Raw genomic sequence first — 121,896 nt, forward strand, 5'->3', positions numbered from 1 at the left:
AAAACGAGAGGCCAGGGGTTCAGGCAAGAGGGAAGACACTCCACAGAGGAGGGTGATTAAGGGATATGCTGCACTTGATAATATGTCTCTTCTCAGCACCCCGAAGAAGTCTTATTAGTGAGAAATCGCCAAGCAGACATCATATATATCCAGGTGTGTGTGTGTGTGTGTGTGTGTGTGTGTGTGTGTGTGTGTGTGTGTGTGTGTGTGTGTGTGTGTGTGTGTGTGTGTGTGTGTCTTTGTATTAAAGCAGTATGTGTGAATGCACACATCTGTGCTTAAATGTCAGTTAAATCAGTAAAAAAAAAATGAGAAAAGAATAATGGAGAAGAAAAGTGTACAATAACTGTAGGCACTTATAACAAAAGCTTTAACTCCTCAATATTCTATTATTCATAATTCATCGTTCTTCAAATAATAGAAACAGTCTTTTTCATGGAAAATGTCCGATCTTTCTCTCTCTAAAACTAATTATATAAGCACAAATTACTTTGGACCAGAAGCGGTTCAGTAGGCTTTGAGGTACTGTTGATTCTTCTGAGAATGCTCAAAGTTGTATCAATGATTGTGCCTTTTTTCCTGTACAACCACGGAAGCCTGAGGGTCCCTTTATGAATGATGCACACTGCTTATTTGTATTCGGTTGAGGGTTCAATCACCAAGCAGGCAATTCGTCTTCAGGGAAAATCATTCATATTAGTGATGTTGCCTTAATACAGCACATTCAGTCATTTCTTTAAAGCTCAGAGAACTGAATTTGCTTCGTAGATGTAAACTCCCTGCAGTGAGAGTTAGAAATGGTTTAATTATTCTCAATGAATGCTTCTCTTCACACATTTGGGGACTAGAGAAAGTGTGTATTCAATCTTTTTTTGAATGAAAGGTGCATTGTTTAGCCATAGAATTTTGCCGACCTATTAAATTGGTTTTGGAACCATTAAAATGTTTGAACATGACTCGTTTTCAAAGAGCGACGAGATGTTTTCAGTTTGTTTCGGTAAGTGGTTGCACACCATCTGCAGCATGATTTCGCTTTATGAATTTTACTGCACTAAAAACAAAAAAAAACAGCCAGTCACTGTGGATCTGGAAAGAAAAAGGCAAATAAACGGATGCTTTCCTCTTATTTGAGAAAACGTCAACTGATGCAGGCTCTTTGAATCCAAAAGGCAAAATAAATCATCCACAGGTCTGTTTTTAGGAGAGCGTGGTCATACTTGGATGAGCAGAAAATGAACACAATTCCATGGATGCCTTCTTTCTAAAATGTTTTTTTTATATTGCTTTGCCCCTTTAAGGTTGAGCGCTTAAAGCATTTTGTCAACAAACTCATCAAAGCAGTGGCAGTGATGACAAACCTTGTGAGAGAGGAATCAGAAGCAAGAAGACTCCACAAAAAGGCGTGCTTCATCTTGAAGACGTTTTCTTTCACTGGGGACACATCGAACAATTCTTCTTGTTGAAGCATCATTTCCCTGGACTGTGTCTATGCACTCAGCTGTTCAGTCCCCAGTTCCTTTGCCCGTGAGCTCCCTCTAGGCAATCCCATGGGACTTTGTACATGCGCATAGAACTGCATGTACACCTGCATGCACAGACACACACAGATCTAAAGCTGCAAAACAGCTGAAAGACTCAAATCTTCAGCCTGCAATTGAACTGGTTGCCTCTTTCAAGAATACATTATAAAAGAAGTATGCTCAGGTACTAATAATGACGCTAAACGAGGCAAGGCCTTCCGACCTTACTTCTTTCCCTAAGTGTGCTCGTCATCTTTTTTCTTCTTCAGTTACTGAGGTACTAATACTAGGGCTGGACGACATGGCAAGAATATTTTATCGTGACAATCTTCAGTGTTTCCCCTACCATTATATCAGGGGGGCGTCCTGCTCCAAGTAAAACAAGCCAAAGTGCTTGTGTCTTGTACCCAACAATGAGCTTGCTGGCTTCACATATTACAAAAGTACAAAGTACACGGACATAAAACTAAGTCATTAATAAATAGATGGAGAAATGCCTGTACTTTCGGGTAAATGTTTATGTTATCCCGTTAACAGGTAACGCTTGCGCGACTCGCCGATTCTTTGCGTTTTGCCAAAAGCCAATCTGCGTGAGATCTCTGTGAGGTCATCTGTTCTGCTGCTGCGTCTCTCAAAACAGAAAACAGAAAATAGAAAACAGATCTCAGCTCAACATTGAGCATGCATTGAGAACGGCCGTATCAAGTCTACAACTATGTTTTAAAAATATTTGTAGAGGAAAGCAGCTTACTGCAGCCACTAATACTGATAAAACTTGATGGCTCAAACATATCTGCACTTCTGTTTTGTAAAAAAATAATTAGCTTATTGTTTTCCACAATAAGCTATTTAGTAGTAACTAAATATTAGTTTTTTTTTTTCTTTATTTACATTGTTCGAAGTGATTGCAATTTATTTATTTTTTGGTCTGGTGGAGCAATCTGGTTTACTTGAAAGTGATTGCAATTTTCTATATTCTATTATTTATAAAAGCACAGATGGAGTCACAAAATGATGTTATTCACTGAAAATGTTCGAGAACTACTGCTTTAAGTGTTTGTGTCCACTCAATATATGATTTCATTACAATGTGGTTCCATTTATAGACAATACATCATCATATTTAATTATCACCCAGCCCTAACTAATACTGTTTCTTGAGAGAGACACAATGACCACAATCAGGACCAAACCCCAGAACCAAATCTGCTAAATTACTCACACATTTCTTGCGTTACACTTTTTAAATTCTAAACCACATTTTGTCCTTTACTCTACAAATAATTCTCTAACATTGGCATAATCTTTAATAAAACCACTAGTGCTGACATGCTAAACAGAATATCAGACTTAACTTTCCGACGGCCCCCGACTATTCACACTCCTCCTCACATGGTCAAACACATGTTGCACAATTTGTATATTTAAACACTTTGACATGTGGATTGATGATACATCTATTTTTACAATTTATGTTGCAAATTAAGGATGCAACTTGTTTTTGTGTTTTAAAAAAAAGGAGCAGCTCCTGTTTCCCATTGCATATAGGAAAAGGATTGTGGAAGCAAACCTTCTTTCTGTATTGATTTATGAGGATGTTATTTATCGACATGCTTCTATCCCTTACCTTAAACATCTAGATGTTGTCTATCACTTTTTTTTTACTATTACTGACGACCCACATGGCACCAATGATCAATGTGTCTTGTATCAGAAGGTTTGCTGGCCCTCCCTCTCCGTCAAGCAAGTTCAGAAACTTTACACATTTATTTAAACAGGGCAATTAAAACCATTTGGTTAGAGGTTACATACTTGATTTCCTTCCTATTCCTACGCCAAGATATTTCAGGAAGTATTTATTTGAAATTTGTCATGCTGTTGTTTACAGTATATTTACTTAGGTTATGTGTTGTTTGTTTCAAGTTTAGTCAAGTCTAGTTACTCATCTTTCTTTACATTTCAGATGACTTCCTGCCGTGTGTGTTTTCGCATCAGATCTGATCGTCTGCCCTCGACTCACTTGTTACCTATACTTGCTTTTGGACTCTCAGCTCAAAGTCTTTTCTTTTCTCTTTTCTGTGTTTGGGTCTAACTATTTTCTACCGGAACTGCGATAACTATATTCCTTTGTTATTACCATTATCATTACTATTCTTTTTTTCCCTCTGCACTCAGATCTTGCTTTTAAATAAGAACGCAAACTCAATGTGATATTTTAAACAAGCTGTGTAGGTTTTGAATATTCTGTATTCTGTCTATTTATGTTGGTAATATAATATTAACAAAAAAGAAAAAAGTCTTCTCACTCCTTGTACCGTCTGTACCGCACCAAGTACCACAGGTTGAAAGATGAGTAGACAGCTAACAGACTTGCTGATGCGTGACACCATATGTGAGGAAAATCGGATAGGGATTTCTTACTTTTCGAGCACAGCATGGTGCAATGACACATTCTCTTTCTCTCCTGGTACATTTTCTGGAGGCATGTGAGCAGGACTTCATAATGCATTGCCCCAAAAGGCACCACCCTCTACATTTACTTAGAAGGCATGCACATGACGGTGTAGACAGAAATAACAGTGTTTTTCTACAATTTTCTGACTTTATCTTGATAAAGGACACATCTGAGACCAAAGAAAAATAAGAGCTCTAATCGACTTTTCTCCAAAAAAAACAGGTACTTCTGTACACTTGAATGGTGAATGTGTGATGTCATTAGCTATTTATGTATACACCAAAGTAGGCAGAAGGCAGCCTCCCACATGGTGAAGTAGTTGATGCTGTCCATGGTGCTGAATGAGAGCCATCTCTCTGAAGCACAAAAGCACCATTCACTCCCAACGGTGAGCTATCTACCGTTAGTCTTCAATAGCATGCCAATTATCTCTCGAACAGATTGTTATTAATTCGGCAGATTTATCTTTAAAGTAGGAGATGTCCATGGAATGTACTTGACAAGTCAATATGTGTACTTGTCAAGCTATACAAAGGATGGTGGGTAGTTAGTTCATATGGAAGAATTGCCCGAAGGTGGGCTCAGATAGCCTCCATGGTTCGGTGAGCCACAGTCTCATGGAAACCAACACAAAAACACACAGCTCTGCTCAGGGTGCTTGTTTCTGTCTTCAATGTTGGCTTATTCTGACTGCAGGCTTCACACTCGGCCCCCACCAGACCCACTATAAAAATTGAAATTGGCTCTGTGCAAATGAAAATGCCGAAGGGAGTCTTGAGTCGAATAAGTGTCAAGGGACATTCATAGTTTGGCACTGACAGCTTGTGTGTTATTGAGAGGTCAGAGCAACTGAGATGGCGGGCAAGTAAGAGGGAGAGAGAGGGAGGTCAGAGAAAGCAGAGAAGACAGTGTGTGTGTGTGTGTGTGTGTGTGTGTGTGTGTGTGTGTGTGTGTGTGTGTGTGTGTGTGTGTCAAAGAGGTCAAAGAAAAGAAGTGAACAAGACAGTAAGAAATAAAGACACATGAGTAAGCCTGAGAAATATATAATTGCCAGAGATAATATGGCGCTTAAACAAACAGTTCTGTCTCATTGTAACCAGTCAAAATTGAGTCTGTAATTAAGTTATTCTAACCAAAATAAAAAGGGGTTTAGGCCTAATACATGCAGCTGACTCAGCAGTTTAGCATATAATATCCATGTGCTTAAGTCTCCACAGGGGTTGGATTTAAAAATAACTGTGACTAGTTTGTTCAAAATGCCATGTTGTGGTGTTTCCCTGTTCCTTTTGATGCAGGATATATGCAATGCAAGAATGTGAATTTAAATCCAACAACTAATCTGAAAATGGCCTATGCAATCATGTTAAAATTGCATAATTATGCAAAATACCTTACTGCTCCCAGATTTGAGCCACTTCGCAAACATTTATATTGCAGATCTGAAGACAGTCTAAAAGTTATAGCTGTTATTGCCATCTGAGTTTTCTGCATGAGAAATCATCCATGGTGTGAAAAGGCTTTTAGTGTGGTAAATCCTTCATCAATGTGCAACTGTACAGTTTGAATTGTGATGCAAAGGTACATCAGAATAGTCACACAAAAAAAGGAACATGAGGAAAGCTACTATTCACATGCAACAGTTTGTATACATGTGTCTTGCGATTTTAAACCCGATTTTCTTTGGGCCACTTGGGGGTAGCTGAAACAAGCTGTGTGAACATAACGTTGAAGTATTGTCACCCTTTAGCTGCGAAATGCTCAACTGTGCAGAAAACTGAAAACCAAAACAATGAGCTGAAACGTGCTGAAATGCTCTAAAGAGCTTATTGGAAATCCGGAGGGAATATTTCCCTGTGAGATCATTACATGAATATGAGTAATTATGTGATCCATTGGTTATGGAATAATGTCTACTAGTAATAATAACTGAAATAAAAATAATTGCAGCCTTATTTCAGTTATACTTTTTTGTAATTTTTTGTTCTTTCAGTTGCTCTATAGCTGTGTGACAGCTAATACTCATGAGATGAGATTTTTTTACGTTGCTCACATCGGAAGCTGAAGTGGTTTGATAATTGGAACACATGGAGACCCGAGTACCAGAACCAGAGTTGTTATAGGAATCCCAGCGGCTATAGAAACCAACACTAAGGGCTGTAATGAAAATGTTCCCTCTTACTTTTACCCCCCCCCCCCCCTTGCCTTTTCTCCTCATCCTGCACCACGGCAACCTTGGGGAGGGAGCTCTTTGACAGCAACCACAGGTTATTACTTTTGTGACCAGGGGCAACCAGACTTCTAGAGAGTTCATTAGCACCTAAAAGAGCAGTTGACTTCTATAACTGTCTGGCAGACTTTCAACTTTAAAAGTGGACAGAATTCAATCAGGTGCTTATCATCCATCAAAACATGAGTTGGTGCAAACTAGGATCAATGTAGTGCCAAAGTGAGGGCTTTGTGAGGACACTGATTGGTGTCACAGTGTGTTTGTGCGCAGAGCTGGGATGGTCACACAGTGCAAATCAATACATACTCAAATCAAGACTGTAAAGATGCATTGTATTCTATCCACGCAAATGTAGATGATAAAGGTCTGGCCATAATGCTTTGCAAAAAATGAATAAAAGAATGTAAAATATGATTATGTAAATTCATGATGTGAAATAACATTTGAATGAAATAAAAATATATTGAAACTATTAAAATTACAAATTTACAAGATGCAGTCATTCTGTTCTGCAGTGAAGAGGGTGACTGAAAAACACAGAGCAACTTACTTTGTGTGATTGTGGAGCTTAACGGCACCTACAGAAAGCCTTTGAATCCTTCTTTTTATCACTCTCTTATGCCATATTCTCCATCTCTCCCTAATTCCGTGAGTCATTTTCTCCTTTTATCTCTCTTTTTCTTGTACTGCATTTCCTTGTGTCTGGCACTACAGATAAGATGCAGGAGATAGGGGGCGTAGATGCTATCAGGAGATTAGTCTGATATGGGGCTAAGATAAAGGAGTAATAGCAGCTACAAAGAGGATGGGAGTGAAAACAAAAGCTATGAAAATTCCCTCCCCTGAAAAATGCCCTTGACCTGTAAGCAAAGTAAGCAGATAGCTAAATCTCCCTCACCGTTAGTGTTCATACAGACAAAAAGGTCCTGACCGGTAAAAAGAAAACTCAAAATGAACTAATTCAGCCTCCCCAAGTGACTGCTGCAACTTTATTTGTGTGCTCACTTCTTTCCTGTTTCCTGAGTGTTAGTGTGTGTGTGCGTGTACCATGGATGTTTAAAGAGAACTGGATTCAGTTTCGGAGGCGGCGCCCCGTCCATTACTAAAAGCTGCTCAGTGACACATGAAGCAAATAAAGTTTGACTTCAGAGTAAAGAATTCAGATGAAAATATGCGACTCTTCCGCCAATATTCCACTCTAGCGTTTCCTTTGACCCCGTATCCCAGCCCCCTCTCTCTCCATTCTGGCTCTCGCTCACAGAGTTATAGACATCTCCTTCCCAGTGTATGTCTATTTGAAAAGGTAATTTTGGGCCATATGGCATCCCGTGACAGACCTCACCTCTTTCTGGGGGACTTGGTGTGTACATGCATGTGTGTGATGAATAAAATGTAATTTCAGACATTTCTAAACGCCTTTCACACAAGCAATCAGACAGAGGCGACGTGACAGAGATTGAATATGAAGGTGGTGAAGTGGGCTGATTTTCAAGAACTCCCATTGTCGCAACATCAAGAATACACTGGAGGCAAAACACGACCGAAGACAGACAGACAGCTGTCAGACAAAAAGCAAATTATGTAAATTTGAATTTGGCCCCAATTATAGCTTTACGCTCAGCAGCAGACTCATGCATTGTATTACTTGTCCAATACTGTCTCCTGAATAAGTTTTTTCACCACAGCCAGTGTCACTTGTGTGAAGCCATTTCACCTTTTTTGTTGGTATGCAGTAAAAGTTGCTGACTAACCAGGTAATATGTGAATGTATTGTTTTAGAGCCTTTAACTCAGGGGTCAGCAACCTTTCGTATCCAAAGAGCCATTTTGACCTTTTTCCACCAAAAAAAAAAATTGTCTGGAGCCGCAAAACTTATTTGATATCACAGCTTCTGAAGTTTTATATATAGTCAAATTATAAAACACAAAAAACTATAGTTTTTTTTTTTTACATTGTATTGCTATTTTACCTGTTTATAAATATCAAACAAAAAAATAGTCATGTGTCGCTACATTAAGGTTAACCCTTGTGTTGTCTTGGGGTCAAAATGACCCGTGTACGAGTGTATATGTATGTGTGTTGATGGGTCATTTTGACCCCAAGACAACACAAGGGTTAATTAAAAACACAACTATACAGACCTTCAGGTCTATCTATATTTGTGGCTCATGTAGTAGAGTGTTTGCCCTGTAACTGCAAAGTAGCAGGTTTGATACCTGTCCTCTCCAGTGAGTTTTACATTTTAAACGCATATCTTTTGCTACGTTTACACTGAGCGTCCTCCTCACTAGAGCACCGCAAACGGAGGACGGGTCCGTTTTTACTAACGGACGCCTCAGTGTCTCATGAGCTGACAGAACCAGCAGCAGTAGTGGAGTTTGGAGACGTGATCCACTTCCTGAAAGTATATCTACTTAACTCAGTTTGCTGCAGGAATCGCTCTTCTGCACTCATCTGCGCGCGAGGGCGGGGCTCTGAATCACGAGTAGCAGCTGCAGGGGCGGAGGCTTGACAGCGACGTGATGCACATTTAGTGAAAGAAATATTTAAACATTAATTTTTATTTTCACTGACCCAATACCACCTAAAACTCCAAGATAAGAGGAATTCCCTTTGAAAGTTTTTCCACTGGGCAAAAATAAATAAATAAAGTTCTCTTTTTTTGTGTGTCAAAGCCTCAGGGAGCCGCAACAGACGGGCTAAAGAGCCGCATGCGGCTCCGGAGCCGTGGGTTGCCGACCCCTGCTTTAACTTAACAGAACATTATAATATTTTAAACAATAACTATTGCTAAAGTCACATCATTTTTCATTATATTTAACTTGAATTGAGAAAACGTAATACATACCACAAATAAAAACATGTATTTCTGTTTACTATTTTGCTATTTATGTTTGTACATCTATAGCAATCTACAACATGTAGATTGCTATATATTTGATAATGTTGAATCAAATCAACCTGCCAATGTATTGGTGATACTCTGTACCAGATAGTTATATTAGATCATTTTCTACATGAACAGTGGACCATGAACTAATGGCAAAAGGAAAATGTACTATTCTTTGTGTTCCATCTCATTTTATTTTGTTACCAATGCTTCGTCGAGCGATGAGACTATGGTGAGTTTACTCAATGCCAGTGGGTCGGCATTTGTTTTTATTTGTCTGCAGAGTCTAAGCTTTTTCCTGTTCCTGTCATTCACAAACACAAGGATTTAACTGCTTTGTTTCGTTCCAATATCTCTCACTTTTATTCTTATTTCAGACATAGGATGGAAAGTCCTTCAGACACTCTCAGCCTTACAAACCTGCTCAATACATCTTAACAAGGAGCTCTGTAAAAACATCTACTTTACCACTCCACTGTACAAAGGCTACAACGATTTGTTAATAAAGAAAAGAACTTACACAAAAACAGCACATAACAATTGACACAGAAAGTCCTTTTTCTCACAGCACAAAGTTTGACTGGTCACCAATGATATCCATAGTTTTTTTCCTCTCTTTCAGATGCCGCTATTGCTCCACAGCGATAACAGATACTCTAAGCACAGACATTTTCTGAATACACGGGAATGTCGAGGTGATCTTCACTGTAAAATAGCAAAGAAACAGACATTTCATCCTGCTGTGTGCTCTGCACCCACAGACCATGTGTGTTCCATGTTTCCTTAACCCTTTCAAACCCATTTCCTGGTGCACTGCAGATCAGTACAGCACAGCTTACAGGAGGCCGCGCAGGGCTGGACACTTAAAATAAACAAATACATCTAATTGAAATTATTGTTGACTGATATTGTGATTTGATTTGAATATTTGAGGGAATTACACTTTTTCCTAATTATTCTTATTTTCATTATAAAAACACTGAAATGATTGTAGTGGTATTTTTGCAGCAAGTATGATGTGTAAGCCATGGCATCTCTGCAGCATGACAATATTTTATTTGAAATGGTATTTTTACACACATTTTGCCTTTAACAAATTTTGCGTCTCCTGAGATTTGAAAATCTCAGTAGGCCTTATGAAGATTTTAATACACATTTGATTAATTGTTCAGCCCTAATGCCAAGACACACACACACACACACACACACACACACACACACACACACACACACACACACACACACACACACAAAGTTGTGAGACGGCACAGCCTCCCTGAATTGCAGTTTGTGTTCTGCCTACTGGAAACATCCAAATGAAATTGGAGATGAATGAAACAACAGTCATAAACATGCCGCAGTTTTTAACATCCCATTATGGGATGCTAGGCAGAGCACTGATTACTGTTTTGTCAGGGAGATGCATTCGGAGCTTGAGTGAAGAGGGAGATTATTTTAGTGTGACAGCAAAACCGTAGAAGAAGAGCCGTGAATTGGATTGCCTCAAAGGCACGTTTTTCTCACCATGAAGAGGCAGCGACTGTTTTAAAAGACAATACAAATGAAGCTCTAGCGTACGTTCAGTCAGGAACACCACACTGTTGCATGCTTAGGCCTGTAGTATATTTCTCATACAGCCTGCCATTCACTCCTCTCGTGCACACTCAGTTATAATCTCCTTGCTTTCACTGTCTCAGGCTTTCAATCACGATATCCACTGTTCTCAGCAGCTGGTCACATGCATTCAATAACAGAGCAACAAACCTACATGTTAGCCAATCATCTTGCTGCTGCCTTAAGTATGTTCATGCTGCTGTTACATCATTGCCCAGACTTTGCAAATTCATCAGATTTAACATTTCATCAGCATCATCAGCCTCCAAGTCTCACCAGTGTCTGGATCCCCAGGGTGATTCATCTTTCTGCTAGTCAGAGCAGATGCCCCCTGATTACAAATATCTCTTAGTGCCAGGACCTTCTCTTAAGACACTGTTATCACATAGTCTGTTATAATATACAATTATATTTTCTTAATTTACTTGTCTCTCCTGAAATATGATTAGTAAGAAGAGGCACTTTCACTGGTTCCTCTAATGAATGCAGGGATACCATATTCCTTTGATTAGGAGGACCAACGTGTATTAGCCACTAATGACACCTCAGCTGGGATTTCCTGTTCTTACACATATACGGTTGACTTGTATGTCCAATGTCTGATCTTGATCCCAATTTTAATAACATGTGAGCCTGAGGTCTGTGCCTGTGTGTGACCGAACACACCATCTATGAGTATAACCATCTGAACCTCATCAGCACTCCTTCCGCTCCAACCACTTTGGCTACATTCCTTATATGCTGCGGTATATTCTTCACTTCCAGCACCGCTGCCTCTTTATTCATCTTATCTCATCTCTTTTCTCACTCCTTCTTGTTCTTCACCTAACACACAAACTCCGAACCTGTCACAAGTACTGGGCTGTTACCTTCAGAAGTGGGGGACCAAAAGCTAAAGTCAAACTTTTCCTATTTCCACAACAGGGAACTGGAAGAAACTGAGAGAGTGAATTAGACACTTAAAGAATGAGCCACACATAGAGACAGACATTTAAATGATCAACATATGAGTCCCAATTTGCACTTGCAAAAAATATGAGTACTTGCATCTGGCAGCTATGAAAAGACTTTTTCCAGGAGAAAATTAGAAAACCTGCATTAATTATCAGTAGTGCAAAGATTTAAAAAGACACAGACCTCATCTAAAACTCATCATAACCAGGTGTGAAAAGCTATTTTTACACTAATTCTGTCAGTAATTACATCAATCTCAGTTTGAGTGTGGCACCTTCTAGCACAGAGATGTGTGCTCAACTTAACTGCCGCTACTAAGCAAAAGATCAATCAATTGACTTCTGATGCGCGTGGGCAACTTTGAGTTGTCATAATTCTGGTTTATGAAGAAAGATACTTTTTAAAAACAGTCTAACTGTTTAATTAATGTCTTAGTGGGTTCCGCTGAGGTAGCAGTTCCTGATCTATCAACTGCTTTGTCTTCTAAATGCCTCCCTCGCCCAATCAGGATACAGATATTGACCAAGATGCGCTGCTTGTTTCACTACTTTCACCACAAAAGAAAGCAAACTATTGAGAGAATAATGAAGGCTGGGTTCAATCCCAGGTCGGGAGCTTGTTGAGTCAAAGTGTCTCGGAGACCCCCGAAACAGCAAAATGTGATATAGCTTCACTTAGGCTATATTCACACTTGCATCCACATTACTCCGGCATTTTAGAATCCCTAAACTGGGGATGTTTAAAATGCTGCTGATGCCGTTTTAGTTTGAAAAAGCCACTATCGAGTTTTTGTCTCGACGGGCAGAAACGGAGATCTTTGAAAATGATGACACAGAAACCCAAGTTCGCTTTTGATTGGGTCTTAGCATTGGCGGGCCGTGCATTTTATACCTAGGCCTGCTGTCTGATATCGTATACGTAAATACAGGCATGACGGGATGCTGTTCGGCGCATACAACTTTGTGATTCTGTTTAGGCCAGAAGAGAAGGCTGAGCAGGCCCTGACGGCCCGCCACTGGGTCTTAGCAGTAGTGACGTTTTCGCCATGCCGCCGGAAGAAAACAAAGATCAGCCTTAATTACCGAGGAACTGCCAGTGGTTAATGGATACAAAATCACAGCCGTTGGTGACCTTGTTGTTTATACTAACAGCTGTTTTCTTGTTTGCGAGCAGCGTGTCCAGTGGCTTTATCGGTCTTAAGGAGGACCAAAAATGGAGGACTCTCCTTTTCTTATCTATGCTCATGCTTATTTCCATACAACTATTGTGAAGTTCACAAAGACACTGTTAACGGGAAAAAAAATGCTGCTCTCCAGAAAAGAAAATGTGTGACACTGAATTAAATAATTCCCTGCAATGGGAAATGTTTGCTAGTACTATGAATCCCACCGGCAGTGACCGCCACAGACTGCAGCTCTATGCAGCGTCAGACCTTAGCTTTCAGTTTTCTTTGTGTGGTTGACTCGCAATGGCTCAAATGTGTGTTGCTTATCTTGGAACGTAGTTCATGTCCCAGCTTTAAAAAAGGTAAAAGTAGACTTTGGTAATCCCTAATAACAGTTACAATCTTACTCTAAAGAAAACACAATCTGGGCCTCAGACGCTGGTCAACGCTGATAAGGGGGGTGGGGGGGACCTTTAAATATTTACCAAGTGGACCCTGGACAAGCTGTTTTATGTTTTATGATGGCAAGATATTTGCTTGAGACAGAGAGCATCAGCAAATGTCAGGGTGAATCATCTTAGGAACATCAATAAAACATAGCAAAGCAATGCTTTAAAAACCTCCATGGTCCTTCCTGTCTGATTCAGTATGTCTCTGGGATGTCCCACTCTAAGTCCACCAATGCACACACACATGAACGAAACGCAAACATTAACATCTGAAAAATAAATACCTGATTTGAGTTCCGAGGATCACACCACATCTCAAACACCTATACAGGGGGGAAAAAAGGAGGAAGGTGTTAGATCCATAATGCACAATCCTGTATGAGAGACAATTTATAGCATCTATTGTACGTAGACACAAATACCACGCGTCAGTAAACTGATGTGCAATCATCTTCTCACTTATTTTTGAATATGGGTGAAATTCCTCATCTCATTCTCAGATAATATTCCTTCAGTCTCCCACGTTTCCTGTCAGTCTCCATTATACTGTTCAGTGATGCATACAGTAGCTGCTCCACAGACAGCCACTGAGTGTCTCTTGCAAAGATAGAGAGTAGCCTCATACTGTAGGAGGTTGTATACTCTAATCTGGTGCATCCTGAGTGATAATGTACTGATACCTCCATGATAACTATCAGCTTGGCCGTACACCTGGCATCATTAGCCTGGTAGGTAAGTCTTTTATCTAATTCAAATGATATTTGTTGATGAACAAATCTGAACCCTTTTAGTGAACTGGACATGAGTGTACCATCGTGCCGTTGTGCAAGTAAACTGCGCCATGTGGGTCTACCTTTATAACTGTTGCAATAGATTGGTAAAGACCTACGTTGTTCATAAAGGCCTAACCTGCATCATCACCCTTTTCTGAATAGAGAAAAAGAGAGGCGTTTTTCTTATTTGTACTGTTTAGTTTTTAGCTTGAATTAATAGAATGTAAGACTGTTTTATATTTGGGTGCAATACATTCAACCTTGATGTTGACCCTGATCTTTGAGCAACAGCATGAACAGAATTTAAATCACTTGTATGCCAGTTGTCAACATGCTACATGCCATTTGGCTTAGCTTCGCACCTAAATTGGAAATAAGGAGAAGCGTACCTACATCAACAGTGAAACAATACACTTTGACAAACCTAATAATTTTCTTTTAAACACACACTAACAAACACAGATATAAACAATCATACAATAGAAAATGCAGCGGTTTCAGCCAGAGGCAGTTAGCTTATATGTTGGAGCTACTTCTTGATCAACAACAGGAAGAGTGCAGCATCTCAGAAATCCTGTCCTCTACAGTCGCAAAGCTTTCTGGCTAGCATTTATAAAGACAAATAAGGGCAGTTTTGGGGATATTGTCAAGCAAATGTCTTTAATTTAAGCGACTAACTGCTTTACCCAGCAAACAACCTTAAACATAAGCTAGGCTGTCCCCGATTCATGGCAAATGCCGGTACACAGAAATACTAGTATTGCATTTATTTAGTCAAACCTGTGGACATAAAACAGGCACGTGCACGTGCTACTAGCACACAGAACCGTATCTGCGAGCAGAAAAGCATCCTGGTAAGGGAGCATTTCTGCTCCTCCTGCATAAATGCCGTCCTGCGACCAAGACGCTGTGACCATAGTTGTTTACGTGATGTGGAGCAAAAGCTCGACCTTCCCAACGCGCTGGCAGCTGCTTAGTGCTCGCCCATTAAGATGTCTTTTGAGACTTTTACTTGGCTGCCGAGTCCTGTCATTTGGTCACTTTGAACACCTACAGCCTCCGGCCTGATCTGTCATGTCGGTCCTGAGATAACACACCACCGTTCAAAGGTTTTCAATACTAAAAATGTTTAAAATGTCAATGTGAGCATGTCTCAGATGCATGCTAACATTAGCATTCAATTAAGAAATAAACACTGTACATTGAGGACTTACAAAGTTCCTCATAATGCATTCATGATTCATGTGACGAGGTGCACATGAATATCAAGTATGATGAATACAAAAAAGTATTATGACATACAAATATCACATGAATCAACTATCATGTTGATGCATTTATGCAATTATCAGTGACCACTGCGACATCAGTCTTCTGCAGATCATTGTAAATAGCTTATAGGTTCAGCAATTATCAAATTGTGTTTCTAATGGAGTGAAATTACCTACAGATAACTAAAAATTCATGCAATTCTATCTGCATGGAGAGACCTCAAGACTTATTCACCTCAGAGTAATCAAACCAATTAAACAGCCATTAGATGAAACTGCAGATCCCATTGAGGATGAAGCAACTTCTACCCACATGCTTCACAAACACCACTGCAGGTTGTTATGGACAGAGAAATAGCAAATGTGCTACATATGCTTTTCCTACAAAGACATGAGCTCAATAATATTCTTGACTCATGAAAATAAATGTGAAATGTCAAGTTGTCATCATAAATCCCTATGTGGACTCAGTCATCTCAATATAAGGAGGATGAAGGCATTTGCTTGCATTAAGGGTGGTTGATGGAGGGTGAATTATAGAGCTTGCTCTTTAAGACAGACCGACTCAAGAAATTCATCAAGGGCCACATAAAAGAATATTATGCACTGTTGGAATGTGTGTGTATGAATATGAGAGAAAGAGACAAACAGCAGAGGAAATTGTAGAGGGGAGATGCTGTATCAGATTTCAAAAGGAGGTGCATACAGCAAAATGTGAGCAACTGTGCGATATAGCTTCAAGAAAACATGTGGGAGTGGATAAACACATGTCTCAGATGCTTCAGCAGACTAAAGTAAAGGCCCCAGTCACAGATTGCTTCCCAAAGCACTCATGTTGCTTCATTTCCTGTTCCATCCGTTAGTAATGAATAGCATTCATCACTGTATGGATGTGTCTGCATACAAGGACGAAAAACAGGAGGGGGAAGACAAAGACAATGGAAGGACAAGTGATTGTCTTTCTCCTCCACACTGACATGCTGTACTAATGAAACTCAATAATTATCGTCAATAGGGCCCTGACATGCAAATCTTCTGATCTCCATAATCACAACCTGATAGTCTTGTACACATGCTGTCAAGAAATGGAGAGTTGTCAAGATTCACCAATCAGCCATATGCACAGATAGGCATGTTCTCTGGAAATGAGTCATAGCGTTAATCATGCTGTGCTGATGTCGTCTGGTGACGGTTTGGAGGATCAAGGCTCTGTGCAGCCATTGTCACTGTCATCGCATGCTGACTATACTTTTGATGCTCCCGAGGACACGATTCTGCTTCGCTGCACCATGCAGTTTCAGCCTGGATTTCCCTGCGAGCTTAACAGGGAGTGAAGCCCTCTCATTGTTTAGCACTTCAAAGGAAACAAGAGAAAAGAGAAGAGAGCAAGAGAGAGGGAGAGAGAAAAGGAAATGATAGGCACAGGGTGAGAGAGGGAACATGAAAAATGAAAAGGCAGAGGGGAAGCAGCAAAAGAATAGAGTAGGGGAGTGGGAGGGGAAATATGAGAGAAATAAGAAGTGAAGCGATGGACAGAGTTTGAATGCAAGGAGTTGCTTTCACAGCCGGCCCTGTCTTATAAAAATGACGTTCCCATACAAAGAAACTGCTTAGTGAATTATGGTGGGAGGGAATCTTATTTTGAAGTAGATTACATAAGCTTTTGACGTTTCACAGATACATTTTCTTTCAATTTAAGCCAAACCATGATGTTTTTTAAATAAATTTAGCAAACATTTTTTATAATTTTTTGTTCCATTCTTTAATCAAAACTGCAACTATTCAGACCGGAAGAAAAATATGTTTCCCTCAAAAGGTAATTGAGAGAGCAGTTTAGTTGTTTGGGAACATAATTCCGTAGGCTAAACTGGCATTTAAACTGGCTGATGTACCCAGTAGACTTGTCTGTCCAAGAAAAAGAGATTAAAGAGACACAGAGCAGTTTTTACATTATACTACATGTATGATATATTTAGAAAGGGCCACTCAAATTAAAACAACTACTTCATATACTACTATCATATTTTTAACATTTTGCCAAATGCCAAATAATAATGACGCAGGTATCCCATTTTGGCCACCTTGCACATAAACTCGCAATATATAAAGTGCACAGTTGAGACCATATATTAGTCTCCATCTACCACTGCAACCACCATAGACATCAAGCAATCTTGTTTTGGGGCCCTCATACCTGAATGACACAATGGGTGGTTTCAGTGCATTACAAAAACAACAAATATGAAGGTTTTGTAAAGTGACAAAACTCAGATGAGAAGGTCGATACCACTCTCATATTTGTCCAATAAATATGAAACTGCAGCCAGGAGACAGTTATCTTAACTTAGCATAAAGACTGAAATCAAGGTTAAATCTGTTTTTGTATGGATAAAACTAAAAATATATAACTATATAAAAAATGTTTAAGGTTGCTGGTAGGGATATTTTCATTCTAGTTACTAGGCTAAGCTATGCTAACTGTAGCTTTGTATTTAACAGACTGATATGAGACAGAGCTATACCTCAGTTGTTCCCAAAATGTCAAACTATTCCTTTAAGACCCTGAATGTTAAGGTTAGGCAACCAAAACACAATAATGTTGTTGTGATTAAGGTTATGAAATGTGAACATTTTGGGCAAGGAAATAAACACTGCATTAATCCACCAGACCAACATCCAAACACATTTCTATTCAAGTTCTGGCATAATGCTAAATATGTGTGCATGTGTAAATTGAACTTCAGTTTTGATGATAAAAAAAACAAACAAGCATGCTTAAGTACAGAAAGAACATTACTTCAGAGAAATGGAGATAATGAAGAATTATGAGGTGCATGAGCGTCCCCACCGCTCCAGCACACTCTTAATAACCTGTCTCAGAGTCTGGCTGTTATGATAATGAGGACATTAGTAAATCCATGTAGCATTAAACAAAGAAATGTACATATGCATATAATCACAATTCAAGAAGGACTTTCACATTTATCCAACCTGAGGTTGTTAGTTTTCTAGTGGGTATGTTTTAATTTCCCTAATGCATTTTCATAAACTCCCTTCATGTTTTATATTAAGAACAATTATTGACATTAATTTATTCTCAGCTGATATTTAAAAGGGCGGATGTATGTTCATGTTGCATTCAGAGAGAGATTTTTATGTCTTGTATTATTTTCAAAAGCTAATATTAAAGAACTCTGCCTTCAATAAGTCTTTAAAATAGGACCTAATATTCATTAAAAAAGGAGGTGAAAAATATATTAGTATGCATATGTATCATTGCACATCTGTCCTCAGAGACAAGAGCTTGTGTGGACTCAAGCGGGAGAGATAAAGAAGCAGCAGAGAACAATGAAACAGTCGATGCCTACAGAATGAAGAAATGCAGCTCAAAAAAACATCCTCAGCAAGAACAAGGTGTGTTTGTTGTCAGCACTGTAATTAAAGTATCTACTGTACTGCTCGAGAGCCCTGCATGAGATTAACAGTGTAGATTCCAAGTTATATGAATCAACATGGTGGTAGCTTGTGTGCTGCATTTCCATGTACCGAGTGATTTTCTCAAATTGTATGGCTCAGTCAACGCATTAATGACATATTTTTTCCCTGTGTTACAAAAGCATTTCACTACCAGCAGTCTGGTGTTGGACCACATTTTTGAAGATCAACAATCTACTCAATCCAATCATGCATATCTCAGTAACAGCACAGCTTGAAAGTTGAAGACTTTGGGCCCTAACACAGGCAACATTATTTTCATAAGTGTAATCTATCAAGCAGTGTCTCATCTCAGGCTCTTAGCCCTAGAAACTCCAAGTGTAGCCTGACAGGGAGGTCTGTGAAAGAAGACCTGTTACCTTAGCAGTACCTTTCTAAAGCTTTAAAAACATTTGCTTTGCTAGATAATTAAGGATGTATTAAGTCTGGGTGATGCAAATTCAATATGTTAGACAGCCAAGCTAGTTGAGCATAGCAATTCAGTAGTGAGCATCCGTTCTTCTTGAAAATACACTGACTAAACTTGACCATAACATCTTCAATTATAGAACCAGCTGATGCTGCACACCTAGCTCGGCACTCGGATTGAACAACATCATGACTGTGTGTGTACTTGTTAACAAAAAAAACAGAAAAAGAGAATTTACTGCAATTATCGTCCAAGAAACATTAGGCCTACTGTTAGTGTTCCAGAAAGGGAAGCCAGTGAGGGATTATTTCCTTGAAACTGCACTAGCAACTCCTACTGGTTGGTTGGAGCACCTTGGTAAAGATGGATGGGTTGGGATATAACAAGAAAATCTGCATGATGCATAGCGTGAAATTAGAAATGCAGCTATTTATTTTTTACTTGCATACTGAAATTGGGATGGCTTGTTTTTTATGTAGTTATGTTACACAACATTACAACCTGATGCAATTCATTAATGCACAACTTCAAAACATGTCGAACTAATGAAGAATCATCTGTGCCAGATAGTTCAACAGCCAATGAGGTTGTTTACTATAGAGTATGATAGCTATTATCGCACATACAAAAAAAAAAAAACTTCAACAACTGTACACAAATGCAGTCACCCTGCATATAGCATGCCATCTGACTTAATGGGATAATTTATCAGCACCGTCAGCACATGGTGCGAAAAGCAGCACCCCTTTATAAATTCATTCAGCATGTGACACTCGTACTGACAGCCCTGGACCTTTGGTGGTAGCCATTAAGCTGAGCTATTCCTTATTATTAACACGTGTCTCTACTGATGTGCTTTAATGGACAGTAAAAGCCATTGAGACGCTCTCTAGTAAAAAAACAGCCACATTCAAACTGCCGCTTTGGAACAGGATGATGGACAGACTCAGTAAATGAGAGGCAGCATGATGAGAGATAGAAATGGAACGAGGTATTTCCATTTAATCCAGGAAATTAAAGAAGATGCCATTAAACCTCCCACAGTCAGTCAGTCAGTACAAAAGTCTAATGCAAAGTATTGAGTTTTATCTTATCTATCTCAGCACACCGATGGTCAATGATGGCTGCTGTCCAAAGTCTAGGAAACACATTTTGAGGGCTCTGGTTCGAGCAGAAGGTCTCCACCACAATGCACTCTAAGCTTTCTATTTAAAGGCCTGTAACAGCTCTGAATTGCCTACAAACTAGAAAAGTTCACACAGGTTGGCTAATGACTCACTTACTGTAAATCTAGAGGCATGTGTGGCCAAAGCCTAGAAGGAAAAAGAGGAGTGGAAGCGGGACTTCATGGGTATTAATTATTTTTCACAAGGAAGTGTGGCTCTTTTTAGGGCTGCAACAACGAATCGATCGATTATCAAAAGTGTTGGCAACGAATTTCATTATCGATTCGTTGTGTCGCGCAATTATTACGCCGGGCAATAAGTCGCAGAGAAAAAAAAAAAAAAAAGAGCGTAGCAGAGCAACTAGCCGGCCAGCGTTTCTGAGATTGGAGTGAGACACGAGAAAAGCTGAGGTCATGATCTTCTCAAAAATAGAAGATCTTTGACGATTCTTGGCCAATCAGCGTCTTCATGTTCCTCAAACTTGTTTTTAATGGAAGCTACTAGTCAGCTTGCTATCACGTTAGCTAACGTGTTTGGGTTGTGTATTGTCGTTAAAGTTACTTTATGTTCCGTTACAGTTCAGTCCTGCTTGTAAAAAAACGTAACGTGATGAAACATGCCGTCACACCCCGGTCTGGTTCAGTTCACGCGGTCACTCGATAACGTTAAACCGGCACACCGGCGGATCTGGCTGCAGGTTTTTAGTAGAATGAAGCAAATCACGTCGTTGGGCTTAGCCAACAACGTGACGTCGTGTTCATAAGAGACCCAGAATGAAAGAGTTTAAGGAAGAGGACGCTCTATATGTAGCAGTACAGCTTCCCTCTGTCCCAGTATTTCATACATATTGATAAAGCAGGGCATGCTAAATGCAGCCTCTGGAGGGATCAATTACAGTAAAAAGGGCTCACATTTGGCAGATGTAAAGTATACATGTGTATGTTTTTAGTGTTAGTCCATTTTATTGTTTTAATTAACAGCTCAGGGATGTTCAAGGAGCAACCTGTTTGTGCACTTTCTGAAGATGTTTTGCACTGTCACTTCTGTTTTTGAATAAAGGGTTGGAAATGAACGCTTTTTTAATTTTTTTTATCCGATTCATTGATTAATCGAAAAAAGAATCAACCGATTAATCGATTATTAAAATAATCGTTAGTTGCAGCCCTAGCTCTTTTACTTGAGCTCTTTTACTTGAACTCTTGCTCGTTTGCTTTCCTTCATCCAGAACACAGATGACCATTGTGAAACGTTGGCAGAAAAACACTGAAAGAAATGGGACTAAGTTGTAAACAAAGAGTTACTTAAAAGATTAATAAGTGCTATACGGTTCCCCTGTTGCTCCTTTGTGGTGTTTATCTTATCTTCCTTTTCCCTTTGATGGACCTCGTCTGTTCTGATTGTTGAAGAGGTCATGAACACTAGGAGCTCGTTACTGTCTCCCTCCCTGCCCCAGCAACACCTTTTGTTTATTCTGATACTGTGTGTTGAGTAGATGGTACAGGTAGTCTTGTGGTTTTGGCTTTGGTTTAATTTCTTCTGGTACAAACTAATTATTTTAAGTTTTGTCAACAGCATGGCTTGGTCAGTCAACTACTATTGGATGGATTGCCATTAAATATTGAAGAGACATGGTCTCCGGAGGATCAAATCTACCGACTTTGACTTTCTCCAGCTTCACCATGAGGTTGACATTTGTGGTGGCGTTTGGAGTGAAATATCTCAACTATTGGATGGATTGCCATGAATTTCTAATAACCTTTGGGAATCCTTCATCTTTACATCCAACGCCATTATCAGGGGAATATTTCACTTATTCGCATGTCTGACCAAAGAACTGCAAAACAATATTTCCATCAGTTTTGGCTGTACTTTGTGTGTAATGCTATGATGGTGAGCATGAATATTGTAATACCTGCCTAACATATCAGCAAGATAGAATTTCTGGTGACACTTTACCATCTTAAATACCACCAACGTATGAATGTATATAGTTTACTTACTTTCTGGGTAAAAAGTAACCAACTCATGTTATGCTTATGTGATTCATTTCAAATAAAATCACAAGATAAACAGTTATTAACATGACTGCCAATTAGTACAAACATTGCCTTCCAATAATATTATTTCATTATGGGAGTGCATTGACTGTCCCTTTCAAATGGAATTCAGATGGAACGGTAATTTGATTTTGCATTTGGGCCATCTGAAATCCATAAGAAAGGAATTTTCACCATTTTAACCAGAGAACAAAGAATATCACTCAATGACATTGATTATGTTAGTAGTAATTATCATTGACCTTTCTTTTCAGGAAATTATAGACCACCACCGTGCTGAAAAAAACGTAATATGCCATTACAAAGCGAACGGCACTGCAAGAAGTCTATATGCCAGTGTCACGATTTTCTGATTACGCCTTGTAGGTTCATGCCAAAACAAGACCTCGGTTTTAGCTGCTATTAAATAAAACATGCAGTTAGATGTTCAAATGGTGCTGTGCCCTACTCTGGTAAACTTCAAAATAAAACATGGGTTTGATGCGTTTGAGCACTACATTGTGTAAAATACAAGTGCTCAATGTAAAATGTCTGGTGTGTCTACAAAAACACTTCAAGGAAAAGAGGAATGCTGGCCATTGATTGCTCATTGAAGCATTGCTGACCTTTCCAAACGTGGCCTAGATTTTTCTCTGCGTTCTGCAAATGAAAATCGATCACAGGAAACTATAAACATAAATAGACCACGGTGATTTCTCTTGCACTGGACTGAGTTTTACCACATGAACTTAAGGTCACAAAGCAAAACATCGATAAGCTCGGGTGACATGTCCAATTTTGCTGGATAACCCATCATACTGCCCAATACGGTAAAACAAAAGCTGCTAAATGGGAAAACATGTAGGGGCATAGGAGCACAGAGAATGGACTATATGCCGGATACAAACTAATTTCTAATTGTACAATTGTAATGGTGTGTACTGGCAATACAGAGTCTCCAGCCTACAGCAACCCCGGAAAAATCCCGGCAGACAAAGTGAATGAATGTGTTGTCATTTTCACACAAAAGAAATGACTAGCACGATCTATGATTTACTTTATATTCCGGGGGTTTGACATGCTCTATTTGGTTACGTAAAGAAAAGAAACATTTAAGTAGTTAACCTTGAACGTGAGAACGAGGGTTTCAATTCAAACTTTATATTAAGCACAACTTCACATTTCGCAGGTAATTTACTTACATTACAAGGTGTGTAATGCTACTGCACAATCCTGCCGAGTGCCACTAAAAACTCTGCCCTGTTTTTTTTCCACATTCAGAAAACCATTAATGAAGCCTCAAGCTGAGTGGAAGCCTCTTTTCCGTCAGCCTTACAAGTGCAAGCTAGTGCAACGTGGCACTTTCTTAAATGTCACTGTCTGTTACTTTGATAAAGGCAACGCTCACTGTATATGCTTTTTATTTTTTGTGGGGTGGGGTGGGAGGGGTTAATGTCATCCCTGGGAACATAACAGTGTGTAATCTCATCTGTCTGAGACGCCTTGATCTGGCAAACCAGGTTGAAGACAAAAAGGGAAGTTAATTGTTCTGGTTGTCTGAAGAAAACTATTTTTCAAAGCATTGTGAGTTTAACTGCATAACTCAACAAATTGTCTGATTAATTAATAAAGACTTTAATAAATCACACTGGCTTCCAACTGCATACAGCCTTCTGCAGTTTCTACCAGCATTCAAGTATGATTGATTCCATCTGCAGTACACTGTATGTACACTGTCATGAGGCCTGTGTGGTCCTTGTGTGACCGTGCTGAAGTCTGTATGCAATCACTTGAGGTTTCGGTTGAGTACTGGCAGGTTGACAGCCTGTAAGCACGAAGACTGCACTGGCTCCAGAATACCTTTTTTCACCTTGAGCCGAGCAGTTTCACTCTGAATATGTTGTACAGCACAAACAAGATGCCTTATTTCTAACAATTTGTTTCAGAAGCATTCAGTGATATAATAATAATACGTTTATGAAACAGCTCTATTTGTCTGAGTGAAAAGTAAGAAGGATGATGGCAGGAAAGTTCAGTTCTAATAGGAGTACAAATCCTCATCTTCATCTAGAGGCGACAATGTCAAGTGGTGATGAGCGAGAGAGAGTGTAATTGGTCGTGAAATTGTCATCGCACCTGCATGATATTCTAACACTGCTCGGGAAAGTGATAACATTCAGGATGGGATGCAAGGTAGCCATTTGCTCCCTCAGCCTGCCCCCTGCATAAATGTCGTCAAACTTGAGGAAATACTTATAAAGGGACCCCTGTTGTGGCTGCTATCAAAATAGTGATTGTGCTTGCCAACTGGCTTTCGGATGCAAATGGAAGTTTTGATGTATAAATAGGCCTTCAGCACCTGGTGTTATCAGAGTTGTCAGGAGAATTAAGAAGGGTAGGGGGGGGGGGGGGGGGGGGGGGGGGTGAACATATAGCCAATGGAAAGTGGAAATGTCACTTTTAAAAGTATACAGAAGAACTACAGTACTGAAGCTTCAATTGACTTCTGCAATAAAAGAGATATAAATCTTCTTGTTCATTGTAGTCCACTGCCATGAGGTTGGTAATGTTCGAAATGACTCATTCACTGATGCATAACTGCAAGAAACAACTGAATTGAAACCATAACAAAACATGACAGAGGTCGTACTGCTTACACATTTTATTCTTTGAACTGCCACTTGTGAAAACCCTCTGAAAAAAATTGTACAGTTGCTACACATTATTTTAGTGTTTCTCTCATTATACAGTTTACAGTTCATTGTACTTACCATTTTTCTCTAATTCCATTGAATAAAATACATCTGAAGTAATTGGAAAACGATCCTGTCTTGATTTGCCTTTTTTGTCTCCTGTCATCCCACATTTTCATTTAAAAAAAATGTTTCATTCGTAATTCAGAGTAATACATACTCAGCGTGAGCTCTCAGCCCCACTGCCTGAGGTAGGATCACATCAGAAATACACAAGATGCAGTTTGAGGGTTATTCAGATGGAAAGAGAGCTGATGTTTAACTAAATCCATTCTTATTGTTATACGCATTTAATTATGTGCCAAGGCTTGAGAGATATCTGCACATCTCTAGTTATTCTGTAGAATCTATTGAATTGCTAACTGGGAGCACACAATGTTAATTTGAAATGCATATATTATTCCTGATGTCATCTACAATGGTCGCTCTGTGCAAATAATGTGTTTCGCTCAAAAGTAATGTGTACTTTGAAAATAAGATTTTTTTTTTATGTTCATGTTTCTGACTTCTGTGAAACAGACTGTTCTGCTAAATTGTATTTCCAATCCCTGTAGCAAGAAAAGTGTTTATCCTCTCATATGGAGGACAATTCACTTATTTCACTGAACCAAAAAGTAATTTGTGTCTATTGAATGTACTGGCACTCAATGGTAAAGTAATGGGCCTTGACCATATGCATTTATATAGTGCTGTCAACCACAAGTGACAAGAAAATAATTCAGCATAGCACCCAAGCCACCCCTGAACAGAGCATGATGTGTAGAAGAGAATGCAAATAGTTTTTTTAATCTATCAGTCTTTCTCTCAGTCATATCCCACATACAACAAAATCATCAAATTCCTCATATTGCATTGTGAAAAGCAAGATGAAGAAGCATTGACATCCAAGGCACGTGGGCCAAAGGTACGCCAAAGGTTAAGAATTTCTGCTAAGCAGAGCGAAGTGTAGAAAAATAGGAACCTTTTTTCAATTTAATTGAGGCTCTCACATTAACTTCAAAGCGACAGACAAGTAATTCCCACTCTTAGCCCGTGTTCATTTTCCCAAGCTAAAACCTTGTCCTCTTCATTAAAAGCCCATTCCTCCTCATCCCCTTGAGCCTGTCATGTTCAAACTGTGTTTTCCGCTCCTTGCTAGGCTGGATTAATACAATATTTGACATAAAATGTCAAAATAAGGGAACAGCAGTGTGGACTAGGGACCACAGTGATTATGGCTCAGAGAGAGAAAAACATAATGAGGTAAAAAAAAAAAAGTCTTCTATTCCCTTAAATACAATGGTACTGTGGTGCTCAAAAGTCAAAATAGATTTGTTCTAGGGGAAACCTTGCAGCCTGCCTTGAAATACCCTGTTGTCGTCATCATTACCATTGTGTTTCTAAAGATTCCAAAGGGTTTCCAAGGAATGCCTCAGTGGGTGTTAATTTTAAATGTGGCCTTGAACAGTAAGTTGTTGTCCTTTCCCTGTTGTCCCTTAATCTATGTGGTGATGGTAAAAAAAAAAAAATCACTTGCATAGCATTGGACACTGCTCAAAGTGGCGATTCTGGCGAGCTGGAAATTGTCCGGCTTGCTACTATAATTAAGATGGAAATGAACAAAACCAACTGTGGAATAGATATATATTCTAAACATTATGATGCTGATGTAATTCATGATGAATTGTAATTCAAATGCAAAAAAAAAGAACGAAATACAGGCTAGGCTGTGTACTGGACAAGCCAAATATTGCTGCATTGCTTGTATGATCAAAAACTAAATCAGTGTAGATTTATGTTATTGCGATGAAGCTGAGATAGCTCAAAAACATTGCACCTCCACAAAACCACCAGTCGACCACCACCTGTCAGATATTGCAACCCACTGACCGAATGTCTCGTATAAGTGCAGGGCAACAGTCAGACACAGCAGTGTAGGATTATTTCAGTCTTCCTCTCCTGGGAATACGCATCTAATTATATGTTCCCCTTTGAGAATCCGTCTGATAGCCGTTTAAAGCTGAAACGCCTGTCATGGACCCCTAATTGACCGGTTGCAACACTTGTGACTCTCTCCAATCAACACTTCCCTAACTGGTTCACAGGCACGAACCTTCAATTGAACAATTCAAAATTATTTGTAAAGGAATGAAAAATCTAGATGCATTTCCCTCGGTTCAGGTACAATTACATTTGCAGCTTCCCAGATACAATCTTGGCTGCAGAATTTCTAGGACCATTTTCAATTAAAAAAATCTTCTATCATTTAGGTCCAGATAGAAACATCAAGCAAAACTGAAATAAAACAGCAGAGTTGTATGGTTTAAGTCAGTGAATTGCAGGTAAAGAACAAGGTGAAGTAGGCTCCTGTTTCAACATATTTAGATGTTCTGGCTTCACTTAAAAGTATGATTGGATCCTTGCCTACTGTCTCTTTCTTAAGAAAGAGAACCAACCTGACGCACTCACACAGATACAGCATATTGCTAAACACACAAAGAATTTATGAATTCAATATAGATTACGCTTTATTCTGAGCAATTATCTTGAAACCTTAAAGTTTATAACTTGAAGTCTTAAACTCGTGTTTACAAGACTGAACCGCTTCTCAAAATCACAGCAGTTAGCTGTAGCGCCTGCTCATTGTTGGGCGACTAATGGATTACACGTTACAGATGAGGATCTACATTGGTTTTGATAAAGTCAAGCTCTACTTCATCTGACCTGATTATCAGTAGACATCGAAACAATGATGTCCCCTTCTTATGATGAATTGGGGAATTCATTTTTAGGCCACACCAGTCACAAATGTGCTTAGATTAATATGCAATCCAAGACTTTGCCTATAGAAGAAGGCCTTGTTGGAAAAAAGGTGGCAGAACGAGAACCGCACACATTCTTTTAAGTTATGACATTTCATAGAAGAATGTGTCCTTTAATCAACCAATCAACAAGCCATATTTCAAGGACCTATGGTGTGGCAGTAAATAGACTCTGAGCGTAGAGGTGTTATTCATTTACGCCTGAAGAGTTTGTTTTGTCACTTGCAGCTGAAAGCAACAACAGGCTAAAGCCTCATAATCACAATAAGTTATTACAGCACTCTTAGCACCATTAGCTGTTAGCCACAGGCTCAGCCGTCGCCATGTTGAGAGCCGTGTGAAAGCACAGTTATGCTCTGAAATTCCTATTGAGCAACTTTAATCGCCATCTTGTACATTTAGATCTTTTTTGTTGCTCTTTTTAAAAAAGGGCAGAACAGAAACTGACTGCTGTATGAAATATATTTATTCTATTTGCCTCACTCCTACACATGCTGCTAAACTGCCAGAAAATACTCAGGTGGACAAAAGTGTGATGTTCAGTGTCTTGGAAGTCAATAAATGAGCTGTGTTTTTGTGGACCTACAATCAAAGTGATAACAATACTGTGATTCTGTAGAATGATTTATGAAGACGAAACTCATAAAAAGAAACATGCTCAGAAGATCTTCTCTGCATGCAGCTAACAGTTGGATATTGTTTTCATGCAGAGTAATACACTAAGCCTCTCCCGCTGGACGATCTTTTGAGACTATTTATGTTGCTGCGTTTAGCAGTTTGTTCAAACAACTAAAAACAATATAGATTCAGTGGGAAAGCAGTACAGAATATGTTTTCTTTTTGCCAAGAAAGGTCTGAAAGCCATTTCATCTAATACCCTTCAGCAGAGTATGTACTTCAGCTACTGTATGAATATTCACTCACTGTTTGAAGGTAAAAGCCACAATCAATTCTGAAATCAAAGGCTTGCTAAATCAACAAAGAAAAAGTGTAACAATGAAAAACGGCTGATGCTGGAATAGATGGAGCGGATGGACGCTCGTCCCAGCCTGCGCTGCATATCACTTGATTAATGGGCTGTCCTAACCATTTGCCCCTGTGGACCATGCATTTGAGCATCAAGCCAGTAAAATTCATGATGGAAATACAGCATTTATAAATGTATTAACGTGAAGAACGTTACAGTCTCCTCATCACACTCTTCAGAGGTGGTTCATGCCAAGTGTGTTTCCATTGCAGTTTGTCACAATTAGCTTTTATTGATAAACCAACTTTAACTAAAGTTTTCGGAACAGGAAATGTTGAAATGTCAATGTTGCCTTCTATTGGCAAAGAAACTAATAGCTGTTGCAGTTTTGCTGCTGGCAATGAATGTAACAGTGGCATTTGTTTTCTTTTCATTAACAGTGTGGGTTTGTGTGTTTGAGGTTTTACATGTTGCCGCTGTACCACCCGCTGAAATCAATTACAAATCAATCTTCATCACACAGACTGTAAATTCATCAGACCATGATTGTAAATCATCAAATTAGGTTTTGAAGATTTCTAATTGATCAACTTTACAACCCAGACATGAAGGGTTTTGACATTTGAAAAGGAATTTGACCATCAGCTAGCCCTTTTATTCTTCAGCATGGGGAAGTAAACATCCATGAGGTATGGATAACAACAAAACAGTTTCAGCTGTTTGTAGGCTTTTTGCTCACTTTATATGATGTAAACTTTACATCTGACTAGCACGAACATAACTTAAACTCTGTATTTTTTTAGGGCTGCAACTAACGATTATTTTAATAATCGATTAACCTGTCGATTATTTTTTGGATGAATCGGATAAACCCTTTATTCAAAAACAGAACTGACAGTACAAATTCACAGTGCAAAAAATCTTCAGTAAGTGCACAAACCGGTTGCAAGCAATTTGACCAATGAGTGACATACGGAAGGATACAATGGGCTGCACTATAACCTTCTGGACCTTCTGTCTGACCTTCTGTTTTTTTGCTCCACTCTGCTCAATTTTGTTTTGTTTTTTTATACTCAAACATCTCCGCGACTTATTGAGTGGTGTAATAGTCGGGCGACACAATGAATCGATAATGAAATTCGTTGCCAACTCTTTTAATAATCGAATTGTATCGATTCGTTATTACAGCCCTAATTTTTCCATATAATCGTTTCCTCTTGAAAAACATGACCCTAATTAATTGGAATATACTGTGATCATACAAGGTCAGAGACCCATTGCATTATGTTTGCATTGCTGAAAGCATTAATGCTGCTACCAAGATAAAACAATAAATAATGTCATTATTACATTCCCCAAAAGTCAGCTGTCTTTCATGTTTTATGAGCCTGCTCATGTGGACACAAATTAGCAATATATATAATATAATTGACATGTTTGGCATGAGAGATACTTGAACTCAAGTTTCAAAAGGGAAAATTGAACATGTCAGCCTGGTTTCTCAATGAACAGACTATTTTTCGGCACAATGGAAAGCAACAAAGATGTTAAAACGGCAGAAATGCTTATGGACATTAATGGATAGTGTGTCAGCTTCAATTTTTTTTCAATATATCTAGACTTTATAGATTAACCAATCCTAGCCAGGATGGAGCCCCCCTAATCACTAATTATTGTCTCCCATCAGGTGAGCCGCTTTTAACAAAAAACATGGAAATTCCATCCCGCACATACCTAATGTATGCAACTCAATTACAGTATGCTGCACAGTCCATGACCGTGCAGGATTCACCTAACATGCTACCTCGGTCTGTATGACGAAAAACTGAGTGTTTCTTTCTGACAATTCCTTGCATGTATTTGACTATCACATTTGGTGGCTTTGACTCCTGCAAATATGACTTCCCTTGGACCTCTCCGACTAAAACCTGCTTAAACCTTGGTGACAATATTAAACATTAGTAGTCATAGCTTTGCTGACGAATTTCAACTTCTCATATCAGTGCCATCTGATCACATGAATCCCATAAACTCACAAATCAACGGCTTGTTTGGCTCTAAAAACTACTTAGAGGATTTTTGACACAGGACTAAGACTAAATACAAAAAAAATGCTCACAAAATGAACAGTACCTTTAGGCTAAAACCCCACAGCTCATTCAGACAAACAGCCGCTCCAACCATGAAAAAGAAAAGAAAAAAAGACTGATATAGATCAGACGTGATATCAGTTTATAAATCTCTTAGGTCACAAAGCACCAATCTCCTTCATCTCCTTCAAGAGCATTTTCAAAGTCCGGTGAGATTGAATTCAGTATTTATACACCTAAAGAATGGAACAGTATGTCCTGCGCTGACTGTAGACTTGCACCAACAATACGTTGACTTAAAAACAATCTTAAAGATCCCTCCTAACATTGTTGTTATACATGTATTCATGTTGTACATTTTGTTCAATGTTTTATTCATTAGTGTACTGCATGTATGTTGTAACTTGTTTGATTGCATGATTTACTTTTATTGTGAAGAGCATGGAAACAGGAAGTGCTTTTACTTTGAAGGCAGAAAGTTGAATGATACGTGCTTGTTGACGCTAACAATGTTGATGTTCGTGTGGAAAATATATACACGTCGGGGCAGTTCACCAGTAAAGTGATTCCGTTCATCCAAGACGTGTCTTGGTCCTCATTAGAAGCTCCACTTCATTACAATGTATTCATACTCTTTGAAGAAGTTTTAAATAGTATCTATTACAACATATTACTCACCAAAAGTTTGGCAAAGACCATTATAGTCTAGTAGTCATCGTAGTCATGAATAAATCAGATTGGCGGTCAATGAACCAGTTGGAGTTGATATTTTTACTACATGTCTCAATTATTTGTCCATATTTAACTTCTCTCATGGTCCGTTCTGTTCATTTAAACTGAGCAGCTGAGTCTCTGTGAAGAGGTTGCTTAAGCAACCACCAGGCCAAGTGTTTCTCCTCAGCTACTTTTGACACTACCTGGAGCAAACTGTACATACTGTAAAAAAAACATAAAAACAATAACTTTAGGTTATCCAGGACTTAACGCATAATCAATTACATGTTTCCCTGAAATTCCATATTGTGCTCGAACAACCTGTGATTGCCTCAGAGCACCATGGTATTGTGTGTATCTTACTATTTTTAGGCTTGAAATAGATATTGAAGGAGAGCTGCGTATGCGATACTCTGTGCGTTTGAGTGTATGTTCAAGAGAGAGAGATAGAGCACGAGAATTTGCAGATGTTTTATTGGTGAGGCGGGGGTGGGGATCTTATATGCTTTCAGGATGCATCCCTCTGAGACTAAAATCCTTCACAGACCTTAGCAGGTTGTCTTGGGTCTTGATGTTTTTTTAATTTGTGTGATATTGCCAACAGTGTAACCTAGATGTTTGGAATTATTGGAAATTCTGAGTTAATAAAACGATAAGATTTCAGCTTCAGCACCATTGCTGGATTCTTCTCTTGGAGCATTGATTGAGTGTATCCTTGAGGTTACAAGCATTCCAAATTTCAAACTGAATGACCAGTTAAAAATAACAGCAACAGATGTAGCAGCGTTAAGTGCAATCTTTGCATTGTATATTGCAACGAGAGGAGTGACTACACAATGGATTTCAATGAAAGTGACTATTAATATTGTTATATTAAGTAAATATGAAAATGACTCTTGTGGAAATTCATCATATGGTTATTGCTTAACCCTGAACATGCATTATCCTGACGTCCCAGACTCTTTCACAAGCGCCATCACCAAGGCCAAGTAAGAAGTGTACCTTATCAAATGTTTTATGTTTGACGTTCTGTGCCGTTTCTCTAAAGGAAATTAAAAATGTTGATTTCCATCAGAACGACTATTTGTAAAGTGAAAGGGGTTGCTTTTAGTGAAAACCACACAGGGAATTGTCTCCCAACCTGGCAGTTCCAGTCGGCTTTAGTGTCTTTCAGTCCGTTTCTATTTTTGACGTTTTTATTCCCTCTCAGCATTTCTTTCAGCAACAAAAGCCTAAAGATTCACCGTAAACTACCTGCCCAACATCTAACGGTACAACGAGTTAGAAAAGCAAACTAACAACTAGCTGGTGAACATAGTAGTCCCGCGGCGCCCATTATCGGACAAGGAAAGAGGAAAATAAGTCAAGTGACGTTTCCTAAAGGATCTCCGGAACCACAACGTTGATTAACTTCATTTAAATTGCTGAAATACAGTAAAGCCTTGTTAGAAGAGTTCTATCCAGAAAAAAAATTAACTTACCGTTAAGTTTATGTAATTACATATGTAATGTTTATGTAATTACATAAACCCCGTAACCACGCGGTCACTGTCGCGTGCGGTCGTAATGTTTCACTAGATCGTTAATAAGTACACTTTACAAAGTCAGATTTCAATAAAAGACACTTCTTCGTAACCCTACGAGCTTTTAGGAGACTAATAATGTATGATAGACCCTTGTGTGTAGTATATTAGTACATGAAAAAATCCAAATGCGGCTAGACTGTTGTTTTTTACTCGCTTCGACTTTTTCACTCTGAAGGCTTCCGTGGTCGTGGGAGGTTTCTTAGAACGCATCACACGTCTTAAGCAGAAATGTATGCAAATTTCAATACCCAGCATGCCACAAACCAATGGTGTTTAGGCATAAGGGTTATAACTTTTACATTTTTGAACCGAACAACACAACTGTTTGACTAAAACTCCTTGGTAACTCCCCAAGGCTTTGTTTTATTGTGAATTATTGGAGAGTAATTATCTTTACAAAGAGGGGTCTTACAACTCGGTAAGTTGTTGTTTAGGCCTTGAAGGCATGCATCTGGAAAAACTCTGGGGCGGCTCGACAAGTATTAGAACTCAATTTGGGTTTATACGACTACTTGAACAGACCTGACTAAGGCCTCTAGAAGGGCTTCTCACCCCCCTCAGAGCTCAAAAGGTTATGTGGGCAAATATTTTCCTCAGTTAGGGCAGACCAAAAAATAATCTACTGTTCTATAAACATCCTCAGATGATAATAAAATATGTCAATTTGTGTTTACAACTCATTGCACTTCTACCAAGTGGCCAAAACTAAAATAAGGTGTATTATAACCGTTGAATCATGTCAATTAAAATGATGATGTGCCTTCCATTACATTTCCAACATGACAGAATATGTTTTACTGTATCATCCTCACATTTTTGTTTACTTCAAAACCTTTTCTGTAACTCCAATACTAGATAGTGAAGACAGACTCAGATGTTGCAAAACCCAAACTTTTTACAGTGCTCACTGTTGTTTTTAATCTTTATTAGTTTTTTATTTTGTTATGAAATAGATTTCACAATATTCTCATGATCAAATAATCTTGAAGTCCTTAAAGATGCAAGGACAGAGAGGGTCCATGCAATCGCCTTGCATAGTAAAGATACAGAATATAATACCATATTCTGCCACACCAGCCACAGATAAATACTCTTGCTCAAGTGTGAAATTAAAACATGGCCACTATTTCATCAGTCCACACTTTCAAATGGTGCAGCCAATGTTAAGTTGAGCTATTATCATAGTATGATAATTCACATCCTTGCTCTCTATTTGCTTTTTGTACAGCAATATATATTTGGAGCTGGGGCAAATATTAATTCATGCTAATAGAAATTCAATCAGCAAACATATGGATGGATACTTACAAACTTCCTTACAAATTATAGATGTAAACAGTCTGCATATCTGCTTCTCTCACACGGTTTCCCCTTCAAAACTTGAGTCGTCAGTGGTTTCTTCAGCAAATATAAAAAATAGTGAATTCCTTCCACGAGCAGATGCTAGAGGGAGATGAAGCTCGATGTTAATTTACTGATGCACTGGTTCATTAGATGGACTTTAACTGAAGGCCAAGTAAACAACAAACAGCTTTCAGCCTCCATCTAATGATCGAGTCAAAGGGCAAAAAGGTCCTAATATCAACTGCATGATGAATGCTCATTGTTAGCTTTTGCAGCTGGTGTAATTGGCAAGTTGGTATTGTAGTTTGACACTCTTATCCAAATGGGCAATTCAATTAAGAGGAAATGTTATTATGCAGCCTCTTTATTACTCAGACACATCTGTTGAGTTGAGGAGGAAATGCATTGGCTTACACAAACATAGCTTGCATGCATGCAGCTAATGAGCACTCTTGTTCCACTGTTGACTACAATTAGAAGCGCAGCATTTCCAAACATAACATAATCACACTTTAAAACTTCCTTTTCTCCCCAAGACGCTGCTGCCCAGTCAGCAGTAGTTGCTGTCGTCCACATTCAGACCGAACTAGAGGGTCAAAGCACACACAGTCGGATCATCTACAGTGGGCTCCCTACTACAATAAGCTCTGCCTGTTGACTAAACCTAAAAGAACAGGATACAAAATGTTTGAGATAAAATTCTTTCATAAACCTGAAGAATAAACAAAACAGTTAATGTTTGAGATAAGGGGGCCATTGTGTTTGAGAGAGACAAGAGAGCAGCGGGGAAAAACAAGAGCATAGGAAAGCACTGACTATATCTGGGATGCTGCATGTATGGTTTTTCACATTCACATCAAGTTCCCTTTCCGTTAATTTTGAGACTATTGGTGTTGCCACGCTGAGATAACTTGTATGAAATAATCTTCTCCCTTCATGCTTCAGTGGGAGTGGGAACTTGGGCAGAGATTTCTGCTCCAGCTGCCAGCCACGGCGGTTAGTCAAGCCCTACCTAATGCGGAGGCTTTGGGCTATAAATTAACACCTCAGAATCAAGCAGATGAAATGTTGTATTCTCCGTTGTATTCTCGATCTATAGGTGATAGCATCCCAGGATAGCATTCTGTTTTGGCAGTCAAACAAGTATGGAAATGTATAAAAATGCCACATTAAGAATGTATCTGTTTTCAATGTAGTGTAATTATTTCAACAGAAGTAAAAGTCAATTAATTCATAAGCATGATAGATTAACTTTTTATAGGCTGTTTAAGCGCCATAATGTCGGCAAATTTGGAAGGTGTAAATAACTAAACAGTGAGGAAAAATAATCAATGCTTAGTCGAGTGCAATCCACTTACTGCAGCCACTTCAGTGTCAACTTCCATGGAAGTCTTTAAAAGTCTATTTCTTTGACTCAGACACATGTCTTTGTTCCTCCCCCGTGGTTTTCTGTTATGCCCATTTCCTTTCTCTCTTTCCCTCCTTAACAAAGAGACTACGGCCTTGTCACTTTACCCTTAAGTGCCCACTACTTTTATTGTGCACAATTCCTCTTGTTACTTCTTTATTTTCCAAAGCAGTGGAGGATCAGTCGCTCTCATTGACCATAAAGACGGCATACTGCAGAGCGTCACAATTTCACAAACTCATAAAAGATAAATCTCTCCATTTGGCTGGCCGTGAATCTTCTAGGGCTGAGTGAACACCCAGTGTGGCGCCTGACGTTAGGGAAGCTGAACCCTTTGAAACTTGGCATCCACCTGCACTGCTTGTAAATGCCAGCCAGGGCACAATTAGAGTGGGGGAAAAAAATGGGCCATGTGGGTTCTGAAGAAGCAGGTTTGATTGTGTTATGTATGCTTCTGATTGCAATTCAACTTTAAAAACAAACACATTTGTATGTGCATGTCGTGGAATTCAAACTAAACTATCATTAAATTACGCCAAAATTATCACTCAATTACTTTTATTTTGTTTCACCGCTATGCAACTCTCACACAGACAGGCTATCGGCCTTTCCTGTGGGGACATATCTTTAACCTTCAGCAAATGAACCTTTAGTTTCTATCCAAGCTGGCTTTCAACCCTCTTGCATACCCCTCAATCATCAGATGCTATCCCACTGAGCGAGCCATGACAATGGGCTGCCTATGGAGCAGGACACAAGCAGAATATCAATGGAGTCTGGCTGGCTTGAGCCACGCTACTCTTCATCTCTCATTTCCCAAATGTGAGCCTCTGGAAAGAAGTGCTCAAAACCTCGACTGATGAAGACATCCCGGAGCAATGCTTTTAAAGCATTCCCTGCAGAGATCCAGGGCACTATACCAAACCTGTGGCTGCTGGGAACTGTAGTACACTGAATAAAATAACGTCATAGTAGACAATGGAGAAATGAGTACCTGGAAAACTCCTAATAGTATATGCATATACTATTATATCAATATATTTAATTCCACTGAATGGATCCACTTAAATGAATGAGATTGATCCGTTGCCCATCCATCTGCAGCAACATACAATCACAGAAATACAGTAAAATTAGGATCAACAATAAGTGTGTGTGCTATTGTCCACCACAAACTTAAACGTGACATATTGCAAAACGAGTAATGCACAGGAGGTCAGTACTAAACAAATTACAATGGCTTTTGTGCGTATACATCTGTCCTTCAGTTGCTTGCTATTGTACAGTGTAGATCGATAGACTGAAGTTCAAGGCATGAGACAATGCATTAATATACTGTGTAATAAAATGATGTTTTCTGTGCCCTCAGTTTGGTCAGGATCAAGTTCAACAACTCAGTGTTTTCGAAGGATTTGCTGCATTTTTTATCCAACTAATTGTTAAATATGTAACGCTCTATCAGTGAGACATTATGCAATGTAGATTTGCCATGCTCTTCAACTCCACACTATATTATGCCAAGAAAGACGTCTCCCTCAGCTTCTGGCGCGGGGAGAGCTAAAAATGACGATCCGAATCAAATGGAGTTCCTTAAATTAGTGGCACTCCGAGGGAATTAAGGGAATTTACACCGAAATCATTCTCGATGCCCCGTTTAAAGTAGAGACATTTTAGGGCAGCCTTTTGACCCTGTTACCAAACAGACAGTACCGCGGACTAAAACGCGAGTCCCTTCAGTATCGATCAGCTCTGAATTGGTGCACACCCAGCAGATAGCCTCCATGCGTATGGAGCAGCGTTGCGACAGAGCGCCTGAGCAGGTTGACGTGTTAAGCGTGTGAAATACTAATGCATGGTCCCTGAAGCCATTCAACGTGAGGGATAACACTCCACTGACACCACGCCTGTCTAATGAATGTAGATTTCGATGCTATTATTCAAAAGATATTGCGATGGCACCTGTGTGCGTAACAGACTCCGATAAAGGATGTATGTTTGGCAAACACCAACTGGGATATGCTCAGAATGGATTTAGCTCTCTGCCTCAATTTGACATAATGTAATTAATCCCAACACCCGAAGAAGAAGAACAATGTTACCTTACCTCACGGACGCTCCTGCTGTATTCCAAGTGCACCAAAGGTCATTGCGCAAATATTCAGAGGACAAGATGTAGGAGTGATGAGAAGTAGGTTACACTGAACAATACCTAATCCAGTTCTTAGTGTCCTTCAGACGTCGACAGCCCTCTAATCTTCAAAGCGCGAGGGGAGCTCAGAGACTCCGTTTATAATCTCACCACTGTCACTTCACTTGCGCAGCCGGGCAGATAAAGTTTTCCGCGGTTATTTCTCTAATGCAGGCGACCCTGCAAACAATAATGTGGACGTTTTTCCGGTGACAAAAAAGTGGGAGAGGTCGCGGCTCGGTCTTCAGCGAGGAAGCCCGTTCACCATTTCGGACAGGTGGCAAATGCAACCACCCGCTGAATAGATTTACACATCACATATAACGGGACGTGAGACGGCCAGAGCCGGAGCCGGTTCTCCGGGCAGATTAAGCCAGTCGTTGAGTCGATTTCCCCTCTCTCCTTCTTTTCTTGCGCTGTGGCGCCACCCAAAGTTGTTCTGAAGAAGGAGTTGTATCCGCACTCAAGGATTCCCAAATGTCATGTCCAGTCCGCTGTAAACGGATTTAGGCCGATTGATGAAATGTTGATTTAGGGACACACTCTCCGAGATTATATTTTGTTGAATAGGTTTATGTCATTTGGTGCAGAAATGTGATTTCTTTCTCACATTGTTATTCTACTCGGAGCATCAAATAAATTAAATATCAGTGAAATAGAACTAAAGCAAATCTCTCTGGAGCCTCACGGAAAACTGGGGGTATGGGCTGAATAATAAACACATCAGAATGTGTGTTATGGCTACAACCAGTTCTTCATATTGCTTAGTATCAGTTTTCCTGGTGTCAGACAGCTAATCACTAAATCATCAGCACGTGCTCCAGACCTCCAGGGTCCGCAGTATTTGCTGCCTTCGGCCATCACGTGACAGTCACGCCCACCTGCGCACCTGTTCTCAATTCCCTAATCTGCTTCCGAGCCTTTAAACTGTGTGCACTCTCCCTCATCTCCAAGCAGGTCATCGCTGTTTCTCCTCACCGCTTGAGGCCACTGGTCTGCCTGTGGTCTGTTTGAATAACCAACACAGTAAATGTCCTGTGAGTTCCAATACAAATACTACCATACAATTTAGTATGCAAGAAAAATACTAAGTGCATGTTTAGCATGTCAGGATATAAGGATATTATTCTACTACTTCTACTATTCTGACCCACAAACCTCTGTGCGGCAAATGCATTAGTAAGAGGAATCCAGTAAGAATCCATCACAAAATAATTAATGTTGACAAAACATCATGTAGAGATTGGGAAGATATTGTTTGACAATAACTACTGATTGATTATAAACTTGAAAAGTCTGATACAAATACAGCAACGTTGTCAACACACAGCTGTGATTTTGGTCAAGAAAAACAAATCTCGTTTTATGAATTTGTCATTGTACAATGAGGCTTCAAAAACATTACATTAATGCTAAAATTACTTATGGGTGACAATGTTATTAAAGTCCTATTTACTGTATATGGTTTGATAACATAGATGGGCGATTGTAAAACCTTAAAGGCTTTAAAATCATAGTGAGCGGCCTGTGTCAAAAGAAGTTGAAGTAATAATAATAATAGTGATAACAATAACAATGTCATGTTATGAGGAAGTATGCATAGTGCTCCATTCAATGCATAGTGCATGCAGCAGTATGTACTTTGTAAGGACAGCTGTAGTATGTACTAAAAGTAAAATGAAAAAGTATGCGGTTTCAGAACGGAGCTTTTTGTTTTAACTTCATCTGCCTGCCACCTTGTCCTGCATTTAATCCCAAACTTCATATTTACATAACATATTTAACACCGTGTTATTACCTTGATACATCATTACTTGAATTCCATAATCAGCAAACGCTTGTTTTTTAAGTCAGGCAAAGAACATTGTGTAAAGCATTGTTTGCGTTAATTAGATATCCCAGCTATAAACATTGCTAAACACAATGGACTCTCATTATTCTCCTTTTTAAAATGTGGTGTTGACAGTACTTTTAGTTATCTCTGGAGTCAAATTGACCACATACAGTAAGTAATGTCACTCTGTAGGATAACATATTGTATATTTCTCTGTTAACGTGTCTTTGGCAAACAAAGGGAATATACAGTATAATTGTCCATATACAGTATAGCATATAAGACGGGACATTTTTCTTCCTTTTCTGGTATAATAAAAAATGTCCATTTCTTTATATTGCCACTTTCATTCATTGTGCGAGCCCACTTTGTGGCAAAGGAAAGGGCGACCACTTTAATACTTTTCAACATGTTGGGTTTTAATAAGGTCAGAAGAATAGTGGAAGAAAAAGGTTGAAGATTATAATTATATATATAGGCTACAGTATTAGGGTTGAGTCTTTACAATGTGGTTGTCCAGCCTGCCTGTTGCTCGTTTGTTGAGAAGGAAGGTTAAATCAGACCCTTCCTATATAACACAGAACCATAGCTGTATATGAACAGTATGACATTGCAACTGATCTCATGTTTGAGTGAGAAAGACTTTGAAGCAACTTTAGTGTGCTGTGTTTGCAATTGTTGACAATCTGCATAATATCTATTCATCAGGCAGGATTGGAAAGATCATTTGCAATTTATCTATTACTTACTGTAAATCTTGCTAAGCAGAGTGAAAACAACCCCAGTGTCAAGCACATTAGATGTAAGTGCTGACTGCACGTAAGCTTGTATGGTATACCTTATCCCACACTGATCCAAAGTAAGCTCTGATCTGCAAACTGCAAACCCCCAACCTGCTGAATGCAAATACATCAGCATTTTGTGAAACAATTATTTCCTTTTCTTTCTGCGAAAGAGAGGAAAATCCTGAATCTAAATTGTTAGATTTGAGATAAGACCGGCGTCAAAGCTCACGGACAAAAGGACAATCACGAGAAGGAAAAATATAGGTTATATTAAAATAAAAGCAAATAATTTATGTTCAATGCAATTTTCAGGTTGCATTCGTCCCATTAACCTCTCTTCATTTACATTCTTCTGAGTGTATGCTACATTTCTGATTGTATGCAAGACTGATCTAATTATTCTACGGTCCTAAGCACTGATCCTGGTGATAATTGTATGACATTACAAGTGTTGAGAGGGCAATCACCAAATGGCCTCTCCACATTTGATCGGACCAGTCGTTCCTGTCTTGTTATAAATAGCCATGTAATGAATTGTGTTGGGAAGATTTGCATTATAAGAGGCTGTATTGTGAACCATATCGCAGCCCAGGGCTTCCAATAATTTGTTAGTACTAATTTTCCAAAATGAAAAGCAATTTCACAAGTTTGATTATGCAAATCAGCTGTTAAATTAGCTTAACATGTATCTTAATTTTAAAAAGCTATAATATAAATCATAATGCCTAATTAAATAAACCACAAAATCCAAATCAACCAATTACCTTTCTTCACAGTATTCTGCACACCAAAACTTTCATTCATAACATAATTATCAATTAAAACTTCAAGGCTTCATTTCCTTCAAATGCAAACCTCAAAAGCAAGCAGTTGAAGAACACAACCCATGATGTGGCATCTGCAACTTACAGAATGAACATCAAACAAAAGTCAATATAGAACATCAAACACTTCATTGAGGCACATAGAGACACCACAGAAGCATGGAACACGAATGGTCTGTCTACTTGAATTTTCAAAACTATTACCAGCATAATGGGACTCAAACAGATAATATTATTTTCTTTTGTCATTTTCAAACTGCAGCATCAATCATGTTCACAGAACAGACTAGAAGAGGAACAATCATGCTTTGAGTATTTATTTTGGCAAAAACAGATAATGTTGGCCAATAACTGTGTCAAATTACTCAGTTTTCATATAAGTAGAACAAAATAAGATGAGTTCTGAGGTCGAAACCAAATGCAGGAAGTCTCTGATATGGAATTATTGTAAAAGCAGAGCAGCACTGTCATATATAATGGTGAATAATGATGTTTTATCGAAGCAAATGTGCTGTGTGAGTTGTTTTGTGAACCCTTGTGAGGTCCAAGCGATTCTCGCTCAATTTAGAGGAACCCTTCAGCAATGGCAACTGTAGGCTGTGTGCCTGAATGTCGCCAGCAAAGACGTGCTTGACGTTATACTACGTCTAAAAGATTTTTGAAGTTTAGGTAGGAAAGTTATTAGGGTTTAAAAGCCATATGTGAATCTGAGACGAGCGTTAAAGCAGTGTATGCTTCTTTACACAAAATAAATGACTAAGCTCAACACCAGTATTGAATGTAATTACTTTATTATGCAACGCAGGCTACTTCTCATGAAAAGGGTCCTTGAGGTGTCCTTTATCGATTTTCGGGTAGGGTGGAATCATTTGTCCATAAACACTGAGCTTAATCATAATAACTCAATCCGTCTGGTCCATTCAGGAGTTCGACCAATGACTGCGGAGAGATGTTTAATCTAATTAAAATCCATTTGTGGTTGTCGGACAGATCCATTAGCCAACAGATTTAAAGGATATAGTATTATTGTTAAAGCACAAACAATAACATATTTTTCAGGGGGAATTAGAGCTAAATGGCTCAACGCGCAGCACAGATCTCCCAGTAAGCTCTCGATGAATAAAACATGTGGATTATATCTAAGCAATGTTGCAGTATTCGTCTGTAAGAAGTCACCACCCTCCCTTGTTATGCAGATAACAATTTCATATTTGGCTCTCCTTTAGTATTCAGCAGCATTTCTTGACAGTTTGAATGATTAATAAGTTGTACATCTGACTTTGTATGCAAAGCTAACGCTGCTCTAATTTATATGAACAATATTACTTTCTCTCATGAGCAAATTGAGACATATTTAGCTTTCACAGTCACACCTCATCTTCTGTAGACTGTTCCCTGTTGGTCTTACGCTTAAATGCAGTCAAAAAATATTGTCTCCAAGTTTGATTAGCGGTAAAAAATGAATGCCAAAACAAATAAATAGTCTATTAATCTTCATGATAGCACATCATTTTTCATGTAGACATCTATTTGTTGATTTTAGAAAATGAAAGGTGATTCTACAAAAACTGCTATTTGCTCAAATGTCAAAAATAAATCACTGACAAAAAAAAAACATAGTACAATTTTGTCCATCGTATTCAATGCTGCAGGTTTCCTTAAGCGTCTTTGGGTATTTAGAAAAGCACTATAAGCACTATAAGATTGAAGTATTATTATTATTATTATTATTAATAAATGTGATTATCTATTTATCAAATCCACATGATATGCTTTCGACCTTGCTGTTCCACCCGTTTAATACAAAGAAGGACAATTTTAATGTTTTTGATCAATGTTTTAGTTTAAGAATAGCTATCACTCTATAAGTTTATATAAAAAAAACAGGCATAAGTTGTCCTGCACGGCTTGTGATCTTTCAGATTTAATGAACATCTTGGACCGTGTGAACATGACACAGTTATTGCAGCACAGAACAAAATGTGAATTTTAGTGAACGTGCCCACTGTGTTAAGCCTGTGATAAAACAATATCCACTGTGTTTTGCCTCTGCCACTAAGAGTCATGTGCTTTGCTTCAATGTCTTCTATCACTATTGCAGGCGTGATACCACTATTTGTCTTCTATAATCAGATAATGAACAATTTAACCTCCCAGGCAGACCTCTCTCTGCTTGGTATGCACAAGGCAGCACACATGTTAGGAGGGATTTTGGAATGAGGATTAAATCAAACAAGAGCCTTTCCAATGACAGGTGGTTGCCAGTCACTGTGTGTCAATGGCAGGTGGTCGTCGGTCATGAATGTGCCAACTGATTTGGTGGCCCACTGCATATTATTTGCTGTCAGGACCAGAGAGGGAGGGCTGACAGCAAAAGCATGGAAGAAGTCATGTGGACAGCTATTATTTTTCATCCAACATTATTTATGTCACATAACCAGCAAAAACTACATCACGGTAAAACAAATTTGTTCATCAAGGGCAAATTAAAATCCATGTAATAGAAGCAATATGTAATGGCCAGTGAATTAGAGGATGACAACAAAATAGAATCGATCTGTTTACTGAAACTGCAGGGAAGAGAGACAGCCAGCTTAAGAGAGACACTCTTGGGTTTATGAACTCAACATATCATATAATGAGGCATTATTTAAACTACCTGCCTATCCCAGAAACAGTCAATAAGAAGTAAATTAAAAAATTCAATATTTGACTTGGAAAGTGTGAGTCATCTCTCTGAAGCAGTGTCGACTCAGGTTCCCTCTTGGATGCCTCTATGGTAGGTACAACATGGTAGTGCACTCTAAGGTGCCCTTCCAGTGGAGAAAACATGACATATCATACAAGTCATATTAATGAATGTGTCTTTTGTAGTTTTCATTTTTATATACCCAGTTAATAAAGCTGTTATCACACCATGTACAATTACAATCAGTCCATATGTAAATAATAAATGTATCAAAACATTTAAAACCCATTAGCCGACATGCAGGACACACATGCTTGATTAGTGTAGTATAGTGTCTTCATGAATATGATCATTTCAATTCATTATATAATAATTGCTTGGTACTGTTTTATAATGTAATAAACACTTATTTATTTTTAATTTGCACATGAACAAAGCCTGGCAGGGTTACTGTTTAGAATAGTGTATTATGTCTGGATGGCTTCTTAAATTGTTTTTATAGGGGCTTTTACAAATTTTACAGTGACTAACAAGTATTTATTAACTGTGAGTACATCACATGTCAAACACATTAATAAACCCCATCATGGCTTGCAACTACACTATAAGATATATTTGGTAAATAAAGGGTTAACATATCGTGCTATGACATTTGATAATATTGTAATTAAGACTGGATTAAGACAGCAGCACAATAATCTTTTACACTGGATGAACTGTGGAGCCATACAGGTTGTCCCTCTGAGAAGAAACAGTGCAATGTCTTGTCAAGAAAAGTGAGCTCATCCTTAATCAGAGTGTTCGTGTTATCCATCTTGTGATAAATTATAAATTATGCAGCGCAGGACATATGATGTGTCAAAGACATGTAATCCATAATTAAAAACGGATTAATAATGACTGAAATGCAAATGTGATTTCCATTCAAGAAATGTAGAATTGTTGGTTTGCATGTTTGAAGCAAACGCGTTAGGGTGTAAGTGGTTTGATTTCTGTTTGTTTAATACATCCTCAAGTGTAATAATTGGGAGGTTACAATTCCCCACATCATGGTGCATGGTACAACACTACATAACTTTGATTATTCTTTCATTAAAGCCGACATGCAGACTTTGTTATGTGAAACTGGAATTTTCCGAGAGAAAATCTAATTTGCAAAGTCAGAGGAGCAGAATTCTTTAATTTTTAATATCATTTATATAACCATTTTTGACAGAGACTGGAAATGAGAAGGGTATGACATGCAACAAAAGTTCCAAGAAATGGAATCAAACCATGGGCATTGTGGTAAAGCGGCATGCGCCATAACTACTCAGCTATGAAGGAACTCCAGAGGAGCAACCTTCTGCTGGCTTCTTACTGTTGATTTTTTTTTCTGGGAAATCTGAATAGAGCCAAAAATACAGAGGCCTGTGACTGACCACCCAGGCTTTGGAGTCAATGGAGGAGTCCGGGGATCTTGATCACTAATATTGTGGCACATTAAAACCTCCGAGGACCCTGACTGTGTGCCCGTAATACATTAGAATGAGTGTGACTCTACTGTTTTACCGGTTAACAACTCCAAGTACTGGGGTCAAACAACTACAAACAAACAAACATGGCTGCATCCATCCTGGACCTGTCCTGAAACAAAAACATAATCACACATTAGAGATTTAAAAACGAAAAAACCTTACCCCAAACTAGATGGAGGAGCTCCAGTAGAAATAGAAGAGACAGATTAGAAAATTAAGCCACTTAAATAGAGCCGAGCCTCTAAGGTGTAGACTGATTACGAATGTCCTTCCGTACTCAGCCTCTTGGCTTCTGAACTAAATCACACACTTAACCACAGCAGGAACAGAGGAAGGGAAGTCACGGCACTCAATCTCTAAATCTGGACACGGCTTTAATCTGTAGAGACCTTGCTTTCATATGTGATTAAAATGTTCAACCTGTTCAAGCTGCCTTTTTTTTTAATTATTTAATTTTTTTTTCAGTTTAGATAAAACATAATGCACACTATATCACTTAACCCTATAAGCTAGGGCAAACCTGACCGACAACGCCTACAAATGTCTTTCAAATCTCTAATGCTTTCTATTCCAATAACTATTCTACTGTTGTAATCACTTCTGCATGCTTTTGTTCTCCACAAGTTTAGAAGTCATTAACCTGGTGGCTGAGATACAGCAGCACTGTGTGTGTGTGTGTGTGTGTGTGTGTGTGTGTGTGTGTGTGTGTGTGTGTGTGTGTGTGTGTGCCGTGAGCCCCATTGTCTCCAGAGAGATTTGATTTATATCCTGCCTCAGTCTGTTGTTTGGCATCTTCTCACTCCCTGCTCCCCTCTGTCCCCCAGAGCAGCAGCGAGCCAGCCCTTCCCTTCACCACACATTATTTCCATGACGGTGCTCTCATGCAGCCACCTTTACCCATTCTTTTTATAAAAACTAGATCATCAACAACAGTAGAAATGTTAAACAGTATCTAAACACAGATTTTATTTCAGCATTTTGAATTTGTACAGAACAAGTAAATGGTCACTAGACTCACTACGATCTATTTTTAGGGTTGGATTTTCATTATAGAATGCGCAAAGAAAAAAAAAGTGTCAAAGTCATTTCTGACTTTGTGCTGAGGCTGACTAATCAGTTTTTTTGTGTGTGTCTCAAACAAATTAATGCGCAGTTCGAACAAGCATCTATGCCAGCTATAAGACAAAAAAATAAGACAATTTGACATTTGTACTATAGTGATGTGGGCACAATGGCCCAGCCTGTAGCCACAAGGATGAATGTCAGTATCACTTTTAAGGAGCTAACGGGGCATAACACGACAACATCATCCACGGGTGTTGCCGAAGTGCTACAGATAAAATATAACTCATGTAAAAGCCGGAGAAATCCAGATAATCTTCAGGGCACTGAGATTGAACAGACATATGGATAGACCACATCAGTGCTTTGGTCCAATGATGAGAACAAATCACCTTAGTGGCTCTGGGCTGTTACTCAAATCAATCCTTTTAAAACAGACAAGGCTCATGAAGACACTTCGAATCTCTCAGCCTCCGCATTTGATGTTGCCACGATGTGGCTGTCTCAATAGTTACAGGTACCATGTAATCATATGAAAATCCACGAAACATTTTTGAAGTGTGTGCACTTAAATAATGGGCAGAAATAGCCAGCAGCAAAGCAGCTGTGTGGCAAGGGATAAGAAGACTTATCTGCATAAGAGCAAATATACTGAAAAAGATCACATTAGCATAGTTTTGCCTGAGAACTAAACTCACGAGGGGAGTCGCTAGCAATGGCACGGAGAGATTAGAAATAAATATGAAAATAAATATGAAAATAAATAAGCGTGCTTGTTCCTTGAGGCTGTCAGCATCACAAAGGTGGTGGCGGCGATGCGGTTTAGTCCCCTGCGGGGCTCACAGCACTATCCGTCTTTTCTGATCCCCAGTGAAACTGCTTATCCCTTCATTTCCTCTTCATTTAATTGGCAGAATGGAGGAGCCGCCTCCTCTTTCCGAACTGGCCTGCAGGTTTATTAGTCCCACCACAGTGGGCCATCTTCTCCAGAATTGTATTACTTTCACTTTGTTGTCAATTCAGGCTGTGAACTTGATGTCTTTGCCCTTTATCTCTCATTTTATTTTACATCCAAACAGATGATTGAATCAAGAGGTAATTAGAAAAAATCACCGTAGGGGGACTCGATATAAAGTTATAGATCAGAGACGCATGAGTTTGTTTGCACACTGTGGAAATCCTGTTTAAATATGTCTCTATATTTTTATAAGAAACAATAAAAAATGTGTATGAAGGTGAATGATAACATGACATTAGTACAATATATTGTATATTTTTGTATCAAATTAGTGCTGGATTGTAATGCATGTTGTGTTATTTGGTTCGAAGTAATTGCCCATGGTGTGTTATTTGACCATGTTGTGTTATTTGCTGAGAAGTAATTGCCGAATGGTTTGTGTAATTACTTAGAGAATTAAAACAAGTTGAAATGTTGTTCATTCTGTACACATTCTTTAATAAGTATATGCTATGATTTAAAGTGCTCTGAATGTCATCCATATTAAAAGGCTCAAAGCTTTTCAATACACTGAATGTGTTTCAAGCACTAATTAAATTCCATCCATAATATCTGCTATCTTTTACTTACAATAACTCAGTCTCTTTCCAACATTTGCACGGATTCATAATGACCACTGCTCATGACTATATAACAGCCCTCTTGAGAACCTGCTTCAGCCCCAGAGTGCCTACTTTATGTGAGGGCTAAAGGCTGTGTGCCTGTTGTGTGTGCCTGTCGTCCATGAAGCACAAAATGATAAACAACATAGCAGAAGGTCATGCAAGGAAGTGTGGGGGCACAATGGGAATGTAAGGGGGGTAGAGAGATTGAGTGTGCCGTGGAAAAGCCATCAACTGCCCCCCCTCCCCCATCCAAACAACCTCCCCTCCCATTTTCAGCTCAGTGCACTCTTTAGCAGAATTATTGATGGTGCTTGTGAGGTACAGAGGACTGGGATGAAGATGTCTCAATGCCTGTGCTGCAAAACAAGAGCTATGGCAAAGGGTGGGACAACTGGGGGAACAACACATACAGTATTTATTGCTCTGTTCAATAAGGGGAAAGAGAGGAAGAAAAATGGAAGTGATCTCAAAAGTGGAGCAACATAGAACTCCTCCTATACTGCTGTTACTGTACTAGGAGTGGTTGAAAAAAAAACTGTCAATAACATAACAAAAATATTGAATTCCAAGAAAAAAAGGTAGTTCTGCTTTGAACCTTTGACTTAAAGAGATATACTAACAACATATTATACATAATTGCACATGTTTTATTATTTGACATTTTTGATTATTAATACTAATGTATTGTTAGCAGCATTTTAAATTAAATTGTAAAGGTGGAGCTAATTTCTTACTATCTGCGTAATAGCGACATCTGTCAAATGAATGTAGTTCAATCAGGAGAGACAAGTCAGATATGGACATTTATCAAAAAGAGAATTGTTTATTGTAACAGGTGATATGTGATGATAAAGTCTCAGAGTCTTTGGCGCTGGGACTCTACTGGGAGATTTGTAATTGAGCACCGTCTGCCCCGATCAGCAACCAGATCAATCCCCCCGTGGAGTCCAGTCACTGGTCTGATGGTGATGCTGATGAGGCTGATAGAATGATGAGTTGATGAAGCGGATGGTTTTGCGAAGACTGGGCAGAGATGGGGAGGTGGAGGGCAACATGAACTGAAGGTAGAGAGACGGTCATATTTAAAAGAGACAGCAGCAAGATGATAGGCTATCAATGTCATTGTTTAATTGTGCTTATTGGAGAGAGGAGACCATCTGATCTAAACAGCTGATATCATGATTGACAGCCCCGAACAATGACAGCAAGGAAATAATGAGTGAGCATGTTTGAGGAGTTATTGGCAGATGTATGAGAAATAAATGGCGGTCTTCCTGACTGAAGTTACGCTGGAGCTTCATAAGTAAAAAGTAGATTTGCTCTTGAGTTCTAGTGGACTATAAATATAAAGCACTGCGGTAAATAAATACTCATGTAAAGGACAATTACTTGTCAAAACAGTAGTACTTAAAGTTGATGCATTTGGCCTCTCAGGAGCAGCGGAAATAAGCTGTAAACACAATATGGTGATATCCTCACACTTTAATGGTACACTTGTTAGCAAGCAGCTGAAAATTACACTAATTACATGTATTCAAAACACTAAAGTTGAAGGCTGCGAAACTAAATAAAAAGAATGCACTGTAAGACATTAAATAACTCAGTAGAGATGTGGGGAAACTACATAGTAGGGGGATAATTATCTGTGGACCGACTCCTTTAACATGTGAGTAGTTATAGGATCCATTGTTAATTTAGAAATATTTTAGTACAGTTCTTGAGTAAATTCCCTCAATACTATATTAGTATACCATAATTGAGAAATGTTTCAATGAAAAACAATATTTCGATTTGTTGGCAAAACATTTACTCAAAGTAAAAGCATGACTGTTTCTTGCAAATGAAAAATTAACTTTTACTTTGTGGTTTTCAGTCAAGATCTGAGGAGAATCTTCACCTTTACGGTTACAGTTTTACAGAACAGAGTGGAAGAAATATGCGGGTGCCAAGCAACACATGGTCTGTGCCACAGGATATCTACCTGTACAGTGTGCAAACTCTATTTACTCCCCAGGAAGCTGGAACGAGCATTTTATATTATATAGAACCTTTCAGTGCCTTATAATAATGGTTCTGATATCATAAGTACTCCTCCAGGTGTTCTACAATGGATATTCATTGGTTATTTCACCTTGGGAAAAGGGTTTATGAGATTGGAAGAGAGAAGTTTTTCTTTTTTAAGATGTCCTGTTTCTTCAGTTTCATCATGCTTACAGTACTTTGCTCGTCTCCTGTTCAAGCCCAGTGCTAACTAATCTGTTTTTTCTCTCTATATTCCCAGGATGTACAGTTTGCCATCATAATACCGCCACATGGAGATAAAAAGGCAGCAAAGTGGTGAAGAGATACAGAGATATACTTTAAGTACACCAAACCAAATGACGTTATGATTGTGATTACCTTCCTCGGAGCTTTTGTTATTGCACCATGATGTGTCTCATGCAAAGAAGACCATGCATTTGTCGTTTTTTTCTTTCTAGAAATGTCCTTGATGACGACTGCTCTTTATTAGAACGAGAGATGTGTCCTCTTCGCTTCAGTCTTTGTTTTCCCTGTGAAATTAACATTCCATACCTCGAGCCCTGCAGGGAGATGACTCTTATGATGACAGTTAATGAAACTCAGTGCTCCGAGATTCATTAATAAAGTCATAAGCTACAGCCCCCCTTCCCCTTTGATGTGCATTCACAGCATTGGAAAGAGGAAAGCATAATTGGAGGCCAACACAAACCCAGTAGCCAGTGTCCCTTTTGATAAATGCCATGTCCACAGAGAACATCCATGTGATCCACATCCATGGGAATGAGATCATCATCAGAAAGTGATTTTTCACCGCATGGTCTTATGATAAAAGCACCGGTTGATTAAAACCTTCTTCCCATGTGGAGGATTAATGAACACATCAGATATATTATAATAATTCTCACCTGTTTTATGTGCTCCGGTTGCTTATATGATAATGCTGCACATGGTTTTTGTGTTAATTCTGATGAACTATCCACTTTTTTTTATCATCACTTTTATATTTCTGTTCAATCATTTCCATCTGTAACCTTTTTTCTTTTCTTTATCTCATCCTTTTTTCCCTTCCATGCATTACAAAATGTATTTTGTTCATCTTATTTTGCTTCTCATGTGTTTCTGACACCCTCTAGAGGAACTGTAGCAACATCACAAGAATAACCTGTTGTTACTGTGGTTTTAGTATGAGTACGTGCCATCCATGTGAATTGCATTACCACAAACTGTATCTTTCAGAATCACAATTGGGGACACTTTGGGATCACATCATCTGCATTCTATTTTGAATACACAAGGCCAAACCAAGCGATTAGTATCCAAACTGTACTGATTATTTTCTGTATCTTCTTACAAAACCTTACATATTGAACAGGTCTGGGCCAAATACCTCAAACACATGTCAGAGAATGTGCAGTTGGACTGGGATTATATTTGGAAAGGCACAACTGGAACCTCGAAAAACCCCAACCATCAGCAGATTCACCTAAACTTTTTACACCGAACCTATTATACACCGAGGGAAAGTTTCTTAATGAAAACAATTACATCATCAATATGTACCCTTTGTACAGAAGAACTTGTAAGCACCTTCATGCACATGTTTTGGTCTTGTAAAGATGTTAATCTTTTTTGGAAAAAGGTTGTAGTTTTTTGACAAAGATCCTGAACTATGTAGTTCCATGCACTCCTGCAGTGCTGCTCCTTAATTACTTTTCCGCACTTCAATTATCACAGCATCAAAACCGTTTAAAATCATTAACCGGCCTGACAGCCGCAAAGAAAATGCTGGCAATGCGTTGGAGTCCACCTCATACCCTTACGAAACCCCAGTGGTTAGCTAGTTATCTTGACGTGGTGAACATGGAACTCTCAATAGCTAGAATGCACGGTGCTAAAGAAAAAACTATTTCATCCTGGTCTACGGCTTTAAGCAAAATCCAACAATGTATGATAATGTATGAGGGGGGAGGGTGTCGCTAATAGTGGGAGGGGGTAATTAACACTGTGTGTATGAATGTATGTATGTATGTATGTATGTATGTATGTATGTATGTATGTATATGTGTATGTGTATGTGTGTATATGTATATATACGTGTGTATGTGTATGTGTGTGTGTGTATATGTGTACATGTATGAGGGTGTGTATCTTCGTATATACATATGTATGTGTATTTGCGGGTATACTTCTATGTATTGTTATTTTTATTTGTATGATTATATGCATGTGTATCTTTTATATACATGTATTGTACACAACTTTTTCTTTATATGCATATCTAGAAAATCAACAAAAAAATTGATCACAAAAAAAGAATCACAATTGGGCTGAACAGAAAGTCAGTAAACGTCAATGTCTCCACAAGTGTGCCATATTTTGCTGCTATTGTGTTATTGCTTCATGCAGATAAATAAGGATAATAAATATACACTTGAAGCACAGCATATATAACTTGTGCTGTATTATATTGTTTGTTGAATTAGATAATTTACTGTGAGGGAAATAAAGTAAAACGTATTACTAAACACATGTTGCATATTGATTCAGTAAACAAGTCAAACATGCACATGCAAACTGAATTTTTTTTCACTGAAGCGGATACAAAGACTTCCTTTCTCGCCATAAAATGACTACAATTTGTGAAACAACATGCTGTGACCGTTTCTGATAAGGGGTGAGTGACATTTGTTGCAACGGAAGTTAAGAGTTCAGCCTGCATGGTTTTTAAGAGTTGGGTGGACAACCGTGCAATTCAGAAATCCTCTCCATCTTTATGATTAATAAATACATAGTGTATCGTGTAGTATGTTACTCCTAAGTCTTATGTTCCCATTGCTCTATACTTTTACATACACATACATCTCCTGAAGTTAGATAAATTAATACAACTGTATTGCAGTCTGACTTTTTTTAAAGCTGTTTTCCCTTTGTTGTTATATAGTCTTTTTCTTTTGCCACAGCAATCAGGAAAAGAGGAATCTTTGCCAGAAATAGGCCCACTGTGGTCTGACTCAGGTCAGCCGCTGTGATCAACCCACTCGTAGTTAAATCATGCACTCTAGTTATTCATACTCTAGTTAAATTTAGAGATATGATGCACACAGATGGTCAGCAGGTTTATCGGAAATACAAAAGTGCACCGTGTTCACACCAAAAGAGTTGCAAATATTCGCAACGCCACTTCGCCTCTATCGCGCCGCCCAGCGAAAAATCAGCTTTTTCGCAACCATTCGCGCTTGTACATTGACTTAACATGTGATCTGGTCGCGCGAATATTTCGCAACTCTTTTGGTGTGAACACGGCATTAGGGTGACACAAGTTTATTTCTGGTGCCATTCAAAAATACTATAATATAATAAAATATAATTACATAAAAACAAAAGTCCAGTAAAGGAAAAGGCTCAATTATAAACACAGCAGAGACAAATATTTACTTTGAAGGTGACTAGATCTGGGCCACATTTACTGTTCGATCATACGGCTGTTCCATCTGAGCTTCGCTTTGTTTCTTTTCCAATGTCCTCTGTTTTAATTTAAAGAGTTGAGCTTTGCTGCAGTGAGTCCAAGATAATTTGTAACTTTGGTATTTTCATCAGAACTATCAAAATACATCTTTATATTCTTTACTATGAAGGTTAGAGACATCAGCCGAGCACAGTTGATGTAACTAAATATACCACACAGAAGAGGAAGCTGGTTGACCACACAGCGCTGTCACACACCCAATCGCACAACTTCCTGCTTGTATGTGTGTGTGTGAGCGTGTGTGTGAGAGAGAGAGAGAGAGAAAGAGAGAGAGAGAGAGAGAGATAGATAGAGAGAGAGAGAGAGAGAGAGAGAGAGAGAGAGAGAGAGAGAGAGAGAGAGAATTGGGAAAGTTTTTGTCAGTCACTGAACAAGTGACGAAAGTTGAAGTACTAAAGATCATGGAGCCACAACAGATCAGAGAGGGATACTTGGTGAAAAAGGTAAGAATAATTACAAGAAAACACGATCCACTGTTGGAACATGTTAATCACAACAAGTCTAACATATATATGACATAAATTGCAGAATGTAGGAGATTTATACGAGGTTTGACAAGTACCACTTTTGAGTTTTTTCACCGAGAGGAGATGGCAGCAGTGGCGAAGAACACTGTCTCAGTTAAAGTCATTTTATGGTTAGCCCAGAAGCAGCCATCACCCTAACTGTGACAGACATGAATAAATAAACATTCAAAAAATGTCTCGACAACCAGTGCTGGTAAAGAGGAATGTTGTTCCGAGTCAAAGCACCGAGAGGAACGGACGTGCGATTCACTCGAAGGTTGCTGCAGAACTACACACTTCTGTGTATAGATGCCACCAAAACTCAAGTTCCTGCTTCTGTCCACAACCCAGAGAGTAAACATGTAATGTGTTTTGTAGGTTGTGTTTGACCATTTAGCAATCATAAAAAAAAGTGTGAAAACCTAAGAATGCAATGACTGGAAATAAACTGTCTTTGCAATCATGAACTATACGAATACTTTGAAATCCACAAACACATGACCAAATTAACTCCAACTGCTGTCAATAACAATGGCAACCAGATAAACAAACAATGTGTTAATACTTAAGCCATTTCCCTCGTAACCAGGAACTAATTCACAAAAAAAAAAGTCTATTGAGTATGTGTTAGTTTCACACTTTCAGTTTGTTTTCTAGATTGAGCCAGGTGTGACCTTTTGTCTTCAACATGCCATTGAGAGGAACATTTATAAACACTATTTGAATGAATTGATTAGGTTGTTCAGTGCTATTGTTCTTTCATTTAGTTTACATTTGGTGTAATTTGGTGTATTTTTTCCTATAATTTGAGGCACTTTGAAAACTCCCTCCTTCCAACATCGTATTTGGCACCAGTTTTTCAGGTTGTACTTTTTCTAATTGAACAAAGGCACTTGAGGCTGTTTGTCGGGTGATGTATTACGTCTCTCAAGTTTGAGAGACTCCCAACTGTAGATTCATTTCTGCATTTTCATGTGTTCCTTCACACTTTCATTTTTTAAGCCTGTATATTCATCTTTCACTTCATGTTACCAAACTTACTGTGTGAAACAAAACACAAAGCAAAATGTATACTTACAAAGAGAAATTCCTGTCAAAATAAAAATGTACTTTTCATGTTACATTCTCTGAACAAAATGTTCACTCTCCTGGCGATCTCAAACTGACAGAGTACTTTAGTGTTAAAAAAGAATAAATATTCTGAAGCTGTCGGTAACAACTACATCCTTGAATACTTTCACACTTCTGCTCGGGCCTGCCTGTTGTCAATGGCCTTATTTATCCTCAGGGCACAGTGCTAAACTCCTGGAAGGCCGTGTGGGCAGTGCTGTCAGAAGATGGGGTGGAATTCTATAAAAAGAAAACCGACCGTTCTCCGAAAGGAATGATCCCTCTAAAAGGAGCCACGTTCATCAGTCCTTGTCAGGATTTCAGCAAGAGGATGGTAAGAAAATGTCAAGTATAGCTGTTGAAAAATCTAAACTAGGCTTGACAGGATTAGATATGTGAAACTTAGTAAATATGATTTGTAACAGAGTTCAAGACGACAATCAATGTGAAGATTGAATTAATTTGAGACCGCTATTATGTCTTTTTAATATATATATATATATATATATATATATATATATATATATATATATATATATATATATATATATATATTAAAAAGACATAATAGCGGTCTCAAATTAATTCAATATATATATATATATATATATATATATATATATATATATATATATATATAGAATATAACAGCGTGACTGACTAATAATGTTCCATTTAGCTGGTTTTCAAGATTACCACGGACAGGAAGCAGGATCACTTCTTCCAGGCCTCACATGTGGAGGAGAGAGAGTTTTGGGTCAAGGACATCAAGAGAGCGATTACCTGCCTTGAGGGGGGAAGAAAGTTTGCTAGGAGGTCCACAAGACGTTCCATTCGCCTGCCTGACAAAATCAACCTGACGTATGTGTTCTGTAAAATCTTCTCGGTGGTGGAAACAATCATTTGAAAAGACAAATAAAACAGATTAATTGTATTATTGTCGAAGTCTCCCCCTTGGTTAGGCTACTCTTGTTCCAGCTGTTGAGCTGTTGAATAGTCTTCAAAATGCTCTCACTGTAACGACTGAAGCAGACATCCAGAGTCTTTGTTCACCACCGATCAGTCTCACAAGTCTGCACACCGGATGTGGAGAAACTGTGGCGCTTGACAGGATTGTCTTTATTGAACAGATAAATGCATGTGCTTAGTGATTGATATAGCAGGACAAGACATGTTGACAATGTCTACATTGTGTTTTCTCAGAGAGCTGTACACTCTGATGAAAGACCAAGACGATGGAGTAAAAGAGTTAAAACTGGAGCAGGAGAAACGAGTCTTCAACCACTGCTTCACCGGTACTGTTGTCTTGGGTCTTTTAATATAACACATGGACATTTTTTTTTTTTTTTTTAACTTTCCAATGGCATTTCCATTTTCGTTCCATTCTTATTTTTTCCCAGGTGCAACGGTGGTAGAGTGGCTGATTTCAAAGGAGAAAGCGAGAAATAGGCCTGAGGCCCTCATGCTAGCAACAGGGCTCCTGAATGAGGGGTTTCTTCAGCCTGCGGGAGACCTGTCAAAGGAGGGAGCAGAGGGTGGAGAGCAAACAGCCTTCTTAGATGACACAACTGCACTGTATTACTTTGTAAGTTTGAAACGTTACTATTGAACGTTTGACATATTTGATTGATAAGTTTGCTGATGATTAAACATGATATCTGTGTTTATGTGCGTTATGACAGGCAGACAGTGGGTTCTTCTGCGAGGGCTACTCCAGTGATGAAGATGCGCTTCTGAAGGAAGAATTCAGAGGAAACATCATAAAACAGGGCTGTTTACTGAAACAGGTGAATCAGAATGCAAGCAAAAGCATCACAGTGATTTTGTTCCGCTGCATGCATTCACGATTCTAATTTACACTGTATTAATAAGAATACGAATATATTCATGAGAAGCCAGGTTCTGTGTCGTGAAGCTGCAAAACAGCACACTTTTTAAATGAGCTTTCACATTCATGCACACATGCAGATGAAAATAACCTGTAGAAAGGGGGAAACATTTTTGTTATTACGATAAGGCAGCTCATTTGTCACATTCACTGTAAGAGGAAGTCTCCTTTTTGCACATTGCCACGTTGGCTGTCTAGTAATGTTGAAACAAATCAGATAAAGCATGTTGCTTTATTTCATCACAGGGACATAAGAGAAGAAACTGGAAGGTGCGAAAGTTTGTACTGAGAGACGACCCTGCTTATATGCATTACTATGATCCTACAAAGGTAGATATACTAACTCGTACAAGCTGAAATAAGAAAGAACAGAACATATGAACGACAGTCTCTTACTTTTCTTTCTGTCAGGGTGATGATCCTCTGGGCTCGATCCATCTCCGTGGGTCTGTAGTTACAGCTGTGGAGTATGTGCCTGATGGTGAGTGGACTGTCACATGAAAGCACATGCCATGTATCATCCCCACTGTGACCAGGACATTTCATTGGTGTTTACTGTCAGTAGTTTCTCATCAACTCATCCTTTTTAACTCCTTTTACTCATCTTTTCCGGTTTTCAGCCAAAAAGTATGACATAGACGGCAACCTCTTTGAGATCATCACCTCAGATGAGACTCATTACTTCCTCCAAGCTGCCGCAGCAGAAGAAAGAAAGGAGTGGATCAATGCAATACAGGCAGTGTCGAAAAGTGGAAAATAATAGGAGCAGTGAGGCAGTCACAGTTGAACCTATTGATTGTAAAATGCCACGTTTGAAATGTCTCTAATTGCATAAAAGTGTGTCAGCAAAGTTTTCATGTGTCAGCAAGCTGAAGTAGTGCTTGGTCCTTCTAGTAACTATCAAGTTTCACTCCTCTATACACTATCAAACTAATGTTGTGATGTTATTGTGCACGTATGAAAATAAATAAAGGTTACAATGGTTCAATCTTTTTTTTATCGGCAATGCCTAATTACATGTTTGTATGCAAATGAGTCACGGTATTATAACGTGTAGCAATGTCTTTAAATCACTAGCTATTTACTTTCCAGCACAGGAAAACCATGGTAATAAGGAGTAATATATAGGTACTTACTATTTATAATACTACATTTTTTTATAATAGTAATTGTGGTGTAATTATGTTTTGTCCTATTATTACCGCAACATATTTGACCCATTATAGTGATATTACATAAATGAAACTTCATAGTCATTGTCAAAAGCAACTACCTGCATAATAGTTTTATATACCCAGTAGTACTCAAACTAGCTATTACTTCTTATTACCTTATGGGGGATATTGTTATATATGTTCAAGTCCCTAAAAAGACAACTCATTGTGGTATCTAAAAGCACACACAACTGCATAACCCTTGCATCTGTCAATCGATGATATATTATAGGCTGTATGCTGAGGTTTATTTGCTAAGTAGGCTAATATTACTATATTTTTCATAGAAGACACTAAGGCAGCTATTTTAGCAGAAGGTTGCAAGTCAGAAACTTAAACACGCTGTTTGAATATAATATCTGCTGAGATGGTTACATGGAAATAGGAGCTCTGTGGTTCTGGTTGAAAGGCTTTCTATTCTGCCCAATGTGGTTTCCTTGTTCTCTTGTCTTTCAAAAGTTTTAGATAGTTCCAGCTATCATACAAACACACTCGGCTCATGAGTCATATGCCGCCTTCACACTTCAGTGTCTGTATCTGTGAGAGAATTTATCAGTGCCAAAAATGACTGGTTCAGTTGCAGCATGACTATATAAAAACATTGAAAACAACTTCTGTCTGTGTGAAGGTTTTTAAAGAATAATGTCCCACTTGTTACAACTTTGGCCCCCTTGACCATCAATTATGTAGTAATATTAGTATACTAGATCTGAGATCTGGGGACTTAAAAAAAGTCTGACAGGGCAAGAAAGAAACCCTCCAGGGTAGCCAAACAGTTGGAGGAAAAAACAATGCTAAATGGTGGAATTATCTCCTAAATCATCACAGTTTACAGATCAATCCCCTTGTTCAACTTTGAGTATGTCTTCTCACTGTAGTTGTTAGCAGTATTTCTGTGGAATTAGTCATATTTATAATATCAGATAAGCCGTGAGATGTATCATCTCATTTACATTAGGAACATTTTGTCACCTATTATCAACAAGCTGTTTACCTCCATCAATACATATTGAATCCTATTGCATAACATCCCTTTACATTTATTGAACTGACACTTTTACCCTTAAAATATGTGGAATTACTTTTGGTAAAAACAAATAATTCTGTAGTGATACATAATTCTACATGGGGAAAGAGTATACTCATTGCTGTTATTTCACTTTAACACTAATTTATTGTTTTTGGACTGTGCAAGCATCCCGGTTACATTTCTGTCTTCTGTTGTATTAGTGTTTATATGAAGACCGAATAGAAGATCAGTTTACCAATGTGACAATGCAATTATTGGCATTCCAAAAACATACATCATTGTGGCTGCCTGCATGTGAGTGTGTGTGTGTTTTACTATTTTAACACAGGAGGGCACTATATATCAACCTAACCTTCCTGTGACTCATTGCAATTGATTTCAATGATTAATGGTAAATTCATCTGGCAAACACACACACACACACACACACACACACACACACACACACACACACACACACACACACACACACACACACACACACGTCTATAATTTATATTTGAAAGATGGAGAAATGACAATTCAATAAAGCTTGATTAAAATTGTAGCTTGTATAATTATGTTCACATCAATCACAATATATAGTTGTTATGAATGTAGGGAAAAAAAATCACTGAATGCTGTTCACCTCCCTGCCTGAGGGGGGAGCTGTGATATGTTTGGCCGTGCTTTGTTCCTGCAGGTGATTGGACGGTGGTATATAAGGGGGAACCTGGGGAGGCCGTCGCTCTCTCCAGCTTCCAACCGGGCCATGCTGCACAAGAGGGAGCCGTGGGGTGGTGGGGTTAGGAGGAGTGTCGGTAGGGGTGAGAAGCCCTTTTTGTTTAGCCGTGTTTTCTCCTATTTTCTGGTAGGGAGATAGGTAAGACACCTGTATTTTCTTTTGTTCCTTTTGTGGTAGGGAAGTTAGATTACGTGCACAGATTGTTTTGTTTGTTATTTTGGGCCAGGCTCACCCTGAAGAATTTATGACACCTGGTGGAAAATAAAAGCATCATTGAACTACTCCTCTGCAGCATTGGTCCTAATTTGGGAGGTGGGGAGACCCATCCGTATGTTGCGCTCAGGCTCCCCTAGGCCGGGCGTAACAATAGTACATGCTATTGTTCCCTGAGTGGGAATCACAGCACATTTAAATAATCAATTAAAGGATCGTACGGTCACAAAAATCAATCAAGTGCGTGAAAATGTAAATGCTTTTGCATGCATGTTCATGCACACTGTTGCAATATTGGCGCTGAGCAAAGTTAAATGACTTGACCGGTCGCACGTTGCAGCGCTTTCCAGTGAGATCCATTAAAGAGCTGTGAACAGATCAAAAACACAAACTAAATGTAACATCGAGCAATCCCTGTCCAAAACTTCAAAACCTCCCTTTCTGATCAAATAGAAAGGGATGTTGCTCCCACCAAACTTACAAAGATAACAAACAAATAATTCAATGCAGACGTCATCCAAGAGTAGTCCCCAGCAGTGGTGATGGTGGCAGATCAAAGAAACAGTCGCTCTTTCATGTGAAACCCTGATCCTGGAGCAAAAAGAAAAGCATCCCAAAGAGTAGGAGACGGAGAGTTTGTATTCTAACGTATAGGCACCAATGTTCTACAACAGATATTATAATGAATTAAATAAAAAGTGATGAATGATTTCTGAACCAATGTGACTGTATCTTGTTTATTTAAAGAAGAATGCAGTGTTCTTCATTGTAATGTTTAACCTCACTAATGAGGAACTTTTGCAATTTAAGTTGATAAAAACTCAATGCAGCTACAATAGAGTTGAATATGTCTAGAATAAAGTAAATATGTGCCAAATACACCAATATGTACCAAGTATGTGTAAGCAGGCTAATCTCCATACAAATTAATTCAATGCATTTTTGAAGTCTGCTAGGAAAGAGGGAGAAGGAGCCAGAACAAAAAATTGGGAAAATATTGTAAATCGACAGACAGGAAAACACTTTTGTATCAAGTCCACGCTTAAGTGGACACTTTGCCAGTACTAGTGTTTCTCTCTTTTGACATTTCAAGCATTATGCCCACACTCCAGCACTCAAAATCTGAGGGGAATTAATGTGAAATGTGTCTTCTTGCAGCATTCATTTATCATGAGCTTTGCTAGGCATTTATTGTTTAACTGTCAATAAGGACAACTTACCATATTCGTGTAGATATTTGTCAACAGAAGCAGGAAGGAGATATGTCAAATAGAACATTTCTATGGAAACATCAAACAAGTGATCACGGAATCGAAGGTTTTACCAGTCATCTCTAAAACGGTTGATCCATTAAGCGACAAGACTTACTGGAAGATAGTGGCACTGCAACTAAACTAAATTGTAGGATGCAGATCACTTTTCTATTGTTCAGTGTACAATTTAAAATACTCTCAGAAGAACGACGAACAACTTTTTAAAGTGTATCTCCCATGTATATGGAATCAGTAACCTTAGGCAGCCTCTGAGTTTGGCCAAATTGTTATTTTGAGAGGCCTTTGTTGACAAGCATGGAGCAAAGCTTATCTCATCTTTGAGTGGAGGCTCACCAAGAAGAGTCTTTTATACATGTCTGCTCTTAAAAAACATGAGTTTTGAGATTTGATCAGTGGCCTGCTGTCAGATTGCAGGTCAGTTTCTGCCCAGACGGAGTCCTTCAAAGCTCCACTGACTAAAAGCCATATCTTCCATCAACTTTTCAACACACACAGACCATGTCTGCAGATTGTACCTATCACCGATGAACAGCATTTACAATTAGTACTGAATGTCCAAACGTTTGTTGTAGCTTCAAAGGTTCTGATGTCTTCAGCCAACACATTAAGATGTTGGGTTTTTCTTCCTCGTGCAAAGATATATTCCAGGTACTTTAGGATTTATTAAGTAACACAAATGATGAAACCTAATCGACAAAAGTGCAAAAGGTCTTTTGTTGGATATAGGTCTAACCCTTCAGGCGCCCTGCTGAAGAGGGGATGAATGGTTTGATGAGTATGAAAATATAGCCTGTGGTTAAAAGTGTCCCGAATCCGCATAGAGCTACAAAATAGTGTGTTTTTGCTGTGGGTTCGGCATTGTGAGCTACATTTTTTCCTTTTGATAATAACAGGGAGAGACAAGGCAGGGCGGTTAAATCAGAGGGAGATGTGAGGGAGGGAGCATCTGGAGCAGTTTTTAAAAGGAAACAAGATAAGCCCACTCTAAAGATCTGGTTGTGACGCAGGCTTGGTCAATATTTTGGTCAATATTTTGGGGCAACTCTAGCTAAGGGGGATGAGTGCATGTTTCTTTTCTCTGTTTCTTTCTTTCTTTAATATTACAAATTCAAGACTGACAATTGCTAATGTGTTGCTTGTATTATCTACATCTTAGCTGATGCACACATGTGCATTTATTGAATGGTTATAAGTACAATTGACAGGGATAACTCATCCAAATCAATGGACCCGGTAAGACTATTTTAGGAATTATAGGCATGCCAGGCCAGCATGATTGGATAAATAATTTTCTCTAAAATTATAAGATACTCTTATGCAGCAACAACTGTCTGCAACAAAATAATAACAGAATCATTTCTCATGATGGATGACTGAATTTCCTAAAAGCTGGATCCATTAATAAGAACATGACAGCTTCGTCAAACCTCACTGCATGGTTGACACTGAGTATGATACTCTCCTCACAATTCACTCCCTTGTTTACTTACACAGATAAATGCAGGATATTCGTGTCCCATTCTAAATAATGATAATTCGGTGTTCACTCTCTTGGCTCTGCCTTTAAATACCCAGAGGCAGATTCCAATACCAATTCTGTTTCTGTGTTTTTCTACAGATAGAGCTTCCGCAACAGCTGTGGACACCTGGGCCTGTAAAGCCCTGCTGCTTTGGTTTGGTTTTGTTACGTTGCTTTAGTCAAACTTTATATTTTGTCTTGCACTCACACCGACGACACTGATTGGGTTAATTAGTTTAAGTAAAGCTACTTTTTTTTAAAGGTTCCTACAATGTGTCTTTGTATTTGATGTCATAACAGTCATACCATCACAATACTATTTGCATATTTTAGATGCATCAACAAGTTTAGGCTTTTGCTGAAATGTCCTGTCCTTAATAAAACCATAGTCCACCTGCACCAAAATATATTCATTCACAAATACATCAGTAGTCATCTCTTCAATCTCTCCGACAGCACTCTATGGAATAACATATTGTTTTAAACAAGACGCTGTAATTTATGAAACAAGTGAAGTTTAGAAAAGCTTTTTTCTAAAAGACTTTCAACATAATTGATATGAAGAAAACATGACTCATGAGTGTTTTATGATCTGCCAGCCATATAGTTTATTTTTAGATAACTAAAACTACTTCTGAAAAAAGACCTTTAATGATACTTGTGAGTGATGGTCATTATTGCAAGAAATTGCTTGCCAAAACCATTTTTTATGAGTAGTGCAAGTCTCCCTCTGCAGTAATCCACTTTGAACAAACAAGAAGACAGACAAAAGGTCAAGGATGATTGAAATGATTCTCCTAATTTGTCCCTCTGAAGGTCATGCTTGGAGGTATTTCGTTCTGGAGAGTATGTACTTTCCACACAGGATGATTGTGTCTTTGAATATTAACTAAAAGTTCCAGTTTAAAGGACAGTATAACAAAAAAACAGAAAAGAACTTTTGTCCTTATTTTCTTATTATCCCTGAGGTGGAGGAGAAGCTATTGCTGAAGCCAGCAAACCAGAACCCTTAATTCTCTTACTCTCCTCACACCGGGGAGGCTCATTGGATTTGTGTCCAGGTCACAATAAATGACCAGTGCAATGCAGCGTAAATAAAGAAGTTTTGAAAAGGAACAAGAGTTCAACGCAACAGTTCAATAATCACATATTTCAGAATCGCACTACTACTAGTTATTATTTGATAGTCAATATGTCTCAAACTAATTGTTTTGGTTTAATTAATACACAACGTGTTACATTTCTATTTAAATATTACAATGTAGGTCAAAGGAAAGTTTTAACTTCTATATTAATAGGACTAGTAGAATGTCATTGTGAACAGCAGAGTGAAATGGCTCGTCCTTTTTAAGGACAAGAGCCAAACTACTCTGTTATTTTATTTAATGAATGCCATAACTTTGGTCTGTTGTTCTGCTCAAAGAAATCCATCACCTGTATCGTCACAGAGCCTTCATGCTTGACAAAGAGCATACCGATCCATACCAAAAGCAACTGAAAGGTGTGATTGCCAAAAGTCTCAAGCCTGTTGGTACCTGAGCTGGTGAGTTTGTTATTGATGGAAGGTCTTGGAGTTGATAGGTGATGGGAGCTTGTGTACTTGGCCAGTTTTGCTTACTTGTCCTCCTCCTCGTACTCTCTGATGTTTATGGTGGGTAACGTCTTGAGACAGCCCGTTATCACTTCACCAGCCCAGTGATGAGAGGGTTGAGCCACAGTAACAACTAATGACACAACTGGCTTCCTGTTTAATGTCATGCCTGGTGGGGACGCTGCGTCCAATGTGACGCTGCCTTAAAGATTAGAATGACACACATGCATCCTACTTAATTATGTCCTATAACTTTATCAGATTTTCTATGTGGCTTAAGGGTTGTATTGTTACAGTGCACCCACAGATTTATAACAAACGAGATTGCATATTCAAAGTTACCCAATGGTTCATTCATTTTTAAAATTGCAATCAGTTTAGTCAAAAGCATTACCGTCAGGGTTTTCTACAACCATGCTGAGCAGGTCTTACTGTTTCTGTAAGTTCTATAGCATGGCTTTGGGGGTCATGTGAATTTCATGATTGATGATTCAGAGCAAAAATGGTCTTTCGCTTAGCCCCGCCCCCTTGCTGCGACTCCATCATGCTCTCGGAGCTATGGAGCCCACACTGTCACTAACTGCACTCCATGAACAAATATGATCAAATCTTCGGAAAAATGAAAACACGATTGAGAAGCAGACAGAACGGTCTCATTTGAAGGATGTCAAATTGATTCTGCAGTGAAAACAGCTAAAAAGGTCACATGGCATCACCCGGCGATCAAGACAGAAGGCAATACAATTGTGTGTGTGTGCGTGCGTGCTGGTGGTCGTGGTAGCTTCCCCCTCCCTCCTGATCCTGATGCCATCTTCTCCAGCCATTCTGCCAGCCATGCTCTCCACCAGCTTTGTGCTACGCCGTTCCCCAAACCCAACCTCATTCCACCCTTCCTCCCCCTAGTTTGCAAAACATTCCCTCAATAACTTGATTGTGCATTTGAGTCGCTTTGGGTCCAGCAAATTATGCTAAAACGTAACAGAAACTGCTCCTGTAATGCGGGGCAGGTCTTGATTAGAGTTGCAATCATTTAAAAGCAAAAGCAGCATCAGTTTACCTTCAGTGGGTTGCATGTAGAAGTAGTTAAAGGTGTGTTAAGGTGTACATACTCTGCTGATGGTGGCTCCACAGGGTTTTATGTATAACTGAACTTTTTAAAAATGGATTTCTAAAATGAGTTTGATGGGTGGGACTTATTGAAGGCAAGGGAAGTTTATTTGTATAGTGTATTTCAACAACAAGGCCATTCAAAGTGCTTTACATAAAACCATTAAAAGCATCAACACATAATGCAGAAGAAAACAAGATTTAAAAACAATTAGGAACATTAATTTCAAAACAGTCAAAAACAGTCAAAAAGCAAAAAATAGAATAAAGGCTGCAGGGCAGTTTAAGAAATAACATGCAGTGTTGAGATGCATAAATTAATATTCTTGAATGTGTTTCAATTACAGGCAACAACAAACAGAAAAGTCTTCAATCTGGATTTAAATGATTTACCTTGTTTTTACAGAGGCCTGTGGACACACCATTACAGTAGTCAAGTCTACTGAAGATAAATGCATGGACAAGTTTCCCCAAATCCTGTTGAGACATAAGTCCTCTAACACTTGATATATTCTTCATAGTATGCTGATTTTTGAAATTAAAAGGGTCTATTAGAATTAATTTGAACATTTGTATTAGTTTTTGTGTGTGACTGCATTAACTTTTAAATTATATTTTAGACAATTGTGAACAAAATACAAGAGGATTGTTCTTTAAAATAAAAAACATCTCAGGAGACAAATGAACAGTGCTTCATTTAAGCTGTTAAAGAAACAGTATTGATCAAATTGTTTTCAAGTGAATCATTATTCATGACCAGCAATGATTTTCTGTCACAGGATGTCTCTCGCCTGCAAAGCTGTAGGCAATGTAACTAAGGGAAGTGCACAAACATTGCATTAAACTGCAATCTAAGGGACATGGTGGTCTTAACAGCCCTGGATAAGATGTCCAAAATATATTAGTCCTCTGAACATGCTAGCTCCTGGCAAGACTGTTACACCTGTTGATCTAAAGAGGTAATTGTGCCTCTGTTTATTTGTCAAATGGACGAGTGATGATCAAATCCAGGGCCACACTGAGCGTTTTCTGTTTACACTTTATATGGCAATGGTGCAGGAATTATGCACACATATGGATGCATTTGTACATGTTTAGTGAGTCTCTTTTCCCCTCTATTTAGACAAATAATTGTGCATTTGGATGAGTTCCACTGAGCTGTGACACACATTATAACGTCTGAATAATGGAGACATAATTACATAGCATGTCGATAGATGAGATAGGTGGGACATTTATCTCCCCCCCAGGTTAGTGTCCTCACCGTCCTGGTTTCCCAATACGTTGACGTAAAACAAAATATGCTACCTTTTTCATCACTGCCCCCTGCCCCCCCCCCCCTTTTTTTTTACTCAGGAACTCTCGAGGACTCTTTTTTGATACACCTTGCTCATACTCATGCTGGATGTTTATAGTAATGATCAAAATATCTTTTAAAACTTTTTTTGCAGATATATATAGATGTATATAAAGATTTTTTTGCAGACATATATTTTTTTCCAAGACTTTGCTGAACAAACACATACAATAAACACACATATTGGAATTAATTTGGGGTCACTGAACTTTATTTAACCATGCTGTGGAGAGACTAGGTGTTTTGAACACATAGATAAAGGGCATAGAAGTGGAGTTTATCACAGTAATTTATATCATTGTGCTCTGTATTTAAGTGTTTTTCACCAAATTGACAGGGACTGAAATCCAGCCCAGGACTTTGGGATGGAGAGGCCTTTTATTCAAGTCCCGCAAGACACTTTAGGATGTCTTGCTGACACCTGCTTTCTCAGTTTGTAAAAGCACATCACCACTGCCGGCTAGGCAAGCCTATATGTGAGTTTGCTGGTCGAAGGCCCTGCAGATGGATATAACATGGATGCCGATAGTTGAGAAAGTGAGTTTTGCAATTTTTATGAAAAGTGAAATTCAATTTCCATTTAAGGAAAAGAAAGGTCTCTGTGTTTTGAGAAATGGATTAATATGAAGACCTTACCAGAATGAGCCAGGCACCTTCAGCAAGGAGGAGAAGAACGACGCAACTTCTTGTTAATGTCAAATGTGGCTTCCTGGACAGAGTTATCCTGCTGGATCTGATGACAGTCAAACTGCTTAACCATTTAAGGAAACTTTTGTTTCCACCTCAGCCTCATTTCTATGCAAGGAATAGGTTAACACGAAGTCTAGTGGAGTTGAAGCCAAGCACAGGGAACATTAGAAATAACTTCATTGTCGTTCTCTGGTTCGAGTCATCTGCTCCTGATGGCAGGTCAAGAAACAGATCACTGCTCTCTCAGGTGAACAACACGTACGTACGTAAGTACACACGCACACACACACACACACACGCACACACACACGCACGAGTCAGACTGTATACCACCTGGTGAGAGGATACAACATCACAAAACGGCTATTATCCTAGTGATCCCGGAGGAAATAACAATCCTCATCCGATATTGGCATCACGCCTTCGGTCTTTTATCTCACCCCGTGCTAAATCGTTAGGTTTTTGTGTTGTTTTCAAAATAAGTTATAGGTTTTGTCGAGGGTGTTTTACAGCTTGCGCTCTATGTCCCCTGCGGTAGGCTGTAACTCCTCTCAACCCTTATCAAGCGAGTACGTATATCGTCTATACCTTCTCTCTACCTATGTTGACACCATCTCATCATTATGACAAACACTGCAAAAGTCTTCACCCAAAGACACTTACCTTAAGTCTCTTTGGTAGATTCAGTCGTCACTTCTGTATCTCACAGTGGATGGACAGGGAAAGAGAGTTTAAATTGTTTTAAAGAACCAGAATCCTTGGTTTGGTTTCAGTCCCTTACGATAAGGCCGAGTTTTATTCAAAGTTTATCTTACATACAAAAAATTAAATTAAATCAAACAGTTTAAAAGTCACAAGTAACTAAGAGAAATGGTTACGTTTAGAGGTGGTGAATAAACACCTCTTCTCTCTTCTCTCCTCCTGCACAGAATGGCACCCCTCTCCTGATAACAGAAGTTTCTTCCAGACTCTAAAGCTGGAGACCTGTCCCAATCCTTAAGGGCTGGAACAGGTCCAATCTGATTTTCTCCTTTTCTAGTAAAGATGCATATTAAGTCCAGTTTTCTCAGAATCTGGTGCAATCCCTATTCAGACCGAGATCTGATGAAATTCTTTTTCTGAGTTCTGGTGAAAAAATCCCCTTTTTTTCTACTCTCTCTGTGCATCAGCTCTTGTACCTCACAGACACACTTAACCCCTCCTCCTTTTCTTCAAGGGTCAATCCTAGATCCTGTTTCTAAGGTCCACCACTGAGGGTTTGTTGCCTAATATGGTAACACTGGCTGCTGGATCCTATTACACAGGAGAGCTTTTTACAATACCCATAATATAGAAAAGATTATAAAACATAGCAACTTATAGCATCCTATGCACTTTATGTGGTCTAATCACAAACTATACTTGAAATAATAACCAAACAGTATATATGTTCAATGGTTATACAGAAGAAGAAAATGATTATACCTTTATAATAGTTAGACTTTTTTACTTTCATATTCTTCCTCGATCACTCAACAGGAGAGAGTTCTTCCAGATCGCCAAGATCCATTCTCACATCATCATGACTTCTTGTATGAGCGCTATCGATTCTGCAGAGACCTCATCGAGTCGTACATGAAACACCACAGGCACACCAGAGCATCGCCCGTCTCACAGACTATGCAGACTGGATCACACAGTGTCTCACAGACTTCATCACAGCCTTGAGCTTTTTTGCAAGTGGTACCGTACATGTTTGTAGTGTCTGCAATGCAGAGAACATTGGGAAAGCCGCTGCATGCTGTGCTCTTCGTAGCGTTTATTTAGCGCTTAAGAAACTTATGGATGTGCTGAAAGCACTCATAATTATATGACAGTGTTATTAGTACACCATACATATCATTATTGTAGAAAATAATGAAGGTACTGATCCGCCCATACACATATTCAAACTAGTTATATGGTAATCTACACATACATGTATATACACATATATATGATACATACAGTGCATATATCCTCATAAGTATATATTAATTATTATACTACTGCCACATTTAAATAAATATAATCTGATTGATTTGGGTGATGAGGCACTTAAAATTAGCCGATACATTTTCCCAACACTTACGCATTTAACTTGATATATTTGCAATGCTTATGTGACTCTAGCCAGACCAGGAGGCACCGTTATGCTGCGTTCACAAACAGGAAGTGTTGCGAATATTTGCTACGCTTTGGATGTGAACGCACCATTAGACTTTGCCATGATTACGGTCTTAAATTCATCATATGTAGTCATGATCATCTCCTGCTCCTCCAGGGAGAGAAGAGACGCTCTTTCTCTCCGAGTTTATTTGCCATTGTAGCGTTTGACTCTCATCGAATCTGTGTTCCCTCCCTCTTTTGAAGAGGAGCGTGCACGCGCAATTATCCAGATGATTGACGTCTGGTTCGAATTAACGAGACCATTTGAGGGCGGGTCAACCTTTGAAGAACCGGAAAAGCTTGATGTCAATCATCTCACTAATTTAAGATGGATTATAGGACATTTAATCGACTTTGTTGAACCAAATATTCTTCCCATAAGTGTTGATTTATTTAACTAATGTTCCAACAATATCCAGCCTGTATTCTTAAGTCTTCTTTCTTTTCATTGAGTTAGATACAAATATATATTACAAAAATATCAACCCTCAAGTGCTGAGCGCAAGGCTTTTTTTTAAACATAAATTCAATCCCAAAAAAAATCTAGATTTGAATTAGTGTTAAAAAAAGTCATGGTCGATCATCCCCATTTTATAGAAACAACCTTTTGTTTGTATTGAGCTGTCACACAATGTTTATTGGAAGGGACTGTCTGTTCTTTAAATATTTATATTAGTTTTATCTATAGGACTTGCTCGTACTTTTTTTTTTTCAGATAAGAGAAATGTTCAAAAACTAATGATTTTCAAGTTTGACACTTACAAGACAACAAATACATTTTCAAAAAAGTTCAATGTCATTTGAAATGTCTGTGAAGTATACATGGCTTGTGAGAAAGTGCACAATACAACCTGGGCCCTATTCCTCGTACCTGGTTTACTGAGTTAGCTGGATCATTTTCAGGATAAGATGACGCAAATCATGCTTTTCGGTTCGGTTTGAGCTGTAGTGTTTGAAGATCATGGAATCTGTGTTCGACTCCTCCCCCTTTTAAAGAGAAGCTCGCACACGCAATTATCCAAATAACTGACGTCTTGTTCGAAATTAACGAGACTGTTTGAGGGCGGATCCGTCTTTGAGGAACCGACATAGCCTGTCAATCATCTCAGTAATTTAAGCTGGATAATAGGACATTTGATCGACTTTGTTGAACCATGTACGAGGAATAGGGCCCTGGAGGAGAAAAGGTGATGTGTAAACACTCACTAAGAAATAGCCCATTAGAGCCAAACAACGAGAAGCCGAGCTGTCTGTTGACAGCAAAATATGTGTTTGAAAATGTTGGTTCTTCAGGAAATTGAGGTACAGGGATACTTCACTGACACTTTACCCCCATGTGCCACAGCACAGATATTAATGCAGACAACAACAAGGATCCTGACAATGACAACACTGAAAGACAATTTGCACAAGATGTAACAATATATACAAACTGTTGACATTCTAAACAAAAACATATTGACCAAATCAGGAGAAGTATGGCTAAGATGAATGCAAAGCAATAGGACTGACACACACTGTGGATTGACGTTGATCGGAATAAAGGTCAGCTGCTGTTCCTACTTTACATTAAAGGGTTAGCAGCTTGTTAAAAGGTGTACGAGAATCAGAATGTGAATAACCTTTTCAACCCACTGCTGTGTACATTTATATAAAGGTGTTAAATGCATTTATGGAAATATAATGATGCACTCTTAGTTGTTTACAACTACACTAACGTCAATAGTGCAAATATATCGTTTTTTTCAACATTGTCATGTATGAAAAGACCCAAAATGATCCTGATAAGCTACCCGCTTGATTACTATTTACATAGGAATGTTTCTGACCCAAGCTCTTTGATCCATTATTAATCCCTATTAGTGATTTAAGGATCATGGATCAATCGATTTATAGGATCAATATATCATTGTTTAGTATCTTAAAACCAATAATTCTACACACTACATGTGGTCGACTTAATGTTGTTCACAGTGTGGAAAGGGGAGTGCCAAAAACACAAATCCAATACTCGGCGGGACATGAGTACATGTCAATTGTCATCTCTCTTATCCTTTTTTTGTTTATGTCCCACACGCACAGCTGGGTGCCTTTCTCTCTCTCTCTCTCTCTCTCTCTCTCTCTCTTTCTCTCTCTCTCTCTCGCGCGCGCTTCTCCTCATCCTTCTTATCCTTCAGCCTGTCCTCTTTCCTCTCCTCTCCCTCTGCATGTGTGTCCTCGTCTCGGCCTCCCTTTGTGAGTGTGTTCTTTTGTTCCACCTGTGAGAAGGATTTGCTTGAGCTTTGCCTCTTAAGAAGAGAATGGAGTTGAAGTTGAGAGATGATGTCTAAAGGTAGCCAGTTTACAAGCTGATTCTAAACCAATAAAAAACTAAATCACCGTTGGATGACCAAAGCTTGAACGTGATTAGTCAATACTAGTCCGACTACATACGGAAACCAGAACACCTCCGATGCTAACATATTCTCCTGTTGCCTCATAATCTACGCGTGAACACATAATTTAGTTATAGAGATTAGGGTTGCAGGATGTTCTCAATGTCATTTTACTATGTTTGTCTATAACACAGCGTATATTGCATGTCTCTCTGTTCTGGGAGAGGGATCCCTCCTCATTTGCTCTTCCTGAAATTCTTTGGATGTTAAATGCATTTTGGAAGTGACTCTTATAAGATATTCCCAAAGTGTCTTATAACAAAAATTAAAGGGTGACTTTGCTACTTTAATTCAGCAGTAGACACATCCTGATATGTAAAATGCATGAGCCGGTCAGGTTGTTTTCAGGATTTTAAGTTAAAAAGATAGTTGACTGTCAGTGCACATATCAAATCTGCGAAGAAGCCCTTGCATGTTGATATGAGAGAATGACACGAAAACCTGAAGCTTTCTGTTGTTTAAAAAAGTGACATTCTTCAACATTTTGTATTATCCACTGTGCATCTCGAAGAAAAGAAAAATAATTTATTTACAGTATTAATCTAAGGACCCAAGAATCCCAGCTACCTCTCAAAGGTGCGGGAACAGCACTTATGCTGAAAGGATTTTACAGAGTTAGTGGGTCAAAGTACACAGTGTTTGACTAATATGACAAAAAGCATTTTACGCATTTCACGGTTATAACGGATAATGAGCGAGTCCATGGATTTTAAAAGGCAACTTCCATAATAGAAAAAAGCAAATAAAAATATAGCTCAATAAATAAAAGCAGCTTTACGTTCAGTTGTTTCATTGTTTATTACAGTAAATACACATACAGTCAATTAATTTAGAAATAAAGCATGCAGTGTATCAATTCTTTTCAAGGACTAATTAAGAAAATACATTTTCTTTTCAAGACATTCAAAACACTTGGGTGTATGTATTTGTTGTTTTACCACAATGATTCTTCCCAATGTTTCACATTCCCTAAAATGAGAAATCGTTAATATATTTTTAAAAGAAGGAACATCTAAAACAAACCCAACTTAAAATACAAAAGCAATGTTCAGTGATAGGCTTTTTTTTTTTTGCAACTAGAGTTATTTGACCATTTAATCAAAATAAATGGAAACGCATACATCATTTTAATGATTAACCCCAGGTATTTATGTATCATCTTAGATCCGCCAGTTCTCAGCCCGACATCAAATACAAATGCTTTGTCACAAGTTATTTTTGATTTACATTTGTAATGTTTGGGACATGTTTTATGTATTGTTGCGTGTTTAAATTTGACCTAGTGTCCATACTTATGTTATGCCCAACCATGATGTTTTTCCTAAACCTTACTAGGGGATTTTGTTGCCGAAGCGAGTGTTTTTTGTTGTCATTGTTTCTTGTTTGCTGCGACCGTGCGCTGTGTTACCCTGTGCGATAGAAAGTGGCGCCAAGTTGGCATGACAACATGTTGGTAAGGGCAGTAGTAGCTGTATTTACAAGTCTTAAATGTAATATATATTATACACATGCTAGAACATTTAAAAATACCACAGTGTATAGTCACAGTGTGCACAACAATTGCATTCCCATAATACCACAAATGGAAGTCCTGTATGTTCTGCTGGCTAACAAAGTTTGGGCCATGTTGTCCCATTAATCAGTGTACTCTCCTGTTGGGGTTTGACCTTTCTAAAATGTGATCTGAACACAAGATACATGTTCCATGTTAAAATCATCACTGACAACTTTCTTTATATCAACAGCCCACATCTACATGACCGCTATGTTAAAGACTTTCTCCTCTTCACCTCAAGTGAATGCATTCAATCTCCTCTGTTACAGGCATGGAGGAGGTCCTAATATCCATCTCATCCACAGTCTTACTGGGGGCATAGGTTGACCTCCAGCGCATCAGTACAATCTTCTTCAGGTACATCATTGTGTTGTTCTTGACACTGACAAAACAGAAGGTATTGATTATGCTGTTGCTCATGGCAATGCACTCGATGATGTAGAAGGCCACTAGTGAGTTCTTCTGGCGGGAGATGAGCGTTGGGTGGAAATCTCGTAGGATGGTGAAGCCGTAGTACGGCGCCCAACACAGGATGTATGCCGTTAAGATCCCGATCAGGACCATCACTGTCTTGCGGCGACAACGCAACCGCTTCCTAATCTGCTCCGTCTGGAAACCGGGGACGCTCTTGAACCAGAGCTCGCGGGAAATTCGGGTGTAGCACATTGCCATGACGATCACAGGCCCAACAAACTCAACAGCAAAGATGAACAGGAAGTATGACCGGTAGTAGGCCTGCTGGTCCACAGGCCAGATCTGGGCACAGAAGATTTTGTGTGTGGTTGGGGTTGTGCCGCCATGAGGGTACATGGTCTCAGAGGCAAAGTAGGCAGAGGGAATTGATATCAGAATGGGAACAATCCAGACTCCTGTAATCAGGCAGTAGGCGGTTTGGTACTTCATGCGAGGCCTCAGAGGATGGACTATAGCCATGTACCTGGAAGAACAAAGACATATTGTTCCATTGAAGAGGCAGGAAATAAACAAATACTACAATGCAATCAAACTGCCCCTTTGAGCAGTCTGAGTGCTGTGTAAAGTCAATAGATTCAGCAAATGGATCTCAGTCACTCATGGAAGATTGAAGTTCAATATACGGCACTCCATTATTCAGTGCACTGGATTTCTCATATTAATAGAAGTGTAAATCAAAAGGTCCTGATGCTACTTATATTTCCCTCTTTTATCTACATGTAAAGCAAGAGGTAAATGCATGAACTAACATACAATGTAATTTATTTATTTATATACCTATATTTTTTGAAAACAGTAATGTACTGTGTGTTAAATCACATCTTGCTTTTAAAGACAAAACATATTTAGTGTTAGTATATATGGGTCAACTTTTTCAATGTGAATATAGAATGCATAACAAATCACATTTCAATATTTCTTTAATAAATCAAGGTGAAAATGTTTATAAAATGATGTGCAAGATATCTAGAATATTTCCACACGGACATTTAAAAAACATCTGACAGTGTCACGCAGTGTGAAAATTCTAAATCTGACGTTCAAGCAACTCAAAGAATTCATACATTTTTGGGAAAAATCTTTTTGAGGGTAAAGTTCAATAAAGCACCTATCAGTGACTGCAATGCTGTTTAATTTACATGCTGCATCTAGTTTATTTACCCTGCACTAATATAGAAATTGGAAAACAGCTATTTTGAATACTCACCGTCTGTTTCTCTGTGTATTGATCATGTTACTCCACCACTTGTTCACACCTGCTTCACACACACTCCACTTAGGTGGAAAATGTGCACGTTACTAAATGGTAATTAGCAACATCTTTGCACAGCATCCTCTTAATTAGATTACCATCAATATACTGTCGTGATAATGGGCAATCTTGAGTTAAATCTAAAATAACAACTAGAAGGTAGTTGAGTGGTTCATTTTGTGACATTATTGTATTCTTTTTTATATGTATTTTCTAACACTGCTGTCTCATTCAATTAATGCTTCTGCTGCAGCATATCCATTCACACTACTTTAGAATGAACCTAGAATTGTACGGAGTACTAACTTCACAGAAGTAGATTAACAACCACTAGCTTGACAACAGTCCTGTGGATTTCTGTGGAACAGGCAGCGCTCAGTTAGCTGCTGTTTGTAGGTAACACAAGTAAGCTCACACAAAGTCAGGGGGATTATTGACTGAACAATACATCATAATGAACACTTTGGAACATTCAGCACTCGTTATCCAGCCTCCAGGTTACCTCTTGAATGTTAAACAAAAGCTTATTTTGTGAATCTGTGTAAGTTGTGTGCAGTACAAGGCAGTGTAGTAATGTTACATGCATGTCGCACAAGGAAGAGCACTGCAGTGGCAATGCTGGCGGTTTAAGTCTGGAAACCTGGGTTGTGTAGAAATCAGTGTCTCCATTTGTAAAGATAAAAAAACAGAACTTTTTACACACTAAACAGGGAATGCCTGAAATAAGAAATTGCACTGTGCAAGAAACAATAGCAACCATTTGCGTTGCTAAGACTTTCATCATACAGAACCTCGGATTTAAGGTGTTTAATATCCAAGGCACAGGTACAGGCAATGAATCAGTTAGTTCAATCAATTAGAGAGATACGTGCTATGTTTATAGTGCTTAATGATCTGTGCCTCTTACGAAGCAATCAAGGTCTCGTGGTTTCAGGGCGTGATGGCTGTGCACCAGAGATAAGAATTGTTCAACTTTTAGAACGCTGCAAATTACAGCTGGCAGATATCATTATTTAGTTTTCCTTGAATATCCGTCAACGGTAAATTTATGAAGTGGAAGTCAATCAAGGTAGTGCTGGACTACCCAGAGCTTTACCGTCTGCTCCAGTTTCCACCGACTATTTTACCTTATATATACTCACGCCGACCAGGGACGTCACCATATCCGATTTAAAGGTCAGCCAAATTGAAGATGACAAATCAAGAGATAAAGCTACTTTGAGGAATTTGCTGTGCTGGAAATCCATTTATCTTTGTCTGAGTAGTTTAGTCAGTGACGCTTACTGACAACATCCAACTTAACATCCAACTATGCTGGAAGGATGAAGCATTGGCTTGCTGGATTGAACCAATAAACCTACAGAAATATGAAAGAAATACCACACTCACCTGTCAACTGCAATGGCAAGCAATGCGTTAGTGGACACATATAGTGACACCGTCCGGAGATAGTTGACAGAGGCACACAGCACTAATCCGTGACCCCAGGAAAGCTGTTTCACCACATAGTAGTCCACCAGGAACGGGCAGCACACCACTGCCACAATAAAGTCTGAGATGGCCAGGTTGGCGATGAGCAGGTTGGTGAGGTTGCGGAGCTTTTTGTAGCGCGTCAGTGTGGCAATGAATATGAAGTTTCCAAACCCACAGACGAGCATGATGCAGACTAGCACCATGCCGATAACAATGGTGGCCACGAAGAAGGCCTGACCCTGCGTCGTGTCTGGGATCTCATCAGGAGGGATACCATAGTCCAAATCATAGCTGTCCATGTAATGATCCAACTTCCCTGCTGGGAGACTCTCCAGCACCTCTGTAAGGCTGATGTTGGAGTCTGCCATGTCTTTGCACACGCTCTTATTTTGGTTTAGAAAGACTTATATTTGACCGCAATTTAATTCAACAAATTAGATGCAAATTGATGATACTTTTTGGCCAATGATTCCTTGAAACCAGCTTAACCATTAAATAAGTTGTTTGTATGTCAATGGAAATGTGAACAGGCTTTTTCTTTGGAAATAGCAGCACATCTTCACCTGGAAAAGAAAGTTCCCATCTCAGTATTACTCATGCAGCGTGGATCCATGGAGACAAGATATGATCAAAGCAAATAACATGATCTCAGTGCTTCAGGCGTAATCATGTTGGCACTGGCACGTGTGACATTTCCATATTTTTGGATGAAAATGTAAGTTGATGTGTTCTAGCAAAGACCTCTGTCATTTATTAGTATGATGTCACTTTACAGCAAGCTAACAGGCTAATAGGCTCAGCGTGATGACGGGGCATTAGATTTGTGGTCACCTAAATCTCCCGCAAGCATACGAGGTAAAGCAAACATATAATTCCAAACGAATTGGAAAAAAAACATTTAACTAGATTATACCAGATTTATATTGAGACAGTGGAACAGGGCAATTAAGTGCACACTCATATATGAAAGATAGACAGAGAGATGATTATGTCTCAAATGATCTAACCCATGTCAGATCATTTGAGATCAAATAGTTTGGTTTTACAATCATGGTTTATGTGATCTCCACTAAATCAGTACTTAAATCAATAAGAGCAGTAATTGCATATGGAGATCATTAGTGGTATATTTTTAATGCAACGACATGCACAAATAGCATCAACTATATCAATATATGCAGAGCTAGATGGAAAATGTACTTTGAATTAAGGCTCTGGGGTAGTTTATACAACCAAAAAAATAGAGCGTCTCACTGATGGAGCACTGTTATAGAAATCATCACATCCTGGAGGGAGATCACAGTCTGTGCATTTAAATCAAGAGAGTAAAATAAACAAACACTCAAATGTATACTTATATGAGAGATACTCTATCTCTTTATTTATAAAAAGGAATATTAATCTCTACGGAGTATCCAGGGATAAAACTCAGTTAATTAAAACATGTTAAAAGACACTTACCAGCAAACGTTGTAGGAAGAAGATCCCGCGACTTCTCCCAGAACACAATTGTAATATTGGACTCAGGGTCGCTCCATTAACCTCCACGCGCATTCATTCTTTCTGCTGCCAGTCGGCTCAGATCTCCTGCGGAGCGCCTCGAACAAATCAGGACGTGCAAAGTTACGTCTGTCACTCCTTCGCCTCAAATGCAAAATAAAAACGACGAAGCGAGCCTGAGAAAGTGCACCGTCTTGCTTTCAGGAGGTGCGAGAGAGGCAGGTGTGTGCGCGCGTGCACACCCGGTTACGTGTGTTCATTAGTGCTGAAACAGTTCAAAGATCAGCAGTTAAATGTATGTCCATCAATACGGTGTAGGAATCATTAGATGTTCTATACTTTAAAGACTGCTCACCTTACAATATTGATGGAAGAACGAGGGAGAGATTAACAACAGAACAGGACATTTTGCAGATACATTCTCAGTTTACATTATTGAATTGTACTTTATGTCCAAACGAAGCTTAGTAAACTGGTTTGAAACAGCAAAAACTGATTGGTTTGAAATAACACAACCCTGATGTATTATCTTTTAAGTTGAGGGAATCAGCATTCACGTGGCCACCTGGTGGATGCTAGTACAACTACAGGTCCTTTCCATTGGTGAAACATAATGTGGCTATCGCCCAGTGTTTGGGATGTGCTCCTACATTTAATGGGTTCTTCCTTTGCAAATGCACGAACATTCTACCATGGAAATAGAGCCAACAGTTTTTCTGACAAACAAACCCACAAACGAGCCGAACTGAAAACAGAGCCTCCGTGTGAGTCATGGTTGGGGGTGCTGAGAGAAAGTCAGTCTATAATGATGTCAAATTGAACGCCGAGCCACATTAATTTGTTTTGGCATTCATGTAAATTGTCAGGATTATTTATATCTTTTAATTATAAACAACATTTGACACTAATTATTTTAACATTACAGCAGACAGCAAACTTGACACCAACATCTACACAGTCAACAACAGAGAACTAATGAATGAGAACTGAAAGGAGAGGAAGAGGGTGTGAGGTGGTGAATGATATGACCCATAAGCAGGTTATTATAAAATATAATAATGCCGGAGACAAGGATCCACCAGTGAGGATTTCAGACTCCAGTCTAGCCTATAGTTCACATCACTGATGAACTGAGTATTATACAAAGTTACAACCATACTATATGCTGGTTTATATAAATATAATTCATTATTATTATTAAATATGTAAATAAACCCCAAATACCCCAGTGTAAAAAAAACATGTATTATACATATGATATTTAATTTAAATTTGTATTATTATACTTATTTATATATTTTTTTCACATGCAGTTAAACAATTGGCCTAAAGCAAAAGCAGTGAGTGCTGCTACAACCTTAGGACCAACACTTCCCGCACCATAACTCTACTTGTGGTCTGTAGCTCCTGAGGGAAACATCTGGCTCTTTGGCTGCTAAATGCTCCTGTGTTCACCAGCTTGTCGCTAACTGTCCGTTTGTTTGGAGCCGGGCCGGTAGCTTAGAGCAGGCTTGTCAGAGCTGGCTGATGGGTGACATTGCTTGGGACAATGCCATCCTTTCCAATGGAGAGAGGGGCTGTGCTGTCCTTGTCGGTGGTTTTCAAAGAATTTAGAAATTTGAAGAATTTTGGCCAGAGATATACTGACCCCCTCTAGACAAACATTCATTGGCATTCCATTATGAACTGAATGTTTTGTTGCTGGGCGAGTAAATGCTTGCAAGATAGGGAACTGCTTGCTCCTGAGGTAATGTGTGTAAATAAGCAACCTGCGTTTTCTCCACAGCAGGAAGTCAAATGACTGTCTCCCCACTGCATTTTTTTCTTGTTATAATAGCTGCCAGGTAAATGTTGCCTCAGGTTGAAAATGTCCAACTTATGACTGACATGTGAATGTCTTGTTTGGCCGTGCTTGGTAAGTGTAAGGACTATTAAATAGAAGAGAAAGACACTTTTCCTTACTGAGTTCCTCGAGTTGTACAACTCTGCTTTGCGATCTTACCAGGACTTGGGTAAAAATTCTTCAGCGGCAGAAAATAAAGAGCATGATTGTTTACATAATATTCCACATTCATTCTGGTGTATCGTATTCAGCTGGAACAGACACAAACATCTATAATTCTCTTATGAAGCCTTTAAAAACTACAGGCCTACTCAAGCGATTTTTACACCACTTTCTTTTTACTGAGTAAAGTGTGTGTTTTTTGAGTCTTTGAATAGTGTGTGTTTAGTTACATTGTATGTTTATTCTTGTGTACAGGCATCTCTCTCAGAAAAGAGATCTTGGTATGTTTAATAAATATACTGATAGATTATTTAACTCCCTTTTTAATGCAACAAAATAAAACAATTTTAAATACCTGAACATATAGTTTACAAAACAATATTCTAGCTTTGCACCTTTAATGTTCCATCACTGTTAGTGGCTTCATATCTGAAATGATTGTATGACAGTGTAAGGTCGTTGTTTTTTCTTTCAGTTGGACTGTTTATAGTTATCATGTAATGCACATAGTATAATGCACAATATCAAAGTGTCATGTACATGTAAAGTGTCTCGTGTGGTGCTCTCGTCTCTGACGGTCTGAGATGGCTGTTACTGGCACTGAAGGCATACTGCCGGTTAGAATAGTAATCAATATGGAACACATTTGCTCATAATAAACAAGAAACCATGTCTCATTTTCAGCTGTGAATAAAAAGCTCCGTTTTAAATCAGACTTTCATGATGTTTAGTGGTTTGATGTTAAACTGCGTTGTTCCTTGAATACATGAGACTTTTCCCCTCTCTCACAGAGCAGAAAGCTGTCACCAGCAGATCTCTGAGGTTAACCATCCTGAACAGCAGATGAACAGGCGTGCAGACAGCAGCCCTGATGACTTTTTCAGATCAATTCCTTATTGTGATGGAAAGCTATAGCACTAGTGGGTTTTATACCGCCTCAGACAATCATCTGTCAGTAGCGGGCGTGATGGCTTTGCGTGTCCTCTCACATTGAGTGCAGCGGGCTGGCAGATACTGTATAACCGGAGCAGTTCAAACATCATTACAGATAACAAGAGATACAACAAGCCAACTCCTTCTGTCATCTACAATGGACAAAGGTTGATAAAAACAATTATTTTATTTCCTAGAACTTGAACAGCTCATAAGAGATGAGAGAACTGCCTCTGCGTGTTATTAGTTTTTTTATCACCCTCTAAATATTAGGCGCTACGCTCGGCCCTGCTAGTGTCTGTTATACAGCAGCTCCGGAGGCCTGACCAGCAGGATAAACACTAGGCTCTCATTTCCAATTCTGGATAGCTCTTTAATCTCAACTGGGCCTCAGATTTACTGCCACTCGTAACCAATAAATATAAATGGAAAATGACCGCAGTGTGATTCTGGCGTTCTCTATAGAATATGAGAATATGTACAACACCTACAATCTATGGCCCCCAGTTGAGGTTGGACCGATAGTGACATAGTTTATTGGTGAAATTGTTAAGGGATAAGCAGCAGGGAACCCAAATCCATACAAATATATATATGCATCATATATATATATATATATATATATATATATATATATATATATATATATATATATATATATATATATATATATATATATATATATATATGGGATTTAAATCTGAACAGAGGCAGTCTGTGTTGGTAAAATGGGTGTGTGTGTGTGTGTGTGTGTGTGTGTGTGTGTGTGTGTGTGTGTGTGACTGAGCATTGGATTAGATCCTGATGAGCAGTTTAGCACCTTGTATGGCAGGCTCTGTGATTAGTGTATGAAGGCCACATGAAGGTGTGTGTGAATGTGGTCAACTCCACCAGTGTGGTCACACAACACGCAGCAACTTGAAACTTGAAACAACGTGGCGGAAATGTCACAGGAACGCTCTGAAGGCTGAAGGAGTCAAGCCATGACACATACACGAAGACAGATTAATGTATACTCACAGTATGCATCTCGTAAATGTCATTTGTAAAGTTATTTTGAAGTAGAATATGTGTGATATAGTCTCTGTCACCCTAACTTTGGAAGGAAGGATTTTGCAAAAAACAAATGTCCTGCTTTTTATGTTTGACTGTCTGTCGATTGCACATTCATTTGAACTATATCAAGTTATTTTGGTATACTACTGTATGTACAAGTGCAGTAGGTAGAAGTAGGTAAAGGTCATCACATGAACTCTGGTCTCTTTGATCAAATAACTGAGTTTGAAAAGAAAAGCATGTTTGAACGATAAATTAGTTCTCCGTTACTCTGTTGTGTCCATGACATTTGTTAGTATCACATTTTTCATACTGCAGCTTTTGTAGCTGTCAGTCTGCCCTTGAGCTTTGGGCTTTGCTGGGGCCAAAATATGCTGAAATGCTGATGTGAAGCCATTTGACGTGTTTCATCCAGTCGTTTTACAGCTTGCTAGATCTGTCGAGAGGGACATTTTGACTGACCTTGTACCACAGCCGGTAGAGAGCGAAAGCAGAAGCTCCTCTGTCTCTTCCTCATTTGTATATCACTCTCTCCTCTCATCTCTGCTAAATGTTATTGTAATGGAAATAATGGAAATACAAAAAGGTATTAACAGAAAACCTTGAAAGCACCTTGAGGATAACAACTAGAAGGTGTCTTTCTTGTGATCAAAAATAAAAGAGAAATAACAGCTCCAAAGCTATATTCCCAGCAAAACACAAACATTGCCACATACTGGCTTTTCTCTTTGTCGTTTCTATTAAAACAAACAACATAATGTGTAGAAAGATTCAAACTTGTGTTACATATTCAGGATCCCACCCTAACTTGCTCAGAAAGATTGTTGTTTGCTCCCAGTTTGAGTGTTTTACAGACAGAACACGTACAATAAACAACCAATAAAAACTAAGTGAACTGTATGATCTGCCCAGGACGCAGCTGCCTGCATGTACATTTCTATAATTTAGGATGACTTGTGCAATATTTTGGAGATCATGAACTCAAACAACAGTATGAGCATACTCAGTGTGTCAACACTTGGCCACTTCTGGCAGGAATAGTTCTCCACAGTCCACACAAATTGAACTGCACGAATGTTCCCTTCTGTCCTGTGGTGGGCCACCATCCAATCTGCCATATCAAACAGGGATCTAGAAAGCAGCTGACTAAGAAGCAAAATAATGGTGTGCTACCACCCAGTGCTTTCGCGGGCCAGCCAATTGTTTGTGTTTGTGCTTCTGCTTTGTCATCACCAGCATGGCTTTTCTAATCTCTGCCACAAAGGTAACAATAAACCATGGAAGGCCCCAGGCTCGTAATGTGTGCGGCCACAGCTAGGGGGAGGTTTTTGGGGCTATTTCGCCAACAGCCAGTGCAGTGCAGCGTTTAGTCTAGCATGAGACAGCCAAGGGTGAGCACCCAAGTTTTCACACAATAAAGGTGCGGAAGGGGACCAAGCACTCCGGGGATAACACCAGCCCACGCGAGGGAAGTGTACCACCATGTACAAGACCAGCTACCTGCACGAGGTGCGCAAGGAAAAGTACGAGCATTCAGATGTCTTTGATGAGGAACCTGTGGACTTCGAATCCTCTGCCGGCATCTCAGCCATCCAGGGATGGGAGAGCCTTCAGGAGCTCAACAGCCGCTTTGCCCGGTACATCAACAGGGCACGAGTCCTGGAGCAGCGCAACGCCGTGTTCCGCAAGCAGCTGGAGACGCTGCAGCGGATGGAAGAGGCCAGCGGTCTAGAGGAGGCCTTCACAGAGCAGACTGGCGTCAACAGGCAGCGCATCCGAGAGCTGTCCTCTGACCACGCCAAGCTGGAGCGAGAGCTGAAAGATGCTTGCCGCATGCTGGATGAATTCACCAGCAAGTAAGAGAGTCAGGCTGGTCTTATCTTCTTTAAAGATGGAGGGATTAGACATCTATAGGAATGAAGAGACGCAGAAGAAGTGTAGATGCCGGCTCTAAAGAAATCTGATCATCGATACTTCTCAGCAAATCATGTAGATCAATATAATCAATAGATAGAATGGATGCAATCTTCAAGGTCAAATTTGAATTCAATGTACTGCCTTAAAAGCAGGGAATCATACAACTTTCTGAAACATTTATTTATTCTGAAAACTGCAACCAGTTTGAACATCGCACAAGACACTTAATAAATAATGATTTGAAATAATGCTGAAATTAAGGTTCCGTTCACCCAAATCACTGAAAATCCAACAAACAAAGCTTAAGCACATTTCCCCACTCACCACTAGACAATCCATGACGCAACTAAGTTTAATGGAGGTACATGGAATCTAATGTGTAAAACTCATAATAATAATATGGTTGCAGTTTAAACAACGTAGCCAATGAGGTGATTTGAAACCAAACCACTTGATTCGATTTAGTTAAAGATCATGGTTTAGATTCAATTAAGTATGTTTGGTTTCACAAGGGACACAAATCGCTGCCTTCTGGGTGAAAGGCCCATGTTTATTTGACCGATCCATTCACCCCAACCTGCTATCTAGGTAGACTTTGATTAGAAACGGGTTTGCGAAAAGAAAAACGTACCTCGGGAACAAATAAGCTTCCCTCAAAATATAATTGACAGTGAATTTTGATTTTGTGGGAATGTCCTTTTTATGATACATGTCCACAATTTTTCAATTCCTTTCACTTCAGTTGTATTGGTGTTGTGAAAGGAATCTGGGGCGCAGATGTCTTAAAACCTTATCTGTCCTTTATCTGTCCTGTCTCACTGCGAGCCCATAGCAAACGCATGAAATGTTACCTTCTCTTGCTTTTATATTAGACTAACACATAATCCAGATGTTTTATGTTCCAGATATAGAAATGAATGTGATTATCAAGAACAGCTACGCGGCACACTGGAACAATTGAACAAGGTACTGTATCAAATAAACTGGATTTATCAAATACAGTGTGTTTACACAATCATTCAAACTAACATTAGTAGCATTTTAGTTGTACTTCATCAGAGTCCTCTAAAATGTAGACATAGAAAACCCTGTGCATGTGAAACAAGAGACAGTATACATGATAGAAAGTATTTATTATACATGGCTAGGATGACACTGAAGCGTTTGTAAGACTGCAGTTTTTCACTTAAGTATTCTTTGGCTCTTGAACTAAATATACTTGACACTGAACCTTCCACAGTTTGGTTCCTATTGTTGTTTGTTCTTCTCTTGTCCTGCAGGAGGCTGACAGTTCTCTGCTGAGAAACCTGGAATACCAGATCCAGTCGCAGTTCCTGCAGGACGACATCAACTCCACCAGAGACAGACACAAGAAGGTCAGTGGCGCTACTGGTAAATGTTCAATATGATCTTATTGAGATCTCAGCATTGCCATGTTCAAAAGACTAGTTTTGATAGCATCGACATAAATAACTTAGTGTAAATGTCTACCCTTTTAATAAAACCTCCTTTAAACAAGAACTCCAAATATAAATACTTCCTTCAGAGTTATCAGGCAAGTAGTTATGGATTATCATGGGCTTCTCCTATAGATTTATCTACTTTTATGGCACTTATATTGTATTTTCAGTTCATAATGTATGTTTTATTTCATAACTGTGTATGTATTTCCATTGGACAGTCCACCTGTTCCATTTATAAAAGCCCCACAGAAAAACCCTGCATCCAAGGAATTATGTTTCTATTCGTTGTATAGTTTTGGCAAATACAATTTGAGGGAAACATGATTGCTGCCAGTGTAGTCCTGCTGTTGGTTAGGCAACAACAACCACATGGCTACATTTTGTGAAAGAAAGTATGACCTGTCTTATGATTCAAGTCCCTTTTTAAAATGCTTTGAGTTGTTTTGCAAAAGCAGCCGGCAAACATATGCAATTGGTTGCCCGTCAATGTTTTGCAGATACCTTCACTAAGAAGGTAATTTACATTTCAGCAGGATGGAGTCAGTACTGCAAACAATCTTAAAATACAGCTGCAAATGCTATAGTTATGTGTTATTTGTCTATTCTGTGAAAATGCTAAGCTTGTACAGTTAACAATCGAAACATTTAAAAGGTTAGCATGAATACATATGTTACAGGAATCAATTGTTTTTGTCAGTGACCAAAGGGAGTGTTTATCAACATATAAATCAATATGTTTTATGTTGGAGCAAAGATAAAGTAGAAGTGACACAATTGTATTGATGCTCACATCATTGTAGTGCTTATCGATGGCTGGCAGAAACAAGACTCATATAAACCACTCACTGAGTAATGGCTTTAATAGTTCATATTTATTGTTCATAGCAGTTTATATCGCTTACATGTTGCTCTTTAAAGGGCAATCATATCTTGAAATTGTGCCCATATTGTTCCTTTTGACAGTATCTTTGATCTCTGGTTGGCTATATTGTGTATGGATTTATTGAATAACTCACAGTGAGTTGAGAAAATTAATCCACATCAAAGAATATTAGTTTCAAATAGTATTTAGGATCCCAGCATGTGTTTTCCTTTCAGTTGTTTTTGAACACTCCTGGCCTCAGGCCGCGACTCTTCAAATGACTAGGTGTTATGATGTACCCAGGGCTTTTGCAACAATACACCTTCTATGACGTGAGTGAGGAAAGTGTTACAGAGAAAATGTAACACTGCTCTTCACACGCATTGACACATGGCAGGAAGGCACAGAGGAAATACAGAAAAACTGAAATATTATCGTCTTCAGTGGCTTGAAGGTGCAACACAGCGGCCGCACAAATGCTGAGACAAATGACAACTGTTACATTATGCATCCAGCATACTTTCCATAGACTTTCTTTCCCAAGCAATTTATCCCTTTTTCATTTCCACCCAGCATTATACTTTTGATGATGAATTAAACCCAGACTCTGCAATATTGAGATAGCATATCAAAGGGCACTGCTGTCACTGTATTATGTCGGAGAGAATAGGGAGTCTCACATGGATATTGGGCTTGTGGCCCTGAGCTTTGAAGTATCCCTCTGGAGAGAGGAAATATGTCTCTTCTTCTTTATTACTGAGTCTAAGATCACACTTGTACAAATGGAAATTTAGAAGAAACTCCCTTTGCTCTAAGGAAATTTGAGCGCCATTTATAAATATATTTCAGCTAAGTGAAAGCCTTTTATTGGATATTTCATTTTTCTCCCCCAAGTGCAAAGTAAATATGCAAAAGGTTTGCGAGCAGAGGAGATGAAGTGGTTCAATTTAGGGCTTAGGGATGCATATCCTTTTGCTGGGTTGTATACTGTATTTTATGTTTTCCTTTTATATCGTCTCCTTTTACAGAATCTTGCAGAGATCCAGACCTATGTAAACATTTTACAGCAAATCAACCAGACACTTCCCCTTGCTCCCAATGTGTCAGTGGGCATCTCCGAGGTGAGGTCATTCATGTTGTCACTGTGTGTGTGTGTGTGTGTGTGTGTGTGTGTGTGTGTGTGTGTGTGTGTGTGTGTGTGTGTGTGTGTGTGTGTGTGCTGCAGTCACTGGGATGCTGTTTGCATGTTTGTCAGCGCTGGCTACGTGTCTGGGGTTGACGAGGTTACAAGCTTCTCAGTTGGTTGGTGTTTTATTGTGTGTACACACGTGTGTGTGTGTGTGTGTGTGTGTGTGTGTGTGCGTGTGCAGACAGTCAAGCAGTCCATCGGCCACATGGACAGGCCTGCAGGTTGAGAGCGTCAGGACACATAATGAAGCAAATAGCAGGAAAAAAACGCTGTGCATGCTAATTTTTTAGCAACCGTGCCAGAGTGACCGGCATTTGTGGAGGAGATTGGAGTCTTATTTATACAAACATTTCTTAGAGGCAGAGCTGCTCTGGATGCAGAAATTGTTTAATTGATTGAGTTAAATCTCAACGGGAAGAGATAAAGAGCCACAGCTCATGGCTGCTGTTTTTAGCTCAAATTCAATGAAAATACGACAGAGGTAAACAAGGAGAGATTTGGCATTATGTTAATTACTTAATAATCCAGCTGTATGTATAGGGATTTAAATAAATGGGTTTAAATGGTGAGCAAAACGATCCTATGGTATGTGTGGTACACCACAACGAATACAAGTAAACACACCGTTTTGGGCTTTCGTGCATTCATCAGGGCAGCATAGTTTTGCACTAGTCCCACTAATTCTAACCTAACATCAGGTTTACGAAACATATCGCATGCAAAATTTCACAAACTTTATATTAAGTTGAATTACTTGTTTTCCAACATAGCAGGCAGGCTTATGCTTTGGAGAGAAACATTCAGAATAGAATTTGCAGTAAAGATGCATCTCAGTCTTGGATTATGATTTTATATGAATGCAACACTTAATATTGTTGCTTCATACAAAACTTAAAATGTACATGTTTAAATACTGGAAACTGTGAATTAATACCACTGAGGACAATGACTACTTACAATAGATCTGCCAGGTGTACAGAGTGAAGCTCTAACAACAGCCACTTACGTCACTTGTATCATTATTAATTCAGTCTCTGGATAGTGGACACTGCCCTCTACACACTCAATAGGTTAATTTTAAGACTGGATGAAACATAAAACATCACTGCTGTAAGCAATGCAATTGTTAGAGAGCCATTAAATAAATAAAAAAAATCAATCAGTGAAGCTTTTAATACAGTGAGACTTCAGGCAGAGACATGCCTGATGGCTGTGTGAGTCTATAACCTTCATGCGTACAGACAAAGTGTGCTTGTCTGCATGTCATAATTGATTTGTGTTCCATGTTTAAAGGAGCAGGAGAAGCTGCTGTTCCAGAGGAAAGTGCCGGGGCTGCAGAGTGAGCTGGAGGAATATAAGAGTGCCCTCTGTCAGCTGCAGGCCCAGAAACATCGCCTCCAGACCGAGGTGGGTCACACGGTCACCATAACAACAGGAGGTTTCATGTTAATGACATGCCTTTTATGTTCTCCTTTTATTTTACCACCAAGCCAATATTAAAAGAGTGACATATTGAACAGGATTTCCATTAGTCCGTCAGTCCTCCTGTCCTCTGTTGCGAACTAACCAGTAACATTATTTTCTTTTACATTTTGTTGATTGATTGATTAATGCATTTATTTATTTATGCCTGTGTCATGCACAGAAAGTGCCCAACCCCAAAACAAACTGTAGTTGTTTCAGTAATTTCATTCCATTCAAAAATTACAAATTGTTAAACTATTGTTTGTATGGTTGTTTTGTCAGGGTACCAAAAGTAATCAGTTAAAATTATATATATATATATATATATATATATATATATATATATATATATATATATATATATATATATATATATATATATATCACACTGTGAGAAGCTATTACTGTTTTTCAGTTTGCATATGCTTTTAGAAGGATTGACTTCTTTTCTCATTTCACTTTGTTTGATAAGTTCAAACGAATAATGGAACCCTGCAGCCTCCGTACCATGATGCTAATAGCTTGATGCTGCAGAAGCACCACTAGATGTCAGCCATGACCACCTTATGACAGATGGGTAGAAGGCTGATTATACTTTCAACCTTGCTCATCGTTTTCCTTTACTTCTCACTTTCATTAGCAACTCAAGGGGGTTTGCAATTTTAAACAAAAATTCCAATTCCTTAATTAACATTGCCCCTGTCTTGTCTTTCAGACTACAGTGTTGGAGCAATCCATCAAAAACACACAGGAGAATTATGACGATGAGATTCAGATGTACAACGAGCAAATTGAATCTCTACGGAAGGAGATCGAGGAAGCTGAGCGCTCCCTTGAGAAGTTCACCAGTGAATGTCGCCACCTGGCCATGTACCAGACATCCCTTGAGAATGAGCTGGAGAGGTACAAGAGGATCATCGAGAACGAGGACAACAGGTAGACTGCCTCCACCCGGTTGCTGACACACACAGAGAACACACTTGAACAAGCATGCAAGGCCTGACTGAAGAGGCTAAAATGGCACGGAGCTCTCCACTGAAGGCTGCAATAATAGCTGAGAAATCATTTTGACCTTAAGTGAAGGCGATGCAAACTGCTTTTACATGACCAACTTATGACCAGGATACATGGGTTTAATCAAGTTAACATATGCATAGATCAAAGGCTGCAAAAAATGAGTTGGAGGATTTATATATGTTAGAAATTATCTCTAGAAAGAAAGAAAACAATTTTGGTAACCTCACATGTTTAGTTATCGTGGTATGATGAGATTTTCTGTAAATTTGATCTCCCTGCATGAAGGTCATGCTGTTTACTGGTCTTCTCCGCACATCTAAAGAGGTAGAAGAGGTTCATCTACCTCGTGACAAACACTTCTTTGTGAGAAAACAGAAAAGCTTAAAGCTAATGACTCTTAAGAATATCAGAACCTGCCTTAGAAAACCATCATGGGTAAATTTGAGTGTAATTGTAGAATGTCCATTCACATGCTGTTATAACTAGGTTAGTGTAGAGTGCAGAATCAGCCAACAGATGGCACTGGGTGACAACAAATGTTTTTTCTCTTAGAAAAGATTAGCTATATTTGTTTGCTATTTAAAGTTACCACAGTTGTTTCCTTTTTTTGAAAGATATGAATTACAAATTCAGATTTCTGTACATAGCTACACTGTTGAGTTCATGGCTGTTTCATTGCTAACATTTGACTGCTTTCTTTCCTGCAGGTTGAATTCTGCGATAATTGGCACTCCTATTACCCTGTTCACCACCAATTACCGCTACACTCCCACACCCACTGCATCAAGCAGGGGGAGAGGTGAGGGCTCCATAAGCACATACCAGCTGGTTTACATTAAGAATCACTTCTGAATGCACACGGAATCAGCTTCCATTGCTAGAGAAAACTCAATACTCTTTTACACTTTGAGTCTTACAAAGTTAACTAAAGTGAAGTCTTAATTGTCTTTAGCATCTCAGAACATTTGAGTCTGTTGCCGCATACACAATTTTGGTCTTTTCTTAGTTCACCAGTTACAGCTAGTTGACTTATGGCCTCATCTGTGTCCAGATATCACCCAGGTTATCCAAGATATCACCAGCATCAAGCCCCGCCAGAAGATCCAGGCCAAGAAAGTCCTGAAGAAGAAAGAGCTGACCCCGAAAGACGTGATGGACAGTGGACAGGAGGATAGAAATCGGGGAGCTGCTGGAGAGGCGCCAGATGAAGAACCAAAGGGGGTCCCGTCTGTGGAAGTGCAGGAGGAGAGGGTGAAGAGGCCTGTGTTCACTGGAGTGTCTCCACAGGATGTCCCAGACGGAGCTCAGATCAGCAAGGCCTTTGACACTCTGTGTAACATCGTCAGAGACAGAATGAGGAAGTACAAGAAGCCTGAGCCAATTGCTGACTTCTACACCAAGGGTCGTTATGTCCTTGTCACCGGCGACGGCAGCTACCCAGATCCATGCTTCTACACCTCCACGCCATCAGCCGCCCACATCTTCGTAACAATCAGAGATGGAATGACGCCTCCCTATGATCCTCACGCACCCATCATACCCATCACACCCTCTCCTCCACCTCCACCTCAACCTCAACCTCCACCTCAACCTCCTAAGCCCATAGTTGACCCCAGGCCTCCCAAGCCCCCCACGCCCTCCAAGGGAGGAGGAGGAAAAGACGATGATAAGGGTGGAAAAGGTAAGGACAACGGCGGTAAAGGTAAGAATAAGAACGGAGATCCTGACCCTAAAGATCCAAGCCCACTCCCGTCACCCTCTGGACCCAAAGATCCCACCCCAGCTGCCGATCATCCCAAGAAAAGCCAGGATGACATTGGGCCCATTCCAAAGCCTGCACCTCGTGGTGCCAGCTCCAGCTCCAGCACCAGCACCAGCTCAAGCAGCTTTACCCCAGACGCAATGAGCTACGAGAAGCTGGAGGTGGTGGAGTCTGTGGAGAAGTTCTCCAACGGCCGCAAGCTTAAAGGTTACGAGGAGACTTCAATGGTGGTGGAGACCATGATCGAGAAGTCCAGCAAGAAGAAGTATTGAAACCACGTCACCTAACATGAAGAGTCAGTCAACTCCAATTGGGTCCTACATGGTTCACGTTCTCTGACAAGAAGACAATACTGACAAATACCACTATTCCTCAAACTACCGTAATAAAACCAATATGTTTTGTCTCTGAAGGAAACCAACCAAGCTTAAGACCATTTACACATTCCTGCTCTGATATTCAATGCTCTTCCATTTGCTTGCAGTCTCTGGTCTTGCGACCAGAATACATTTTGCTGGTTCCACAAGTACTGCTGTTGTTGTTCGACCCATGCTCGACCCATGCTCATGCCATAAGTCCTTTACTGTCTGAAAACTTGGGACAATGAAAAAACATGCCACCAATACAATTTAATAAGAAAAAAAAGAAAAAAACTGAGAAGTTGTGCCACCCCTCTGAACTATGTCTTAGAACTCCAACTTTCCCCTTTGAGCTGATTTGTTCAATTCGATGCCACTGCCTGCCCTCAGCACAATTTTGCTGTGTATTAATTTGATATATTGAATATATTGAATAATAAAAATGATTCAACAATCAATTAACACCCTGGTCTGCTTTTAAACAACAGAGTGCACCAAGCACCACAGACATATATTTAATGGGTCCTAAAACCACTTCTGTATGTGTGGAATTACTCCTTGGCATTTAAAGATGCACCATATTTGTTGGTGTACAGAACAGATACAGATGTTGATTACAGCATTTTCATTCAAGGGTTAAGAATTCTGCTACAGCATCCACGGGAAACACTTTTCAGTGACCTTGAGTAGTTTGCAATGTCCCTTCATTTATTATGATCAAATCTAACTATTAAAAGGATAGAATAGAAAAGAAAAAATAATATGATTTCAGATATGAAAGACTGAATGAGCAAATGGTGTGAGAGGGTTTTTTTTTTGAAAAATAAGCCATCTTTGACCCAATAAAGCAACTTTGTTGTGGTTACTCTCCTTATTGTAACAAAGTATTTCTGTGTGCTAATCAGGTACTTTTTTTTGTGTCCATAATTTTGCCCTTACTTACGTGCTTTGTATCACAGCTATTGTGTGTCCGTCACCGACTCTACACAAAAGTAATCCGGAAAGGCCTTAAAAAACGAGCCAAATCAGCAGCAGAGGAAGAAGCTGCTGGTGAGTTTGTGGCCCCAACAGGTCAGAGGTCTACAGAGAAAAACACTGCATTCTGCGTATGTTGCCAAAATATATGATGAACGTGATTGTTCACGCTTCAAGAGTCCGGGTGTGTGAAGCTCTTCTGGATTTTTACTTGATGTAATTCTGCAAAAGCGGCAATACAATTGAAAACCAGGTTCTCATGAGGTACGGTTATGGTTAACGTAATTGTAGCAGTAGCAGTTTAAAAAAAGGTTGAATCTTCCTTAATTAATCACTGATTTATTGTTGCACCGATATGCTACATGATCCAAATCAGACACACCTGCGATATTGGGTTACCAACAGGTGCGTCCCGGGTAGCTAACGTTCTAAACGCTAACGTCTTCTACGACAGTGTTCAGTTTCTACTTTCCTCATTTGGCTGCAGTCGCTGACGTGGCGTTTGTTTTAATCTCTGCCTTGTCTGACATTGTGGTGTTTTATTCTGCTGTTGATTAATATTGCTTTCACCTGCCGGCGGTTTCCATAATTGTTTGTATTTACTGGGGGCCCGTTTTGATTAATTGTCTGAGTTTCATCTCTCTGTGGTTAATTCTAGTAAGGCTACACCGAGGAAGGCGATTGTATATTTAATTTATAATTGGTTTGATGCAAAGTGGCTGCAAAGTGCCTTCTCAAGAAACGGAATTTAATGTTGGTTTGGACATTAGGGCTCGATGATGTTGTTCTTCTCGAGCTTTAACACTTACAAAATAAAAAGAATAAAAGTAAAGCACTAATGTTTACTTAGAGTACGTTATAACCAACCTCTTTTTCATTTTTTTTATCTCAGTACAACTTTACACAAGTCAGCCTGCCTTTACTTTTGACCAAGTAAAATGGATTTTAAATAACAGTTCTTTCACTGTAGCATGATGTTTTAGCACTCTCTTCATCCCATGCCCTGTTTTTGCTCCACTTTTTAGACTATATTTTTCAGACAGAGAAATTGTACTTTTTTTTTTTACTTTTTTTAATGTTATTTAGGCTTTATCATATTCTTTGTTGTTCCCTGTGTACGTTTTGGTCTCTGAAGTGACAGAGAATGGCATCCTTCTTTTACTCAATATCTTTGGTAGTGTGTTGCAAATCACTCAAGTGCTTAAATAAACAGCTAAATAGATTTATTATAGCATACGTCAAAGATTATGAAATATGAACTGAGGACCACAGGCTGCAAAATAAATCACATATTCCTTTTCTTTCCTCCTATATAAACAGTGCATGTCACATAAAAATATAAACGGAAAGAAGTATCACTGCTCTGTTTGCAAGATATTAAACTTTAAGTAGAATGATGCAGAAAATCATTTACAGTCACAAACTGTACAACAGTTGGCAGAAGAGAGGTGCTGGGCAGTTAAAGCAAGAGCAATGGATAGTGGATTATATGTGGTTCAATGTACAATTCTGTAAAGTGTAAAAATCCTGGTGATATAGTTTGCTTTCTCTATGTAGAACATGTTCATAAAGGTTACACTTTTATCATGATTGATTACAAGAAACATTCATTGAAGGTTGGGGGCCTAATTGAAACACTTGATAACAAAAAGCAGAGTGAAGAGAGGTAGACAAAAGGGAGGATGACGAGAGAGTGGGAAGAACTGAGGAAATTTAGTGAAGGATGGAGCAGGATAGAGGGAGGAAGAGAAGAGAAAGTGAAAGGGTTGGCAACATGCAAATGTAACTTTAGTTGTTTTTCCTCAACAAGCTCTTTAGGCTTCTCTCTACAGCCTCATCCAGCTCCTCCTCCAGCTCCTCTTTTTTGGACATGGCGAGTTTGGACTGATAATCACGTACTATCTGGTCTATATAAGGGGCACTTTGTGTTCCGTGCAGCATGAGAGTCCACTCCTTCAGGGCTCCGCGCTGTGGCTCCTCGCCCTGAAAGCCCACCTCCATGACCCAGGTCCCGCGGGGGTCCTCTCCCCAGGTGTGTGTGGTCATGAAGGGCCACTTGTCGAAGCCCACCTTGGAGTCGTCGTCACGGGGCCTTCTGCTCAGCAGGATGGACTTTGTGCCCATGGGCGAGGTCATGTTGATGTTGAGGTCGCCGCGGCGGGTGGAGTTGACAGTGACCACCGCCTGCACGTGCTCCAGGTAGCGGACAAAGTTGTCCTTCCCCTGACAGGCATCAGTGGTGATGGTCAGCACCAGTTTGTTGCCAGACTGGATTTTACTGGAGGAGAAATAGGTAGAGGAAGTAAAAGAGAGAAAAAAAAGTTAAGTATCGGTTAAAAATGAGCAGAAGTCAAATAAAAAGACTCAAATGAAATGGACAGATCACAGAGAGAATAGTTGGGCATCCCTGTAGCTTAGACTGTGAGAGCAGGTGAAAAACATATTATTGTCCTTCAGTCTACATCCTGCCCAGCTCTCCTTTGAATGTCTCTTGAAAGAAAGAACTTGACCTGGTTTTCCTATCGCATCATCCCACTCTGATGGAGAATCAAGCCTCTTTTTTTAACCTGCTCCCTTATTGCACAACAGCAACGATGACTGTCTTGTCTGCTTTCTTTGTTGTGTAATTCATCTCTAGTGGGAGGAATACATTACTATTTGGTCTACAATACATGGCCACCTTTTATATTTAGTGCCACATGTTTGTCACATAATGTTCTAGCTTCCGCCAGTTTGAAGCGCTTTAAAAACAAAATGCTTGTTGTCAAATGTCTTAAGGTTTCATTCAAAAATTAATATTTTTTTTAATTTACTTCAATATAAGTGACAACAATCTAAAGAATATAACAAGGTCTCACTTCAGTTTTGTGCACATCATAAAAATCCACCGAAGGCCATTTGTTAATAAAATACATGTATTGCATGTCGTGTGCACTGGACCACTTCGTATGAGGTGCATGAGAAGATCCGGTCTCTTTTTGTCACGTTGCATTGTTTTCTGAGTGTAAAAGCAGGCTGGTCTAGGTATTGTTGTTGCTTTGTGCTAGAGGAGACATACTGCTGTTCCCATCTCATTGGGTGATGGAAAGAGAGAGTGAGAACACAGCAGGGCCAGGGTGGGGACCAAAGGCTATGAGGAGGCTTAATAACATTATTAGAGGCCGGGGCTGCGCTGCAGGCGGTGGGAAATGGGGGCGGCTGGAAGGAGAAAAGGCAACAGCGACAACACACAGAAACTGAGACGTGGGGAACAGCAGTTTGAAAAATGATTAATAGAGCACTATGCTGAGCACAGAGAGGTGAGTGCAGCGGTGATCTGCAAGGGCTGATGAAGCGAATTACTATTCCAAGAAAAATGGAACGATTCACAGTGGGGTGTTTCACAGGAAGTTACACCATACAATGCATGTTGAGTAATTGGAAGAAACCAGAAATTGAGCCGTTATTCCACTAAAAACACTACATAGATGTAAGAAGGTGGACATAGTTACTGCGACGTCACACATTGGTTTGTGGACAGACGTTTTGAAGCATATTTGGCGTTTTGGCCATAACCATCTTGTTTTTTGTCAAGAAGTGACACAAGAGGGTGGAGCTAAGTACAACCGAACACTGAATAAGACATTTTTAGGGGACCAAAGAGGTTATGCTTTACTCTTGTGAACTGAAAACACACAGTGAAAGGGTTCAAGTTTCCATACTTTTTTCATACAAGGCTGTCAATCACAAGATAGCCACGGCCTAAAGCATACCCTGCATTATCGTCTATTTTACTCTAAATGGGACCATAATTTACAAAATGAACATCATGCTGTATTGAAGAAGACTTGCAAGGATTGAGACCACAAACTCAAGTTTACAATGTTTACTGAGGTAATTAAGTGAAAAGTAGGGTAATTTACCATAGACTTCTATACAACCACACTACGAGTCGCCCCAGTGACTTTCAAGAAAACTTTAGTAATTTTTCTCCATCTTCATTATCATTAAAGGGGCCATTACTGTTCTTGTTTAATTACCATTATTAGTTTATTACCATGTATGATTGTGCCTATTACTAAGTCTGGGGATGAATATCTCACTTTTGACCCCCAAAACAATTGTATGCGCAGCAGACACACGGTTCCCATCAGATAATGCGCGAGAGTGATTACAGCAGTCGGTCATAGAGCAGGGAGAGGGAGGGATGCCTCTGAAGGGCAGCGTAGATTAAAAATAACCCCACTGATGATGAGACGTTCTCCTCCAGCTAGGTAAGCCACAGCCAGCGAGAGCAGCTATCGGATCAATGCTGAGCAGCGTGTTTGCGAGCATGAATATGTTGGTGTTTATTGCTTTTCTCTGGTGATGCACTATCACAGAGGTGGGCTTGTTGTAAATATATCTCTGCCACAATACAGGCAGTGGAAGCTTCGTGGTGCTGCTGCGGAGACAGTGAACTGATAAAAAGACAAAAAACGAGTATTTCACTCTCATAAATACTACCTTTACAATCGGTTATCCTTTCACATATTTATGGTTCGTCTAATGCCACTTTCTGCAATGGAACGTCACAGGAAAAAAAGAAGACACAACCACTCTGCAATAATGATAGCTGGTTAGGTCGTCAGAGATGCAGTAAAAGCTGTAAGACTCCTAGGGGATGCTCTTTTTTATCTGTCATTGTTCTCAAAGGAGGCGCACACACACACACACACACACACACGCACACACACACACACACACACACACACACACTTTCACACCATGTTGCCGTGACTGCGTAGTCTGTGGAGCACTGATTAGAAACTAAAATAAGGCATAACAAGTGTTGATGATTGCAAAAAAACACAGATGCGCCGCATTCAGTCTGCTTTTTTTTTTAAATCTTCACCCACACATTGACACTTTCGCAATGTATATGAAAGCTTTGTGTTCGGTCTCACACATCTACAGTACACATATGATAGCCTCCAACTGGAATCCCTTCCTAGCTGTCAGTCAATCTGATTGACATTGTTTCCAAGGCACGCCATGCTGGGGCGTTTGGGGTGCTCTAATTAGAGTGAATAAGAGGGCTAGCCACAGGAAACCAGGCATCACACCTGGGGATCTCAAAGCCTCAGGATGTGAGGAAGAAGAGGTGAGGGTAGAAAGGATGACAGGGAGCACAGAGAAGGAAGTGAAAGCAAGGCTGTAGATGGAGGAGATGCAGGAAAGAGGATCTGGTGATGCAAGGGGAGATAACATGTAATGTGAGTGAAAGAAAGAAAGATGGGGGCAGAGCCTGACCACTCTACCTAGAGGCCTGACAGCAGGAGTTAACCTTACAGCATGTGAGAAAAATATCTTGTGTTTAAAATCTCAAAGGAATTTGAATAGAATCTACATCTAATACAGAACGAGGACAACTTGAGTCCTCTAAATCGGCGCAGTGCCTCATTATCCTTTAGACCAAATCTCACATGGAATGGGAAGAGTTTGTTTTGCTTTCAGGTGAGCAGACAAACTCTGCACATCATTCTGCATTGAAGGCCAAACATCCAAGTGAAGTAACAATAAGCAATTCTGGACTTTAAATTCCATTCTATTTTGTTTAACAAACTGAAAGATTTTAAATCAAAACAAGATGGCACTAGATGTATTTGTATACAGTTCTGTTGTGGATGTTTACAATAATCTGTCAGACAGATATTCAATTCAGATGTCAAAGAGAAACGCATGTCAGGACATCAGTCTCTGCTCTAACAAATCTGCCTATAAGGACCATCGGACAGTCTGAGCAGCTAATCTAAATATTATAGGGTTATTAAGTAGACTCTCCCATCACAGATATGTTATTGAATTACTCAGTTATTAGATGAGTGTGTCTCTTGTGCTCAGCAGTATTTTTCTTTCAACATCTTGATGGGGACAGTTGCTAATATGTGCCTATGTAATAAGCAGTGTACCAATAAACATGTAGAAATATGACTCACTGGGCATCCTGAATGGATCCGGCGACGCAGTGGAAACGCTCAGGCACAGTTTTCCAGTCCTTGGACATTTTCACCATGCCCCCAGCGTCCAGCACGCCGTAGCCAAACAGGTGGTTGAACTCGAGGCCCACTCCATTCCTCCTCCACTGGTGAACCTCGTCATGGAGCTGGTTCCTCTTGGAGGTCAGGACTGACAGGTGCTGCATGTCTCTCCATGTCAGGTTAGGGCTGGGGCGGACAAACAGAGGCAGGATGATAAAGACAGGATAGAGTGATGGAGGGGAGACGATATTGTAATTTAGAACCAGCAGGCAAGCTAACAGAAAAAAAACAAAAAACATTTAATGATAAATATAAAAAACATCTGATTCATAGATTTGCATTAATGACATGCTTTCAATTGTTTAATATCATAGTGTCTGTACTATGAGGCAGATGGTTGCCTTTGTCTGTGTCTCCCTCCATTATCTCTGCTGTGTGTAGTGACAGCTTTGTTCTGGCTGACTCACTGACTCCTGCCGTTGGTTCAAGTGTGTTTGGGCAGTGAAAAGGCGAAACAGCGTTGTGGGTTATTTGCCGCCGGACAGGGTGAGCATCCGCTCCTCCCAACAGCAACATCATTACTGTGTGTGCTGAGCAAACATCGTTTCTTTACTCAACTCCGCTAACTGGTGTCAGTTAATGGCAGCAGAATGGTGTTAGCCTTTAATGTGAGAAACGAAGCGTCTTGAGAGAAAGCAAGGGCTCTGGGATATGAGAAGCAGCAAATCTCCAGGTTTTATATTTGTCAAATCCATTTAATTATGTGTGGGCGGGTTTACTTAAGTCGCATATTATGTTTTCAATTATTTTCTGATCCAGAAGGGACAATCTGCTCTGAATTCACAAGGATAAAAAAAACAACAACCTCCAACTTGTACCACAGTGTTATATGACACAAATAACACTTGCTTGTACATATTTAAAATATAAGCTCTCACCTTTAGCCTACATACAGTTTACTACACTGTGTTTAATCATCCCTATCTACTGTCTATCTACTGCATGCATATATTAAGTAATACATAAAACATAAGAGCTGGGCCCATCTTATCAGCTTATGAACTATATTTGTCTAGCCTTGTACTGAGATATAGAGAGCACTGATCCAAATGATATGATTTGTGTCCTTGACACAAGCACATAGTCTGTACTTTGTGGGCGACAGAATACATGCTGTTTTGCTTTCCATTTAGCTTACAGTTGTGATAAACAAGCAACTCTGTGAAAAGTGGAGAAATTATTTGTGCTTTTAAGGAGTGTGACAAAAATCATAATAAAGGATCTGAGGTCTGATGAAGATTGATATATGATTGAAATATAAAAGCTCAAGGTTGTACTTAGAAAAATGAATAAATAGAATAACAGTTCTTTCAAATTAAATATTATCCAGATTTAGTGGTTGAAAGCATGTTATTGTGTAATTATGCCTTCTGACTAGTATTTTCTTCAGCAGAGAGGAAATTAATGAGTTATGTATTAATGTTTTGTACAAGCAGTCCATCTAAAGCAATAATCACAAATACGTCAGGCGTGCGGATGGGGCAGTAGAGTGCATACTTAGCCTCGATTGCCAGAGCAAAGACACCAGCGGCCTCTGGAGCTGCTGCTGATGTTCCAGAGTGACGCAGCGTGCAGTTCCCATACAAGTCTGTGGTGGCCTGAAATAAGTAAATCACAGAATCGTTCAGTCTTGAAATAATACATTTTGTACAGTCCCTAAGCTACTAACTCAGACATTCAATATATAATTATCTGGGAAAGCGTTTTCAATTAAAGGACGTGTGCATAATCACAGTACTCCTTTTGCTTTACAAGTTTTAGAGAAAAGATAGAAAAGGAAACAAAGGAGGGTCGAGTGTATAGTGGCTGTACTGTTAGATACACACATCAGCAGACAAGTTTCTATTTACTGAATGAGCATTTCATTATTTAATTTAGGGCTTAATTAGAAGTGATAACAGATTGACTGAAATTAGAGGGGAAACCCTAGGGAAGATCCATGGCTCTGTAAACAGCCAAAGGTGATTTGCATAATCACAAACACAAACACTGCTGCCTTCGTACACTGGGAAACTATTGTACACACATGGTATAGAGGGCCAGCCTGTACCCTCAGATGTCTGCTGTGCAAGCTAAGATACAAAAGCGTTTTTCTTCTTAAAAATAACCATCAAGGTCAGGGAAGTATAAGCATCACCAGTCACGCTTCAGCTGTCTCTCTTTTCAAAGACGGTATGCTCTGTTTTTCTGATTCTGGAGACTCATCCATTCCTTCTGTTTAATGACCGCACACTGGTGACATAAAATTCCAGGTCCATGTTTCAGTTATAGCCCATATGTGTATGTAAGGGTCAGTCACTAGATTAACTTTGGTGTCTCACTTGTTCGCTTGGTTACTTTTCTTTCCACTTCTACAGAAAAACACAGTAAAGCTAATTTGACGCACACACACACACACACACACACACACACACACACGCACGGAGATGCAAGTATTTACTTTTATTTTGTTTTTATAATGCAAGTACTAGACATCCTGATCCACACTACCAATTGGTGGCGGTAACGCACCAAACAGTTGTTTGCCAACTGCCAATAAACCTCAAAGAAGAAGAAGAAGTGGTATCAAAGCCTTTGATACCACGGCGACAGACGCCACGCCGTTGGGTCAATGAACGTGGTCAAATGATAGCGACCCAACTTCTTTCTCTTTCTTTCTATTCTTTCAGGAGGTTCAGAGAGAAGACAGAGGAGGACGAGAGAAGCCCGACATAGGGACCAAACGACGGCGACAGACGCCGCGTCGTTGGGGAAGCGGAATCGTGCTCTAATGGTCGTGATCCAACTTCTTCCTCTTTCTTTCTTTTCTTTTAGGAGGCTCAGAGAGCAGGACGAGAGACGCCGGACGTTGGAACCGAACAAAGGCGACAGACATATTTTGTCAGGATAAAACATATTTTCTCACAATGAGAACTAATAAAAGAGATGTCCATAAAAACATTTTCCTATTTCTCTTAATAACACTACGCTTTAAACGCCATGATCCACACAGTCGGTTATGGCGTCTGCTCTGAGCATCTGAGCACAGCATGATTATGCATCTGGATGTCCAGGAAGGTAATCACAGAAGAGCTATTCCTCCACCTGAACCTTTTACCAATTACAACATAACAGCTTTTTGGGCTTTGTCCCTGGTTTCATCCAATCTTCTGAAAGGCCAAGGAAACAGTGCCTGCTGGACCAACTAACAGTTTAGTCCATGAATGAGGACACATCTTTGAAAGACATTAAACATTACCAAACAGTATTGAGTCGCCTTTGAATGCTAAAAGTGCTCGTACCTATTGGAAAAAGGCAATTTTAGGGACCATGAAATGTCAAAAGGATTTAACTTCAGTCGCACGAAAACACATGTGTACACAAACACACTCACAACGCCAGCCTCTGGGTTCCTCTTGCGGCCGTTGCTGAACGTGGATGCCAGGGTGGAGGAGCAGCTCTCGTCGTACAGGGCGGTGCGTCCGTCATTGATGGCTGAGTTGATGGAGATCGTCCACATGCTCGAGGCATAACCGTCGCAGTTGCAGTCGTCATAGCTACCGCCATCTCCTGATGCCCACACATAGATGCTGCCTTTTCCTCCGCGCCCCTAAAACAACATCGTCATCACAGTTCTGTTGAATGTTGGGAATGTTAGGAACCTGACTGTAAGTATACAGTATCTATCAGTGTGCCCCAGTTTACTAAGAAGAAGAATAACATTTTATTATTAGCATTATGAATTATTTTATTCTATTTTACTGTATTAACATTTTACTTTCATACTTACTTTTACTTTCAACATAAGTTTGGTCAATCACGTGCAAGCACTTTGAATTGCATTTGATTTGTGCGAAAGATTGATTGAACTGAAAATATGTTAAAATATTACACAGCAAATTTGTAGCAAATAGATAAAGGGCTCAAATATATCATTTTCTGTGTAAAGAAAATACAAAAATTGTATATACACAATTTTCTTGTTGTCTATAAAGTGTTTAATAATTGGGCTCACTGACCTCTCAAGTCATCAGCTGTTTGTTGTATATATAATCAAATCAACATGGTGAAGTGAAGCTACTGTGTTTATGTGTGTCTGTTGGCGGGATTCGTGTTTGTTGATAAACATATGGAATAATGATATTGGCATAACAACAAACAAAACAAGCTGAGGATCATTATAAACCTGTGTCAAAGCACATTTAAAGGAGAAATGATGATACTGATTGAATTAGTTTCTCAGATAATTCTGTAGCTTATAGCAACAACCTGACCATCTTTCATATGTAACCAAGATACAGATAAGAATAACCTATGGTTATGACACAACAAATAGACACATGCGGTCCTCCATCTTGTAGCTGCTGGCTGCAGCCTTCTGAGCTTATCGGAGTTATACTATGTCTTATAGCCAAGGAATGATAAAATGAAAGTATTTAGATCCATTTTGTGCAGCATCTTTGCGATGGAGCAAAACACCTTGTGTGCAGTTAAACACACAGTAAAATGGCATCTTTGTTACCGATAGAGGGCCTTGAAACATGAAACAACTGCCTGTGGCTCCATGCAGAGAGCATCCTCTTCACCAAACGCTGCACCTGTTCCTACAAAAGCCCGACGGCTTCCCCAGAACAAAAGATCAAGTGGAGTAAGAGTGGCATGTCCTTCCCTCCCCAATGCTTATTCATGTTGCGCTCTGTTTGATTTGCAAAGACAGGTTTGAGCATTGTCGAGCTTCTCGCCATCTGCCTTCTGTCTCCTGCACAATCCAAACATAGTGCTTTAATTGTGTGCGCAGTGTTATTAATTTCCATTATCGGTATCAATTTGAAAAACCACACGATTATGTTTAAGATGCAGACTTAAAGCCACTCTGTCTGACGCGGTTGTTAATACAACATAATAATTCAATTTTCAACGTTTCCCTTTTTTTGCACAGTGAACATAATGTTCAGCCCACACAGAAGCTTATATAAGTGATCATTAGAATCTAAGAGGCACTACGTTTGAGTGGCTGCTTGATTAGTTGTGTTTACATGATCAGAGATTACAGTTAGCGTTGCTCCTACACAGCTACCCTGCCTGAGACGGGGTCATTTCAAAGCAACCCACATATGCCATGCACAAAGTGCATGATGATTAATCAAGCAATAAATTGGCAGTGGCATTGTTGGCATGGCCCCTCTGTATGAGTGTGTGTGTGTGTGTGTGTGTGTGTGTGTGTGTGTGTGTGTGTGTGTGTGTGTGTGTGTGTGTGTCAAAGACTGCCCTTCAACCAGACAGACGTAAATCTAAATTTAAGATTCAAGCCCTTGTTGGCCGGCCTTGGGAGAGATTTCCCCTTGCTGAAGTGTCCTTGAGCAAGACCAGAATGCCTTATCAGCTCCAGAAGCCCTGAATCTCCACTCTTTTTTGGGGGGCAATAGTTAATTAATAAAAAAGAACATCTGGTTTACAGCAATCAGTCAAACGAAAAGAATAAAGGGAAGCACCTTTGATTTAGTAAAGGGGGACTTGAAACAAGTGGAAAAGATCATTATAATTTCAACCCCTTGCTTTTTATTTCTGAAACCCTCTGCACAGAACGCATGACTTTGCTTTACCTTGTTGACGCCATCCGCCATAGCCTGCAGCGTGAGCTCTCGCGGTCCATCCACCGTCTTTCCGTCATCGGTTGGTCCCCAGCTGGCGCTGTAGATGTCAATAACCTGGGGCATGTGGCTGATGGATGATGCCTCGATAATGTCCGTCATGAAGGGCTGGTCCAACATCCTGATACCTGAAAGAGCAACATCTCCATAAGAATCTGACATACAGATTATGTTTATTGGTTCACTGTATTGCTACTGTTACAGGAACACAGTAGAGTTCAGGGATATATACATGGTTGATTTATAAAAAACATTTCAAATGGTCAGGTTTGCAATATCTAGAGACTGTCAAATGTAGTTGTGTATTGTCTTGTATGTGTGTTTGGACAACCTCTAAAAGTGAAAGTATCTACCAGTACACACACTGCTAAAGCTCTGCTATGCAACCAGACATCTTGGTGAGTTTATTTCAAGAGTGTCTGAGCCGAGCTTGTGTTTGAGTTTGAATGCAATGTGTTTCATGATGTATTGGTGTCTAGACCGGGAGTTAGCCAATTGTGGGTTGTATTCATGAACTACTGAGTGCACCTTTACTACTGTGTTACTCCCAGAGCAAATGTCATGAAAAGTCTCTATGAAAAGGAAACATGGAGCTGTCTGGATTAACGGTGTTGTCATGTCGCTATGTGGACTCTAACTGACCTCTGCAGTCATTTGTGTATTCTATCATTTGAGACACAGTTTAGACACGCTTCAATACCAACCAATGCAAAATTGTTCCTCCACATTCATCTATATTTCCTCCTTAAATCCTACCATTGTCAGAAATATTATTTGCTGACATTGCTGACTGTTTATTGTCATTCATCTGTCCACTGTCTCCACTCAAATATGACACAAACCTGCTACTTTGGAGTTGTAGGCGACTCCCACACCGCAGATGTCGTTGTTGGCTGCTGCAGACACCTCTCCAGCACATCGGGTGCCATGACTGGTGACAGCATAAAGCAAAGAATGCACCTCAGAGGATTTGCATGAATTTACAAAGGATATCTCGCGGTTGAAAGTGTGAGATAAGATTTCCCAGATTAGGTGCAACTCATGATTTAGTTGATTTAGTGCCAGACTAGAATAAGGCAATTTTTAATATAAGAGGTTCAGTATTCATGCCATACATCAATTAAAATAAACACACACTCTGTGACATGTAGAACATTAGCTCATGGAGAGACAACAATATGAACCCATCCATTTATCCATCATCCATTTGAGCACCACTGAATATGTTTTCACATATCAGTGTATTGTGTGCACCATGTAATGTGTCTATCTCTCCATCCCTCCGCTTCCCACAGGGACACTGCAGAGAGTCAACCTCTCTCTCCCAGCATGCTTTGCTACAGACGGGCAGCTATTTATAACAACCAGCTGATTAGCCAGGGAGTTGCACCCGACAGTCAGCAACTGCTACACTGGTGAACCCAAACACTCCCCTCTTACTCCCACACACAGACACACTGGTACATCTGAGCAGATGGAGGCACGGTGGAGGAGGAGAACGAATATATATTCCTCTTTGTTCTGTGTTGCAGTGGATCACCCGGTGTGATTGGGAGACTCCAGGCAGATAAGGCTTTATCAGACAGGAGGTCGCCACTGTGAACACTGCCACTCTGAAAGGAGACCAGACTTGTGCAAGTCCTCCTTTTGTCTAGCTTATCTCCTCCAAGTGAGCATGTAAAAATAGGTATTATGTGTTCTATTGTGTTGTGTTGGACACCAGCTCTGTTTATACTGCACCATTATGTCCTAATGGAACTATGTGAAGAGAAAATCAATAAAGGCGAGCTGCCAGACTCCAGGGAGAGCACACACAGAGTATGCATGTGGGGTCAGCTTTACCTGTTGAACCAGTCGTCTGTGTAGCGTGGAAATGGGTACGGGTCGTTGCTGCTGAAGTCATAGCTGGCATCGGCATTCTGAAAGGACCAATTGGATGCATTTACAAAAACAACAACAGCATCAAGATAGAGAAACAAAAGGAGAGAAAGCCGAGAGGAACATTTCCCTGGTGATGTGCTGACCTTATCACCGCCTGCTCTGTCATCTAGATGTTCTTTTGATTAGGTATACCTGGGCTAACTATAACTAACCTGCCTGGGAACTACACACGTCTGTGAGCTCATGGTTTATTTGCTCAGGCGGATGCGTCTGGTTCTCCTCCACTTTGGACAATCGCAACCGTTTCTGTGTTGTGCTGTGTTTGAGACAAAGACCGTAAAAAGGAGCGCTAGTGAGTCATTTTTTAAAATATCCAACTTATAATACACTCGCTCATGACCCTCATGATCCGGCATATGACCCCAAGTAAAAACACACTGGTATATTGTTTGTTTATCATATTATATTGCAAATGTATTTTAAATTGGTCTTATACTATTGCACTGTTTATTGCCATGCATCATTCACCAATTCCTTGTATCTGCAAACATACTGAATCCTTTCTGATTCTAATTATGCTATGCTAAGTTAACCAGCTGCCAGCGGTAGCTTCATATTAACTTCGACATGAGAATGTTATCGATCTCTTATTACCAGGGAATAGGTGTATTTTGCAAAATGTCTTTTTTTATTCAATTTTAGATGTTTTCTTAAATAAGGTTGATTGAAACAAACTACAAATCCTTTCCTCTGCGGCGATACTAGAATAATGTGTGGTCACAGCGGGGATTTTGAGCTGAGAAAATAATGGCCCAATCACTGCCAGCATTTAATTCCACATGGCCAAAAGTAATAGGATCAGAATGAACGGCAACGGAAAAGCAGGAGAAACAAGACGCAAGAGACACACATCTGCCAGAGAGACATTAATGCCGTCCATCTAATTACCAGAATAGCCATGTCTGCAGGATCAAAAACACACACACACACACACACACACACACACACACACACACACACGCACACACACACACACACACAATTGGATTCAAGATTCAACAGACTAGTCTACAGACAGTCTAACACGTGTTGCTCTTTCTGTAACACTCTTCCAAAGCTCATTCAGGCGACTGCAATGATCTCTCCTTTACCCGCCACTCATGCCCCTTGTTGTGGTGTCTATTTTTCTCCGTAACAAAGTAACAGGTGCTTCATGTGGTCATGAGCACGGAGAGGCCACAGCCGTGCTCATAGAACTGAACACACATCAGAACCATCTGGGGGCTGTTTCCACGCACAGGACCGACAGCTCTGCTGGCTGACATTTAGAAGAGATGACTCAGTCAGCGACAAAGAGAAAGCTAAGCGGCAAAAGCTTCCTGATCCAATGGAGAAACATTGCAATTATCACGATGTGAAGCAGGTGACTCGAGGAAAGTAGCGACACGTACGGCGACTGGGGTGCACAAGGAAGTGGCGATAGAGATGTGGTTGTATAAGGAGTTGTGTTGATAATACAAGGGTAAGTGTCATCTTAACCGTTTCTCTCATTTGTGATAAATTATACTTCTCTCTTTTTTTACACGCATGTCAAAGAAACAATAAAAAACTAAAAAATATATATAATATACAAATTGGCTTGTAATTGTTATCATTATTCACTGGTAAATATTTTTCAAGAGAGAACATGCTGCTCCCAAACAGGCTGTGTGCTCACGTCACGAGCAGGAGTGTGTGTGTGTTTTTTGTTCATTAAATTGAGTGAAAAGTGCTGAGTCCTAGTAATACATGACCCGGGGGCCTGTCCATGAATCACTTGCTGCGCTTCTCAAGCTCATATCTCCTGCTATCAATCAGACTCTGTTCTTCCTCTGGTGTCCTGTGAGTGACCGTGGTCAGAGTAATGGATCGTGCAGAGTCCCCGCCACCTCACCTTTTCCCCAGCAACCCTTGTCTGTTCACCGTCCTCGAAGCAAATGACACTTGAGAGAGCAATGACTCAAAGCTGCTCTAGCAGAGGCCGTATGCTCTGTTTTTTCTCGAGATAAAGTAAAATAAAAAGTTTTTGGAATGGAATTAATTATGTACTGTACTTAAGTGTAACTTCTGAAATATTGTACTTTACTTTAATATTTCCATGTATGTTTCTGACGTTTTTAACTTCTAGTCCACTACCTTTCAGGGTATTGTGCCTTTTACTCCACTACATTCATCTGAGAGCTGCAACTACTGGTTCATTTCCTTATTTTGGTTTTACATGAAAAAAAATATGATGTTCATAATATATTCCTTCTATAAAACCTTTTGGTTTGTGACACTTACATAACAACAGTGTGAGTTGCTAGCAGTTCCACCAAATACCAATTTTCACTTTAAACTTCTCAGACGGTTTCATTTAAATGACACGGTCATGGTCTACCAAAAAATATCCAATATAAAAAAAATGCAAAGATGAAAGAGAAGTAATACAAATTACTTTGTTTGTATCATCTCACAACACCCAGGTTGAGCTTGTGACCCTTTAACTGAGCATGACATATATAATAATACATCATTAATAGGAAACACTTTTATGCAGAATGAGTACATTTTGCTGTACTTCTGTACTTTAACAGAAGTAGGATTTTGAATTTAGCACTTTTACGTGAATTTGAGTATGTTTGTTGTACTGATGTTTACTTGAGGTAAAGGATCTGAGTACTTCTTCCAAAATAATTTGAAGCCTGTTTTAGTGGATTTTTTATTTTTTATTCCTGACTTATTATATATGTTGATAACACAGTTGACTAAGTGCAGACAAAACATCCTCATGTTTTTCTTTTAGGGCCATTCACCATGTTATCATGGCTGACTTCATTTCTCCATTTGCTACTGATAATTCGGTCGACAATCTGGGAGAGCGGATGCAGGATTGCTGTATACTGTGTCCTTACTTGGAATTCCTTTGCAAGATACGTTAGTCCCATGCAAGAAAGTTTTTCATAAGGTCCAAGTATATAAGACAAAGGTGTCCTTCTATCTACTAAGAATAAAAGTTGCGAACATCAATTGAAGCCGTTTCCAAAGTTTGAAGAGTGCCCAGCTCTGTAAATCTCTCAACATAATGTTATCAACACTCACACTATTTTGCTCTCTCGCTCCGCCTCTCCTACAAAAGCAACATATGAGATCAACTTCATGGTAATGTGAGATAATAACATGTTGTTGGGTGTACTTGCACAAATCCTCTTTGAGACAGAATAAAAAGTAATCTTCTGATTAATGCTGCCTTCACTCCAAATATTTTAATAGCCTAAAAGTATTTATCAGGTGCTGGCAAGTATGGAGATGAAAAAATGAGTAACTGCACACTCATAGAGCCGTTGCAGGAATTGGGTCAAACTCAGGATCATAATTCTATTATAATGCAATCCAACCAGATTTCCTCATTTGTATTCACAACAGAGATGCTTCTGATATTAAATACTGTGCAACGTAAGAAATACACAATATAGTATATCTGCTATTATATCGCTCCACCGCATAATACAATTATCTGTAGGGATATATTTATTGGATTGGATTACATTAAAAAGTGTTAAAGTAGTATAACTTGTGGCATTTTCAGGTTAATAAGCCATGGAATTGTTCTACCAAGTTAAACAATGTCTTATCTCAGGTCACACAATCTTACACTTAACTCACCATATCAACATATTTTTTACGTTATTGCAGTATGATCATCACACCAAATAGGTGATCTTAAAAAACACGAATGCCCTTCCATAAACTAACATGTTTTTGTCCAAGGCTGATACACATATACACACACACAAAAAGATCCACAACCACACAATCGATTTAAATCTAACGGAAAAACGGGATGAAACACCAAGATAACGGAAACAAAAACAGGATTACATACACAGCGTCTCTCTCTCTCTCTCGCTCTCTCTCGCTCTCTCTCTCTCTTGCACATGCGCATACAAACACGGCCTATGGATCTATGGCAAGGCAAGGCAAGGCAAGTTTATTTGTATAGCACATTTCAACAACAAGGCGATTCAAAGTGCTTCACATAAAACCATTAAAAGCATCAAAACATAATGCAGATTTAAAAACAGTTAAGAAAACATTAAAACAGTCAAAAAGCAAAATAAAAGTAGAAAAAGCAACATAAAAAATAAAAGTTGAATAAAAGTTGCAGTGCAGTTTAAGAAATAAAATGCAGTAGTGAGATGAATGCACAGCATGATAGAGCATGCTCCGTTATCACCAGTTGAGACTGAGTGTTATTTTTGGGCCAAGGCTCATCTCTGTTCATAGACAAGAAACAGGCAAACATAGTGGTAAGTTGCCAGAGAAAAAAACAACACTTATGCAAGCCACTTTTAAAAGGATCACATAGTGTGCACAAGAGCTGAGGCGGAAAAACAAAACAGAGATCCCACTGCGCCGATGTAATCTTTATTACTTCTGCAAATCAGTGAGAAAGGTACACAAACTGCCGGCATTGCTAAATAAAATTATCATTAAAAAGCATGGATATAATTGTCAAAAGGGGGTATTTTCTAAAAAACGAAAAGGACCACTCTTTTCATAGCGCCTCCGTTTGTCTGGAAGGTTTATTTGAACGTCCTGGATTGAAGACGACGGCACAATGCAGCTCCACTGACAGAACTGCAAATTATGTAGTCAAATCAAACTAAGCCTTCTGCATTTCCATGTTCCATTTAGCAATCCCTCTTGTCCTTTAAGGTGTTTTATCAGTATTCTGGAGATAGAGCGTCACATTATGCAGCGCCAACTACCCTGGCATTATCTTTGCTTGTGACAGATCGGCCCGCCATTGTGCCTGCCACAGTGCAGTGTGCATTAACATTAAACAGCTTGGCTGGCCGTCTGCCTGTCTCTGAGTCCTCCGGGAATACAAGGAGACTCGGCAGCCATGAAGGCAACGGGGAAAGCACCTGTCACCGCCGATGGCACACCACACATGAAAGCCCATGAAAGCCAGCACCTGAACCCCTGCTTTACTCATTACTAGCACTTCATGGAAACGAAGGAAAGTATGAAGTTCAATAACACTGGAGTACTCACATAATTTGATGCCAGGTCTGGATGTAGATAGTCGATGCCTGAAATGTGATGTTGACAGTTATCAGAGGGTGTGCTTTACAGAGGATAGTGTGACCTCCAATGTCTCGTTGCTGTTTCACCACCGCTTCATATTTATTCGGTTTGGTTCTTAATAACACAACAAAGAAATACAACATAACGGAAACAATTAGTTGAGTAAAGCTGGTTTTGTATCATGCAATGTGGGTGGTAGGGGCAAAATAATGATGTTTGGCCTTCCTCTGTGTTGCTGGCGCCTGGAGCGCCCTGCTCATTTGACGACGACAAGAATGGTATAATGTGATATCATGCAATTTATATCTCTGTGCTTTCAACATATAGAAAATACAAAAATTGAAGTCAAGCTTACTGTTTTGTTTCTGTTTATTTTCAAGGATTATTTTTACTTTATTATGCTTAGTTCTACATTGTGATATTGTATTAATGCATTGTTATGTACTACCTACTTAAACACCTTATTCCTAAATATCCTATTGTACTTATACTGACAATAGCTTTATATAGGCAGTATAAGGTCATATATATATATATATATATATATATATATATATATATATATATATATATATATATATATATATATATATGTACCATTTTAAAAGATATAATTCAAGATAGGAAGTAGGTGCAGGCCTTGCATTCACAAGTGTATCACACCTGGTTGAAAGTCTGAGACATTTTACCAGCCGTACAGTAACACAAATTCTTCAGAGTAAAAGCTGACAAAAATGCATACAGATTTGCTTTTACTTATGAACTGCATATTTGGTGATTTTCATTTACAGATGACAGAAATGATTAAACGCGGAAATGAAAATGCTTTGAAAATGAAAATGCTTTTCATTGCACAGTAACAGCTTTGTTGTTGGTCTTATGTCTTACATCACAAGTTGTGACTCCAACAGAGAATGACAAGTCAATCTGAACAGTTACATATTTTTCAAAAGAAAAGTATCAGTGGTCACCGTTCATAATCTGAAAAGCAAACTTTTCTGACTATATTACTGTATATTAAACAGATGTGAACAAAGAAATGAATCAAATCAGCACGACAAATATATGCATGTATAGCTGTGTGTTTCCATCACACTCACCGTCGTCCATAATTGCGATGGTAACTCCTTTGCCCGTGTAGCCCAGGTGCCAAGCTTCAGCCACATTAAGATCCAGCCCAGGGGTCCCGTCTGCTTGGCCTGTGTTTACCTAATCACTCAGACAATATGGAGAACATCCATGACTCACAGCACCCTGGTGAGTTGGCATTAGAAAATTAGTCAACATGTAGGATATGTGTGTGTGTGTGTGTGTGTGTGTGTGTGTGTGTGTGTGTGTGTGTGTGTGTGTGTGTGTGTGTGTGTGTGTGTGTGTGTGTGTGTGTGTGTGTGTGTGTGTGTGTGTGTGTGTGTGTGTGTAAGGAAGAGTGAAGGTGAGAAGAAGGGAAAGTAAATGTCAGCGATACGACACGCCAGATGACTGACAGCAGGCTTGCCGCGGCATAAAAGTCACGCTTGCCAGTTAGGGTAAACAAGAGGGGAGGAAACTAAGCGGCATGAATGCAGCGATGAGATGGCTCGGATAGTATTGGCAAGGCTAATTAAAGAATGAATAACAACGTTGATTCGGAAAGTAGTGGGGAATATGCCTGGCCTGAGTAATTAAGGTGGGTTGGGGCTGAAGGTCAGGCGGCGTACAGGCGGCCGCTTGCCTTATTACTCACCAGATACCACTGTTTCGAGAATAGAGGGTCACTCATGTTGACTTCAATATCATTGATATCTCTGTAGCCTCGCTTTTGACGACTAAAACCCTCTTGCTCAAAGACATTCTTCACCTGGGGACAAAAGCAAAAGAAGTACCAGGTCAGGATCTATTTAAAGGCGACACGTTAACTCACAAATCCTCTTCTCAAAGAATCCAAAGAGCAAAATGAAAGTGCACACCAGTGAAATTAGAAATGGGATTTAATATGATGGGTGAGATGTAGGCGTGTGCGCTGGAAATCAGCAGACCCAGCTGTGCTCTACTGTACAATGAAGGTAGAACATCATGTGAATCAAAAGGACTATTCTTTTCCTCCTAATCAGGGACGCTGCAGCTGGAGCCAAGGCTTCCAAACTCACCTGTCACACAAGCAATGTAGTTTTTTTCTCCTCCTATTAGTAAGTTTTCAACAAAAAGCGACAGCAATGACACTCACAAATACAGTTGTGTTACTTTGAATCACCAAAGAGACTTACAGGCAGTTGAACAGCTGTGTTTTAGATTACAAATGCTCACTGAAAGCTGCCAAAGCACCATTTACCAAGCAGTAGATGATAACATAGGACATAAATGATGGGGATAAATGTCAGGAAATGTAGGTTCTCGATTGCTTGGCTGCTGTCATCAAAATGATTGTGTGTCTCTGACAATGGTGTATTTCCGTTTCTGATACATTTAGAAATTAAGCCAACAAGAACACCAATATTTCACTGTGTTCATCTCTATCTGCAGTTAGGACAACGACAGCAATCAACGGTAACCAATCGATTCAACCGTACTAATTTGAAATCACATCCGGTTTCCTGTGAGGTTTCATCAAATAGGCACCTTCAAACATTTAGTAAAACTGAAGAGGTTGAGGAGCGGTAAAGGAAGCATTAGTCAGTTGATCTATTTCAGTCAGGTAATACCTAAACCAAGCCTGAAGTGAAGTTCTCTGTTGGAAATGTATTGCCAACTATCAAAAAGGTTTCAAGGGCAATGATTGCGTTTGAAGGTGTAGGTCCTTTTTTGACTCTTTATGTGTGTAGGTGACCTGAAGAGACTGCTTGACTTTATTTACTTCAAATAAAATAAATACATATAACATAAGCGTTGCAGAAAATAAAAAAAATTATGTCATGAAATAGTTATGCTAATGCTAAACATATATATATTTCCACAGTGTCAAAGCTAGATTTTCAAAACAAGTCACTGAGGCTACATTTTCCTTTTGTGCTTACCTTCACTCGAGTGTGACGTGAGAGAAACAGGCATTGTCCGCAGTGTTTACCACCACAGATAAGAGAGCACAGTACTTAAGATGGCCTTTTAAAATGGCCAAAGCCTATTCATCCAGATCTTTCTTTTATGGCATACTTTACGCAATCAGGAGGCACACACACTGTAAATCAACACGAGTCATTTAAATGACACGTCACTTCTGAGGAGAATACAATCACTATATTTGCATATATAGACATCTTCTGTCCTTTTTTAATTGGCCTCATGTTACATTTGTCCTCAAACTACTAGGGAAACTACCAGCACTTTCTACATTATCCCCCACCCTGCTCTCCATCCATCATCAATTTATTCCATCACTTGGCAGGAAAGCTGGTATTTCCCTTGAGACAGCATGTCATACTGCCCACTCACAACATCAAACAGTGCCCATGCACCACCATCACTCTTCGCCTTTGCCCGCTGCCGGCTCACAACTCACAATGCTCCAGTTCACTTCAAATAAAAGAGCTGTGCTGGCTATCTCCTTGTCCTCATTTTCCTCCAGGCTTTCCTAAGCATGTGTCTCTCAGGGTCAGGGGATGCTGCTCATTCACAAAGATGCATTCTATTTACCACCTTTATTTATTTCTCACTTACTTCCTCGTAGGCCTTAAATAGATTTGAATGTATTTGTGAAGTAGAAAAAAAACATGGGAGGGAGGAACCAGGGATGGATGGATGGTTTGGGTGAAGGCACGGATGTGTGGATGAATAGACGTCTCTTTTGAATCAATGTGGGACATGAGATGTAAAAGGACAAGGAAACATAGAGAAAGATGCAGAGGAATACAAGGAAAAGCTAGTGGGTGAGTTAGAAGTGGGTCAACATGTTCCACTAATGGAGTCCAACAAATACCAGGGCTTCTGCGACCCTAAGAAATCCATCCCTTACACTCAACACTGCATTCAGGGCTGCTGCTCAATTAGAGTTTACTCATTGTATATCAGTGTGTATGGACTCCTTTAAATAAAGAAACCATTAACAGATCACTACAAATGTCAAATCATTTTTCCAACCTTTAAAATACTGTTTCGATGTCTAAATGTCAGTATGCAACAGAATATTTCCCTTCTTTTTGACATAACTGCATGTGTAATACTGAGATATGTCCGCCGTACCGCCTTGAAACATGGGAGGAAGACACTTCAAAATGATAAACAGGCAACATTAAATCAGACAAGCTGACCTGATCCTTTCTAGAGATGCACAGAAATCAATAACTGCAGTGTCGCATATGAGCATGTCAAGCATCTGATTAAAACCCAGCATCTGGAACTTAGACCTGCCCATGTCCGTGCTGTCTCACTTTCATTAAATGTATTAGCTCGGTGGAGTGGCTCGCATTTATTTTCATTAGCACCTCTCACAACTGCAATTAGAGAGGTTAGCTAATTGTCTGCAGCAAGAACTCCATTGTCACCGACTCCAACGGTGGACAGAGCTAAACACGCAGAGCTCAGCTGTTTTTTGTTTTTATTAAAGGCTTGGAGACACGGCAGATCTTTGTCTTTTCATATTATATATGATATGTATCATTTCCAATGCAAATACAGTACCACTGCTACACCGACAACCATCCATCCTCTACCACGCATCCGGGGTCAGGTCGCAGGGGCTAAACCGGGGCTTCCAGACATCACTCTCCCCAGAAACATTTTCCAGCTCATCCTTAAGGACCCAGAGGCATTCCCAGGCCAGACGAGATATACAATCTCTCCAGTGTGCTCTAAATCTATCCTTGAGACTCTAAACTAGGCCTATTTTATTTGTGCCCTATCAAACCTTTCATAGGAAGGGAAATCTTATAAGACATAAATGTGACATTATAAGGAAACAAATTCAAAGCATTTATTTTCTAAATCTAAAACTATCACCAAAAGGCACCTCTATGAAAGGTAATTTAAATTAGTGAGTTAGAGTTGGGTATTGAATAAGTGGCATTCCACAGGGTTCGACTTGACAGTTTATATAACAAACACTATCATTGGGACCAAGGCTTCTGACATCATCATCATCATCATCGTCATCACCGTCGTCATCTGTACACCACAACATTTTCAAAAAAACAGATAATACTCACACAGTTCACACTCCATACAAAATGATTATTGGTGCGCATCAACATCAGCATTATAAAGCAATACTCCCTTCATTACAGATATTCCCTGCTTTTGAATTTGATTTACACCACCCTCATGCTATGTTTCTTTCTCCATCTCTTATTGAATAATATGTCCATCCTCATGATGTTGGCTTCTCTTTACAATAAGTTCTGTATTTATTAATTTATCTATAGCTTTTGATGACATGGTCTGTCCCCGGTGAGCTCTGTTTGCTCTGAGTACGTTTAGTGTTGCGCTGCATTCTAGATGGACATTGTCATGCACAGTAAATGGGGAGCCACGCTCTCCTAGGCAGATGCAAACAGTAGACACGAAGCGTGCTTTTCTCACTGTGCATCTGTGTGTGTGTGTGTGTGTGTGTGTGTGTGTGTGTGTGTGTGTGTGTGTGTGTGTGTGTGTGTGTGTGTGTGTGTGTGTGTGTGTGTGTGTGCTTACCCTGCGGTCTTTTTGGAGCCGCTGTCTGCTGTGGGCACTGCGTTTGCTCCGCCTCTTTGAAGTGTCCTGAGGATAGAAGTGAAAGAGCCCCTCTCCAAAGGAAAGCTGGATAAAAAAATTAAATAAAACAAGAGATGGAAGAATGATCAGGAGAAGAAGCAGAGATGAGAACATAGGCAGCAAGCTACACAAATATTCTACAAAATATTCTCCATAAATGGAGGAGAAGGAGAGCAGATCCTCTTCCACTGATTCCCTGTCTTTTTAACAATGATCTATATTAAGGCACTGAGGAACAGTGCTTGAATCCACCATAATAAATCACAAGGGCAGGGAAATGAGATGCATCATCCAGAGCTTTCCCTCCAGCACTGTGCACAGATTAAAGACTCCCTTATGCTCCTAACAGCCAGGGTCAATCCTCAGAATAAACGCTTTCAGATGCGCCTGTCAGATCTAATGTGAAAAAGAAATGATCATGGAAGAATGAGGATTATCTTTCTTCCACTGCTCTTGAATTATATCGCTGTTGCCCCAAACATGTATGCTGATGTAAGATCTCGTCCTCTCTCTTTTATCTCTCTTTGTGCTCACATGTGTGCGTCTCAGTTCTGGGTCCTGGTCTAGTTAATTAAGCAACAATAAAAGATAATTCAAACGACACAGACATTGTTTAATGATGCATATCCCATTAAGACAAATATAGCTGCAGATTACATAACCTGGGAGGCAGGGAGGCAGTGGATGGGGTGGGGGTGGTCTAGAGCAACAAGGAATGATACTGGTGATGCTACGCAACCACCACACAGAGATTATTTTAAGATTGAAAAAACGTTTTTGTTATTGTGGAGGTGAAAAAGAAAAAAAGAAAAATTCCCATTCAGAGCAGCGCAGACAGCCCTCTGTTCACTGCTACGCCTCACTGGCTATGGCTCCGGCCAATTTCACCCACACATTTATTTTGACATGTGACAAGACACACACACTGTCAAGGTATTATTTCTATTGGTCTGTCATAAATGGGTTGTTATGCATCTTTTGACGTTTTGCGTGATGCGTGCTGCATTTGACAAGCTATACTTAAAAAAGACATATTGTTTCAGGTGTCTGCAGGGAAGGCCATGTATATCACGTTATGCAATCGGAATACACTATGTAGCCTACTCTGTGTGTGAGTGATAGACAATTATGTCTTTTTAGAAATGTCATAATGTCATGTTAAAATGGATCCCTTTAACAAACCAGGCACGAAGAGCTATTCAACGTAAATAAATGTAAAAAAAACATCCTCATCCATTAAGTTAATGGTATTTAATGACTTAACTTAACATTCAAAGATTGGAATTCATAAAATTCTCAACTTCATGTTGTGAGAGATGTAATGTAAAAAAAGAAGAAGCATATTTTACACAAAATATTCACACAAATATTATATTTCACACAAAAAAAAACACGCTTTGTTTTCTTTATTTTCTTTATGGACACTGACGTTGGATGTTTGGCAACTTTGAGTCCCCAGGGCCATAGGCCGATGGGCAACCTAACCAGGGCTTGTGTGAATGACGTCATCAAATTAGACAAAAGTGTAAAGAAGTCAAACAAAAATAAAATCATGAGAAGCCTTAGTATTGTTATAAGCTGCTGGACTGCTAGTGTTGCTAAATACGGTATACGCTAGTTTGACCATTTCAAACATCCATATCTATTTTATGGATAGAAACGTTGCCATATATATTTATATTTTAGCATTTAATGCATCATTTTGATTTAGAATAATAAATCACAATTTTTTTTTAAGTTTTCCCTCGGGAGAAAAATAAAAAGAAGCCGATAGTGCAAGCAATACGTGACAATTTCCCCCGCGCACCCCATACCTTTCGGGCACTCTGGAACCCATGTTGTGTTGCAAGTTGGTGCGCCTCATCCTGTGCGTCCTCGTGCAACTGAACCAGTAGATGGTCCGTGAATGCACCTTCTGCAGCCTGTGTCGCAAGTAGCAGCGCGTTCAGCAGCACTATACATCCCACGGCTGTCCCATGGCGGGGAGATCCACGCATCGTGTCTGGCTTGTGTCAATCCGCCTGCCTGGCCGTCGAGGTGGAATCAGTGTGCTGGACTGCTCCTCGCTTAAGATGGGAGGAGGAGGAGGAGGAGGAGGAGGAGGAGGAGGAGGAGGAGGAGGAGGACGTGAAGAGGGTCGAATCAAAGCTTTTGCGGACGCATCTCACACGTCGTCAGCTGATGAGACCACTGGAAGTTGTCTTTCGCCGAGGTGGAGCCGCTCCTGCTGCGTGCTGCTGAGAGTGGGGAGGTTGTGTGTTTTGGACCAAACCTGCATCCTCAGCTTTGTATCTCTCCTCTTCTCTTCCTCCTCCTCTTTCTCATCGGTAATTCATTGACCTTACTCGCTCGGGTAGTTTCTGCTCGTGACGTCGTACCAATGGGCTCCGGCGGGTGTGCCCCGTTGTTTCCTCCCCCCGGATGAGCTTTTCAGCACCTTGAAGAATTCCTCCCATCAACCTCACATTTGATAGGGATTTTATTGATTAGTATCTGATGCTGGCATCATTAAAATGGATACGTGTTCACATTATATCCCAACAGGGACTAGTGTGCCATACAGCTCATGGTGACCTTTTTGAGGGAATATCCCTTTAATGAAATATAATTCCTATAGGCACAATTATACAACATAGCCTATTACTCAGCCTGCAATCCTCTCTCTGTTTTTAAAGGACACACCTCTATTACGACCAGCCTGACCTTTTTTTTTCTTTTTTCGAATGTAAGAACAGTCCCATTTGACTATAATTGGTGATTTGGAGGTGGACAGCAGGTTGTTAGAAGGAACCCTGCGGAAATACTTCTCTTACTAAGGCTGCTCATTAAAGGACTCCTGCTCTCTGGCTTTCGACCTGCTTCCCTGCTGCTCTATGATACACGCATGGGTTACAGGGCTGCTGCAGACTATAACAGTGATGTGCAGACGTGAAGAAGTAGAGAGCAAGAGGGAGAAATGTGTTCCTGTGAGTGTGATGCTGTTAGGTTCCCTGATACAGACAAGGTTCAGTGAAAAGGGGCATATTTGATGACTGCTGTACAGCTGGTCTTTTCAGTTCAGCCATAAGGACTTGACAGCGGTCACCTAAAGCGCCATTGTCCTGGTTTAAATAAAGGTGCCCTGAGCCCATTTCAGAATCAGCAGCTTCTCCAATTAACAGAACTCTGAATGTGTTTTAATACATAAGCATGTGAACTTTGCAGCAGGATGTTTTTGATTTTCTACTTTCAATTTAACACCGCTGTTATTATGTTGGAATTAATTGTCAGCCCCTAAAACCCACATTGTCTCGTTGCATGACTG

The 121,896-nt window shown here is 39.5% G+C and overlaps 4 protein-coding genes across 5 annotated transcripts; 2 read left to right on the forward strand and 2 right to left on the reverse strand.

Moving 5' to 3' along the window:
- Positions 1 to 54,558: 54,558 nt before the first annotated feature.
- plek (pleckstrin) lies at positions 54,559 to 58,583 on the forward strand (the record flags this gene model as incomplete). Of its 2 annotated transcripts, none has more annotated exons than XM_079229323.1 (9): positions 54,559 to 54,600; positions 55,952 to 56,107; positions 56,453 to 56,645; positions 56,922 to 57,068; positions 57,174 to 57,358; positions 57,456 to 57,560; positions 57,908 to 57,991; positions 58,073 to 58,142; positions 58,282 to 58,583. In XM_079229323.1, the coding sequence occupies 9 exons, from the start codon at positions 54,559 to 54,561 to the stop codon at positions 58,419 to 58,421; spliced, it is 1,122 nt and encodes a 373-aa protein (XP_079085449.1). In that variant the 3' UTR covers positions 58,422 to 58,583. The 2 variants fall into 2 exon arrangements, with proteins under 2 accessions (XP_079085449.1, XP_079085450.1); XM_079229324.1 differs by having other exon boundaries at positions 56,453 to 56,634; positions 56,977 to 57,068.
- Positions 58,584 to 74,788: 16,205 nt separating this feature from the next.
- prokr1b (prokineticin receptor 1b) lies at positions 74,789 to 78,124 on the reverse strand (the record flags this gene model as incomplete). Its single annotated transcript, XM_079229549.1, has 2 exons — positions 74,789 to 75,494; positions 77,673 to 78,124. 2 exons carry the CDS (start codon positions 78,122 to 78,124, stop codon positions 74,789 to 74,791), a joined length of 1,158 nt encoding a protein of 385 aa, XP_079085675.1.
- Positions 78,125 to 84,732: 6,608 nt separating this feature from the next.
- bfsp1 (beaded filament structural protein 1) lies at positions 84,733 to 93,196 on the forward strand (the record flags this gene model as incomplete). Its single annotated transcript, XM_079229506.1, has 8 exons — positions 84,733 to 85,106; positions 86,073 to 86,133; positions 86,448 to 86,543; positions 88,521 to 88,613; positions 89,975 to 90,088; positions 90,861 to 91,081; positions 91,870 to 91,961; positions 92,214 to 93,196. 8 exons carry the CDS (start codon positions 84,733 to 84,735, stop codon positions 93,194 to 93,196), a joined length of 2,034 nt encoding a protein of 677 aa, XP_079085632.1.
- A 2,850-nt stretch (positions 93,197 to 96,046) lies between these two features.
- Positions 96,047 to 120,592, reverse strand: pcsk2 (proprotein convertase subtilisin/kexin type 2; the record flags this gene model as incomplete). Its single annotated transcript, XM_079229358.1, has 12 exons — positions 120,407 to 120,592; positions 118,533 to 118,637; positions 114,664 to 114,777; positions 114,041 to 114,149; positions 112,908 to 112,945; positions 107,790 to 107,866; positions 106,790 to 106,878; positions 105,900 to 106,075; positions 103,691 to 103,906; positions 101,815 to 101,915; positions 100,216 to 100,443; positions 96,047 to 96,536 (listed from the first exon to the last, which is right to left on the reverse strand). Exons 1-12 carry the CDS (start codon positions 120,587 to 120,589, stop codon positions 96,047 to 96,049), a joined length of 1,926 nt encoding a protein of 641 aa, XP_079085484.1. The 5' UTR covers positions 120,590 to 120,592.
- Positions 120,593 to 121,896: the final 1,304 nt, after the last annotated feature.

This window comes from Taurulus bubalis, assembly GCF_910589615.1.
Source record: "Taurulus bubalis genome assembly, chromosome: 14".
Taxonomy (NCBI): Eukaryota; Metazoa; Chordata; class Actinopteri; order Perciformes; family Cottidae; genus Taurulus; species Taurulus bubalis.